Source organism: Crocuta crocuta, unplaced genomic scaffold (genome assembly GCF_008692635.1).
Source record: "Crocuta crocuta isolate KB4526 unplaced genomic scaffold, BGI_CrCroc_1.0 scaffold587, whole genome shotgun sequence".
Classification (NCBI taxonomy): domain Eukaryota; kingdom Metazoa; phylum Chordata; class Mammalia; order Carnivora; family Hyaenidae; genus Crocuta; species Crocuta crocuta.
The window spans coordinates 230,106-374,284 of NW_027532403.1; the positions used below are offsets into that span (position 1 = coordinate 230,106).

The 144,179-nt window shown below is 37.2% G+C and overlaps 1 protein-coding gene and 2 long non-coding RNA genes across 3 annotated transcripts; 1 reads left to right on the plus strand and 2 right to left on the minus strand.

The window, feature by feature from the left end:
• Positions 1-4,334: 4,334 nt before the first annotated feature.
• DKK2 (dickkopf Wnt signaling pathway inhibitor 2) lies at positions 4,335-106,559 on the minus strand. The gene is made up of 4 exons (XM_077778471.1): positions 105,764-106,559; positions 10,824-10,974; positions 9,420-9,575; positions 4,335-6,579 (listed from the first exon to the last, which is right to left on the minus strand). Exons 1-4 carry the CDS (start codon positions 105,983-105,985, stop codon positions 6,329-6,331), a joined length of 780 nt encoding a protein of 259 aa, XP_077634597.1. The 5' UTR covers positions 105,986-106,559; the 3' UTR covers positions 4,335-6,328.
• LOC144243410 (uncharacterized) lies at positions 28,170-32,654 on the minus strand. The gene is made up of 3 exons (XR_013338646.1): positions 32,561-32,654; positions 32,201-32,278; positions 28,170-28,266 (listed from the first exon to the last, which is right to left on the minus strand). It is a non-coding gene; the product is annotated as an uncharacterized LOC144243410 (long non-coding RNA).
• LOC144243427 (uncharacterized) lies at positions 32,816-45,035 on the plus strand. Its single transcript, XR_013338648.1, has 2 exons — positions 32,816-32,976; positions 44,353-45,035. It is a non-coding gene; the product is annotated as an uncharacterized LOC144243427 (long non-coding RNA).
• Positions 106,560-144,179: the final 37,620 nt, after the last annotated feature.

Consider the following 144,179-nt stretch of genomic DNA (forward strand, 5'->3'; position numbering starts at 1 on the left):
TGAACCTTTGAAAACATGTTAGCTCATGCTACTCCTCTGCTCAAAAGTTCTTGGAAGCTCCATCTTTCTTTGAAAATAAGAGTACTTATGAAGTCAGCAAGGTTCTACACAATCTGACCCATCTCCTTCTCTGACCTCATGGTCTAGCTGTCTCCCCTTACCCATCCCATCTGAGTCTCCCCCTCAACTTCTTCCCAGTGTCAGAAGTTTGCCCAAGCTCTTCTTCTGGTGCTGCTGTTTCTCCAGAAATACCCATTCCCAGCCCTTCACTTCAGCCAGGTTTCTACTCACATTTGCCTCCTCTAAGAGATCTCCCCAACCACAGAATCTAAAATAACACTGTCTCCCTCTGTTTCTTTACCCTGCCTCAATTTTCTTCAGGAGGCTTATCCTCTGTCTCCTATAGTATTTATATAATTTTTATTTAATTATTTTCTGCCTCCCAACTAAAGCCTTAAAAAATAACTGGAATGTAAAAACAAAAAAAGGAGGAACTTTATTGGTTTGGGTTTCTGCTTCTACCCATTGTGCCTAGTTAGCTGCCTGGCATATAGAAGGCACTCTCAGTGAGTATGTGTTGAGTGAAGGAATATAAGTTGGGAGTATCTTTTGTGTCCCGGGGCACCCTTGCTAAGGTAATTTTCAGGAGTATCAATAGCAATTTTATTTCAGGAATTTGTTGCTATGCTTCTGCAGCTTGAATAAATGGAGGGATGAGGAAATAAGTAATGCATGAAGCAGTGGAGGCAGCATTACAGCACACCCCAAAAACGGTCAACCTGCAAGATATTATGGAGGCCACATCACCAAATCATGCCTATTTTCAAGCACTGGCGATGCTTTGAATATGCTAGATGTGTAAAAAAGAAGCCTCAGTTGAGGCTAATGCCAAATGGTGAATTTCTAAACTTTACCAGTTTTACATTAAGGCAGTAATGCCTCAAATACCACTCACTCTCTAAAAGTGATGGAATATACAGGTGGATTCTTCTCCTACCCTACCATATGGTAAAATAGAGTGCTCTATCTAATGTCTTGGTAGGATGTTTTTCCCCAAGTAAGTTTAAATACATGGGTCATGGGTTTTAGATAACTGATTTGGGTTAGTTGACATTTTGCTTTGACATTTTTGACCAAGCAAAAACAAAAATATTTTTCTCCCCATCTATCTTCCTTCACTCAGATTCCAAGCATCTTTGCTATGGTTTTTGACAGCACCATGTTCTAGATTATTGCCTGGTCTATCTCTTATAAGAGCTAGAGATTGCCCATTTTCTAAATGTGATGACATCTTTGGCTTAATCTTATGTATCCAGAAATTCATTGAACATTATTAAAAACTAAGTCTCTTATTCCAGTGAGATACTTTCTAAGACATAGCTGCTGAAAGTATTTTGGAGTCCCACTCCAAAAAATAAATAATTTTTAAAAAAAGTCCCACTCTACCCAGGCATCAATACACCCAGTGGTTGAAACAAAGCAGAGCAGAATATGGAGCGAGGAAGGACAACTTTAGCCATTAACTTGAAGCATTTGAATTTCAGCTTATTTGGATTCCTTTTTCTAAAGAGGAAGGTAACAAATATAGATGTTAAATTCTTTGGACTTTAACTTATTTTGACTTTAACATGCAAGATGATTTAAATTTTGTACATTAATTTCTCCTAGGGATTTCTTTTCTTTTTTTTTAATGTTTTATTTATTTCTAGGAGAGAGAGAGAGAGAGAGAGAGACAGCGTGAGCAGGGGAGGGTCAGAGAGAGAGGGAGTCACAGACTGAAACAGGCTCCAGGCTCTAAGCTGGCAGTCAGCACAGAGCCCGACGCGGGGCCTGAACCCACGAACCGCGAGATCATGACCTAAGCGAAAGTCGGACGCTTAACGACTAAGCCACCCAGGCGCCCCTCTCCTAGGGATTTCTTAATGGAAGAAGACTTGTATTAAAAAGTCTTTGGGTAATTGGAATTTTACGATTGGAGTACTTTTTATACATTTTATTATCAGATTCCCAATGTGTCATTTAATCTCACTGAAGAATGACTGATAACATGACAGACATAATTTAAGCTGCTATAAAGAAAGGAGTTTTGGGGCACCTGGGTGGCTCGTCGGTTAAGCCTCCAACTTCAGCTCAGATTATGATCTCACAGTTCATGGGTTTGAGCCCTGTGTCGGGCTCTGTGCTGACTGCCAGCTCGGAGCCTGGACGCCTGTTTCAGATTCTGTATCTCCCTCTGTTTGTGACCTTCCCCAGCTCTCTCTCTCTCTCAGAAATAAATAAAGCATTTAAAAAAAAAGAGAGAGAAAGAAAGAAAGAGGAGTTTTTTCCAGCCCTGACTATAGTGTGGTCTTGGAGTCAATTGGATTAATGAATTATTTTCATCCATCTTGCCATCTTCTGGAGATAAAAATGAATTATTTTCATCCATCTTGCCAACTTTCCACCTCTAATCCTTAGAGTATCCATAAAGGAGTGACTGGCATTCCGGGGGGGATGACCTCATCAGGTACTGCTTTAGTAGACAGTTGATCTATGGTGGTATGTTCACCATAGACAAATGGCTATGTACAATAGGTTAAGAATATAAAGATCTGGGCAATGATGTGAGGGAGGGGTTTCTTCTTTCCTAGTTTAATTGTGGAGTGTATAATAATCCTTGTCCCACTCTACCCCCCACTCTTTTCACATGCTGTGAATTATCCAGTTTTGTAGAATTTCAAATGAGATTCTCGAGTTCTATTCCTTCCCGCCCTTCTTTGGCACAAATTGCCAGAAGAAAGGGTATCATTCCATTCTGTCCATCCATGCTGTAAGTTTCACAGTGGCAGCTCCCATAGATAGAAATGATATTGTCTGATGTTGTCTGAGAATAGGCAACTTTCTAGTATCTTGCTCTGGAATCTGTCTCTTTCTAGTATCCTCTTGCTCACAGTACACATCACACTCTGATAACTTCACCAGCCTTAGGGTAATCTGTCATCTGTCTTTCTTTCTCAACTTTTTTCTCCTCAAATGGTCTGAATTTGGGGGTGTAGAAAAATGTGACTGATTGTTTCCCTCCTCAAATCCTAGGGCTATGATAGGGCATTGTGTTTCTTGGAGAAAAGGGAAGTCAGGACAATTTGTCAGTTCTCAGAGCATCTCCCTGAGCTCAGTGGAAAAGAAAAATATTACCCATATGACTCTTATAGTCTAAAAATACACTGTAGCTGGAAATACAAATGTTCTCAATTTGAGGAAATGGATAACTATTTAAGAATAACTATTTAAGTGACTAATTAGAATAATGTGAGAGTTATTTCAGCAATGCTTGAGGTATCTTCAACTCTGACCTCTAGCTATGAGACTGTTTTAGTTTCATTATGCTGCCATAGCTACACTTAATCCATTCCACTGTCACAGAATGTTTATTTTCCACATTTCCAGCCCATTAACATCTCTAACACAACATGGGTTTTTACAACCACTCCCAGTCTCAAAATTGGTGAGTACTGTTTATCAAACACTTCTGACATGTCTGTGTTTAGGAAGCAGAGGAAAGACCTTCCCAGGAAGTGGATTTGTGCCAGGTAGCTCAGTCTGTATCCATAGAGGGATAAAGATATTTTGTAGCTTCTTTGGGCCATTTGGGGGGATAAACCCATATCCTAAGCATATTGGCATCTCTATTTTGGGAAATTTTATTATATATATATATATAATATGCATATATTATATATATTTACATTTATTTATTTTTGAGAGAGAAAGTGAGACCGAGCATGAGCTGGGGAAGGGCAGAGAGAGAAGCTCCAGGCTCTGAGCAAGCATTCAGCACAGAGCCCAACATGGGGCTTGAACCCACGAACCGTGAGATATGACCTGAGTCATATCAGACACTTAACCAACTGAGCCACCCAGGTGTCCCTATTTTGGAAAATTTCAATCTGGGGAGAAGATTGTAGGAAATGTGCTAGGTGGCTTCAAGCATTTTGAAGAAGTTTGTGGAGAGCCCTTGTTCCAAAATATTCTGGAACACAAAGTAAGAATAAATGGGTATAAAACCCAAGCCAGAATATTTTGGTTTAATGAAAAAATAACTTTCTAACAATTACATCTGTCTTGCCATGAATAAGCTGCCTTTAGTAATAGTAAACTGCCTTGGATCATCTCACGGTGATGTCATCTAAAGGATTCCTACCCCAATTGTAAAATCAGATCAAGTTCATTTGAACTCTGAGAGTCTATGATTCTATGAAAGTTTTTATCATAACCAAAACACAAGGAAATTAGAATTCTGTTTTTGAAGGAGAAAAATTTAATATATTTTATCTTATTATACATTTCCCCTAAATTACAAAGTCAATAGCTGCAAATATATTCTGCTACAAAGCTTTCTGTAAGAAATATCTCTATAAGAAAATACATCTCATTAACATTTCCTGTAAATAAATTACTTCAAATAATAATTTTGGGATGTACATGAGGGAAATAATGCAAAAACCAGATTGTATATGTAATTGCTATATAGGAAATGTTTGAAATGTTCCATTATCATGTTGCCAAGCTTATAGAAACCTGTTTGTACAGACTTTGGTTCTTGGATAGATCAGCTGATAATTTTTTGTTTTCCCACATGTCTATGTGGGGAAAATGTAAATCTTAATCATCCTAGTAAATGTGTATGGGAAGCTGAAATTCTTAATAGATATGCAGGCTCACATTCAATTTCTAATGAGGAAACTGAATTTGAGACTGCAGAAGAGGTTTAAGTAAAAGAAAATTAAGGAGTGATTTGCAGTCTACAAAAGAAAAGGTCAAAAATAACAAGATAACTTTTTTGCTTTATGCTCTAGACATAATATTTAGAACTGAGTAAAGTAAAAAAGTAATAAAATGGTTTCAAAGAATTTGGAAATTGTGATTTCTATAGGTTAGCAATATGTAGATTTTACACGTTATCTTATTTATATTTTTGATTTCAATGGCTGCAGAAAACAGAAATAAAGTCTTTGGCAAAAAACAGCTGTTGCAGAGAAACTGGTACAGAAATTTCAGGTGCCCTTGGCAAATTAGAAACTTATCAAGGACAATGGAGCCTTACTATTCCAATCTGCATTGGGAATCCATTTCATGAGACCTCTTATTATTTTAGCACCTCAAAAATATAAAATAAATATTCTGAGGTCAACTAGTGACCTACACAGAATTCATCTGCTTAGTAAATATTGTGATAGCAAATCCCGTGGAAAACTCTCATTTAGGTTGTGTGGCCTTGGGCTTCAAATATGAATAGTCAGTTTGTGCTTCAGATATATGATCGACGTGTTGCCAAAACCTCGGTATTTGACATTATTTTTTCCATTTCCTTTGTGTACTCCAGTCCAGGGCAAATATAGATCAAGTTTCTATTATCAGCTTTAGCCAACTATACTGCAGCATGTGTAAAGAATAAATGTATTTACCAATCTAATTCTATCAAACATAGGGAATGCCAAAGCTTCAAAAAATAACAATTTGCATTGATTCTGTATTTTGGGCACCTTAACATTTTTTGCAAACTACGAAATTCTGCTCTGTACTATTGACAATTAATCAGGATAGTTTGGAAAATGAAATATATTCAGGGTAGGAATCACATACAATCAAGAAAGATACAATGTCATTCTTCTAGAATGTGAATGGACTCTCTTTGTCTTCTACTGGTTCTTATTAATTATCAATGAAACTAAATATTTAAAAAATGTAAATAAGCAGTTTGAAGAAAAACAAGTTTGGTTTTTTTCTAAAGGCCTTCATAATGATTTGCAATTGTTTTGAAATTATTTGGAAAATACTGACTTTTTTTCTTGTCTACCAACACCTTTCATTGAGCAGTAGAAGCAGTGTTTAACAACTCTTTTTGTGTTAGAGCCTATCATATGCCAAAGTATACAGGGACTATTTTGTTAACCTATGACTTTGAATTAGAAATATGGCTTTTAGGTTATTTCTATAGGCAATCACCAATGAAGGAAACCAATCTTCCAGCACAACCTAAACTCTGGGAAAGTCACATGGTATCCGTAATTTTTACTGTGTGCTTTTTTCAGTAATAGCATCTTCACAAATGTGTACATTATTTACATAAACAAGTTGCATAATGGAAACACGTCGGTTGCACTACATCTGTCACCCTTTCTAATCTCTTTATCCTCTTTGCCTTTCTCTCTCTGTGATCACTATATCCTTATCACATCCCTTATTTTTGAGCCATTCTTCTGACATCCAAACCCTATTTTCCACCATGCTGTAATGCATTAAATACACAGATTCACAGTCTGCTAGCATTGATTTTCCTCAGAGGTGATCATATTTTCTGACACACGTGGAGTCTGGCTTTGGAGGAGTAGGTGGCATCTTTCCATACTTTACACGACAGGCCTTTTGCGCAGTCACACCGCTGGAAAATCTCCAGCCCGTGAGAGCCCTTCTTGCGCTGTTTGGTACAGACTTCCCCCTGATGGAGCACTGGTTTGCATATTTTGGTCCAGAAGTGACGAGCGCAGCAAAACCCTTCAACGCAATCTGACGATCGTAGGCAGGGGTCTCCTTCATGCCCTGCAGAGATGATGACCAAAAGATATTACCATGACACTTGAGAAAAAAAAAAAACTCTACTTTGCAATCAGAAGTACATATTTGTGCTTGTACTGTCTTGCATGAAGTTATTATTTACTATGGAAAGTCTTGGATTCATATCAATCCGGTGTCCCTCTAATCATGTCAATCCATTATTGTCCATTTTGATTATTTGGTGTCTGCATATCAAGTTCTATGAATAGCTGGAATGTGCTTCATCTTCTCTTTACTTTGGCATGATCTGCTTTCAGATATTTCCTTGACTATGTTTTTTTTTTTTTTTAAACTAAGTGAGTGAAACATAAGTAAATAAAGAGAAGTGCTTTCAAAGTAAATAATGTGATGCCTTCCTGGAAGTTGTAAACAAACTGATTCAAGGAGGAAGCGGAGATTCTCAGGAACTCCTAAAGCCGTGTATCAATGTCTACCCAGCAAACAGAAACTTAAAACATAAGATGTTTAATGCAGAGAACTAGACACACAGGTAGTGAATGGCAAGGCTAAGAAGCAACCAGAAGATGGTAAAGCAACAGAGCAGGAAGCCGCTTCCATGTTTAGGCTGGAGGGGCCAAAGGAGAAGGTCATGACAGAATGTGGAGCCTGGAACCACTAGCTAGGACTGGATCCCAACAGGCCCATCTGGCAGGAGCTGAAGACCCAGGGAAATACAGTTCTGCCAGAAACATTACCTGAGGAAGGGTTAACATGTCGGCCTTTTTTTCTTTCCTGCTTCTCTCCCACAGCCAAACCCACGTGGCCAGAAGCCACCTGACAGGGAGCCTAGAACATGCAGTCTATAAAAAGCTGTGATACAGAGTGGAGTAGAGAAAGGACAGACAGCCTCAAGGTCAACCAAGAACCCTTCATTAGAAACACATGGAAGAACACATCTGGATATTTAACTTAGAAAAAACGACTAAATCAGCAAAGAGCAAACATACATATCACAGTTGGATTGATGTGTAACCTGTTTCAAGGAGCCAATAAACTTCTCTGTGATTTTGCCAGATTGTAAATATTTTAGGCTTTTTCAGGCTATGTGATCCATCACTCCTCAATTCTGCTGCATGTCACAAAAGCAAATAAATATAAGTAATACCTATTGAATAGGCAAGTCTGTGTTCCAACAAAACATTATTTACAACAACAGGCAGCAGGACAGATTTGGCTCACGAGCCATAATGTGCCAATCCTGATCTAAAGGATTAGCTGTCGGCCCCGATATAATCAAACCCACTGTGTGCATGGACAAAACTCACTAGCCATTGTCATGAGTTCTTCCTAGTTGCCACCAGAAAATTACACATGGGGGGGTGCCTGCGTGGCTCAGTTGGTTAAGCGTCTGACTCGTGATTTTGGCTCAGGTCATGATCTCATGGTTTGTGGAGTTGAGTCCTGCATGGGGCTCTGCGCTGACAGTGTGGAGCGTGCTTGGGATTCTCTCTCTCTCTCTCTCTCTCCCTCTCTCTCTTTTTCTGCCCCTCCCCCATTTACAGGCACACAGGCACACAAACTTTCTCTCTCTCTCTCAAAATAAGCCTTAAAAAAAGAAAAGAAATGCACATAAAACTATATAAAATATTAGTAAATTTGAAACTGTGCTGTGACATAGATACCTATTGGAATAATGAAGGATACTCATGTAATAACACATGTATGTGAATTTGGTGGTGTAGCCATAAGAGACTGGGCAAAGGACGTAGGTCTTCAGAGAGTATAGATAGGACAATTGAAGAAGAATTGTTTATCTCCTTATCACTATCCATGTCAACAATACTATTCCAGGTCTAATAGATCTGGAATTTTATAGGATACTAGCTCCTCAGAGCATGCAAATGTGGGGAAATGCTTTTGTAGTCAAGGAAACAGACTTAGAGTGTTTAAAAATTTAATCAGTTTTACTCATTGCTGGACTTCTCAGAGCCTTCAATATGCAAATATTTATTATATAAAATTCCCAAAATGGGAAGATGCATTATTATAAAACTCTTCTTTCACAGGATGTCTTAACTGAGTAATGCCCCACAGAACACACTTGATAAATGTCTCCTTTAAAAATAATGCCTTCAAAATGTTACTATTAGTATTTAAGTTTAATAATTTCATGCTTTGAAATTTTACTGTTAGTGATTAGGCTTCCCTAATATTTTGATACAAGTGAGGGGATTTTATGACCATATATCATCCCATTAGAAACCAATTATTTTTGATAAGTTGGTTTATGAATAGTATAATATGTGATTGTTTATTGAAATAATATTTCTGTAAAGGTGAGGAAAAGATTCAAAAGGTTAAGGATTTAATCATATGACAGCAAACATTTAAAGGCAGGTCTGTTTAGAAAATGGCATGATTGATAAGGGTGTTGTAGTTCTTTTACTATGTATTTTCTTTCTTTTTTAAAAAAAATTTTATAGTTTATTTTTATTTTTGAGACAGAGAGAGACAGAGCATGAGCGGGAAAGGGGCAGAGAGAGAGGGAGACAGAATCTGAAGCAGGCTCCAGGCTCTGAGCTGTCAGCACATAACCCGATGCAGAGTTCGAACCCAGGAACCGCGAGATCATGACCTGAGCCAAAGTTGGACGCTTAACAGACTGAGCCACCCAGGCTCCCCTTACTATATATTTTCTAATAATTTAAGATCTCTTAGAAACCTCCAGAATCCTCAAAATTAAGAATTAATAAATTCAGTTAAAATCTTGGCAATAAAGTAGCTTCCTTGTATTTTTTATAAAATCAATGCAATTTATGACTTCTATGTTCATTATACCTCTTTTTAAGCAAGAAAAAGTAAATGTACAGCTACAGATAGCATACCTTTTATATGTGACATCTTAGTGTGTGGTCTTCCTAGATTCTGCCATCCCAAGTCGTGGTTTGAATAATGGCCATGGTTTCGATCTCTGTGTCGAGTGCCATCCAGAGCTGGGATGTGAGGGGTTAAGATGCTCTCAGTGACAGGGATGCAGATGCCTGGAGATGGTGTGTAAGCAGTTAGACTTATACAATTCTACAAAGTATGGCTCTTGTCCAAGTATTCTGCTGATATGCAGTATGAAGCTATCTTCTGTCTGTCTGTCTGTCTGTTTATCTATCTATCTATCTATCTATCTACCTATCTATCCATCTACCTATCAATCCTTTATCCTCTATTGAGCCGTTCATTTATTTACATAAAGATTAAATTGTACTATTTAATATTAAGTAATATTAAATAGTTTGGTCTGAGCTAGACTTCCTTCATTTGACTCTTGTCTCTCTCAGGACCAAGTGACTGTGGGCAAAAATAGGAATTAAAACATTTCATTAAGTTATTGTGAATACGTGTGAAGTGCTTAGAATAGTGACTTAGTAAATATTAAATTAATATTAGCTATTAGGACTTTAAAAATGTCTGACCAGACACCCATCTTCAGGATCCAGCTTCCTTTGTTCAGTCGACAATATAATTCTAGTTAACACTGTAAACATCTTTAATGGTATGAGGTATTTCTTCTCTTCACCTGCTCCAGGTACTTCCAATAGGACTCTGCCCAGAGGTCAGGAGCAAGTATAGGAAAAGGAGTACGATCATATTGTTTCATATGATTAAGTTATGTTTCTGATCACCTTCTGTAATTATTTAATGATGTTATCATGTATTGTCTGTGATTCTTCATTTCATCATTAATGCTGAATTGTCTGCCTATAAATTCATGGAGATTGGGTGAAGTCATGCTTATGGAAAGGCTGGGGAATAAACTCCTGTGTTTCCTTTTGGAGGAACCAATCACTCCCTCCCTATCAATGTTGTGCAGGGTGGGGCCTTTAAAAGAAGACACCTTGAATAGAAGAATCAAGGTATGAAACTAACATGAAACTGGAAGAGGCACTCACCAGTGCATTGCTAAATCATATCAGGTTCCTTGTTTGGTCTCTTGTACATATTCACTCATGTGCTTAGTGGAATAGAACCTCTAGCTACTTATATACAACACTTCAACATGGTAAATCCTAGATCATCATAAACGATCTAATATAGAAAGAGATCAGAATCCAGGAAAACTAGGATTGGGGAGGTAATCCAAGTAATTGTACACATATCTAAACCATGATCCAGTCCCTGCCAGTTTTGAAAGGCTCCTTATATTTCAGGGACTGGCTAAGGAGAATTTAGTCTAATTTGCTCGGCAGCTCCCACATAAAAAGAAAGAGGCTTATCAACACTGAACTAGCCCTTACCATTATTGCAGCGGGTACCAGGACAACACATGCCATCTCTATGGCAGCGCTTCTTTTTCCTTCGACACACCATGCAGGCCGATGATCCTTGGTGGGGACTGTGGCAGTATCTCCCAATTTCACATTCCTTATCACTGCTACAGGGGTAGACCTGTCACAAAGTGAAACAACCCCACCAAATGCAAAGTAGATTAGATCTTATAACACTTGTAAAAACTTACTGCAGCAAATCGTAATGGGAAATAAACCACAATATGTTCCTCATCAAAGGAAGCATGCCATTGTGATAATGTTCTGAGCATAAAGCCTACATAGTGACACTTTATTGAGGACCTTAGAAATACTGACTGTTGGTGGTAATGAAGATAATGTTGATGCTAGTCATATATTTTCGTTGGCACAGCTTTGGAGTTGGGATTTAGATTTTGTGTTGATCAGTAGAGCTTTTAAGGGTAACTTTGGGGGCTCAGAAATATTTGTAATTGTTAATCTTTTTAAATATTTATTTATTTATTACAGAGATAGAGCATGAGCAGGGAAGGGGCAGAGAAAGGGAGACACAGAATCCAAAGCAGGCTCCAGGGTCTGAGCTGTCAGCACAGAATTCGACGTGGGGCTCGAACTCTCGAAGGGTAAGATCACCACCTGAGCCAGAGTCAGATGCTCAACCAACTGAACCACCCAGGCGACCCAGTTGTAACTGCTATACTGCCACTGATTTAAGGTATAAATGAAACAGTCAGCCTAGCTACACTGTTTTTTATCCACAAAACTGGATGAGGGGGAGGTTAAATAAAATAACAAAAGGCTGTGATAGAGGTTAAAACACATCTACCCAGTTATGGAACAAATATATTAAGAGGGACTACCCACAGTTCCTGCCTGTGAGAACTATGGCAGAGAACCACTTCCAGAACTGTTTGAGATAATGAGCATTTTGGCACAAAGAAACGTGGTGATGAGCAGCAGCGGCAATCTACATGGTCAGAGAAATGCTCAACTCCATTGACAACATGTTCTCAGGAAACAAAAAGGCAGGCTCTTTACATACAAAAATAACCCTATGGGCTACTGCACCTTCAATTTATACAGAAAGGACTCTGTTCCTACATTTCTCATCATGTGAGGAACTTAAGCAGCGTCCTAAATTATCTCCCAAAGTAAAAATATAATCTCCAGTTATGTACTCCTGACTTCTTGGAAGTTTGGGGAACATTTACAATGTCTCTATTTGCAGAGACTGAATTGAGAAACTGCATTGTCACACCACGTATCAAACTTCCTCATATTTTGAAGTATGTTGACAGGGAGACTTATTTGTAAGTTGTTTTTCTTTTCTTTTTTGTAGTTCTTTTCTGTTTCCAGAGTAAGGCATGGTTATTTTTTTAAAGATTTTTTTTAATGTTTTTCATTTATTTCTGAGAGAGAGAGAGACAGCGTGAGCAGGGGAGGGTCAGAGAGAGAGGGAGACACAGAATCTGAAACAGGCTCCAGGCTCTGAGCTAGCTGTCAGCACAGAGCCCGACATGGGGCTCGAACCCACAAACCTGAGCTGAAGTCAGACCCTTAACTGAATGAGCCACCCGGGTGCTCCAAGGCATGGTTATTTTTTTAACTGAAAAATAGAAAAAGTAAAAAAGAAGCTACATAGTTGTTTTCAAGCACACATAAATGATACAAATGTAAAACTATGGGCTAAAATTTTTATGACCTTCAAATAAGTAGTGTGATTTGAGTGCTTTGCTTATGAAATGAGATTTGATGACCAAGGTCTGTGTTCATGGTCTATTTCTTTTCCCTTATCTTTCTTTCTCCCTCTCTTACACTCTCTTCCCCCCGCCCCCCGCCCTTTTCCTGCTATGTGTGGCTACATTTATTCCCCACGTGTTTTCTGTTTCCATCTGATCCTCTTCATTTTGGCAGAGGAAATAAATGTGAAGCTGACATGGGAGTCTGAAAACTACATGTTCTATGGGGAAAAAATTATAATTTCAGAATTATTACAATTTACTGTTTACCCTCAAAAGAAAATAGAAAAATCACAAATTTCAAATTGAAACTGGTTTTGAAGGATTGCATAGTGGCCATATTCAACCCCCACATTATCATTGAGCCAGATAAAGCTACAAAGTAAATTTGCATATTATTATTCCATTCTGGATCTCCCTCATCAGGCTTAAGAGAGAATCTGAAGGAGGTTAAATTCAGAGTATTAGGCCATTTTTCAAAAATCCAAGACTGATGAAAACAAAACAAATGTCACTTCCCGCCTTGCCACACTCTCTCCCCCAAGCACTTTACTCCCTTCATTTTTAAACCCATTAATTTTAATTGAAATACAATTCACATGTTTCTGATTCATTTACATTTATTTCATCAAATTGTTTTGCAAGAAACATTTGATGTCTTACAAGTTTTTTTTTCCTTCCTCAAAAATAGGACATGTTCTTTCAAAGGAAATAAACATGTGCCACCTAAAACATCATGTGAAATTTACAGCGCAAACAACAAATCTTCAAGGGACTCTGAATATAGAATAATACTTGATTTAATTACTAAAAAAAGCCTATATGGTAAGAAACAAGTTGTTTCCTAAAAGTAGCAGTTCATTTATGCAGAAAATTGTGGAAGACACATCATTAACTTCCTATTCTCAGATGGTAGGAAATGGAAAATACTTGAAATGGAAAATATTTGATGCAGATGATATTGCAAAAAGTAATATGCACAGTAGTCCTTTATTTGAATGGGATCACAGTCACATTCTCACAAGTTTTTCAGAGGAAGGCTCAGTTGACCTAAGAGGTAAAATATATTGGAGGACATGAATGTATGTTGCATAATAAATTGACTTTAAATAGAAATGACACAGAGAGAAAAATATGTAGAATTTTTTATAATGAAAGATTATCATTAATGTGATGTCACACTTGAGATGGAATCCCAGACCATAACTTTAAGAGCAATTCTTTGACAATTAAAATAAAATCTTAGTAATTGAAATGCAAGGTTATATTATACAGCTTCTAGTATGCTTATGAAACTCCTAGCTCCAATAAACAGCCTTCATATATGAATGACATAAAAAAATGCTAAGACACATTGATTGAAGCAGGCTTTAGGGAAGACAAAAAACATGTGGGCATGCCTTACCTTCTGCAATCAATGTCCCCCAGCCCAGATCCCCTCTGCCATATAGTTTCCTGTGGCATAACTATTAGCAATAAAAACAGAACATGAGAAAATATGGATCTGAACCATTAATAGCAATTCTTGTATTTTCAGCTTCAAACATGATTTTTCAGTAAAGAGTCTGAAACAAGACCGTTTTCATCTCAAGTATGAGGGCTCTGCAGCTCGCTATCGTTTTCTCCCACATTTCCCCCTTTAACATGTCTGGAAATGGTATCATAGGAGGCAAGAGCGGAAGGGAGGAGGAATGGGAGGGAGGGAGAAAAAAATGGAGGGAGAGAGAGGCAGGCACACGGATGAAGTAGCTATGGAGCATCCTGAAGAAGTGAGGACTGTGGCAATTAATAGACCACTGATGGGTATTACATACATTAATGAAAGTGCCATTCAGATACTTTCCCATAGAAAAAGTCTTTATTTTCCATTTTCTTTGAACTCAGAAGACTGTTCTTATTCCTGCTGGTTGATGGTTTTATGACAAACAAATAATGTATTTGAGTATCTTAGTCTAAATCTCCATTTCACAAAAACAATAATATGCCTCCCTGTTACTTATTTTTATAAATTAATAAGAAGACTGATTTTTTTTTACATCTATGGAAATGATTAATAGTGAATTTGTATGGCCCCTCATTTACTTGTCTAGGTGAACAGTCTGAGAAACAGTGAAATCTGGCTGCACGATCATCCAGGAATACTTGCCTCTATGAAAAGTCATTCAGGACTTAGCCTCAGTCACAATGAGGAGAGAGACTCATTTGAGATTCCTAATAATAGCGGATGATAGGCCATAAATTAAGAATGTTTGAGAGCTGGCCATGGTCAGGTCAAAAAACAAAGAAGTTTTGCCCAACCCCCTTTCCAGGCTAAAAATAGAGTGGGTTCTAGTTATCTTACAGCCAGGACATGAACTAAAACAGAGTGAACGCATCGGACCCAGCTTGAAAATCAAGTCCATCAAAAACACGCATGTCTTTTTAGTATAAAGGATTGTTTTAAACATCTATTTATTCTGTGCGAATTTGGAATCATTATTTAAAATTTTAGCAATGAAATAGAGAGAGTTTAAGTAACTTCTGCAAATAAGTCCTATGGACTCACTAGCAGAGAATCTGGGGATTCAGAGCCCTGCCCTGGCTCTCAGGCTTCCCTGAAAGGTATCATGACTAAGAGCATTTACCAGTGGCGGTTTAATGCATACACAGAGAAGGGGTTTTCAGTGCTGACCTGTGTGCCGAATTTAGAGATTAGAAAAATAAACTTGGCCGCTTCTCTCTCTAGAAGCCTCCAAATACCAACAGCATGTCCGGGTGCAGCTGTTGGAAAGACAGAATACTGGCGCACAACACGGACAATGCCGTAAACAACATTTTCTCATTTCATTTCTGGACAATGGTTTTATGTCCACTTAAACTCGATGTAATCAGAGTTATAAGTAAAAGCCCATCATGCAATTAATGATAATTAAATAATATTCTAATGAACAAAATAAAATGAAAGGTTACCACATCTTATTTAAACTAATTGAACCTGCTTTTTTTTTTTTTTCCTTTCAATTGTTCTCAGAACTGCAAGGAGAAAATACCTGTTAATTTGAGATTAAGATTTAGGGTTGAATTTATTCTCATTTTTCAACAGCTGTCCATCCCTTAAAACACAGAAATGCGACAATGACATAATTGGATCCCCACAAATAATGAAATGAGGAAGAGTATCTAGGTGTCTCAGCAGCACTGGCTATTGAACAGACCTTTGGTCAACAACTGAAACCTTGGTTTAACTCCCAAGTTTTCAAAATAATGACATTGTTCCTGTTTAATGATGGATAGGAAAAAAAAAAGGAAGAGAGAAACATCACATAGTGTTCATGTGGGATGGCCACCCATCCGGATTCTTGCAAGACCGTCCCAGTTTTGTTGTTGTTGTTTTAATCGGGACAATCCTTTGTCCCCGCAAGCAGTGTTTGTAACAATCGGAAGTTTTCTGGAGCCAGAAAAACATCGTCAGCTGGGCAGGCAGAGGAAAGCCTGCAGGGGGACGACCCAGCTGTGGGAATGAAAAACATTTGGGGCGAGTGGCTAGAAGGAGGTAGCGGCAAAGACCTGGGGACTGACTAGAAGGTCTGGGGTCTCAAGGAGAACAGAGCAGCAGGTTGGCAATCACGTTTGGGAAACCAGATCAGACTGGCTCCCCACCCCCCACCCAGTCCTTAAAGAAAAGATAATTTCCCTTGCCTAACATTCCTTATGATAGCTCTCTGTTCCAATGAATATATAAGGTATGCTACCCTTTAAGGTGGTCATTTCAAAATCAAACTTTAAAATTGCAGCTTCGGGAGATGCAGGGACACAGAATTCAAGCTGACCTATGTGCAGTTGCACAGTGCATGCCAAAGGCTGTGCAATCGGATCTTTTCCTTTGTCCACAGTTGTCTCTAGGGGATAAGGGTGTATCTTTGAGGATTCCTGAACATAAGGCCAGGGTGATTGAGCTATATTAAATTGGAGGGGAAAAGTTCAGATATCTCATGATGTTCTGGATGTGTGCCATAGGTTCATTAAGGCAGCTATTTGGGTATTCATTCAATATTCAGTAATTATTTATTTAGCATTTATTTATTGAACACCAGCTACAATCTAGACACAACTAGCTCTGTGATCTACAAATGTTCTGCCTGCACTATCCATAAAATAATTTTGAAAAATACATATCCTCTCTCATGCGCAACATGTAAAATTTTTCAGCATACATTTAGCTAGTGTTAGTAATAAGACATATAATGCTAAACATTTTATAAGATAAAATTCACAGTAATGATTAGTTTTAGAAAACATTCAGTTAAATTTTGAAAGATATAAGTCATCACAATTATTTTGGATGTTCTGTATCCAGAATCTTCCAGCCACGGCCAAGCTTCATTTTTAAAGAATTAATGACAAGATGAGGAAAGATGTGTTTAGGATGCCCTAATCAACCACTAAGAACAATCATTGTTAAAACAATACTCCAAATTCTACTTTCATCTGTCATCCATAAAAGGTTTTATGCTGCTGGTTAATGCAGTATATCAAGATTTGGAATGCATGACAATTTTGCCTTTCTTTCCACATAAAATGGCGAAAGACTTATGGTAAACACACGCACATTCCCAGACAATTTTAAGAAAGAAAAAAAAAAAAACTCCAGCAAGTTAAGGATATGGAAATCGATTCCCTTAACACAATTCATGCTGTGCGCACTGTGGAAAACCTTTGAGTACCTCTTGCAGATATTCATTTTAAGGCTGGGATTGTTAGATATTTGGTTTTGACATAGAAGTTCAGGGCTGAGACACTTCTGCTAATGCCGCCTTGATTATAAGTTAGGAATGATGGATCTCTGCCAGTAGTCCGTTAACTTCCCCAATGTGTTCCGAAAATCTCACTTAAATCCTAAGAAACAATCATTCTATGAAATCAAGGCAACGTCCTCTCTGAGTTGAGTTGCTCCGCTCTGTTCTCTGTATATCATTAAGCGAAAAGGAGATTGCAGGGAGTTCTCTGCTTCGGACACAGACCACATTCTCAACTGTTAACATGTACATTGCTGCTATTGATCAGGATGCAAATGGGGAAAGCTGACCCTTTCTATACGGTCTCAGCATTTAGAGAAATCTAAACATTGTAGTTTCCCTGGGTTTTTTTTTTTTTTGCCTGTTTTTGACGGATTTTCCTCCCATTTGCATCAGATAAGAAGAAAACACTTCCATACTCAAAAAGCAGACTCTTGGAAGTGCATTTGTAGCAATGGTTGGAGCCCTTGATACTCCATATATAATTAAAAAGCCCTTTGTAGTTCTGTGATTGGTAGAGGATAATTGTTCTAACCAAAACAGAGGAAGAAACCACACAATTTCAAGTGTTCTTCCAAATCCAGGGCTGAAGGACTACAATATAAAATTTTCAGTGTAGCCTGACACATTTTCCTGACTTCATGACCTTCAGAAAGGTAACAGGGTAGGAGGAATTTTGGAGTCCTACTGCAGTTTGAATAATGCGTCCACAATTAATACACTGTTATAAGTTACTTAATGGAGTCTCCATTCTCTCTTTGATAAAACGAATATCATTTCCACCTTCAGCAGCGTTTCCCTCCTTACCAAGTCTTTAAAATCTCACAGGATTTCTTTAAAAACTAGTTATTCACAGACTCGTCATAGAGATTCTAATTTTGTAGAACTGGCTATGGTCCAGAAGCCTGTATTAGTAATAAATACTATTGTGGTACTTATAGATATGGTAAGATAGGGGAACACTGCTCAATATAATTGTTACATTATATATATAATGAAGAAAATGTCTGGTCTCTATGAGATATGGACTCGATATTATTTCTGATAGGTAGGGGTCTAAGTGGGGAATTGGTTCCCTGACATCAACATGAATCTAAGTAAGAGATTCACCGACAACAACTACTTCCAGGCAGGTTCACCTTTACCTCTACTACTTAGCCACTGTGCTTAGGGGTAGGCTTGAGAATTTCTGGGACTATATGAAAAAATAAAGTATCACATAACAAACATACCAATGCACTTCGGGAGATACACAGTGTAGACTCAGAGCTATCAACACGCCCATTGTAGCTGGACGGTTTCCTATCCTCATGTGGTGTACACCTGGGTCTTGTTGGCAGGACACAGCGTTGCAGTTTTCTTTGGCTCTTGTATCCTGTGGGTCTTTAAAAACAACTACTTTTTCTCTCCGAATCAAGTATGATAAATAGATGTTCATTTCTTTTATTTCCTATTTCTGGTGTAGCATCAAATTTCTCTTTCCAGTGAAAAATCACATTCAAAATTCAAATGTTGATGTCCAGGTAGATTTAAAAACTTAACATACTTTATGATTATAGAATAAGTCAATGCTGGTAAATACGTCTGAGTCCAAGTGTAAACGCTTGTGAATTTTAAAGAGTATATGAATTGGAGGCCTTTTTCACTTGTAAAATCATGGTTTATGAATGAAGATAAAGAAATCCAGTGAAGACATATGTTCATATATGTATATATATATATATATATATATATATGTTTCTGTGTGTGCANATTGCATTATTTCAGGAAGTACACCCAAGAAAAGTATAGCAGAATTTACTCATAGAAGATAGGACTGAGTTATTGAGAACTGAGAAGAGAGGAAAATTTTAGTTTTCATGTAAAGTCTTTTAAACATTTTCTAATTTTGCACGAGGTGCATGTATTATCTATTAAATTAATTCAATTTTTAAAGGAACTAATCTGAAGAGCTTCAACATGAAGTTTTTTATTCCTTGCTAATTTATGTCTCATAGTTAATGTATTAGGAAGGCTTGGAAGAGCTTGGATTTCCTGCAGTTGGGACTTCTTGAAAGAGTATCAAGAATCCAAGCTGAAGTTTCTTAATTAAAAGTTCTCTGTTTTTATTGATGGAACCTTATTAGCAGAGTCAGATCATTGAATCATTTGTACTATATACACATACAAATCATCCATCATTCCAACAATTCCTTGAGGTGACGTTTATTGTATTGTTCATGTAGTATAGAACACGCAAACTTTATACTTTTCTAGTATCATTTAATTCTCTTCCCCATTCTATTCTGATTTTGAGGAAACAGTTGATGGAAGCCAATCAAACTGAAAAGTTTGTTCTCTTATGGCTGGGAAGATGGGAATAAAAGCACAGCAGAATACAATCCTCAATATTTGCTGGCAGTGAAAAGACTCAATTTCTATGTAAGAGCTACTTTAGGCTCTGTGTAAATATTAATTGAAAATACAAAACATTACCATTCAAATTTAGAGTCATGAGCAATAAGGCAGGCAGCGTCCTATCCCTCCAGGTGTGCTGGGCTGAGAAGAAGCAATGACCTGAGAAGAAGCGGGATCCCACGTGATTCCCCAGACGGTTGGAGCAAGAGATTTATTTAATCGTGACAGACACAAAGTTTGAATTGACTAAAAACCTTTGCATTAAAAAAGTAGGATGCAGAGGTGGTACACAATTCTAACAAGATTTCTGCCAAAATAACTCCTCTATTTCTACCTTTGCATTTGGAAGAAAATAAAAAGTAAGTGTATGAAGAGTCCTGGACTGGAATCATTATGACATGACACACTACTGACATATGGAGGGACTAAACTACAAATTACATATGCAGCAGGGTGAAGGACTTTAACTCCTGGGCTTTGGATAAGCCAACTTGTCTGTTACTGAAGTGAAAGGAATAGAAGTCATTTCATCCATTATTTCACCATTCTTATTCTTTCCCATTTCCCAGATTGACCCCTTCCCTAGCCATCCCAAGCCAATATTTATATAGCCTGTAAAACAGGTTAGAAATCTGTGTCCCATGCCCCAGCTTCATTTTTATTTTTATGGAATAATCAGTTAATGGGACAAGTCTCACATAGAAATTCATGCAAGGAGCACTCAAAATACTCTCATATTGTCATTTCTGGGTTCCAAAGAGCCAGACAAACTATGTCAAAGACAGTCTGAACTCAGTCTCAGAATCTCTGATGTAACAAAAGGGTTAAAGCACCCGGGTAGAATAGTTGCCTGACTTCCTGAAGGATGAAATTACAATAGTTAAGGCTACTCATTTATTTCAGGCATTTGCAAGATGATTGGGTTCAAAAGCCCCAGCTTGGAGGGTATTTTTATTTTTAGTGTCTGATAATAGCAATTATATGACCACATGTTGTTTATTAAAATAAAATACTTTCCCAAAAAACAATCGATATCCTGATACACACGTGGTCTTACTTACCAGCCTTTCTACCTTTCTGAACCAATTTAAATTCTTATTGTGTGGAAGAAAGAAGAGAAGGTCAGCAAGGACAAGGCAAACTTATGTCGAGCAAACAGCATGGCATAAAGACATCAGTCATTGACTTACAATCTACTTTTATCAAAAAATTCTACTTAAATGCTTTGTTAAAGGATTGGAAAGGGAGGAAATTATAAGCCAGATGACAGATTCTTTGGTTTGTGTGACCCTCCTGTTCAAATCTCAGCCTCAGAAATGTGGTACATCTTATGATGACATACTCAATGTGTTAGTAATCCCAAAGAAAACACATTGAAGACGTTGGTCCCCCACGCCACCCACATCCCATTCATCCGCTTTGGTGTGGCGACCAGCACATTCTCAAAAGTGCAAGGGAGGTCAGATGATTTGTTACTAGATGAAAAAAATGAAATCATGTCTCCGGGCTTAAGTCACTTCCCCTCCATCCCTCGGTCCTTCCAGCCTGTGCAAAGAGTATGCTCCTCTGTATTTCTGCTGCTTCCTTTGTTGGCCTTTGTTCATTACTAAGAATCCCCAGATGTACTGGCATTGGACTCTTTTTGACACCTCTGAGTCTGGCCTCACATTCCAGAAGCCTTTGTAGAAAATATGGGGCATTAACATGTGAGATGGAGGAGGGAGGGTGGGAAAGAGAAGTGGAATGCAAGTAGAAAAGCAAGGACTCTCCATCCCACCTGCCCTGGGGACTGGGGTAGAACTGTCCTTCCTCAGCACAACCCCACTGCTATGTTGGTTAAACAAAAGTCTAGGCAAACAAATCAAATGAAATTCATTAGCCAAACGGCTAATAGAGTTTTTATACAACTTTGCTAGGGTTGCTCTGTAATCCTATGCTTTTTTCAAAAATGTTTCCCTCCCGCCCAACACTACAGTGTTTCTAGAACAGTTTAGAATGCTATCTGAAATCTGTCCTGTTTGGTTTTGTTTGGTTTAGCTTAAGAAGGCAGCTGTGTCACAGGAAAGATGATCAGAACACATTTTTGTTCTCAGCATGACACATGATCCCCATCTACCTCCCCAGCATTTGCATTACACATGCCAGTGCTATGGGGCTACTTGCACATCCTTTAGCCACACTCCCTCATGACCAGGCATTTGCACATATTCTCCTGCCAAGAATACCTTTCCTCCATTTTCTTCCTTATCAGGATAAGTCCAGTTCACTATTCAGAGATTATATCAAGTGACTTTATTTGGAGGAAACTTCAGGGCTGGCTCCTTACTTCCAGCTGATTTGGATGTCCTATTTCACCTGCACCCTGTTGATACTTCATGCTTATCTGTCCCGTGATCTAGAGCATGCTCTCTAAAGCCTTCTTCTGCCTTCTTTATACTCTTTGATTACAGAAATCCTCTTTCATCCTGTATCCCCAGTGGTCACATCATGCCTGGAATAACAGTATTCCACATTTTGTCCAGTAATGAACTAATGAATGAGGTTTTGTTGTAACAGTGTCTGGAAATCTGTACAATGAATTGACAAAAAAATGCTCACGTAAGGACCTATGAGAAGATGGTAAAAAAGAAAAAAGAAAAAAAGGAACTTGGAAATTAAACAGTGATTTTTTATATATTTTGAAATAGATTTTTAAACCTCTGCTAAGTTCTACATAAGTCATTATAACCTACTACTGTATAGCTAAGAACGTCTTACATGTTTAAGAAGAAAGGAGATTGGTTGGTGAGTAATTTTCCAACCAGCAACTTGGCTTCAAATATTTCATTATGAGCCTCAGATTCACGTTTTCAAGTACTCTCATCAACTCCTTTGCATGACATTTCTATAGATGATGATATTTTTCACGTGTAAATTATGTAAAGTGAAAAGTAGGCTCTTTCATTTCTAAGTGGTATCAATGGTCTCTGCCAGAGCAATGCCATCCTGGTGGCCTTTCACATCAATGGCTCTGGATTTCACCTCTTCCCTATTTGTCTTCAGGGAATTGTTTAAGCCTATTGGTGGATTAGCCAATAGGATCATACCTGATAGTGTTCCTAGTTAACCACCACCACTATGAGGTATTATTGTAAAGATGCAAGAAGGTGAGCAAGAAGCTCATGACGGCTTCCTTTAAACATCTTGGAGGCATGTAGATGGAATACTAAGGGGATTCAGATTCTTGATACAGCTTAGTCACAGAAATATAGCAACCAGTACCTAACAACTAAAGTGATTTTTTTTCCAAATGTGTGCCTCATGGAATGCCACATCAATGCATTTATGGGATTTCTGACTTGTTTATGGACCTAATGAAACTGAGCCAAACAAGGTTCTCACCAGCCAAGTTAAATTAGTTAAATCTCATTAAATGCCAATTTTTACCAGAAAATGTGGACAGTGCTTCTAGATTTTGAGCCAAATTTATTTCAAATCATATCTATATTTCTGTACAAACCAATCCAACTCCCCTCATTATGCCCACACATTAGAATTTCAGAAACACCCATACACTTTTCAGACCCATCTCCCAAGTTTAAAAACTTAAAGGAATTTACAAAGGACTTTATTCAGCCCAAGATAGGTTCATATTTGGTATTTGTAGAATGATGAGATGGGCCTACTGCCTGGGCAAAGATGCAAAAAATAAGAATTCTACCTTCTAGGTCAAATTTCCCAAGTGAGATATTTGCTACATGTTTTGACTCCAGGTAGGGATGTCACCATGTGTTTGAAAAAGTTGAGTCTCTGTAAGACTCCTGTACAGTTTAGCTTCATAGTCAAGGGACTAGAGTGATTGGATCCCCTTGTTCTATGAGAAGAGGATGTAGCCACACCTGGGCACAGCAGGTATCAGACCGGATGGATTACGGTCTGACTCGAACATTTCCTGGGTTTAAATGAGATCACCAGAACTTCATTCACACAGGCAAGTCAAGTCGTTTCCACATTAACATTGGATGAAGTGATTTTTATTACAAACCCCAGCACTAGCCAGGCTCTTTTCTGAGGACAGATCAAAAGCATAAGGATCTGGTCATGTGCTGCTTTTCATCTCCCTTTCTTGAGCACAGCACTGCCTAATACACACTGATCAAATTCTGCCTGGGATTTTAAACAGGATGGTCTGGAAAAGCCAAGAATAAACTTGTGAAATAAGACTGCTCATCCCATAGTAACGAGAATTGGAGCTGTGCTTGTGCAAATGGTACACTGAAAACTGTTTACAACTTGAAAATGATGATTCCAAGAAACATTAGAATACCTTTCTTATAGAAGGACGTTAAATAACTAACAGCAAATTTGCTAAGAAGTCCAGTTCTGCTTTCTGGGAACGTTCCAAAAAGTAATGACGGAGCTTTACAACACAGTTTCACAGAATGAAGTCATTAAAAGAGTAATCAGCCAGTTATTGATTATATAACAATAATTAATATGTAACAATAACTGTAGTTAGAGCTATCTGTCTTCAAAGTAGTGAACTCTTTAAGTATTAACAAATTAACTCCCTCTGTCACAACTGCCAACATATGCTTACACAGCTCTAGGGAGACCTTTATTTAACATCCATGTGTTCTCATCTAGTAATATCTGCAGGGGGATCTTTCCACTGATAGATAAACATATTTGGATGCACAGAGATGGATAATAATACACACCCATGTCCTGCCGTCAGGCTGGTTTACTGCTGAGTCCTCAACCAATACCCAATCAAAAGCAAAAATGTGTTTCCAGTGATAGAGCAGTATGGTTTTCATTGAGGACAGACTTTGCCGAAAATAATACAAAAATTGTCTGGGAATTTGGGTGCATAACCTGGGTGTGGTGAGGATGAGCTTTTCACAGTTCTCACTAGAGTTCAGTAACTCTCCACATAACCTCAGCCCAGCCATGGATCCTTAAATTCACCATCTCACCAGCCAAAAGGACTCCTCCTGCTAACAGATGCCACAGTTGCTAGAGCTTCTCCACAAACTGCACATATTTTCATGAGACCTTGAAAATAACAGGCCACTGGAAACTACAGATATTTTGCAGATGTGCCTTTTACAAAAATGATTTCACAATTTGCCTACGTACTTTATCGATATGTCTCTTTACAAATGAATGAAGACCAACGACTGGGCTGGTCTTCATGACAAATCTCAAAATTTGATGGTAATCACTTCTGCCTGGTAATTTCTAAAATTGTAAGCCTTCAAGAATTCTACATACTGGATAGTTAATGATTTTTACAAAAGTGTTGTTAACCCTTAGTTTTAATAATAGTATTGCACTTGTCTTTAAAAAGTTCTTTTCTCTTAAAGAAAATGGAAATATTTGTGGATAAAATAATCTGGATGTATATAGGATTTACTTTAGAATGCCCTACAGAAAGTGGGGGTGAGGGGGGCAGTAAGCATGAGTTAAAAACAATCAAAGCTAGGGGCGCCTGGGTGGCTTAGTCGGTTAAGCGTCTGACTTTCGCTTAGGTCATGATCTCGCGGTTCATGGGTTTGAGCCCCGCATCGGGCTCTGTGCTGACTGCCAGCTCAGAGCCTGGAGCCTATTTCAGAGTCTGTATCTCCCTCTCTCTCTGACCCTCCCCTGCTCACGCTGTCTCTCTCTCTCTCTCTCTCTCTCTCCTAGAAATAAATAAAAATTAAAAAAAAAACTTAAAAAAAACGATCAAAGCTATAGGGTGGGCATGTGGGAGGTCACTATTACTATTCTCCCTGCTTTTGTCTACGCTTGAAATTTCCAGCAGGAAGAAACTAAAGGACTCCTGAAACATAGGCAGAACGCTAATATTCAAGGAGAGTCAACTCCAGACATCATATGAAATCACTTGGTTCCATACGCAGAGCACAGGCAGCATCCTGACAATGTGGAGTCCAAATCCTTTCCTTCTTCTGATTCCACCCTCACCTTGGAGAGGCTGAAAAAGCAACTTCTGATAAGGCTGCATCAGGCTGACAAGACCTCTGATAGTGTGAATAAACTGGAGCATCCCCAAACTGGATTATTCGCAGTTTACTAAGTGGAGGTAGTAGTGCATTCATTGTATTCATGAATCAGTGCTCCAGCGTCTGATGCTCTAATCTCTAGAGTGAAAGTTATCCCTGGAGCCCACAGAAAAACACCCACCCCAGGCCATTGTCATCCATTGACTATTACTGACGTGCTGCCCATGTAGTCATGTTAGGGGTAGTGGAGATGCACAAGATGTAGTCCCTGCCGTTAAGAGAATCACACAGGGCAGAAATGAGACATTGCGGGGCACCTGGGTGGCTTAGTCGGTTGACCTTCTGACTTTAGCTCAGGTCATGATCTCACGGTTCGTGGGTTCGAGCCCCGCATCGGGCTCTGTGCTGACAGCTAGCTCAGAGCCTGCAGTGTTTCAGATTCTGTGTCTTCCTTCTCTCTCTGACCCTCCCCTGCTCACGCCGTCTCTCTCTCTCAGAAATAAATAAAAAACATTAAAAAAAAATAGAAATGAGACATTGCTTGTATGGGTAGTCGGGTGTCTGCAGTTAACGATATACTTACTTTCAGCCCACTTTTTCAGAGGGTACGCACGTAGGAACCCCATTATCTTAGAAAAGGCAAACAAGAGGAAAGCATTGATATCAGACTGAGTGAAAATTTTCTAAGTACCTGGAGTTTCTTAGTTTTCTGTTTTGTTTTTGTTGTTGATTTTGAAATAACTGGTGGTATATGTGTGACCCTGAGGTGAAGGATTGTATCCCTTGATACCAGCTACATCAACTGCAACTGGTGTTTCCCTCCGCCAATCCTCAATTCATCCCAGGACAGCTGCTTGAGAGGGAAAGATAAAATGTTTTCTTTAAAATGCCACATTATTTGGCAACACTTGTGAAATGTCTGTCTAATTGAAATGACAGGGCTCTCTGTTTTTCAGGAAAAATAAAAGTAGCTAAGAATAGTTACTCTCTGAATAGCCTTCCCACAAACTCACATCTGCAGAGCACCTTCTCACTGGCAAAGAGCCTTCAAACACATTCTCTCAGCCAATTAGGGAGGTGAGGTGGGTAGGCAGTTAAAAAAATTATTGATGTGAAACTCACATATTATAAATTAACCATCTAAAAATGAATAATTCAGTACCATTTTACTACATTCACAGTGTTGAGCAAGCACTACCTCTTTTTAGTTCCAAAACATTTCCATCACTTGAGCCCTCCCACGCAATACCCAATAAGCAGTTTGGGTAGGCATCACTACCTTTCAGTTCTACAGTGGAGGAAGCTTGCTCCTCCATGACCACCAGATAGTAAGTGCCAGATCCAGAAACAAAACTGCTTAAAAATTGCCACATAGATTAAGCCACTCTTAATTCCTTGCTGAAAATCAGTCCTTTTTTCAACTGGCTAAGCTTATTATCTCTCCCAGCATGCCTGAGAAACTGAAAACTGTGTTAAGTTTGTGCTTCCAGAATGCCAGAGGGAGCAGTATCTCCTATCATGGGTCTGACACGTAATGCCAGGCAGACATAGTCAATCAATGTTGGATGAATTAGTTTACATATCAAAGGTAAGAGGGCTTCCTTTAGTAGTATTTGAGGCACTTCTAGATATAGGGCTGGGAAGCAAACCTACATTATTGACATTATGGACAGAGCTTTATGCATAGCTTAATTCTTACCCAAGTTAGATTCCATGCCAATGGCATAGCCTAACTGCACCTAACGGTCTTAAAAGCACTGATTAGGGCACCCCCTCCTCTCCTGGCTCCCTGCATGAGTTGATGCCAGTGTTTTAGCATCAGCCCCCAACTACTTTCTTTGCCCGCCCCTCCCCCATGTGTGTACATGTGTACAGATGACAACTTGTAATATAGCCAACATATATTCCAACATCTGCCTACCAGATCTGTGCACACTCTCCTGGTCACTTAGCTTGAGGTTGGGTGAGGAGGGGCATTGGAGGAGAGTAAACGGTAGAGCTGACAAGGTCTTGTTTCTAAAGTGCTGGGATCCTTTAATCTTCTTTCTTCCTTTGATGTCTGAGACTTCCCTCTTTATGCAATGACACTGGGACTAAATGAAACACCAGGAAACCATTTACCAGTAAAGGGTGTGTGTTACAAACACCTGCAGAGCCTATGGTACCAGGTGACTTGAATTACCCACACATTTCTAGATCTCTGCTCTGTGGGTGGGTGGCTAGTTTGGCTTTTTTACTCTGGGTAAAAAGATGACAGGTCTGGTCACACTGTTACGACTTCTATTTATTTTTGCCCAAACATCAAATAATAGCACAAACAATTGGGGAAGAGAGGGAGATAGCTCTGATGAGTAAAAACACAGTTTCTTAAAAACACACAGAAGCTTTGTACAGCTGGGTTTTTTTTTATTCAAATAAGAAATAACATTTTGTGGTCCAAGTTGCTAAGGGTCAGGAGACTAAATTCTGGGTTCAAGTCCTGACTGCCATCACTTAGCAGGTAGACTTTGTACATTGTGGGCTTCTGTTTTTTCATCTGTAGAATAAAGGAAATCACCTGAAAAAAGTTTGACTTTGTTTTTTCTTCTTAGCAGGCTATCTGTTGCAACTGGCAAAAATTTTCCCAATTTCCCAGGGGTGATTTGTCATTAATCTGCTTTTTTTTGCATTACAGAAATAATATGGCACCTCCTTTTGTTGTTCGTTTGTACCTCATGAAACAAACTAGATAACTACACAGAACATTTGATAAATATGAAATGGCATCATTATTAACACAGCCTGGCATTACAAAAAAATTATAATAATGGCTAATATTTACTGAGAGTTTACTATGTACCACTCTCTGTGTTAAGTGCCTAACAAGCAATAACTTGTGGGAAAGGCTCCTGCATAGTATAAAATGTGTCTTGAATTGCAAAACTTTAGCAATGCAATTCCAAATTGGAATGTAAAAAAAAAAAGTCTCAGCAGATACATACGTTTTGTGAAAACCCACCTAGGTAGGGATGATTCTCCAGATCTTCAAAAAATATTACAAATGCGACCCTATTTCTTTTGCATAGCAGTCTTCCCCATCTCAGTAAGTGGCAAGTTTACGATGGCGGCTGTCAGGCTGAAAACCTTGGAGCTCTCCTGGATTTCTCTCAGTCCTAACTTCAAATCCATCAGCGAATCCAGTCAGCTCTCTCTTCGAAGTGTTTTTAGAATCCGACCTCTTCTCGCCAAATGCACTGCTGAGCTGTGCTCCAAGCCTCCTACCCTTGCCCTCCATCCCAGAATTCTCTTACACCATTTTATTCTCAATATGGCAGCCCTAGTGGGCCTACTGAAATGGCAACTGGATCCTGTCAGTTACTGGCTACAATTGTCCATGGGCTTTGCATCACATTCGCTACAAAAGTCAGAGCCCCTTCTGTTTGACATGAGCTAGCCCTTCTTACTACTTTCTTACTACTCACCCCTTGACTCACCCTGATCCTGCTATACGGGTCTCCTTGTGATTATTTTTTGTACCAGGCATCCTCCAACTTGGGGCCCCGCACTGGCTCTTTTCTTTGCCTGGAAGGGTCTTCCCCATAAGCCACATGGCTGACACCTTCCTGTCCTTTGATCTTTATTCAAATGTCACCTTATTATTGAGGCCTCACTGACACCCCCAGTCACCAGCCCTTTGCCTCCTTTGCCTCTTTGTTTCCCCCTATTTATAGTATTTCTTACCATCTAACATGCTATATAGTTTTAATGTTTACTTGTTTACCTTCTCTCCCCTCACTGAAATATAAGCATGATGAAGGCAGGGATGTTTTTATTTTGTTTTGTTTATGACTGCATCTCCAGCATCTAGAACTATGTCTGGCATAGGGCAGATACTTAATAAACAAATGAATGGATATATTTTATAAACATAATATTGCACATCTAGCATTAAAAAAATCATTTCTCTCCCTCCCTTTCTTTATTTTAGGCTCCTAATACTCTCCCTCTTTCAGTTGCTTTTTTTTCTCTTTTAATACTTTGTCCCACTAGCGGAATAAATTGTTTTCCTGAGTTTGGTGATAGTTTTGTTAAAAAGGGATTATGTAGTCTCTGTTTCTTCCCACCCAATAGCAAATGTTCTTTCCTTTGAGAAAAATCTTATGAGAAACCAAATCTCTATCTGCTCTTTCTCTCTTTCATGGGTAAATTTCTTGAAAGAGTAGTTTGCACATATAGTCTCCTCTTTCTGGCCACTAATTCATTCTTTAATTCATCATTTAACATGAAACCTGATGCTCTCAATGTGCAGACATTCATCAGTCCTGGGTATACTTACACGCTAAGAGCTCAATTCAAGGTATCACTTTCTACTTTGTCCTGCAGGACAGGATTGTCCTTTATGGAGAATCATTTTCCCCTTGGCTTCTATAGCCATCATCCTGGATCTTCACCTTGTCTTAAATGAGTTCTCTGCATTCTCTCACCTACCATAGTAATTCTAAACAGCTCTGGCCTCAGATTTTAAATTTCCTTCTCCAGTCCTTCACTCTAGAACCCTATTCACATCTATGGCTTTGATTGTCTGGTGCAGATGGCATTCTAAATGATGATAACTAAAACTTGTCCCTTGCAACTCCAGATATTTCCCATTCACTGCCTAACATCTTCGAGATCGCTTTTGTCACCCTAAGTGTGTCTTTACACCTGAGCTCACTAAAATTCAATCAGTACTGTCTCTTCTTCATGACTTTCTTATTTCTCCTTAAACATCCTCCAAAAAGGTAAAAGGGGTGGCTCAAAAGAAAACAAATAAAACCTGTGACTAAAGGAGTGTGAGATGAGACGATCAAAAGGGGTGGCTTAAAAGAAAACCAATAAAACCTGTGACTAAAGGAGTGTGAGATGAGACGATAGAGGAAAGGAAGGAAAGAGTGTTCAGAGCATTTTTAATAATAAAGTTAAACATGTTAAACTCTAACATTTTATTTTTAAATCAAATACGGAAAAAAAATTAAAAGCTCTTAATTCTAGGTGTTGAAAATCAGGTACTTAATTATTCTTTAAAATTTTTAGTGTTTTAAAACTTTCTCCAAAAATATAGCTCCTAAAAAATGATGTGTCTACGCTTTGTGCAAGTATTTGCATTAAATGGAAAGTAATGTAGTCAATTATTTGCCTAATTTTTCTAAATGCCATTAAACAAAAATGCAAGTTTGGAAATTACTATGTTTGGTATGGCATCGAGTATACAAGAAAACTAAATCTTGGATTTGGGTGTGACCTTAGCAATTATTTAACTCAACATGAAGCTTGTATTCAGCAGCTTTGACAAGTGGCCATCCAGCCTTGGCTCCAGTGAGGAAATTATGACCTCAAGGGGCTGTCCATTCCATTTTGGAAACAAATTCCTAAACCGTTCTCCCCGTATCAAGGAAAACTGTAATTTCCTTTCTGTTTCTATTCAGTTTTTCTGGTTCTGCCTATTAAATCTACTCACCACAAGTTTTATACTCCTATTAGTACAGTGGTTTTAGTCACCTCTCTGTGACTGTATCCTAAAAGCCACAAGAAAGCTTCCATTTGGCTTTGGTCAATTTCCTTATAGGCAAGGACCTATTTTGATTTTTAGATATTCTGATATTACCTAATATAAGGGTAGTTACAGCAGAAACTGTTTTTAACTATAGAAATTGGGAATTTAATGAACTTTCCAACTCAAGAGATGAAGAAGAATCGCTGACTCTTAACAACTTTTTGTAAGTAATCAGATTCTGTGCCCTTAAAAATGAAGACTGATGTTGATGCCAAAACTTTTATTTGTCTTGTTATGATTTAAAATTAGCACTCCTTCAATGTCTGTTATGTATTCAGTGAATCCATCAAGTAAAAACAGTCTTCTCAAAAATAAAAATAGCTTCAAATCCTTCAAATATAACAACACCATGAATAGAAATTCTATTCCATGAATAGAAATAAATTAAAAGTTGTTGGTCAACCACTTCTAGGGGAAGGCTCGAGCATTTTCTAATCTTTGGGGACCTTACAATGAACTCTCAAGAGATTTAACTAAACTGGTAATTGTGGTTACCACTTACACTAGATTTGTAGAGACTCTGAAAAACAAGTTGGCTACTGTTAGTCCATACTCTCCAAAATCTTATCAGGATTTTTTATCTTCCCAAGATGTTGGCCAATTTGCTTATCAAAATAATACAAAATTTAAACTCACAATCTTAATTTTCTTTCACTTTGGGGGGGCAACATTATCTTTTATCCACTTTTTTAAATCTCTGGTATGTCTCTGTCTTTTGCAAGTTGCATCTAATTTCCTGCTTTAGCTTACTTATTTCTTGGTATTCCTCCTAGGTAACCACTTTTAGTTTGTGGTATTCCCATTTGTGTTTCAACTCCTTATTCAAATTTTTCTGTAGACAACCAGCTGTTAAGCTTAAGAACACCAGATGTTAATGTAAGATTTGAGATGCTGTTACCAGGACAACCAGCGGAGTGCTGGCCATTGCCATCACTGTATTCACTACTCCAAGCAGGGGATTGAGCCTCACCTTTCTCTATGGAAATAAAACAGACAAAAACATATTTGTAGCATAAATTTAAAGGGGTGGCTAGAACACCCTTCTGGGGTAAAATGTGTTTATACCTTCTGGGTGATTCTGCTGTACATGAAAAAACAAAGTAATGAGTGTTTAATAAAGAAAAATGGGAGACAAAGAAGGCTTTAACCACAACTACTTGGAGGATCAATTACACTGTGATGCTTTCAAGATTATGGATGAGTTGCCTCACTCAGTGGATGAAAAGGGAAAGTTTTGAGGTTTCCCACCCCATCTTACCTTCCCTTAGCTTAGATGCTCAGAGGCTGAGATGTTTTTTTTCTGTGTCAATGTGAGACAATGGACTCACATAAAAAGAGAAAACCCACATTTAAGTCACAATATAACACAGAGAAGAGATGAGTGAGAATTCAGTGTTCTCTGACATTCCAGAATCATAGAATCATAGGGCATAGAACTTATGATAATGTAACACAACCCTATCACTTTCAGGTAACGAAAGCAAATATTTTAGACTTTAAATTTGTACTAACTTTATGATGCTAGTCCGTTTATCCATAAGCTCTTGACATCTAGTTTTCTTATGGTATAAAAGTCCTGTTGTGCAGTGTGGTGAGGAAAATCCAAGTCACAGATAGAGTCTAAGAATATCTTTTGCAAATTATCAGCCAAGCTGCGGTTTCCACAAATACACAGTGAGTATAATAATAATAGTAACTATTATTCTGTTTACTACATCATTGAGTGGTCAAATGAGATAATTTGTTATTTAAAGTACACTGCAAATGCTGTACACGTGTTAGTAGTCTCAGAAAGTTACATAAAAACCCTAAAATGGAAAAAAAACCACCTCTAATGAAAAAGTTGTCTCCTCTCCCATAGGTAGCCAGAGTCACCACCGTGCCAGTTAAAATTTCACAGAGGAAAGATTGAGGAAGTAAGCTATTATCTAAAAGTGCTGGAATGTGCAGATGAATTTTGAGGTTTTGTGTTGTTGTTTTGTTGGCTGGTTCATTTTGTTTGACATAATATTATCATCACTTTCTTATAATTTCCATTCAGACTACCTACAAGTTTATTTTTATCATAGGAAAATAAGAATGGGATAAGACCTGAATTCCATAATTCCATTTACTCAAGACAGTACATTCTCTAATATACCACTCCATTATTTCACATGACAGCCTAAATCAAATTTGGGAAATGCCCATTTTTATGTAACAGAGTAAAGCAGGTCTTTGGCAGTTCATGCTATACAGAAACCACCATCAATGCTACATAAAAGGCCACGTCTGTAGAGACTGGAATGGAAACATTTCTGGACAATATGGAGGGGTTTCCCCATTGTGGAATATAACCTCATAACTTCATAATTAATAACATTGCTTTGCTTCAAGTGGAGAGTCTTGGGAAATTGCACAGTGAGGCAACTTCGCAAGTCTACTCAATGGAAAAATTTTTTATTCATAAATCAGGAATAGTGAACAAGACATAGATTTTAATGTTAACTATCTTTGAAAATAATAACTTACTGGAAATGTAATGGTTTTTATTTTTTCTTTTAATGTTATACTTATGCCCTCCCAAGGACTAAAGGCTGAGTGGCTTTTTCGCCCCTCTTCTGTGCCCATATCTTTCTCCTATCCTTCCAAAATCTGAAAGGTAAAGTGTTTGTACAGCTAAAACCCTCTGAAGGTAAATGTCAGGTGAATACATTTTAAAAACAGGCTCATCACCGGCTCCACTTATGAGGCTCGAGCATGACATTTGGGGAGGTTTTGTAGGGTAGACAAAGGAACCAACACACCAAAGTGTGTCTATTGGACAATTGTGTTCCCTTCTGCGGAATCACACCAAATACATAGAACACATCACCCATGAATTCACCACAAATTCTTTTCACACCTGACAATACCAAGGGCGGTGTAAACTATTCCTTTTTTTCAGTAAAGGACAACAATTTTCTGATATACCATGGAAAACTTGGTGAAAATGCAGCTAAATCTAAATATCCCAAATGATTCTATTTTTGTCATAATCAGAAATACAAAGAGAGAAAATGTAAACTATCTCTTGGTGGTAAACCACTGCTATTAACTACAGAATGCTGATAAAGAGAGAAACCCTACACTGAAGTTACCACATAGCCCAGTGAAAAGGTGGGTGGATAATAGCCCTCTGTGAAGTCCTCCTGTACCTCATCCCCAGAAACAGAGCTCTCTCCCTATTCCCTGCTGCACTCAGTTCCCTTTATTGCCATGTTTATCACACTCTCTTGTGGTTGTCTAGAAGTTTCCCTAAGGGCAAATAAGGCATTTGGCTCATCTCTATAAGCAAATTCGTGATACAGTTTCTGGTGCATAGAAGAGAATCAGTGAATAATTATTGAATACAGGAATTCTGAAGATAATTTAATTTAAAAAGTAAGAGAATATAGTCCAAATTTGTTAAGAGATACTCTGCTTGCATTTTTAAAAGGAGCAAGAACTCTTCAAAAAATGTGGCTGACCACTTCTAGCGAAGGAAAAGAACTGAGAATTCATTCACAATTGTCTGCATTGCAAAACGTTTTTGCACTTTCTATGATCTAGGATAGAAATGACTCTTAACATGACAATGTACATTAAAAGGTTTATTAAATATATAAATTATATATAGATTATATCACAGGGTCCTTGGCATGATTGGTTTATTTTTATCTTTTTTGGGAGCTTAATTAATAAAATATAATTATCCCAAGTTCAAGTATGTATAGTAATCACAATCCTTTTTTAAAGGATCAAAAAATAGATGCAAACTTAAGATCGATGAGAATATACCTGGATTACCTATTACCTATTACCTATAATTTATAAGATTTGGACCTGTATTGAAGAAATAAGTATGATATTATGACTCTTAGTCTCTCATTTATAACTCCCCCCAAACCACACATATAAACTAAAAAAGTAAAAGTCCTACTATATTGAGTATATGTATGCCCTATGAAGGAAGCCTGCATTCATGGATGCACGCCTAGCATCATGTTTTGAAAAATAACATTTTATTGTCAAGTTGATTTCCGTATAACACCCAGTGCTCACCCCAACAAGTGGCCTAGCATCCTTTTTAAAGGTTATAGTTTGGTAAAACTTTAATTAACCAAAGAGGGAAAAAATTATGCACTTGAGCACAGCTGCTTCTAATTTTTGCATCCAGTTCAACCAATTGCCCTCCTGCCTAATAGATTCATTTTTTTCTCATGTTCCCTCCGTTCTGAATATAAAACAAAATGAACAGAAAGGTTATTATTAAGAATTTAAGAAATGAAAAAAGTGGCATTAAATACAGACATATGTTTACATTTCCCTTCTTAAGAGTTGATCATATCAAACAGACATTATTTTGGAAAGCCAAAAATATATCCCAATTATTGTATTTGACTTTTTCCAATTGCAAAGCATCTTAAAAAAAGATTTTATTTGCCTTTGTGGGAAAATATTCCAAACATATAAAAGGGCTTTCCTGGTGGATTAAGAATGAAATATCCCAAGTCTCCACATCACAAAAATTCATTACATTAAGCTGCTTTTATGAGTGCCTGATTGCCTCACATAAGTTTATGTTCTTGATTGATCTCATTCTTCTTTCTTTGGGACTCTAGAAAATTGGTCTTCATGCTATTAAAAAATGACTGGTTTGCAGTACTCAGTGCAAGGAAATTACTCCTTTCCTTTTCATGTAAATCTCTTCATTTATCTGGGAAGTCTGCTTGATTCTTTATGCCTAATTTTTCAACTGTTTCTTAAGACGATGCAGAGATTAAGTGGGACCTAGACCACAATTTATAAAAAGTTCCCATAAGTAAATTCATTCCTAGAACAGAATGGCCACATTTTAATGGGATTTTTTTTAAATTTAATATGGAATGTGCTTAATAAAAAATAAGGTAAAAATTAAGAATATGAGCAAAGTCATGGCAGCAGCAGGTTGCAAAATTAAGTTATGTAAAAAGTTATAGTTGGCAGAAGTTCACTCTTCTTTCTCTTAAACTTACTCATTTATTCATTCAACTATTTCTTTTGCTCCTTGCGAAATCAGTTTGCCCTTCCTACGCTTGACTCTAGGGTAGGAAGGGCAAATTAAGCTCACATACAATGAAGCTCAAGTAATTTTTTAAGATGTGATTTCTCAGTTTGCTCAACATGTCATCAATTTAGGAAACAATTTGCTCACTGGCATGAAAACTGAACTGAGGGCACACAAGCTTAGACAAAAGGATAAAACTAGTTCTGTGCAGAAAGAAGAACTTAGATGTCTAGATATCCATTATAAATTTATTTTATAAATATTGATTCATGTCTCATTAAATAAATGGCCAATTAGCCTTAAATCACACTGCCTGAAATTTCAAAGTGTTTCATATCGACATTCATACGGTTATACAATGTGTAATCTTTCTTTCACATCAGTTATAATTTATAATTAGAAAAAATGCTTATAGCTATTTAAATTCTCTTTCCTATGACTCATAATAATAATGATTAATTAAATTATTAAAAAATGAAATGGCCAGGTTTATGTTTTTCCCATTTTCTTCCTCCCTACTGGTTTGTTCATTCTATTGTCATTGGTCTGCTGTATGTAAGGAAAATGATTTAATCTATAGTCATTGTGTTTATTTTTTATTATAATTATGCATATTTATGGAATCCAAGTATTTGATTATTTTTCTCTTTTTATATGATTTTTTCTCTTTAAAAAAAATTTAAGTTTATTTATTTTGAGAGAAAGAGAACAAGGGAGGGCCAGAGAGAGAGAGGGAGAGAGAGAGAATCAATCCCAAGCAGGCTCTGCACTGTCAATGCAGAGTCTGATGCAGGGATTGAACCCATAAAACACCAGATCATGACCTCAACTAAAATCAAGAGGTGGATGCTTAACTGACCGAGCCACCCAGGTGCCCCATAAATTTTTCTCTTTTGATCAGTTTTATATGAAGAGATTAATTCCATTTAAATAATTCATCTATTTGTTAGAAGCTCAACTAATATTTTGATGTAGAGAATGTTCATATTGAGTGTTAATTTTAGCTCCACACTGCGTAGAAGTCCTCATGCCATCTCACCTCCCCTTTCTCTGGAAAATTAAGTTGGCTAAATGTCTATGTGTTCTAAAACAGTAAACCCAAACTCATTAAATCATTTAGGGAAAAAAAAGTATTTTGAACTTGTTGAAAAGTTGGTACATGTTGTGGGTTGTCTCTTTTACTAAATTTTTAGAGTTCAAAAATATTTAATATTTAATATAGTAGCTATGTTTTAACAACATGTTAGTTTTCCTTAATTTTAATCTTATTAAAATTTGTAATATCTTAAAATTTTAATAAAAAAGTGGTTCTAGATTTCCAACAGGGTCAAACAACCATATGACAATAAATTTTAAAATGTTTTAAACTTGTAAGGAAATTTCAAACTCTTACATTTGCAACCACCAACAGCTTGTACTAAAAGAAGAGAAGAAAGTCTGGTAATAGTTAACAGTCACAGACTTTCTTTTTTTATTTTATTTTTATTTATTTATTTTTAATATAGTTTACAATCAAGTTGGTTTCCATATAACACCCAATACTCATCCCAACAAATGCCCTTCTCCATTCCCATCATCCATTTTCCCCTCTCCCCTACACCCCATCAACCTTCAGTTTGTTGTATTTAAGAGTCCCTTATGGTTTGCCTCCCTCCCTCTCCTTACCTATTTTTTTCTTCTTCCCCTCTCCTATGGCCTCTGTTAAGTTTCTCCTGTTCCACATAGGAGTGAAAACATGGTATCTGTCTTTCTCTGCCTGTCTTATTTCACTTAGCATAATGCCCTCGAGTTCCATCCACATTGCTACAAATGGCCAGATTTCATTCTTTCTCATTGCCATGTAGTATTCCATTGTATAGATAAATCACATTTTCTTGATCCATTCATCAGTTGATGGACAATTAGGCTCTTTCCATGATTTGGCTATTGTTGAGAGTGCTGCTGTGAACATTGGGGTACATGCGTCCCTATGCATCTGCACTCCTGTATCCCTTGGGTAAATTCCTAGCAGTGTTATTACTAGGTCATAGGGGAGTTCTATTGTTAATTTTTTGAGGAAACACCACACTCTTTTCCAGAGGGGCTGCACCCGTTTACATTCCCACCGAAAGAGTAAGAGGGTGCTCGTTTCTCCACATCCTTGCCAGCATCTATAGTTTCCTGATCTGTTCATTTTAGCCACTCTGACCGGTATCAGGTGGTATCTGAGTCTGGTTTTGATTTGTATTTCCCTGATGGTGAGGGATGCTGAGCATCATTTCATGTGTCTGTTGGCCATCTGGATGTCTTCTTTGGAGAAGTGTCTGTTTATGTCTTTCTGCCCATTTCTTCACTGGATTATTTGTTTTTCGGGTGTGGAGTTTTCTAAGTTCCTTATAGATTTTGGATACTAACCCTTTATCTGATATGTCATCTCCAACTATCTTTTCGTATTCTGTTGGTTGCCTATTAGTTTTGTTGATTGTTTCCTTTGCCGTGCAGAAACTTTTCATCTTGAGGTCCCAATAGTTCGTTTTTGTTCTTGACTCCCTTGCCACTGGAGATATGTCAAGTAAGAAATTGCTGTGGCTGAGGTCAAAGAGGTTGTTTCTTGCTTTCTCTTCTAGGATTTTGATGGTTTCCTATTTCACATTCAGGTCCTTCATCCATTTTGAGTTTATTTTTGTGTATGGCGTGAGAAAGTGGTCTAGTTTCATTCTTCTACATGTTGCTGTCCAGTTCTCCCAGCACCGTCTGTTAAAGAGGCTGTCTTTTCTCCATTGGATGCTCTTTCCTGCTTTGTCAAAGATTAGTTGGCCATCCATTTGTGAGTCCAATTCTGAGTTCTCTATTCTGTTCCATTGGTCTATGTTCACAGACTTTCTTTGTAAGCATTTTTTGTGCTTCTGACATAAACAATTTAGTTATTACAATTTATAAATTAGATAAGAGTAAGCCCCTTATGCAAATTTATGGATATTCAAAATACTTTAAAACTTTTTCTATTGAAAGAAGTTTCTCACATAATTCTGACATTCCATTATTTCCCATAAAATTCAGACAAATACAAAGAAACAAGCTATGAACTACCGTAGTCCCCCTTTATCCACTGGAGATCTATTCTAAGACACCCTGTGAGTGTCTGAAACCAAGACGATAGTACAGAACTAACTCTATATATACTATGTTTTTCCTATACATACATATATAACCATAAAGTTTAACCTATAAATTAAGCACAGTAAGAGGTTAACAATAATAACTAAGAATAAAATAGAACAGTTATAACCATACTGTAATCAAAGTTATGTGGATGTGCGCTCTCTCTCTCTCTCTCTCTCTCTCTCAAACTATCTAATTGTATTGTTCTCACACTTGTGATGATGGGATGAAGTGAGGTGAATGACATAGGCATTGTGACATACTGTTAGGCTACTATTGACCTTCTTATGTATAGACAGAAGGATCCTTTATTGCTGGACCGCAGTTGAATGCTGGCAACTGAAAACATAAAAACCAAAACAATGGATAAAGGAAAACTACAACATATAGCACAATAGTTAAAAGACTGTAATGGACCTGGCCCTATCACCTAAAAAGCTGTATGACTTTGAGCAGGTTACTTCATCTCTTTGTACATCTGTAAAATGTTACCTCATGAAATTTTTTCTAAGAATGATGTGATTTGAGATACACAAAGCATTTAGGACAATGTCTGGTACTTGAATAGTTTCCATGTTAGCTAGTACTATTATTATTCTTGCCATCCAGTGAAGTTTGAGAAATTAAATCTATAGATAAGCTCCAAGTCATAGTTGACCAAACCGTTATTTTTTTCCTCATCAAATAATTGGCTGGTTCTTAACCAGATGTCTCTGAATTGGTTGGGAAAATATGACATCTTTATTTTCACGAAGCTCTAACTACACACTGTTTAATTGTGAATGCATCCAATGGATCACAGTGGTATTAGTATCTGTGACTGTCAACAATAGAAATCACAGATATGTTCATATCACATTACAGTTATTTCTAGATCTCAGAATAATATTTCTACTGATCACCATTTTAAAATTATGTTAGCTATTAAACCTAGATCTAGATCTTGTTATCCAATATATAAATGAATCACAATGATATTTCTTTTAGCCCTACTATTTTATTTAAACATTATTCTGAAGGGCGCCTGGGTAACTCAGTTGGTTGAGTGACTGACTTCAGCTCAGGTCATGATCTCATGTCTGTGGGTTTGAGCCCTGCATCAGCCTCTGTGCTGACAGCTTAGAGCCTAGAGCTGCTTTGAATTCTGTGTCTCTTTCTCTCTCTGCCCCGCCCCTGCTCGTTCTCTGTCTCTCAAAAAATTAAATAAATAAATAAATAAATAAATAAATATAAATATTTTAAAAACCATTAAACATTATTCTGAAAAGGAGTCCCTAAGTNAATATGTATATATATGTTTATGCTTAATATAGACTTATATGTTTATATCTATATTTATATGAATAGATATAGAGATAGATACAGAAATATGGATACATGTCTATACATCTGTATCTATATTTATCTATATCCATAAACATTTTATATATCTCTCCTATTCTGCCTCATTGGAAAAATACTAATTGATGTATGTTTATTACTATTCAACCAACTTGGTTTAAAATAGAATAAAGGCAAAAGGAGAAAGTTTTTTCTCTTCCATATTTTTCTTATATTCCTTTGTCTTTTTTACTTTATGTTGTATAATTTTATTTCTTGACATTTAAATACCACCTAAAAAGCAGTTTTAGAGGCACAAAATAGAAATATACCTTTATCATGTTCCGTTATGATCCAGATAATTAATATGTCCTGGGTGGGTTTTTTTGGAATATCAACCATTGTGTTAAAACTATGGTAAAATATCTTTTTATGACCCTAATGAGTTGTTTTTAAATTTGGCAGGAATAAGTTTCCTAAGAATGTCAAAGCCAAAATTTACTTATGCAAGTCTTCCTAATTAAAAAGCAATAAAAACTATTTGAAACACCCCACCAAAAATAAGATTTAATACATGTAACCTATTTTGCTTGCTTTTGATCTTTTCTATAATTCTTTCAATTTTCTTCCAAAGAATATTAATACCACTGATAAGTTCTTGATTGTATTTGAAGTCCAGTGGAAAAAACCAATGATACATAAGTAATTAAAGATTTAAAAATAATTTGGGAAATCTAAAGGTTTTTAAGTGCATAGTTTCAAATGAAGTTAGGTTTAGATATTTGTAATAAGATATGGATAACTAACTTAAAGTTATATAAGGTGATTGAAATTATGAAATAATGACCAAGTAATAATTTAACACAATAATTTGCCAAAAAGAAGTAGCTAATATATTGACTGTAATAAATGTTGCCTTTTATAACATAATATTCCTTCGCTAAAAAAAACCAGCAAATGTTTCCAACCTTTGGACTCAGACTCTGAGTTTAAAGAAATGCATGCAGTTCATTCATTTTCTTCACACACAGTGGAATTTATGTGGGAATATGCATTGCAGGCCCAAATGTACATAGCCTGACTCTCAACTCCAGTCACAAGAGCAACAACTGAATAGCAGCCTTGTCAATTTCCTGGGGGTTTTCTCATTAGTAGCTAACTCTCCATCCCTTCTGAATTTTCAGCCATTCTAATTTTCCCAAGAATGTACGTGTGTTTTTTATTTAAATCTCATCTGGTAGGAAGTAAACTAAATGTCTTGACCATTGTTCACAAATAGTCATGTTTGAAAGCACATATTGTAAGCCTCTGGGTTCTTTCTTTCTTTAGACAATATGCATGTTAATGAACAGCCTGCAAGTCATAAGTCTCTGGAGGCTGTCTCAGAACTACCAGGCTTTTCAGTCATAGGTTTCTGGTTAATAATAGACTACAAGTGGAAGAAAAGGTCACAATAAGGAACTGTCTTCAAAGAATTATCTTTATTATTAGAGTCCATTTGTGTAGTACAGAAGTACATGATTTTTTTTTTAATTTTAAAAGAGGGTTTCTTTTTTTTTTTTTTTTTAGCATTACAACCACTAACAGGGACAAAAATTGATGACAGTGAGGTGTGTTAGTGGGCCCGCTCATTCATTCATTCACTCACTCACTTATCCATCTAGTAAAATTGAGCACTTAAGCTAAACAGGCACCTTGGGAGGCACCGGCTTCACAAGGGTGGAAGAAGACAATGTTTTCTTATCATGCATGCTGTTTGGTGGAGTAGAGATCAATATATATGATAAACTGATTTCAGTGCTCTAAGTCAATGGGGCACAGTGCTGTAAAAGCACACAGCAAGAGAACCTCGTCCAGATGAAGGGTCAGAGAAAGTTTTTCCAAAGCAGTGATATCTGAGCTGAGATCTGAAGGATGCCTAGCAGTTAACTAGCTGAAGGGCAGGCCCAAAGGAAAAGTTCCAGAAAGTGGAAATGGTTTGTGTACAGTCCCTGCAGCAGGAGGACAGCATGGCAGAAAGAACGGAGTGTCCCAAGGGATCAGAGCAAGGTAGTGACCCAGTGAGAGGAGGCTTACTCAGACTTCATTGGTTTATTGTAGAAGAAACAGGAATTCACACACAGAAGGATTTTGAAGAGGATGATGATGCAATGCCTGGCACTTAATAGAGTTGATAAATGCTTGTTAAAAGAAAGAAGGGAAGGAGGGTGGGAGTGGGAGGGAAACATCAGAAAGCAAGACAGAATAAGCAGTACAGGATTTGGATTTATCTAGGTCAAACAGAGCCCCCATCTTCTGTGTGGCTCCTCAACATTTTCCAAAGCTTGTCTCATTTTGGTTTCTATCGTCCTTTTTATAGATAGAGATAATAAGACCAAGATAGTTAAAGATCTTGCTTAAGGTGATATAATCAGTTCTTATATCAGCCCTCTCTCCAGCATATTAGTATATGTGTCCATGTGTGTGATAATATGTATCATTTTCTATCTTGCCACCCAGAAGGGTCTTGATTGTGATTAAGATTTAAAGAGTTTAAATACTGGGGCCATGCTTCATCTTCTTAAGATTATTGCAAATATATTTACTTTTAATTCAAGTCGGTGTGAAACACAGTGTGCCCAACCGATAGCAGAAATGCATAATGCATAAAATGGGCTGCATAATGAGGTAATTGATTTTTCATTTTCCATATGGCTTTCTGGGCAGTTTGGCTTTGAATATGTTGGCAAGCTTCCTAAGCTGTTGTCACACATGGGATTTACAGAAAATTGAAGAGCTGGCTCCGGTTGTAGTTCCTTCAGGTTAAGAAGAAAGGAGTTAATATTATTGACTCCCCCATTGAAGAGAAGATAAAAAGACACTCCCTCAAGATATATGGTCGTATTTTTCCTCCCTTTCCCATGTTGCCAATTTGGATTTCACAGGAGTGTAACTGGTCAACTTAGAGAAACTCCTGGAGTAGAACAGAACTGCTCAAGAAGAAATTCAAGCCTTTGACCTAAAACAAATCCCAGTTCCTTTCTGGAATTAAGTTGAGTGCTAGGTTCCTGAAGAATAATGTTGTGCCTTTTTTTTTTTTTTTTTAGGAGTCAATTACCGCCAAAGAAGCAGTTTCATTATCTTTGCTTAGAGTTGAGTGCTGGCTTCCCTCACCCTGCCTCTGCTTAAATATTTAGCCTCTAGTTTGGGACCCCTGTCCTCTCTCTTGTCCCACAAAGCCCAGATTCATCCCAGGTACTTCCACTTCTCCTTCAGGACTATTTTCCTGGGCCCCTCACTCTTAGGACCTATTCTGTCAGTAGTGCTGATGCCCCCTTTTCCTTACCTCTCCCTTCCCATGCTTTCCACCGCTCCCTCCAGGAAATTCAGCCCCATGCTGACTCCAGAATTTACGAAGTTTTACTCTGAAAAATCAATTACATAACTTGTAACAAGTATAGTAAGTGGGCAGGGTGGGGGGCAGATAGCTGAGGGGAATAAAAGAAGGAATATGTTTCCCCTGTGATATATTTTCACCATCTCTGTTGCTTTCTGGTCCTTAGCCATACCGCCTTTGAAAGCTTTGGACTTTAAATGCCTGCTTCACGTGAGAGAAATATTCTACCACTTTCCAAAGTAAAGAATGCCGGGAGGAAAAAAACAACTTTGAATGACTCATAGAGGCAATGGGAAGGAGCTGAGAAAAGAAAGACACAGAATCCTTGAGGGCACAGAAACAACCCCAGGAGTTCAGCTTGGTTAGAAATATCGCCCTCCCTCCTAATTCCAGCCTTCCTCTCAGCTCCACAATGTGGGACTCGACCCCGGAGACAGAAGACCTGGAAAACGTCCTGTGTGTCCTCTAGAGCTGGCTGCTGAACAAAGGAGGGAGACGCTTACCACAGAGTTTCAGGGATATTCTGAGTTGGGAGAGAATGTTATGAAAATCCAGCCACTGTGATTCTTTTCCTCAGAATGTGTATTTTTGAGTTTGGGTCAAACTTTAGTGTGCTCTAGCCAGGTGGCTTGGTTTTGAATCCCGGTTCTACCACCTTCCAGATGCATGACTTGTAACGGTTAATTTAGTTTCACTTCTCACATTTATAAAATGGGGGCATTATTGCTATCTACTTCACATGGCTATTGTGAGGATTGAATGAATCAATGGACGTAAAGAAATAGAACATTTTCTGACACTTTATGGGATTGTTCAATCACAAATGTAAATAAACAAAAATTTTTGGAAGCCCTCTGACTATGTGTATAAGTGCAAGTATCCAACTGTAGTCCATTTAGGAAAGGGTAATGGTTATCTGTCTTTGCCATTATCACTCTGAAAGTTCAGTGAGATGATGTATATGAAAATTTCAGCCAAGTGCTTGGCAAAGAGCAGGTACTCAACAGTCGCTATTATCATTACTATTACCACCATCATCAATATGATTATCATGTATTTATTACATTATTACTAGTTTGTCAATTGCTATATCAGCACAGGGCCTATTGGACCCATAGAATGTTTGGATTGTGGCAAAACTAGTATTGATTATCATTGGAAAAATCTTTAATCAAGACAGCGCAGTACCAAAATTACAAGTCAACGTATGGCTAGTTTGTACCTAAAGAGGAGGAAACATGGCCACAATTTACATCTGAGTGTTTCTTAGGAAATCTTGGCTATTAAATGCAACTGCCTACTTCTTTGAGAAGGACTGAAAAAGTAAAGGTTTTCAAGTGTTAATGCAACTATTTAGAAACAGGAAGGAAAAGGAATCAAACAGTTGTTATGTTTCAACCTTTTAAAATACCAAATTAGGTTTTGTTTTGCTTTACAGAAGTAAACATTTGTTTGGGTGGCCATATTAGAACCTATTCTAGCCTTGACTTTTGTCACAGTGTGCAAACATTTTCTTGCTTTGTGTTTTCTCTGGGTAAACATACTGAGAATGTGATTTTCCATATGCACCCTGTCATTTGCATGGCATTGAGGGATTGGATTTGTCTGAGATATGCAAGATCCCTGAGTCAGGATAAACCCAGACACTAACTTTCCAAGCAATATTGAGCTATGCCCTCCAGATAGCTTTTCATTGTCTCACAGATTTCTTTCTCCTAAAAGAAAACGGTGTTATGTTACTCCTCATGCTTTCTATATTATAAAGCCATAGTAACTGCAAGGTTCAATTTAATATATTTCAAAAATGATTATTTAAAAACTTACATCTATACTCTTTAATGCTAAAGGAGGAAAAGACCCAAAAGATTAATGGCATATTGATGAGACAAAACAGAGAAACTCTTGCTCACAAGATCATCAAACCCAAAGACATGTTCACGACTACCTATACTATAGGCCAAACCACATAAATGTTAAGTGATGCTTTAAAGTGTTCTGAAAAATGCCTTAACTAAATATAGTCACCCTAAATCCAGAGTATGAATGATGCTGTTAATACTTATTTCTACCGCCTTCCATCTATTTTATAGTGTTCTTTGATCCATTCTTTGCATTGTTCTTGTCTGAAAGTAATATTCTTGATATGTTTAATAAGGAGGCCCCTCCTTTGTTCCTAGATGCCGTGCTGCTGATCAACAAAAGCCATTGAAAGACTTAATCCTTTAAGCTTGGCACCACATCAGTCTGGAAGTAGTTTACATGCAGAGTCCCTTGGAGTAAATACTCATTAGAGGTTCTGTTGGCTCATTTGGTCACCCACATTTTGCAGTGGGTGGCCCGGTTGGTATCCTCATTATTTTATTTTCCACCCTTGAAAAAAAACCCAGATGTAGCAACCTGAGACTACTTCCTTTAGTACTCTAAACCTATTGTGATGGAGTGTCCATTTGTTTGTGATGCTGGTTAATAAGTACAAAGAAGTAAGTGTCTCAGGCTGGTAATGTTATAGTAAATTTTTTGCTAACATATTCTTTTCAGTGCAACCTCCTGAAATGCAATCTGATCACTTCAAGGATAATTTGCTAGTAATTTCTCACACGGGATAATTTAAAGAATTGTGTCATCTCCCTGTTCCCTCCCTCCCTCTCCTTTTTACCCCCATCTTTACATCAAGGAACAAACCAGCTCACAGAAGTAACATTTATCAAAGTTATTTACAAGTTACAGAGCAAAACTCCTGCTTTTTCACTTACTACCTTGATACATCTTTACTACCTAGACCTTCTTGATGTGTGCTTGGATCAGAGAAACAGTTTCTATAATGCCATCCTTCTAGATTTAGCAATGAAGATTTTCAAGAAAAAACAATCAGGGCACCTCTGTGGCTCAGTTGGTTAAGCATCTGACTTCGGCTCAGGTCATGATCTCACAGTTCGTGGTTCAAGCCCTGCGTCCAGCTCTGTGCTGATAGCTCAGAGCCTGGAGCCTGCTTCAGATTCTGTATCTCCCTCTCTCTCTGCCCCTAACCAGATCATCCTCTATGTCTTTCTCTCAAAAATAAACATTTAAAATTTTAAAAAAAGAAAAAATAATCAACTCATGTTTCTTGACTGCCTAGTAAGTGAAAAGCAAAGTACCTTAAAATATAAATAGGGCAAACATGTCTCCTCCTGATGGAGCTTGCATTCTTGTTATAAAGCCAACATAAATAAGTTGGCACTTTTTCCTCATGATTACTTTGAGCATCTGCAAAACACGTATAATAATATTTACTGGGTGAGGTATTTATTAATGAATGTATTCAAATCTTAACATATATAAAGTTCCTAGAACATTGCTGGCCTGTTTTATAGGTACTGATATAAGAGAAGATACTTCATTCTTTTTGTATAATTAGCGTCAATTTTCTATAAGATAACATATAAAGGTTTTCATTTTAGAATCTATAACACTCTAAGATTCTTTTGTTACTTTCCCTGTGGATGCTAGGAAGTGGACAAGGGTTATGGTGTTGGACAATGAGGGAGTATGCCCACCTAAGAGACATTGGGCATGATGGTATATTTGCATCCATTATCTCACTTAATAGTTAAAGTGACCATGCAAGGTAAATACTGTTTTCTCTGTTGTACAAACAAAACAAAACACACCAAACAAAACAAAACAAAACAAACCTAAAATGTGGGCCAAAAGAATTAAATAAAGAACCAGGATGTGAAGGTAAGTTCCTCTGGCTCAAAAAGTCACATTTTTCTCGTTCCCTGAATTCGGATCAGACTACTTAATATCATTGTCTTCAAAGACAGGAAGACTGTAGGAAGCGCGCTGTCATCTTGTGCAAAGCTGCACAGTATCTTGGATTGTAACTGCTGCTAAGATTTAATGACTGTGGAGAAAACAACCAGCAAGGTATCCTCCTGTGCACCATAAAGAGCCCACTCCATGGTAAATTACACACTTGTGACTTCTCCTAGCAGAAGCGCCATGTCGCGGTTGGACAGTGTTGCTGACCGAAACCATAAGGACTCGCACGTGTTCAGGATCTGCTCTGCTAAGTGTGTCACACACTCAGCTAACGCTGTGCTGTTCCCAGCCTTACTACCAACTTACACTCACCGCACTTGTGCACAGATGCGCTTCTGTTTTTTCTCATCCACCACGGTATCCAGATTGCAGATGTTTGTTTGTTTGTTAAACCTTGACATTTAACCACATAAGACTTTGATGAATGGTCGAATAGATTCATAAGGGGACAATTCATAAAACTAGTCACTTTAATTTATTATCATAAATCTTGAATTATTCGTCCCCAGACCTACACATAAAATTTCATTCTGCTGTATGTGTTTTGGTTTCTGCTACACCAGCCTATATTAAAGAAAGCTTCTCCCCTTCTAGAATGCTATATGAACTCTGAAATAGTTTTAATTTTCACAAGATAATTGCTGTATAGCTATACACGTTCATTTTGTTTCCATGTGATTTGAAACTCAGCACACACTGAGGCACTACTACTGTTCATTTCAACTTAGACTATATGGTTGTGTATCTATAATGCCTAAACATCTATACATTGACATATAAAGATATATAGCTAAAGATATATTTGTGTGCACATATATAAACATTATGCCTGTCTATATGTTATCAAAAATGAAGTTTAAATGTTTAGGCTTGAACCTTTTCAGCTTAAACTTTTAAACTTTTCTGCATGTTATGTACTATTAAATCATGTATGATATCTGCTTAAACACAAAGTGAAGCCAATGGAAGATATGTAATTTGACTTTTATTCAGCATTACACTATATATCATATCAGAAATAGAACAAGTAATAATTTTGGACACAAATAAGATAATTACATGCTAAATTCTTTGTAAGTAAGTTCATAGGACATTTACTTATCCATCGACGAACTTATTAAACAGATTCTATGTGTGAAGGCAAACAAATGTGCTGTGGAACTGTTGCTATTTTCAATACCACTACCAAAATAACAAGGTGCTATGTGGCAAGTAGTGCAGAAGGCAGTTGGAAAATCCAAAGATATAGGAGAGGTAGTCCAAACCATCATGAACTTTCTTACCTAATACTATTAGCAGTCTACCATTTTTCTTTAAAAAAAAAAAACCACATACATGGTTTCATCTTATCCTTATGGCAACAATATGAAGAAAATGCATTATCTCCCCACTCAAAGATGACAAGGGACATGAACAGAATTCAATACAGGTCAGGACTCCAACTCCTGAACACATTGCTCAAATGAAATAACAATTGTGTGAAAAATACCTGCTCATAGTTTTGCCAGTGCAGCATATAATTATTTAAAATTTACTTAAAGTGTTGATTGTCTCTGCTATTATCAGAGGGTCAGCCTATATGCAAAAAAGAGACAGAATCAGAGTAAAGCAAAATTGCCCCCAGTGGATTCATGAAGGAGTGGCCTGAATTTTTTTAATGTTTATTTATTTTTGGTGGGGGGAGAGAGAGAGGCAGAATGTGAGTGGGGGAAGGGCAGGGAGAGAGGGAGGCACAGAATCCGAAGCAGGCTCCAAGCTATCAGCACAGAGCCTGGACTAGGGGCTAAGACTCACCAATCTGGAGATCATGACCTGAGCTGAAGTCAGATGCTTAACCCACTGAGCCACTGAGGGGCCCCTGGCCTGAGTTTTTTATAAAGTGAACTGAATTAACAATTCACAATTAACAATTAACAATAACATTATTGTGATTTCATGTTGACAATTTATGCAAACAAATATTTTTAGCTTTTATTGGGAAAACAAGGATTTTTCTTATAAACCGCTACATCTTATTCATTATTCAGTCTAGAATCTTAAAAAGCAATTACACAAATGAAAACATTCTTCCATCCTATTTAAAGCCTAAATCTTTGAGTGTTTGTGGAAGGTGTTGTGAGTATAGGATCAAGGTACAAATTGGCATCTTTCCACTGCATTCAAAACGTGTTACCATGCATTTATTCCCTTTGTATTTGAATCTCCTACTTTTTGAACTGTAATGTCAAAACTGGTCTACCATCCCCCAAACAGAGGAGCCCTGTTTTCTGGACACCAGACCTTTGTTAGGGTATTCATCTTCACGTCCTTTGCATTCTTCATGGTCTTTAACTATTTGAAACCCTGTCTCCACTTTGAAGTTTACTGCAAAGCCCATCTTCATTGCTCAGTGATGCTTTCCCATACGCATTCCCAACAGCAAGGACTTTTCCCTTCACTGAACTGTTTCTGTTTTTAACCTTTATTTATCATTCATTCTCTTTATGTGGCAGGTATTTAACATATTTAGGTTCTATGTATATCTCATCTCTTCCGGTAAATTATCAATTCTTGGAGACCAAAACTTACACGTTTTTTTCTTTAGGGTTATAGCAGCAACTAGGGCAATTTTGGAATGTTCAATAAATATTGGGCAAATCAATAAATTCTTGTCAACAAATTCAACACAAATATCACTCTAATGATACATTTTGTAATTCTCATATTACAATCTACACAATGAATATTCAAAGCCTTGGAGTATTTCCATGTACAACTCATAAAAACTTACGATAACAGGATTTATTCTGATCTGTAATTATTTCCTTTATTTACTTGATTTCTTCCTCTTTCACTAGGATAAGGCCTCCATGAAAGTGAAGATCTGTCTACTTTGTTCAGGGAGGGAGGGTGAGAAGGACAGTGGAAGGTACAGAATCTGTTTGCGTACATTACTATTCTCATCACCACTTCTGTTGACTGGAAAGTCTCCTGTGCCCCATTCTGGGCTTCCTAATATGGCAGAACAGGAATAAACCCAGATTAATTGGTGCTGCTGACACTGGATACATGGTATATCAAAGGGAAGACTAAAATGTTCTACTTGTTTCCTTCTCTCTTTTGCACATTAATTAACATGACAACTATGAAAGTACATAACAGGACCAGTAAAATGCCGGTGTGGGTATTTTGTAAATATGGAAGAAAATGTAAATTTGTGCCTTCCACATACATGTTGAGCATCAAATTTCAGCATTAGGGTGCCAAAACCTTAGTCTTCACAAAGAAAAGCTAGCCACAGTGAGATTCTGAAGAGTATGTTAAGCAAAATAGCAAAAAAAGAAAGAGAAAAAGGAAAGGAGGGAGGGAGGAAAGAGAATCATTTTAGGGTAATCAAAAAAATTCAATGGAGAAAGTATAGTGTTTTCAGTAAGTGGTACAACAGCAATTGGATATCCACAGTAGCCTTGACCAAAATCTCATACCGTACACAAAATTAAAAAAAAATTATTGTTTATTTACTTTTTAGAGAGAGAGAAAGAGAGAGAGATAGGTTATAAGCAGGAGGGGGAAAAGAGAGAGGGAGACACAGAATACCAAGCAGGCTACAGGCTCTGAGCTGTGGGCACAGAGCCTGATGCAGGGCTCAAACCCACAAGCCATGAGATCATGACCTGAGCTGAAGTCAGACACTTAACAGATTGAGCCACCCAGGTTCTCCTCCACCTTATACAAAATTTAATTCAAAATGAATCAGAATTTAAATGTAATTATAAAACTATAAAACTTCTAAGAAAAACAAAAGCAGGAGAAATCTTTGAGATCTAGGACTAGGCAAAAAGCTCTTAGACTTGACCAAAACATAGTCCACAGAAAGAAAAAAAAATTGATAAATGGACATCATCAAAATTTTTAAAATTGTTCAACGAAATTAAAAGACATGTGACAGAGTAGGAGAAAATATGCAAATAACATGTAACAAAGGTCTAGTGCACAGAGTATAAAAAGAACTCTCAAAGGGTGCCTGAGTGGCTCAGTTGGGTAAGCAGTTAAGCATCAGACTGCGGCTCAGCTCATGATCTCATGGTTCATGGTTCGAGCGGTGCTCGGTGATGTCAGCACGAAGCCTGGAGGCCCTCCAAGTTCTGTGTTTTCCTCTCTCTCTGCCCCTCTCCTGCTTTCTCTCCCACTCTCTCTAAAATGAATAAACATTAAAAAAAAGTGTTTTAAAAGCCTCAAAACTCAACAGTAAGCAGGCAAATAATTAGATTAGAGTAGGCAAACACATGAAGAGGCACTTCACCTAGGAAAACATACAGATGGCAAAATCCATCTGAAAAGATGTTCAATGCCATTAGTTCTCAGGGAAATGCAAATTAAAACCTCAATGAGGTATCAGCACACACTTATCAGAATGGCTAAAATTTTAAAAGAAATCAGGACGCCTGGGTGGCTTAGTCGGTTGAGTGTCAGCTCACCGTTCGTGGGTTCGAGCCCCATGTCGGGCTCCGTGCTGGCAGCTCAGAGCCTAGAGCCTGCTTCAGATTCTGTCTCCCTCTCTCTCTGACCCTCCCCCGCTCATGCTGTCTTTCTCTCTCAAAAATAAATAAAACATTAAAAAATAAAAACTAGTGACAACACCAATATTTGGTGAGGATGCAAAGAAAATAAGTCACTCACACATTGGAGATGGGAAATTAACTTTCACTAAACTCGGGAGAATAGTTTAGCAATCTCTTTAAAAAATAAAAATACAACTGTCATATGACCCAGCAATGACACACCTGGGCTTTTATTTTAGAGAAATGAAGACTTCCGTTTATACAAAAACCTGTGTACACATGCTTACACAGCAATTGTGATAAAACCTTACCATTTGAACCATGTTTAAGTGTGACATTTAGTACATTCACAATACTATGCAACCATTGCCGCTCTCCATTACCAGAATTTTTTCATCATCCCAGATAGAAACTCCATACCAATTAAATAATATCTCCCCATTCCTCTCCCCTTCAATCCCTGACAACCTCTACTCACCCTTTTCTCTCTAGGAATTTGCCTATTTTATGTCTTCCTCTAAGTGGAATCATATACTATGTGTCCTGCTGTATCTGGCTCATTTCATGTGGCATAATGTTTTCAAATTTCATCCATGGTGTAGCATGTATCAGAATTTCAGTCTTTTTTTAAGGCTGTATGATATTTTCTTTTTTTTAATATTTTTATTTATTTCTAGGAGAGAGAGAGAGACAGCGTGAGCAGGGGAGAGTCAGAGAGAGAGGGAGTCACAGACTGAAACAGGCTCCAGGCTCCGAGCTGGCAGTCAGCACAGAGCCCGACGCGGGGCCCGAACCCACGAACCGCGAGATCATGACCTAAGCGAAAGTCCGACGCTTAACCGACTAAGCCACCCAGGCGCCCCAAGGCTGTATGATATTTTATGCTATGCATGTACCACATTTTGTTTACACTATGTTGGTGTACATTTTGGGCTGTTTGCACCTCTTGGCTATTGGAAATAATGCTGCCATAAACATTGGTATGCAAGTATCTGCAGCAGCTTTACTCTTAATTGACAAAAATGAGAAACAAATCCAGATGTCTTTCAACAGGTAAGTTGTTAAACAAACTGGGATTCCATACCATGAACTATTACTCAGCAATGAAAAAGGAATAAACTATTGATACACACAACAGCCTCTTATGAAGTTCCAGAGAATTACGTTGAGTCAGAAAAGCCAGACCCCAAATATTATATAGTGTATGAATCCGTTTACAGAACATTAGTTTTTGTTTAAATGCTTTATTTATTTTTGAGAGAGAGAGAGAGAGAGAGAGAGAGAGAGTGCAAGCAAATGAGCATGAGTGGGGGAGGGGCAGAGAGAGAGAGACACAGAATTCGAAGCAGGTTCCAGGTCCTGAGCTGTCAGAACAGAGCCCGATGCAGGGCCGAACTCCTGAACCCCAAGATCATGACCTGAGCTGAAGTTGGACACTTAGCCAACCGAGCCACCCAGGCAACCCTATTCATGGAACATGAGAAAATTAGGGTGGCAGAGAAGTATGTGGGACTGTAAAAGACAACATGATAGATAATTGCAGAATAGAAATGTTTTGTATTTGTATTTGACTCACAAAAATGTCAAAACCTGGTCACACTGCACTATACTTTTGCAAGATGTTACCACTGGGGGAGACTTGGCAAAAGGTCCACCAGATCCCTCTGTGTCACTTATTCCAATTGCATGTGAATCTACAATATCACAAGACAAAATGTTTAACCACAAGAAAGAAAGGAAGAGAGAGAGAAAGAGTGAGGAAAGGAGGGTGGAAAGGAGGATGGAAGGAAGGAAGGAAAGAACTCCCACTCAGATATACAAATATACAAATTCAACCTGAGTCTCTTAGCCAAGTTCCTCCACCTCGCCCCCTAATGGTGGCCCAGAAGCACTGTGTGAATTTTAAGATCTTTCCAGAATGGAAAGGGTGGTGACTCAGATTCAGTTTAATACCCACGGTGTGTTTCACACAGTACAGTTATAAAATGGCACTATTTTAAATTTCTTTCAACTCATATTTATTTACATAATTCTCTGAAAAGTTTTTGCAGGAGCTATACCGCGACACTAAATACCTACCATCAGCATAGCAGAGTGTTTCTTGACGGGGATGTGTTATGGAAGCAGAGGGCATACTCCGTTCCTCTTCATATTGTATACATATTTTGCCTGTTACTGAAGATTTATGATGAGGGAAATAACTTTGAGTCTTATGTTAATTGTCTGAGGGCTTGCTTTGACAGCGCTAATTGTTCAGTTTCAGTGGAAGACATTGTTGTGAAGTGAAAGCAGAAGTTTAAATTAAAAAAAATCAGAGTTCGTTCCTTTTAAGTTCCCGGTGTTGTCATGCAGTCCCAAACAATTTCAGGCCAAATGTTACTAGATTAATGTTCTTTAAAAAGTTACAAATTTTAATGCACTTTGCCAATCTTAGTATGGCATAGCAGTGTACCACAGGATATATTCCTTCATAAACTATTTTAGGAAAGTAAGTATTCTAAATTTTCTGTTTGCACATAACTAGTGAGACTTATTCACACACACACACACACACACACACACACCAACAATGAACCCATGTCAGAAGAGTCTACTAATTTGAAGCAGCTGGTGTATTCTAAATATGGAGAGTTCAAGCTTCTAGAATCATCAGTACCATCATTAAGAATCAGAATCATTGGTTCAAATGTTCTTTATTATTCTCTCCATTGGGGAATTTATATCACATAGCTGTTAGCTCTTCCCCTATCGTTCCCAGACTGTCATGCATAAATGTCAACAAGAGTGTACTTCATTCATACTCTAAAATTAAATCCTTTATCCCACAATTAGCCATAATCATGACCCACATACGACTATTATTTACCATAACTAAAATAGATGGCGTGGGATTTATTGTTGGTTTGTGTTTGAAATAGCAAAGGCAGATTTTTGAATTAAATAATTGCATGCTAACTGTTTGGGACATAATTACTACTTATTTTGTTTTCCGTATATCTCCATCTTGTCAGATAGCAAATTGTTACAATGTCCTATTAGTAAAATCTAAGGGACTGCTGTGTGTGTGTGTGTGTGTGTGTGTGTGTAAAATATGCTCTTTGAAAACATGATCATTCTCAGTAGAGAAGAATATAATGGATTATGAACTCTTCCCTAACAACAGTTTTTAAATCATTTTTATTGACAACTTGTATGTACTATCACTGTGTGTACCTATGTCAATGATCTCATTCGAATGGAATAATGATTCTATAAGTCAACAGTGTAAAGCACTTCATTTCTCTTGCTTTTTCAATACCGCATTCCTTTCCATGGTAACAGCGCCCTGCTCTTTTATATAAGAACTTCAGTCTCTTACTGCAGTTTGTTAGTCAGGACATCCTACATTCTCCTGCCCCCACTTGGCCAAAGAAAGGAATGCAGGACCCCAACCAGGCCCTCTGACTCTTCCTGAGAATTTGCATCTTGAGTAGAAAAACCAAAGGATGAAATCTGGTTAGAGTTCTCCCAGTCTGGTCAAAGTGCCCTGATCATGCCCACCAAGTCTTGTTTTCTAGAACCCTGGTGCTCCATCAATTCATATTCTCCTGAGGCCAAATTCATTCTTTCCTTGCATTCTTTCAGGGACCTCGTATTTTAACAATAAATTCCCTTTTAAGAAACATTTTGTATAAGTTACTTAAGAGTTGGTTTCTGTTGCTTGCACCTGAAGAAACCTAACTGATATGACACGACCCTCTTTTGCAGATAAGGAAATTGGGGTGTCAAGAGGAGCTAGCCCACAATCCTGCAGCATTTAACTTACATGGCTAAACTCACATCTGCCTGATTTCAAGCTTGGCTTTTAATTCTAGGTAACATCACCTCTGTTTTTATCTTTAGAAGTGCTTAGATGAGATGATATCTAGGTGGTCACACAGTCATACTACATCAGGCTAAAAAGTAAAATGGAAAGAAGAGGAAGCATCCTTTCTTTGTTACATTTAATCAGATGATGGGTATTTATTATGCACCTAAAGGATTTCTTGCACTAAATAAGAATTCCAAAACCATAACCAATTTTGCAATGATCCTGTAGGTTCCTGTCATTTCCTTTTTAGTGCTTAATGCCACACAGCTGTGCACAATTCCAGAATTCACATGAGTTCAAGTACAGTCCCTACTTCCATTTAAAAAACCATATTTTTATTTCACACCTATATAACAAGGGAGGATATGTGAAGTCCAGTGCAACAAGTGCTAACGTGTGTAAACATCACTTTAAAACTCCCAATAAGAATTACATTGTAGGTTGGGGTCAATGCAGGAGGATCAAATTATGCATAGATTGGAAATAAGAACAAGAGGCAGCACTGTGACATCTTCAACCCCAACTGGAAGACCTTTGTCTCTTTTGTGACTTGGGTACAGTTTCCATCTCTGAGCCTCCATTTCACCCTTTTCCAGTGTCACTAGAGGGAAGCAAGGCTGTCTAAGGGCCCACATAGGACTCTGATTAAGGATCAAGAGCAGGAAGGGGTGAGATAGTGGCTGGGGATGAGACTGGACTTGGCAGAATGCAGCCTGCCCAGACCGACCTGATTTATTCCACCAAACCTCTGGCTCTTCCTTCCTGCTAATGACCTGACAAGCCATCCCTAGAAGCAACTTTTCATGGAAGTATTGCGAGCTATGGTCTTCTCTAGGACTGTTCGAAAATGACTCCCCATGGGGCACCTGGGTGACTCAGTCGGTTAAGCGTCCAACTTCAGCTCAGGTCATGATCTCACGGTTCATGGGTTCGAGTCCCGTGTGGGGCTCTGTGCTGGCAGCTAGCTCAGAGCCTGGAGCCTCCTTCAGATTCTGTGTCTCCCTCTCTCTTTGACCCTCCCCTGCTTACTCTGTCTCTCTCTCAGAAATAAATAAAACATTAAAAAAAAATTTTTTTAAATACATTAAAAAAAGAAAGAAAGAAAATGACTCCCCTTGGGGCCAAAGAAGTGCAATGTGGTCTGAGAGATTGAGTAAGCCATAAAAGGAGGCTAAAGACCATCTACATTGCAAGGGAAGTTTAAAGATCAATATCTAGTATAATCAACAACTTTACCCTCTAAATTTTGTTTAAGATGCTGTAGAGTAAGGAATATTTCTTATTTGGTGTGCTAGAGTGGTCCTGGGCTATAAAGCTCATGCAAATCTGGTCACCAACTGTGTGACCTTGGGCAAGTAACTTCTCCATGCCTCAGTTTCCTGATCTGTAAAATGAGGGTATCTCAAAACAGTCCTATCTCTCAGGATTATTGAGAGAATTGAATTAAACAATCTATCCAAAAAAAAAATTGTCTAGTGTATGCTAGCTACTTAACAATATTAATATTTCCTTACATTCGGGAAACATTTTTGAGGATTACTCCAGTAGATCACACTGTAAAAATTGTTTAGGAAACATCGTTAGAAGCTAAGTGTCACCTACCTAATAGTGTCCACTAAATATATCCCTCCAAAAGAAACTTGTTTCTTTTCTCTTTGAAAAACAGAGTGGGGGCGCCGCCTGGGTGGCTCAGTCGGTTAAGCGTCCAACTTCCGCTCACGTCATGATCTCACGGTTCATGGGTTTGAGCCCTGCGTGGGGCCCTGTGCTGACAGCCAGCTCAGAGCCTGGAGCCTGTTTCAGATTCTGTGTCTCCCTCTCTCTCTCTCTGACCCTCCCCTGCTCACGCTGTCTCTCTCTCTCTGTCTCTCTCTCAGAAATCAATAAAACATTAAATAAACAAACAAACAAACAAACAAACAGAGTGGTGGGGTACTGGGGTGGCTCAGTCAATTGAGCAGCTCTTGATTTTGGCTCAGGTGATGATCTCAGGGTTTGTGTGATCAAGCCCTGCGTTCGGCTCCACACTAAGTACAGAGCCTGTTTGAGATTCTCTCTCTCTCTCCCTTTGCCCCCCACCCCTGCTTGTGCTCACTCTCTCTCAAATAAAACATAGTAATTTAGCTCATAAATAATAAAATGAATTAATCACAGATTTTTACATTTATTTTTTTATTTTTTTGGTGGCAGTGAGTGGTGGTATCTCACCAGTCAAAAACTGATGGTATATTTAAGCTATGTATTTGAAAAGAGTATAAAGGGGCCATATATCGTAGTGTGGGCAAGGTTTAGACCAGGAATGTCCAATAGTGGGAGCCACTGTTTGGAATTTTTTAGTAAGCCCATTAAAAAAGTGAACAGAAACAGGTAAGAATATTTTAATAATATATTTAGTTTAACCCAACATAGCCAAAATATTATTTTAATATGCAATAAATATAAAGAAGTTAGTAAATGTGTTTCATTTTTCTATGTGAAGTCTTTGAAATCTGGTGTGTGTTTTATATTTACAGCCTATCTCAGTTCAAATAATGTCTCAAGTAAAATCAAGTCCTACCAGAACAACAAAGTTGTATTTAATGGAAATATGTTTTATACTATTTCTGTTTCTAAAATTTTAATATTAGTTAATTTTAACCAAATAAAATTTTTAAAAAATCAATTCATCAGTTATCCTATTATGTTAGTCACACCACCAGATGGTCAATAGCCACATGTAGCTAGTGGCTACCATATTGGATAGTGCAGGTTTAGAGAAACAAAAGATGGTACAGTGGTCTGAGGTGAGCAGGGCATGAAACCGTTATTTCTTTTTTTTTTTAATGTTTTTACTTATTTCTGAGAGAGAGAGACAGCATGAACAAGGGAGGGTCCGAGAGAGGGAGACACAGAATCCGGAACAGGCTCCAAGCTCTGAGCTGGCTGTCAGCACAGAGCCCGACGCGGGGCTCGAACCCATGAACTGTGAGATCATGACCTGAGCCAAAGTCAGGCACTTAATCAACTGAGCCACCCAGGCGCCCCTGGAAACCATTATTTCTTTTAAGCCTGAAGAGGAAGCAGTGGTTGCAGAAACTGGAATAGTGTTGCTATATGGAGAGTGTCCCTGCCATACACCTTTGGTTGAGGTACATAGTCACCTTAGATGGCTAGGAAACAGAAAGAATGAAAAGTATGAATACCTGGACCCACACTCTTCTAGCAGTATGCTGGTAACCTGATTTTCCAAAACTGAAAACCCTGATTTATAACATTTGCTCATTTCCATGGTATAAATTCTCCTAGCATCACTGATTGCAAGCTAACAACATGATGTCACTGAAAGCAGAGTTGGCAAAAAGCAGAGTTGATCCTCCTTCTACCATTCAGTCTCCTGCTACTCCTTTCTGATGCTCAAACTCAACGGGTAACCACAGGCAAGGGTACCCCTGATGCACTTCTTGCAGGTCACCCTCTCAGGGCACTGAGCAGGTTGTTGAAGGGTCAGAAAGAAGTGGAAAATATACCTAATGCTTAAATAAAAAAAGATCTGTCTACTTTCCCCCCTTTTCCCCCTTCTGCACATATAGGAAGAAAATGATGACCCCAAGGAAGCTGAAACCTGTAGCACAGATTTTGAAAGTAGGATGCTAAATAGGAAAGGTATCAGATTCTTTTTTAGATTAAAAATTTTGTCCTATGTGAGTATAGAATTTATACAGAGGAAAAATGCCCTTCCAGTATAAACCCTTGGTGGATAAACACTTGGGTTAAACAGGTAATGTAGCCTCACAAATTATCAGGGAGCACATTTCCTTTTTTGCAATGGCTTAGGAAACTTCCATTGTGAAAAGAATTTCTATGGACAATTATTGAAATGTTCCTTTTTTGGCATGAAACAATGAGCTTATATATATATGAATAGTATAATTCTTCCGTATGTTGATGAAATTGATGTGCCGCATACAGTGAAGTTCAGAGTCAATTATTTCAGCCTCCATTTAAAGAATCACCCAGATTTGTACACCTGAGATCTCTCATGGCTGTCTTCACCCTTATCCTCAGAAATCTTCCAAACTCTTTCTTTTAGCCCCATTCCTCTGCAGTACGAACCCAGGTCTTCATCATGCTGCTCTGGTGCTTGGACCGGCTGCACGGCCCTCTGCCTTCTCTCTTTCCTTTCATCTAGAACCCCACCTAGAGCCACTAGGTGATTTACTTCTAAGACACTGTTTTTTACGTCATCCCACTGCTCAAGGATCTAAAGGGCTCTCTCTTGGTCTTCAAAGAACCTCATAACTTGATTTTAACCCACTCGTCTGAGGTTTCATGCGAGAACTTGCATGCAGCAGAGCAAGTGATTGCAGTCTCTAGAACACAGGCTCAGTTTGCCACAGTGCTTTTCTTTCTTCCATACTGACTCCTTTTGCCTGGCCTCACACACACACACACACACACACACACACGTATACATATCAGAATACTACTTTTCCTCATCTGTACTTTTCCAAATCCTACCCATCACTGGGGCTTTAACTTTTCCAAGCCCTTGTAACCATTTGACCAACAGCCTCAGCTCCAAACCCTGAATTCCAGTGACAGTTAATTCCCTAACTCACTTTGCCACTTGGAGCCTCTCTTCAGTTGTTTCCATGAACCTTGCATCACTCCTTTCTGTTTCCATCCTAACACTAAGTTCTAAGATGATACCATGGAGCCAGAAAGGTGACCAGATTTTGAATTTAAGTCATTTGCTGAACCTTTCCTCAGAGTTCCAAGATAAGCAGCAGGTTATGAAACACCAATAATTTTTACCAGGAAATGTAATCAGATTATCTCAGCTTGAACAAATTGATCCTATTATCTGCAGTTACATGTATGGTGCTGGTCTGCCCTAAATCCTAAAATCACTATATTATTAGATGAAAGAATTGTATTAAGTAGTAGTAGTAATACTAAAGCTTTGTTAGTTAAGTGCCAAACTTTTCCTAATTCTTTTCAGCATTGACAAGCAACTTTTTGATTGACATGTCGAATGCAACTTTGCTCACCTGACCCCAGTGTCTCTACTGTGGACTTTAGAATTGCTGGAGTAACATCTCTCTACACCTGCTACCTCCTCCTACCTTCTGGCCATTAAACATTTGCCCAGTGGTTTGCTTCTGAACTCAGGCTATTACTGAAGATCTAAAACAGCAATCCTCAATCTGTACTCTATGAGATGTTGATAGGTGTTAGTGGAGTTGGGAGTGTATATTAAAATAAATTTTGAGGGGTGCCTGGGTGGCTCAATCACTTAAGCGTCTGAATCTTGGTTTCAGCTCAGGTCAGGATCCTGGGGTAGTGGGATTGAGCCCCACATGGAGCCCCACATTGGGCTCTGAGCTGAGCATGGAGCCTACTTCAGATTCGCTCTCTCCTCTCTGCTCCTCTCCTCAACTCGTGGGCTCTCTATCTCTCTCTCTAAAAATAACATAAACATAAATAAATTTGAGCTATGCTGGCTAAAACGAAGATAGGTTTCCTTACTGAAGAACTCAGAGACTTTACTGAGCTGATGTGAAACATGAATCATTAAAAAGAGAATATAGTAGGTAGCACTTCATGCATGTATTTGACTAGAAGAATCTCCTACTACTACATCCTGCCTCCAGAACATGAGAGCTTACCTCACAGGGCTGTTGTGAAGACTGAATGAGTTATTACATAGAGAGCACTTAGAACAGTGCCTGTCAGAGGACAAAAACCCTCTGGGCTTATTGCTATCATTGTGGTCACAAAGATGTCTAAAGGAGACCTCACCAAGTGTTCCTGTCCCTCTGAGAAAGAAACGGAGTTGTACATAAATTGAAGGGGTAACTTTTCAGGAGCTATGAAGATCCCATTCAAATACTGCACAGAACCAGTATGTACCTCTCCTTGGGATCTTTTGAATCTGAACCCTGTTCAAGTGCAAAGAAGTTTATTCTCTTCTGTTCTTCCCAAAGGCTGGCTAACCGAGGTTCAATTAAATAACGTGGAGCAATGGTTCAGAGCACGGCCTTTGGCGTCTTGTTTAAATCTTGGCTCTTTTATTGGTTACAATATACTCATGGGCAAATAGTTTAAAGGAGAAGTGCCTATAAATCTGTAAAATTTGAAAAATAATATTCATCTCTCTGGTTTGTAGTCAATAACTCAAGAGATGATGTATTTGAAGTACTTGGCCTGAGCCTGATACCTGGTAAAATGCTCAATAAATGGAAGTCCCTGGGTATCACAGTAATACATTCATTTCTGTAGTTTTATTTAAACCACGAAATACTAGGTAACTTTACCCATATAGTCACTGCCACAGTATCCACAAGAATCAATTTGCTTCACACCCCATAGAAATTTAGTAAATACATTGGCCACTTGGATTGTGGACAGATTGGATTGTTGGATTAGGCATATGGGGCCTACAGGGTAACTCCATGCTTTTAGGAACTTAAGGGGGAAGCCATACAAGCTCTCAGTGACCACAGCTCTGGGCAACTAGAGCAGGCAAATGATTTCACAAGATCCAAAAGTAATCTCAGGAGCCACTCTGGTATTCTCTTATTTTTAAAAACCTATCAACAATTCCTAATATCAGGCATAAAGATTAAGTTCCTTGTTAGAATAAAAAATATTCCCAAATTCATTGCTTTGATTAGGAAAGTTGTGAATAATACCGAAGTTATTCACAATCCAGCGGTCGGAAGCTGTGGGAAAAATCATTTTAATTTTAGATGTTTCACGCAACACTGCTAATGTTATCTATCCTGTTTGGGCAGGGAGAAAACTGGCAAGCATCGTGAGATGGGGAATTTATGTGAGTTAATGGAAATGTTGTGGCTGACCAACAAAGGAACTTCCCCAGCCAAAATCAAAACAAAGATATTAACTTGGAAGGGGGAGAAAAGCCTGCGGCATAATAATATCATGCATTGAAACCTTATCTAGTGGTTGAGGTAATTTGGTTTGAAGAACTTAAAGAGCATTTTGTGGTTTATGGAAACTGCCAGCAGACACTGTATTTAGCAGCCTCTCCACTATTAAGTTCACATGCCTTCCTCTCTTCTCACCAAGTGGGGCCATTTAGCTTTCTTTATCTCTGAGTTGTTACCAACCCATCTAAGATCTCTTAAGGACAAAAGCCAAGCTTTCAGAGCTTGTGGTGTGATGCCCATGCATTACTGGCTACTTTCAAAGACCAGGGTGGCCACAACGCATCTGAAATTTTGCTTACGTTCACTTAAGATAATTTTTCAAAGTCCACTTAGAGGATTGCAGTCCAACATTTAGACACATACATCCCTCTTTCTTTCAGAAAGAAGTCTTTGAAAACAATTACACACGCGCGCGCACACACACATACGCAAACGATCCTAATGGTAAGGCCACAATTAAAGTTTATAGTGATTCTGAATTAAATAATTCAAAGAGTGGGTTATTCTGAGTGAGCCAGTGACTGCAGATAAAAACTAATTTGAGGGTTGGAGACCAATCCTTTTTTCCTCTCTTTTATAATTCAGTGCCATGACTTTCTTTGTGTAAATGCGAGAATAACCAGGGAAAAATAAGAAGACCTTGCTAGGGGACCTATCAAAGTAACTCTTGTGTGGCTACTGCTGGCCCCATCTGGCCCCCAGCTGCTGTCCTTTGAAGTCCTGGAGCCCCTCTGAGGACTGTCCTGCACATCTGAACCTATAGTGAGTACTAGAAGGGCTCCTGTTTGACCAACACATGGGTGCATGCACTCAACTCTGCCTAAGCGGTTTTAGGGCTTTAGGGAGAGAATAGCTCTTAGTTCCCCATTAATTTTTGTAATGAAATATGCTGTTATTCTACTACAGAAAATTTCTCAAAACTGGCATATTATTTTATTAAAAGCAGGTTCATTTCTTACAGGTAATATTAATACCATTATTAGTATCAATTATATATAAAATACCAGAACTATTATCTAAATATTCATTTCCTGTAATCCAATTTATTTCTTTTTTTATGTTTCCAGAATTTAACATTAAATGTTACAGTAAGATTAATTATAGTTCTAATTTTATTTTCTAAGATGATATCCTTCAGAATTATTGATTCAGGAATTAAAATATACAGTTTTTGTTAATCCTTTTATTTAATTTTTGTCTCACCATAGAAATTATTGTAAATATATTGATTAGAGTCCTGATAATCTTTCTCCTACTTAAGCCAGTTTATATAAGAATGTAGAAGTTAAAATTAAACTTTATCTCAGAAATTTCACCAATGTCCTATTTGTTGTCTTGTTTTTTTCATTTTCAGATTAGATACAAATCTCAATGGATGTTTGTTCTACTGTTTTTCATGAAATAAAATACAGAGAAAGAATTTATTTGGCCCTTACTCACTTTTTGCTGGACAAGTCTTTAAAAAGTAAATTCACTGGGGCGCCTGGGTGGCTTAGTCGGTTAAGCGTCTGACTTTCGCTTAGGTCATGATCTCATGGTTCGTGGGTTCGAGCCCCATGTCGGGCTCTGTGCTGACTGCCAGCTCAGAGCCTGGAGCCTATTTCAGAGTCTGTATCTCCCTCTCTCTCTGGCCCTCCCCTGCTCACACGCTCTCTCTCTCTCTCTCTCTCTCCTACAAATAAAAATATTTTTTTAAAAAAGTAAATTCACCAATATGAACTTTCATAATCCTACATAATACTGGAGAGAATACATATCATCCTCACATGTAGAAGGAGGTCACCAGTAAACAGGACTCTCTGTACCTTTAAGTACCCTTTTGCCATAAGAGATTAAAAAAATAATTACTTCTACACTTTTACTTAGCCATGTGAGTATCTGTCCCAAACTCTTAAGTCCATGATATTGAGAGATCTTAAAAGGGGTGTGATGAGTAGTCCTGGAGAATTAAAAACCCAAAATGTCTACTTTGGAAATCTTTCACTTGAAAGTTAAATAGAATGTACAGAGACAAAGTATATTTGTCATTTTGGGTCTTCAAAGTCACATGATCTCTTAAGTGATAAGTGTTCATATACAAAGCTGGCCCCATCTACAATAATTTGTAGATCAGATTTAAAAATAGCCTATGATTTGAGTTATGGAAGACAAGATATGCAAATGTATGGGGGGGAAGTAGAAATTTAGAGATTTCTTGTTTCAAGGGTCCTGATAAGGATTCCATTCTATTTCTAGGAAAAGTAACTGAATGGCTCTCATAGACAGCAGACTGTAAGTTCAGTATGTTGTAATGAAAGGTTTTTGAATATAGCTCTTTTGAGGCCAGAGTTCTAAGGTAAACTATGATATCATGTGGGTGTTGAAGTTGACAGATCTTGGAGGCCACAACTACCTTCCTCCTTCAGGAGATCAAAGAAAGGGCAACGTCTGGTGATTAACCTCACACACAAAATTACTAGGTCATGGGCTGGAGACAGGTTTTCATAGTTCCCTTGGTGACTTGTTTTCCTAGTCTAAAAACTAGCAGAAGGAGGGAAAACAGCTGCACCACATGGGCTCTCTCCTTTCTCAGGCAGGTGTGATAGTGATACAATGGGTAGGTTTGTTTCCTGCTTCTCTGAAGAATGTCTGTCTGACACCTACTTTAGCTTTCTCTTTAGGCCAAGGTTAACTCTGAAAAGCTCATTTTAATTTGACTAATAGTAAATTAGTCGTGATTTTAAAAACAAATCATGAGTTGAGAGGAAGCATAGAACCTGTCAGCTAATAATAAATTATTCGTGATTTTAAAAACAAATCATGAGTTGAGAGGAAGCATAGAACTTGTCAGCAACTATCATACATTAAATATTTCCTACAAATTAGCACACATTTACCTTTAGAGTATGCATAAGGAATTCTATAACACAAAATAGCTCATTATTTTTATAAAATCTCTGATTTTTAGAACTATTCAGCCTATGCAAAATGCGAGCTTGAATCTGTAATGCCTCCCCATTATTGCCAGTTATTTCTTCCAGTTACAAAGAATATCAATCACCATCGCACCAGCTATATTACACAAGGGCTTTCTGTGTCTTAGCCTCCAGCACAGGCCTGACACACAGTTGGCTCTTAAGAAATGTTTGTTAAATAAGTAGTTGAATGAATGGTTGAATGAATGAAGGGAGGAAGGAATAAACAATCACCCCACGGCAACACTAAAAATATTGCCAGACATTCTTTCCAGGTTAAAAATTTTCAATTATTTGTTCATCCCGTAAAATGGTTTTCAGATTTTTTTTTATCAGCTGAGTGCTGCATATTTTGGTGGTGATTTATCAATCATACTTATGTATATCATGTCAATATGCAAATCAATTCAACTCCTCCTGAAATATAGCAAATTACCGAGAATACCAACAAGGTTATCTGGGACCAATCAGCTGTCTAGATCTCCATGAGTTATATTTCTTAATTTCCTTAGTGTCCAATCTTTCCTTTACCACGCCAATGGAAAAGCTTCTTTATAATTTCTTTTAAAAAAAGTTATTGGAGGATGGGAATGTATTAAGCCCACAAACCAAAACACCCTTGATAAAAGTCCTGGTAGCTTAAATACTGATTTTTCTTCTCAAAAATCTCCCAGACTCAGGTGTACTGAATGAAATATCCAGGCCTACAATTATGCATGAATGAGTAATTGGCTACTCACTTTTTAATAGGCATGATACTTGCCTTTCTAATTTTAAATAGTTTCTTCTTCTTCTCTTTTATGGTCTACCAAATTAAGTCTGACTAAATGTACCTATTTAGTGAAAATGGATTCCATTAGAGTGTAATCTTACCCAGCTATTGTTTTCTTCTGGAGGAAATAATGGAGAACATGTGCAGATGCTTAATACCAGGCTCCTGTTTCTAGAATTACAGTCTTAAAGCTGTCAGGACTGTTCAAGAACAAGAATGATACAGAGCTCCTTCGGCATATGAAACACCCTTTCCGTGAACACTTAAGTAGGTGAGGCAGGAGAATGCTTAAACAACTGGCATAGAGAGAGCTTGAAACACGCAAGCAAAGGGACGCTTTCTTTTCTTCTCAGTTGTCAAGACATCCTGTTTTTCCACCAAATAAAATGAATCACATTTTCTAATCTATTTTGGATGCACTGGGTTTTTCTAGTCCATTTTGTTTCAATCTCCCAATGTGGTGGCCCTCCATCTGGCCACCAAACAAGTTATTTTGCTTAAATTTCTTCTGGAAGAAGAGTACATAAAGTGCATCCATATTTTTTCTGTCAAATTGTTGTAATTGCTTTGGTCATGCAAGGGGCATAAAGGTATATCTTCATCCCTTCTTTTACTGCAGTAAGCACGACTGATGTTCGTTCCAAAAGCAATCTCTGGAATGGATGCAAGCAAGCAGTTTACAATAAATCTCATTTAATTCAGTAGCTCTGGTCAAAAAAGAATAGTGATTTTAAAAAATAACAGTAATAATTTTAACTGAAAATCGTCAATGAACTCTCCCACGAAAGGAACAGTTCAATAAAATATCAATAATACTTCCTAAAAATACACATTCGATAAATCTGTTGTCAACTTTTCTGAAGATAAGCCATATCAAATAGCTTATAGCTGATCAGAAAAATTCTCCCAAGTCCTGTGTAGAAAGGGAAATCTGTTTTAGTTGCACAACTTACAGAAAGCATTAAATAGTAGTTTGTGTTTAGGGCCATCTTATAAAGCTTACTTAAACATCCCAAGTAATTTGTTGTCACATACATTGATCCTATTATAAGCATGTGACTTTGCAACTGATAAAAATAGCTTCCTGAATACTTTGTGAAAAACTTTCAGAGGAACAACTGAAGCATTAAAAATGGGGATCGCGGACTTAACCAGTATGCAAGTAAAGTGACTCCTCAGAATGATCCACTTCAAGTTTCTTTAGGGGGAAAAAAAAGACAAGATAGGGCACAGGGAAACACAAACTCTAGAATCAGAAAGACTTGGATTAATATCCTGACCTCAAGTGCTTAGCTTTTGTGTTCTTAGGCAAATTACATTCTTTTTTTTTTAATGTTTAATTTATTTTTGAGATAGAGACAGCATGAGCAGGGGAGGGTCAGAGAGAGAGGAAGACACAGAATCTGAAACAGGCTCCAGGCTCCGAGCTGGCAGTCAGCACAGAGCCCGACGCAGGCCCAAACCCACGAACCGTGAGATCATGACCTAAGCCAAAGTCGGACGCTTAACCGACTGAACCACCCAGGTGCCCCAGGCAAATTACATTCTTGATGATAACCCTGTGCCTACCTTCTAGATTTGCTAGAAGAATAACCACTGGCACCTGGGTGGATCAGTCAGTAAAGCACCTGACTTCGGCTCAGGTCATGATCTCCAAGTCTAAGTTTGAGCCCCACGTTGGGCTCTGTGCTGACAGCTCAGAGCCTGGAACCTGCTTCAGATTCTGTGTCTCCTTCTCTCTCTGCCCCTCCCCCACTCATGCTCTGCCTCTCTCTCTCAAATATAAATTTTAAAAAATTACAAAAAAAAAAAGGAATAACCACGGAAGTGTGTGAATCTCCTGGCCCAAGGCCTGGGGCCCTGCAGATTGTAGGATTTTAAGAATGCATTAGATGTGGGCACCTGGGTGGCTCAGTCAGTTGATTCTTGATTTCGGCTCAGGTCATGATCTCACAATTTTGTGGGCTCGAGCTGTTTGTTGGGTTCTGTGTTGACAGCTCAGAGGAGCCTACTTGAGATTCTCTCCCTCTCCTGCCCCTCCCCCTGCTCGCACTCTCTGTCTCTCTCAAAGTAAATAAATAAACTTTAAAAAGAAAAAGAAAAACAAATGCATTAGATGTGCCTCTACTTTGGAAAGAACATGTTTAAGTGTGTGTGGGGGGGTATGGGTGTCTGTGTATGAACATACGTATAGATGCATGTATCTTTTTTTAATGTTTTTATTTATTATTGAGAGACAAAGAGAGACAGAGCATGAGCATGGGAGGGGCAGAGAGAGATGTAAACACAGAATCTGAAGCAGTCTTTAGCTCTGAGATGTCAACACAAAGCCCAGGGCAGGGCTCAAACTCACAAACCATGAGATCATTACCTGAGCTGCAGTCGGACGACTAACTGACGGAGCCACCCAGGCGCCCCAACATGTATCTTTTTTTAAGGAAACTTCTTTTTTGAATTCAACTTCACTTCCTTAGTGAGGGCAGATATGGCTACACGAAAGACAAATAGGTAATTAAAAAGTATGAGCTAAAATTGTATTTTTCATCTTTTTAACTTTAATATTCTATAGACATGTGTATCATGTAAATTTAAGTACAAACTGGAGTATTTTAAACTGGGTAAGATTTCAACTCTTCAGATAATGATGGTTAGAAAGAATGGTGCCTGTGAATAGAAGGGGAATGTTTAGAAAACTTATCGCCATGAAAATGAACAAGCGTGATAATGAAATATGTAATGTAAAAAGAAATACATAAAGAATTGATAAGGGCATATGTAACCGAAGAAAGGGAAAGTGTGTAAAGGGGTGATAAAATAGAAATCTAAAGATCAACAGACTAAAATATTTAAACAATGCACAAGTTTATGAATAATCGAAGATCTGTTGTTATATATCTAATACATTCTCTTAAGAAGAATAGCTTTCTATTTGAATGGGAAATAGCTTTCATTATGGATTTTTCTTGGCGTTATAAACTGCAAAACCACAGTTCAATAGTTTTGAAATGACGTTAATGACTAGAGATTAAATTACAGTGTTTCTGTTTAACTCATCAACAACATAGCACTTTTTTCATTTAGAAGAAAGAATTCTGTTTACCAGATTGGACAAAATGATTATGGGTTTTTCCATCTAAGCAAAGTCTACACCATCAGGTTTTTAGCTCTGGACACTTCACTACTTTAAGCACCTGAAACATTATTTCTAATTGAGACTTCTTACTCAAGGAGAAAAGGACAATTTAAAGCCACATACCTCAATTTGTTATTTGGTAACTATTCAGTATCTTCTATTTTGTTATATGCTAATCATGGCTTATTTTAATACTTTTCTTTTTATACATGCTAATAGAGGGGCCCTGTATCAGACTTCCTAAACTGTGACCCCTTTGAGATATAGTGTACCCACACAAGCCAAAGGACATAGAGAACAAACTTTTATGGTTCGTTACGTGCCAGACATGATACCAGACTCTTTAAATGTAATGTATTGTTTCATAAAAGCCTTATGCCTGCGTATTATCTTCATTTTACAGATGAAGAAATTGAAGTTGAATCAAGTCACTTGTCCATGGCCATACGACTAGGAAGTTTAGATCTCACCACCTGTGATTTAAATAGTTATTCTTAGTCCCACAACTATCTGAACTATATAATAACTACATCTGGTTCTAAGATCATAGATTTGAAGCTTCCTGGGAGGAACACCCAGGTATAACTGGTCTGCAGATTGACCTCTCTTTACTTCTCTTATATCATATTTTCACGGCTCTTTTCTTTGCTAAAAACAAGACAAACAGAAAAGTAAAAATAAAAACTTACTCTCAGTTTAAAAACATAAAGCCCACTGTGACCAGTCCTTATAACTCCAGCATTCCAAACCTGAACAACATGCAGAGGAACACAGAAAACCAAGAAATGGCATGGATTGCCAACAACTGTCAGAAAACCAAAAAGAGGCAAGAAGAAATGCTTCGTCAGAGCCTTCACAGAGAGCATGGTTCTGCCAACATCTTGATTTCAGACTTCACCCCTCCAGACCTATGAGTGAGCATGCTTCTGTTACGAGCCACCCAGTTTGTGGTACTTTGTTACAGCAGGCCTAGAAAAGTAATAGATGGATCTTGGTAAGCCCAAAGGTGTTTGTCTTTAAGAACCTTCTAAATAAACAGTTTAACTCTTATATGATGATATATATACCTACAGGCCTAAATTAAGGAAATTGCCTTTTGAGATAACTGAACTGGGGTTTAAACCAATTAGTAGTACTGATTGTTGTGAAGATTAGATGATATATTTAAAGCTCTTAGCCCAAGACGTGGGAGGTGTCTTGTGCTCGGTGAAGAATAATGCATTCTCTTTCTTTTTCATTCCTCTTACCCCAGATTATTTAAACACCAGGTTTTAAGGTTCTACAGGGCAGAGGTCATGGCTTGCCACCTCTCACACCATCTGGTGCCTTGTCTTGCTTATGTGTACAAATGAATGAACTATTTTTTTAACTTAAAGGAATGAAAAGCTTCTTGTCTTCCCTAAGGTAAGGCATAGAACAATGCAAAAAGACAATTTCTAGAATAATTAGAAAAAATAAACATTTTGGGCTGCCTGGTTGGCTCAGTTGGCTAAGCTTCTGACTCTTGGTTTCAGCTCAGGTCATGATCTCACAGTTTGTGAGACCCAGCTGCGTCGGGCTCCTCACTGTCAGCACGGAGGCTGCTTGGGATTCTCTCTCACTCTCTCTCTGTCTCTCCCTCTCCTTGCCTCTCTATCCATCTCAAAATAAATAAATAAACTTAAAAGAAGAAAGAAAGAAACATTTTGAATTCACAACAGACAGAAGTCATTGTCCATTAGACTGTAAAAGCCTTATCATCACATTACCATCCCTGGAGTACCACTGATCTCAGCTCTGAAAAGCCTACTGATCCTTGCCTACAACAAATATACCCATCCAATCAGAGATAAGCAGGAAGTGAAATGTTATGTGCCATGAAAATCTTACTCTGAGTTTAATTTTTTGCACTTGGTCCATAATGACTTTTCCATCTTCCTTCAAAGAAAAGAAATCTTCGATTTCAAAACCATGTGTTAGAGGAAAAAAAAAATCTGTCCTGAATTATATCATTCTGAACTGGCTACAAGACACTGTTTCTTTGCAATGCCTGATTTCACAGTGAACAGATACGCAAACAAATTGTTCAAGTCTTTTAAGTCTACATTTTTGCATTCGGGAACTCGAAATATCACCGTGTGGCTATATAGTTAGGAGATCTACTGGTTCTCCCTGCCTTTTACTTGCTTTTTCCATAAGCAGAAGCTGGATCTAATTTCCAAATGAAAGACCTCTTCACCAAAACTTTATTTTTAAGAAGGAATGGCTTTACAGTGTTTGCCATTTGGGTTCTTTTATTTGGCTTTTTTATTCTCTTCGAAATGTGAATGGAAAATGTTTATCTGCTGGAGGGCTTCACATGCTTCTGCTTTGCTAGCTCAATGGTTTCTACTGCCAAAAAGAAAAAGAAGAAAAGAAGAAAAGAAAGAAAAAGGAAGAGAAAACCACCAGTCATTGAACAAATGTTGAGCCAACACCAAAGTTGGTATGCCCTGAAAATGGTATAAAACATTAAAAATCAGTACCATATTCTAATATTCAAATGTCTGGAGTTGGGGTTCTGGGTCTACTCCCTGTTGAAATGTTTACTATAGCACAGTGATTAAAATTCCAGATCCTAGAAAAGCATAGATGGATTTGACTTCAGCTGTGCCACATACAAATTATGTGATCTTGAACAAATCATGGACTTTTCTCACCTTTTGCTTCCTTTTCTCTAAAGTGGTGATAATAACCATCTCTTGGCACCATTGTAGGGATTAAATCAGATAACATATACTAAATGCTTAGTGTATATCAGAGAAGTTATCACATTCCATCAATGGGTAATAGTCTATAATTCAGCACCTACCATAGGAGTATGGAAGATCGAAGGTAAATAAGATCCTTAATAGCTCAAGTCCACTAAAACTTTGTTACTTAAAAGGTGGTGACAGAACTGGCTCCTCTTGCCGGTGCTGATGGAGAATTTGCTCATTGCTTCTCCCATAGCTTCTGATGGTTGTTGGCAATCTTTACGAGTCTTTGACTTGTAGATTTCTGCCTTCTTTTCCACACGGCATTCTCCATGGTGTCTGCTATGCTGAGGGAACCAGCTACGAGACAACTCAGTTGTTCTCCCCTTTACCCAGGTCAGATGGGGGATCTGTATAGGACTTGCTACAGTCCGTCACCAGATTCCCCTCTGGTTTCACTCTGCTCAGGCATAGTTTATCATCACTCCCAGTCCTAACAAAAGGGCTCATGCTTCAGCCCCTCCCCCTGCCCTTTCCCAGCCCACTCCAGTTGTGCTCTGGGCCAGCTGGAGAGGCCTTGGGATCCCATCTCAGCAAGCAATCCCACTAGCCTTCACTATCATTGAGCCAAGGGTTATATAAGGCTTTGGTGGCAATGCCCTAAAGTTTTGTCTTAGTGGGGCTCTGATTTAGACGCATTCAGTCATAATCCCACAGATGGCAGCTTTGCCCCTTGGGTTCCTCAGCCAACCACAAACACTAAACTGGGTCCATCATCATCACATCACCTGGGACATTGCTTAAATGATAAATATTAGGCTCTACCCCAGATATGCTAAATCAGAATCTGTATTCTAATAAGGTTGCTAGGTAATTCGTATGCACATTATAATTTGAGAAGCACAGCTTTAGAAGTTGTATAAGTCTTGTATTCCAAACTGAACTATCAGGTGGGGTGGAGGGGGCGGGGAGGAAACTCACAGAGATGGAATTCATATTCCCCGTTTGTTTAACTTGTTTCTCTTTTATTTATTTATTTATTTTNCCCTAACTTGTTTCTTTTCTTATAAGTGATGGCCAAAATTAAAATTGATGAAGCAACATGGTTCAATATAACTTGTATTTGTAATACTATGTGGATTGGGAGAGAGATAGAGCAAGAACCTATAAAATAGAATGCAATAGAGAACAATTTAAAGTCAGCCCACAATTCCAGACTATATAATCAGAATGAGTGAAGGACTGGGTGTGTGAAACTGGTCTTGAATTACTCACCCAGCTCCAAAGTGGCTCTTATATAGTGATATTGTGGTGTGTCATTTCACTGTGATTCAAATATTTAGATATATACAGTTTTTATCTACTAACTACTGTATCTGGTACTTAGATCACAATGCTAGTGATCTATTCCAGTAGTGAAGAAAAAACAGATTATATTGGTTGTTATTGATAGACTTATGTTTAGGATTCACAATAATGTCTTCCTAAGAAATTTTCAAGGGTGATTTACACCAAAGCCCAATTAAGAATTTATTAATATCTTTTAAAAATTTTTTAAAAATGTTTTTATTTACTTCGGAGAGAGAGAGAGTGTGTGAGTGGGGAAGGTCAGAGAGAGAGGGAGATACAGAATCTGAAACAGGCTCCAGGCTCTGAGCTAGCTGTCAGCACAGAGCCTGATGCGGGGCTCAAACCCACGAACCGTGAGATCATGACCTGAGCCGAAGTCAGATCCTTAACCAACTGAGCCACCCAGGCGCCCCAAGAATCTATTACTATCTCTTCTACTGTTAGCCACAAGTCATCCTCAGTTGACAAAATATACTTCTAAAGGCATTTTTTAAATTTACCTCACTATGCAATTTCTGTAATTCAATAAAATTGGCATACAAATTACTGCCTAAAGGTCACACATGCTGTAGTAGGCAGAATTAAGATCCCTTAACTATTTCTATTTCCTAATCCCTGGAATTTGTGAATATTATTAATTTACATGACCAAAAGACTTTGCAGATATTAAAGAGCTTGGGATGGGAAGATTAATCTAGAATATCTGGGCAGCCTCAATCCAACCATATAGGTCTTTAAAACTAGAAAAGGTTCCCAGGTTATAGTTAGAAGGACTATAAAACTTAGAGATGTTACTAAGGAAGAAGGACCAGAAGGATGCATTGTGAAAGGAGGACTTTCTGTTACTGGCTTTGAAATTAGAGGAAAAGAGTCCCATGAGCCAAGGAATGTGGGAAGTCTATAGAAACTGGAAAAGTCCAGGAAATGAATTCTCCTCCAGAGCCCCAGAAAGGAACTCAGCCCTCTGACACCTTAATTTTGTGTTAACAATTCCACATCTGTGAGATAATTAACATGTTGATTTAGACCACTAGGTTTGTAGTAATTTGTTATGGCAGTAAGAGAAAACAAAAAAACAGTAAATAGAAAATTTTTAAATGTGAAACAGCAGAAAGACCTAAAAGATATTTCTTCCATCTCAACACTTTTAACACATTTCTCCAAAAATATATGGAAATATTTTGATGATGCTCTATCATTTCATAGAGAAGCTCCTCAGGGAAGACCATGGTCTGTTTTAAAACAGCACAACTGGGGCACCTGGATGGCTCAGTCAGTTAAGCATCCGACTTCGGCTCAGGTCATGATCCTGTGGTTTGTGAGTTCGAGCCCCATGTCAGGCTCTGTGCTGACAGCTCAGAGCCAGGAGCCTCCTTCAGATTCTGTGTCTCCCCCTCGCTCTGCCCCTCCCATGCTCATGTTCTGTCTTTCTCCATCTCTCGGTAATAAATATAAATATTTAAAATAAAAAAAATAAAACAGCACAACTATACAACTATTATGATTCTAGTTGATAGAAACTATATTTAAACTCACCTGTGGGAGTTTAAAATAAATAGCACCCTCTGCATAAAATATAGTTGTGGCTTCCAACAGCAATTCCAACTTTTAAGGAAATGTCAGAAATAAAAACTAAAGAGCTAAGAAGGTAATCGAAGAGCTAGAATACAGCTAACGATCTAGAAGGTAAATGTCAGAAATAAAAATTAAAGGGCTAGAAGGTAATGGCTTGAGGGTTCATATTAAAACGATTTTAAAAAACAGGCAGTTTTTTATTATTAATGATAAGCATGTTTGAACACACAATTTTGGTGTTGTGAGTAAGGTGTCACAGCATGATTCAGAAGGTGAAATTTCAATAATTTGAAGTAATTTTAAATTATTTCAATTTGAAATAAAATTTAAATAATAAGAATAATTTCAATGAAAAATTTTTCAATAATTTTCAAGCAGTTGATTTTTCTGTGTACCTAACTAAACACCAGGCAGGTGGTCCTTGCTGGTCTCAGAGCCTCTTTCTGTGCTTAGCAGCACCTGGTTGTGAGGAAAGGAATACCTTCAGCCTTCTCTTTGTAACCAAGGTTTGTTTGTCTGGGTTGAATTTTGAGGATCTGGTTGAAATCTTTAGTGACTCCAAGATCACGTTAAGTATACAGTATTTGTGAAGTATTAAATTCTGTATGATTCGCTTGATGAATGAATTGAGTTCAAGATGTATCTGCTTTTCTTTTTACTCTCTGCTCATCCTCTCCCCTACACCCATACAATGTACCTGCCAATTTGACCTCGGTGAAAACGGTGAAAGGGCAGGTGACAATCTCTGCCTTGTGTCTTGCTTTCATACAAAGCAAAGTCAAGTGAAAATTAAGGAGACATATAGCTGTTAAATAAGAACCTTTGGCAAAAATATTGTTCTAAAATTTGGTTAAGAAGTTCAACATTTAGAAAGAGGATCCCTTTTGCACTGCTGGTGGGAATGCAAACTGCTGCAGTCACTCTGGAAAACAGTATGGATGTTCCTCAAAAAATTAAAAATAGAACTACCCTATGACTCAGCAATTGCACTACTAGGTATTTATCCAAGGGATATAGAGTTGTGGTGTTTCAAAGGAGCACATGCACCCCAATGTTTGTAGCAGCACTGTTGACAATAGCCAAAGTATGGAAAGAGCCCAAATGTTCATTGATGAATGAATGGATAAAGAAGATGTGATACACACACACACACACACACACACACACACACACACACACACACAGGAATATTACGCTAAGCAGAATTAGTCAGAGAAAGACAAATATCATATGACTTCACTCCAATGAGGACTTTAAGATACAAAACAGATGAACATAAGGGAAGGGAAGCAAAAATAATATAAAAACAGGGAGGGGGACAAAACATAAGAGACTCTTAAATATGGAGAAAAAAACAGGGTTACTGGAGGGGTTGTGGAAAGGGGGATGGGCAAAGTGGGTGAGGGGCATTAAGGAATCTACTCCTGAAATCATTGTTGCACTATATGCTAACTAACTTGGATATAAATTTAAAAAAATAAATTAAATTTTTTCAAAAAGGGAAAAGAAGTACAGCATTTTGAGAGTGAACTGAAATGAAATTTTTACCTTCTTCTTTGTAACTATTTTGAAGGATAAAGTGGAGGGAAATAAGAAGTGTTAATATGATAAATACATTAAACATTGGTAGACTATGAACACTTTTCAAAAGGACAGTGTTTTAAATGTTGCAAAGAGAAACAATTCTTGAAAATAAAACCACTTCAAATTTTCAGGGCTAATGGGTAAAATAAACAGGTGTATTTATAAAATAAACTTATTTATAAAAATAACTATCATAGTAGCTTTGCTTTTTTTAGGTTAATGATTTTTTTAAGTTTAATGATTTTTCCCCAGTAGAATAATCCTAAATTCATTTTAAAAAATAGGAGATTTGTTTTGATATTTAAGTTTGTGCTTAAATTGAAGCTCCTACATGCAACTTCTAAATCTCTTTTGTGTCAGTGGACTCAAAAGTAACAGAGGTTCTGTTTCTTCTTTATATAGTCACGAAAACTTTAAATTCTTTTTCAGCATGGGCTTAAGGAAGATGGCAGTAAGGAAGCAGATTAGTTTTTTGTATGTATTGCTTTACCTTGTTGTTTTTGTATGTATTGCTTTACTTCGGCACTCCTGAAAGTAATTAGATTGCCTTCATTTGACGCTCCATTACTATTTTAAAATAAACATAATTTTAAATTACACCATTACAAATAAGAAATGTTTTGAGAAGAAATCAAATACTTTCCTGTGGTGGTACTATAGCTCGCTGCTGAGGTGGTTTTCTAATCCAATGATGCCCTGCCTTGAGCACACTCATGGAGTTTAATGTGATTCCAAATCAACACTTAAGTTGTCATCTTCCAGTACAGTGGATCTCAAATTGGCTACACATTGAAATTGAAGAGGTTTAAAAGCTTGGGGCACCTGGATGGCTCAGTCAGTTGAGCAACCGTCTTTGGCTCAGGTCATGATCTGGCGGTTGGTGTGTTCGGGCCCAACCTCGGGCTCTGGGCTGACAGCTCAGAGCCTGGAGCCTGCTTCCGATTCTGTGTCTCCTTCTCTCTCTGCTCCTCCCCCATTCATGCCTTGTCTCTCTCTGTCTCTCAATAAGAAATAAATGTAGGGGCACCCGGGTGGCTCAGTCGGTTGAGCGTCCGACTTCAGCTCAGGTCATGATCTCACCATTCATGGGTTCGAGCCCCGTGTCGGGCTCTGTGCCGACAGCTCCGAGCCTGGAGCCTGCTTCATATTCTGTGTCTCCCTCTCTCTCTGACCCTCCCCTTCTCACGCTGCCTCTCTCTCTCAAAAATAAATAAATTAAAAAAAAAAAGAAATAAATGTAAAAAAAGTTTTTTTAAAAAACTAATAATGTCTGGATTTTATACCAAGAGATTTGATTTAATTGATCTGAAGAGGATCCTGGGTTTATGCTGATTCTTGTGTGTAGTTAAGTTTCAGAGCTGGTGGCTCAGTGGATAGAGTCACACCATATGGCAAGTGCAGATAGGTAATGGCAAACTTGGTATTGTTAAAACTTGAGGTAAACAGCAGGAGGCAATTGCATGTCATTATACAGGTTTGTTAATTCCTTGGGAAACAACAACTCTCAGAATAAGAGACTTCCCAAACTAGTCCCCCATATCATCTTCTGCTCCTTACTCCTTTTCTAGATACACCATTTTGATTCAATTCCAAAGCGCTCTACTAGTTATGCCCCTACTTATGTTTCAGCCTCTGATTAAGCAGGGTCAAAAGAAAGTAAGTGTTCTCTAATCACCACCATTTAAAGCTCAATGAACTCCATAAAAAGCAATATAGAATCAGACTGCCTAAGGTTGAGGACTTCAAAGGATTTATAATTCAACGTCCATTCATTCATTCAAGTAAAATTTACTACACATCCACCTTGTGGTCTGTTATTGTGCTAGACAGTGGATATACAATGGTGAAAAAGATAGGATCTTTCAGTTTGGGTAAGAATGGGCAGTGAAGGATAATAATGACCCAAAATATTCAGAATAACAACAGTTATAATGAGAATAAATACAGGGTGTTATTGGAACCTAGTAATGTTGTTTTGTCTTGAGAAGTTCAGTAAAGCCTGCAAGGTAAGTTATCCGAGTAAAACATGTAAAGGGGAAAATAAAAAGCACCATGTACTAGGTAAAGATAAGCAGTCTTGTAAATCATAGACTTGTGGGTCCTGTTAGAACTCTGTCTTAAAGGGGAGAGGCACAATCGAATTTGCAATTTGGAAAGCTCACTCCAAGCCACAAAGTGGAAGAGGAAAAGGAGAAAGTCAAAGCCCCTTGAATCTTCGTACACACAATAACTTAAACATACCCACACACACAAAATACCCCCCACCCCCCACACACAGAGTTTGAACCTTCTCTAGACTTTGAATGATTTATCTGATATCTAATTAGGCTTATACTTATTACTGAATGTTTAAGGTTTAACAGTCTAATAAAATTATAAGTCAAATAAAATAATAGTACAGTTGGCCCTTGAACATCATAAGGCTTGGGGTTCACATAGTCAGAAATCCACATACAACTTTTGACTCCTCCAGAATTTAACTACTAATAGCCTACTGTTGACCGGAAGCCTTACTGAGAATATAAACAGTCAATTAACACATATTTTATATGCTATATGAATCATGTACTGCACTCTTATAATAAAAATAACATTATTAAGAAAATCATAAGGAAGAGAAAATACATTTACAGCACTGTACTGTACTTATTTTAAAAATCAGCAAAACTAATGGAGCCATGTAGTTCAGTTCTGTGTTGTTCAACTATAGTAATAATATCGAAGGATATTTTAGACTTGATATATTATTTAGCAGAAATGTTCAAGTATAACAGAAATATCAATCCATTATTGTATGATCAAGAGCATTTGATTATTTGTAATGCCTTTTCACAAACCACCAGATAATAGTTTGTTTGCAAATCTGACAAGTAAGTGAAAACAAACATAAACATCAAGCATTCTCAAAATAGAACCAAGAGTGTCTTCTCAACAACTGAAATGCTTTCATATACTTACATTTTTAATATGAAGAAATTATAGATTGCCTACTGATTAGCTCAAAAGGTAGTTCAAAAGGATGTCCATTGTCTTCAAGTACAGACAAAAAAATTCCCCTTAATTTCAACACTAGGATATTATAACATGCCCGTTCTTGGCTAATGCTCATTTGGTAATGTTTTGAGGATTGAAAATTGCAAAAGTAAAATAAAAAATAGCGGAATTCAAAAGTAATGTTTTAAGTGAGGAAGAGCCTCAGCTATTCTCCACTGGCAAGAATCAGAACCACTGAGAGGACAACATGTGGGCTTGGAAAGAGGTACTGGAGAATCTGAACTTGTTCTGTATTTATGAAATATTACTACAAATAAAAAGTTGAAAAAGGGCTAGAAATGTGCAGCTGGGAGCATAGAGAGGAGAAGATGAGTTCTTATTTTAAACATATGTATTAATTATTTCACAAAGCCAGGTAGGGGGGTTTGCAGCTGGAAGGGATAGAGCAAAGGAAAAATAAAATTTTGTTTCAGAATAAATTTATGAAATCATGCTTCATCAAGGGAACTTGCAGCTGGGGGAGGGCAAAGGGACAGCAATATTTTTCAAGTAAGTCACTTTAATGAAATATTCAAGCCCTCACTTTGACATAGTATTGGAAGGGACATTCTTGAATCAGTATCAAAGTGGAATAAGGCATTTTCTTACGCAAAAAAAGCAATTTTAGGCTCCTTGGCTAACAGATATTTTTCTTTAAATGAGTACTTGCTAACCAGTTTCTAAATCTCTGTAATTCTGTGGGAATTCTTCTCAAATTACAGGGAATAAGAATTTGGCCCCAGGTGACGGTTCCTCAATTCCTCAAATTTGTACTTCAAAAGGATTTATTTTCCCCTAAGGATCCCAAAGCATTTTGCCATCTGTGAAGCTTACCATCATTTTATAGACTTAAATGAACTGATTTTTACACTGAAACAAAACAAAACAAACCTGTAGGTTTTTTCCTTCCATTTCAATGATTTACCTACAAGTAGGCCTTCTTCCTACAAGGATAGGAAACAGGGTAACTAGAAGATGTCTATACGCACAGTGTAGGTGCTCTGAGTTAGATTCTTTGTTAAAGACCCATCAACCTGAAACTATAAAATGTCTAATGAATCCCTTTAAAATTATAGGTTAATTCTTTATTAACACAGCAAAATATAAGAGTGGGTAGGCAATAAAAAAGATAATACTTTTATTCTTAGTTTCTAAATTTAAATAATCTACTAAACACACATCAATGTTTTCACAGTCTTTCACTCTTATCAGTTTAAGCTAAATCAAATATTTAATTTAATCTTTCACTTTTATCAACTCAAGCCAAATCCAATATTGAATTTAAACATCCTTTCTAAGGGAGAACAGGGGTTTTTGTCTTTTTCTATATTTCCGGTTCTAGGACGATATTCCATAGAAGATTCTCAGTACATTTTGGGTAAGACAATAAATGTGGGGTTCAACTTTAGTAAGAGGCATTAAGTCTCAGAAACTAAAACATTAAACTAAAGACAATGAATCAAGTCACCTTCCTGGTTCTCCTACTAAGTTCTGATACCCCTGAAAGTTTTCTGTTTCCTTTGCTGCTTAACCACTGGTAGAGAAAGATTGATAATTTGCATAAGAAAGTTGTTGAAGTTTTGAGTTTAAGAACCTTAATGGAGTCATAAAAAGTACTGAGGGCTTCAAAAAGCTTTTTGTTTACATTTGTTGTATCTATCCATAATGACCATATTAGAACTTTAAAAATTTTTAATATTTATTAATTCCCTTACAGATAATAATAACTTTATATAGTTTATGAAAAAGAACTATATTTTTAAAAACAGAAGAAAAATGTAGTGAGAAGCATGGCAATATTTTACATTTTTGAGAATCTAATGTCTGGGTGAAGACAGCTGGATTCTCTTATCTGCTTCTGCATTTAATTTCTTGTGATATGTTGTTTTGGTTGAAATAGATTTTTTAAAATCTGGTTTCTCATAGATACATAGTTTGAAAGAAGAGGAGTACTTTAATAGCTTTTTCATATAAGTGTGACGATTCTCCTTTGATTACTATACCAGAACTTGGCAGATGATAGTTTCTTAAAGGTCACTTGCAGTATGGAATCTGAAACCATGTCAATGAACCTTTCATACACTATCACATTAAAGCCCTTTGGTCTACATTGCGTTATGATTTTTGCAACATTAGGCAATAATCATTTAGAAAATGTTGGTTTGTACATCCATGCAGACCTTGAAAGCTCTAATGTTATCATGGCAACAAATATCATGAATTGCTTTTCTTGAAGGAACAGGTTTTCTTTGCTCATTTCTGAGAAGATATTTGCCAAATACTTCCTGAATCTGAATAACCAAGCTTATTTTCCAGTCATTCATTCAGGTAAAAAAAAAAAAAAGATGTTCCTTAGGACAAAAAAAAAAAAGCAGCTAGTTCAACTTGCAACTCAAATATTGCAGTCATATCATGTGTGCAGCAAAAGTGCTTTATGCATACTTCTATTTCTTCACACAGAATGTTTAGAAGATGACTTCTCAAGGGTCTAGATGTAATCAAATTTATTAACTTTTACTATTTCATCAAGGGCTTTCTTAAGGGAAACTGACATACGTATGTATGTATGCATGTATGTATAATTTTATTATGAGTGTTTTGATGAAGAATACTATGGCTACCAGTACAGTTTGGTGTTACTGTCATGATTCATGCTAAAGTACCGAAATTTTATTCACCATTGTTTTTGCACCATCAATAACAAATGCCGACATAGTGAAAAAAGTCAAATACCATCTTACTGTTATAACAAAAAAGGGTTTGATCTTTTAGACTTCTTGAAAGTGTCCTGGATATAGCCTAGAGTCCATGGACCCATCTTGGAGAACCACAGGCATAAGGCAATTTTTTATGTCAATAATTAGAAAAATTAATTTTCTATTTTGCTCTTATGAGAAGAGTTACAGCACCCCCTCATCATCTTTAGCACAGGGAGTTGCTAACTATATATAACTCACCATTTAAATAGCAAAAATCATTTAAACCACTCTCTCCAAGATGCAAAATGCATGGAAAGCTAAACTGCTGGAAGATCTCATATCCCATGCATGCGATATTGCTGAAAGGAAAGTTTACACACAGATTTTAAAGAATGATAACCTACTTCACAAACAAAGTACCCAAGGAGCGAGTAAGTTTAATAACATTCCCAGTAGAACTATTCAGCAACATTTTTTAGTACATGTGATTAAAATAAACATCAGCCAGTATTTATGTTAGTTTCAATGCTGAGATCTTAACATTAATTATTCTCTTCATTCATTATAAGTAATTTCATTTCTATTCACTATCACAGTAAATGACAGCATTAAGAGAGAGATACGCTTTGCCAAAGAGGTGTTTATTGAAGCCATAAATGCTTTTCTTTGAAAAAAAAAAAAAAGTCTCTACTTTCTCGGGTAGGTATAAAATATCCAAAAATGATGATGTTTTCAAAGATGAGTAAGCAGAGACATATACAAGTTTATATAACAAGGGAATATTCCAGATGGTAGGGGTGTGCAAGAGGAGGAACATGGTTCATCATTGGTTGAGAAAAAAGTTCATAGAAGTTTTAACTACATTCTCTAAGGTCTGAGTCCTACTCTTACACAACTTTCCCTAGTTTTGTTTATCATAGTGTTGCCAACATAATGACCTCTAAAAATTTCTTTTAAAGTGGTAATACATTTCAGAGGACATGCTCCCAAATGTTTACCTCCCTCTTGAATGTTATCTGCAGATATCTCACCTGAATGGAAAATCGTTAAGTTATACTAAGATTCTCATTCTTCTTTTGTATTACCTTTTAATTGTTTTATTTTTAAATATCTCAAAATACATTTGACACATGCAAATTAAGTATTTATAAATTATCAAACACAACTGTGAACCCATTACCCAATCCAAGAACTCCAACAATATCAATAACTTGCCTCTCTATACCTTACCTATAACTTACCTTCCATATACCAATTCTCTTACTCCCTCCAAAATGAACTCTATTCTTAATATTATTTATATTTTTTCTGTCACTATTATATATCAAAGCTTCATTCATGTTTATTTCTAGCTACTTCATTTATATATTGTCACTGCTACATAACAATTCGTAATATTAGTCTCATATTAATGTCATTTATACGTCCATTGTCTTGTTGACAAAATAGGTTGTTTCCTATTTTTTGATATAAACAGTACTGCCATCTCCCTTTTTATACATATCTTCTGGTGCACATGAAAGAAACATTTCTCTGGGTTATAGTCTTAAGAGTGAAATTGCTGAGTCATAGTATATACGAATGTTCAGAACCACAGGATATTGCCAAGTAGTTGTAGTAATTACACTCCCATGAACAATATATTCAAGTTTTTCTACACATTTGACATTATCAAGGTCTTTTGATTATCCGATGTGTATAAAATGGAAGATCAAAATCTTAATTTGCTTTTTTTTTTACTACTAATAAGATTGAGGACCTATTGAAATACTTCTAGGCCACTTTATTACTCTTCTGTCAATTGCTTATTCATGTGTTTTTCCAATTTTTATTGGATTGTTTACTTGCTTTTATTTTATGTTTTAATTTAATTTAATTTTATTTTATTCCAAGATAGTTTATCCCCCTTTTAATTCTTTGTTGACTTATAGAATTTGTTGAAGATTCTAGACACCAATCCTTAGTCATACATGACTTGTGCTGGCTGTATATACTCATAGATCTTTCAGCTAGTGTTCTGTTTCCTACTTTCTTTATGGTGTCACTGGGTAGGGTAGTGTTCCAATTTAATATAGTCAAATTTATTTTTTTTTCCCCTTTTTGTTAGTTCCTTGCTAAAAAAACAAAAACAAAACAAAAACACCCTCTCTTCTTACCAAGGTTTGAAAGATATTTACTGTATTGTATTCTGAAATTTCTATATTTTTTCTTTATTGTTATAAACACTAAGCCATAGGAATTAATTTTTATATGTAGTAAGGTAGTATCACAATATTAGTTTTTTCCATATTAATACTCAACTTTTCCAACATTAGTTTTTAAATTGTTCCTTCTTTGGGGAGCCTGGGTGGCTCAGTCGGTTAAGCGGCCGACTTCGGCTCAGGTCATGATCTTGCGGTCTGCGGGTTCGAGCCCCTCGTCAGGCTCTGTGCTGACAGCTCAGAGCCTGGAGCCTGTTTCAGATTCTGTGTCTCCCTCTCTCTCTGACCCTCCCCTGCTCATACTCTGTCTCTCTATGTCTCAAAAATAAATAAACGTTAAAAAAAATTTTTTTTTAAATAAATTGTTCCTTCTTCTCTTAATGATTGATGTTCCAATCTATATCTAGGCTCTAGTATCTGTTTCATTGCTTATTTGTCAATACCACAATGTTAATTTTGTATTTTTCGTCTTTCTTGAGACACAGATACTAAGTCCTATAAAAGGGAATACAAGATAACTAAAATTTAGGCAAGAGGAGATACTTTTAGTTGCTGAAATGAAATATAATTTTCCTCAAATGTCTATCTACCAGTATGACAGATTAATCACATTGGTAATATGGCTGAACATTAAAGGAAAGAAATGTAATATTATGATAAAAATTGGGACTATGATAAATGTGTGATAACAATATCATAACACGTCCTGTGTGCTATCATTTCCCTTTCCCTAAATATAAAGAAGCCTTCTCCTCTCAAAGAGTCCAATTAAAACACAGTGATTCAAAAGCCTGAATTTGGAAAGCTAAGTCACATCTCCATATAAGACTATTAGAGAACATCATGGCCAATCTAAGAAATCATTCTCCTTGTCTGTTTAGCACCCACTGCTAGTTGTATGTATCCTAACATATAGAAAAACTAAACAAACAAGCAAAAATATTGGTAAGGAATTAAGAAAACATAGCTGATATATGGGTTTGATGCTGTCTAGTCACTAAAAAAGTGATTGAAGAATCCAGTCTTAATAACAAAGAACAGGACTTACAAAGTGTTTTGTTTTTATAGAATATGGCTAATGAATGCCACTTGAGTAATTTTTCCTGCCCTGGCAATGCCTCTGAGCAGAATTGATGATTGAATTGGTTTCCAACTTTTTTTGTTTTTTAAGTTCTGAATTTATACAGGTAAAACACCACCAAGAGTATAAACTAAGTATGTTTCTCACATATGTATGATGTTATTTTCTTAGGAAAGTCTGCTCTGCCCCATGTGTATCTTATTCAGCCAAATTTAAATTCCTAAGTCATTTTTCTGTGAGCCACTATTAATTCATACCGTTATAGAGATGCCTGTTTTGATCTATAGAACTAAAATGCTTTCCTAATGGGCTGAATGTGAGTGTGAGGGAAAGAAAAAAGTTACGGATGAATAGTAGTCCTTTGAGCGATTAGAAAAATGGATTCAATATCGAATGAGGTGAGGAATCCAACAGGTTAGGAAAAGGAAAAAGATGGGATTTTGACATGGTCAGTTTGGAATACCTGTTAGTGGAATTGTTAGCTTGGCATTTGGGTATCTCACTCTGAAGCTTAAGAGAGGTTTTGCCTAGAGAATACATATATGGAAGTCCTTGTCATGTGGTGGTATTTAAAGCCCTAAAATCATTAAATCACAAAGGGAATGACTATAGATGGCAAATATTATACTGAGACCAGACCAATTCCTTGTCCCAGAAATAATAAAATTAGTTTGTCATGATTTATTCTAAGTAACATGTTATTTCTTGGGTATATCTATTTCCCTAAGTATGGAATTTCATAATCTGCTGTGTAATGCAGTCCAGAATCAGTATCAAAATAATCATTCTCTGGAATAAACCTTTACTTCTTGGTAATCAGAATATCATTTCCATATTATATTGTCCCTTTTAGATAAATGGGAATGGTTGAATTATCTTAACATAGTGGTATAAAATCCACTCTGGGTAATACACTTTTAGTTCCCTCTTGAGCTGAGTAATTATGTCTGCTTATCCAGAGTCAGGGCCAAACCATTTTGCAGGGCATATTTGAGTGAAGATGAGTAGCTTTTCATAAATGAGACATAATTGTCAAAATTATGTTTTGTGAAAGAGAGAAAATCAGAGGCAAAACTGTGATACCATCTACTTCCCTCATTACCTCTATGTATCTTTTTCCTACCTAGCTATTTTCATTATAATCAGTTGTTAGAGGCAGCTGTTATTAATATGGAAAGAAATGGGAAATTTCTTAAATACTGCTTTTTTAAAAACAAACAAACAAACAAACTTCAAAACATCTGAGCTCTGCACTGACAAATATTTTTGGTGAGACCAAATGATTATGTAAGGGATTATGCGGAAGGAACATCAACTAAATTTCTTCTTTGTTGCCTACAAAGGCGTTTTGAAATAGCCTTTTACTTTCACAGTAGTTTTTGTCAAATGCTATGAAAAGTTTAATGAATTTGTCTAGTTTTTCTCATTTTTAAACCCTGAAGATTGCTTAATATTGGAATGTGGTTGCCTGATATTTGCCCATGAATAGAAATGCCACCATTTGATGTAGAATGTTTAACTTTGTTTATTACGACAACATTTTCCCTTCCAAGGGACTTTCCCACCCTTCTGAGAATTACCCAAAATTCGAGAGGTGAAGGGAGGAGACATGAAAGACGAAATGCAAAAGAGGAAATCAAAACCAAAAAGTTGGCCCAAACTCTTAGAACAAACCCTACGCCCTGGGTCCCAGCTAAATATGAGTTAGAGGGTTATGTTATCACCTTAGTCAGAGCCATTATTGTTAGGCCAGTATATCTGTTGTCACTGGAAAACAGCATAGCCAAGTCATCCTTCCCCATGGAGGAAAGTGTGGTGTCAGAATTTCAGGAAGGTCCAAATCAGGACACCTGTGTGCCAGATAGGCCCAGCTGCACATGTGGGCTGGCCAGTGCTGTAGGACGCCATCTGCTCAGCACATGGAATGCCAGTTCCTTTGCCGAAGATGGGTTTGAAGGATGGGATTCTTTAAAGGGAAAGCTCACAGCTAGGCTGTGACATCCTTAGCCTTTCTCACATTTTAAAATAAACAATTTTAGGAAGAGAGGATTAAAGGCTTATGTCTGAGAGATGACAAGTAGGGTATATTGCTAGCTCCAGAAGAATTGCCTCAGAAGTTCTCCTTCAGATCGGCACTTGGCTTTTCATTCTGGTGACTGATGAAGTATGACTATAACTCTCAGAAAATTCCAGGTGTTAAGCATGTGCACATTCCAAAAATGCTCTGTGTTCTTGTCCCTGGGTTTGCAACAATCAGACCAACTAGGGAATATCTCTCTTTCCTAGTCTTTCTGAAACATAAGGAGACATTTGGCCCACACTTTGACTTCCTGATCATTAATGAAAATCTGGACAGAGAAAACATGGTGGACAATTCAGAATCTATTGAACAACTAGTAATAATTGCCTCCACCCCATAAAACTGCCATTTAAGAGTATAAGTTAACACTCACTTCTTTGTAATTTTGGGGATTGAATTTCCCACAAACTGTCTTTATTAAGTCCTTGTTTAGCAATCTATTACTTTTCACCATTAGTAATGATCAGATATTTTAAATGTTTATTTTTTCCTTTAATAGATATTTATAGTCTACTCTTTTGAAAGATTATGGAAATTTCGGTTTATTCTTCATAGAAAAGAAGATAAGGACTTTGACTGTTTCTAGAATTTACAGGCTCACTTCTTTAAAGCTGTTAAACTCCTAAAACAAAACAAAACAAGATCTCAATATGGGGAAAACAAATTCATTCACTGTTTAAAAAATTGGTAGAAATGGTAAGAAAACAGATTTTACAATATAATTATAAATATATAATATAGTTACAAATATAGTTGCAGTATCATCCTGAAAATGCAGTAACTATAACAAATATCTCATAAAACCCATTCAGTAGATTCCAATTTGACCAAAATCAGAATATTCACCTTAATTTTCAGGCACAGGAACCAAGAACTCATAATCTTAATTAAGCCAATAATGTAGACTGACTTGAGAAATTATTTGCAATTCAGATTTGATGCCACTGTCATTTTTTGTTCTCAGTTCATGTTTTGGTAAAACATGCTAATCTGTTTCTGTATAATTAAACGATATCTTGTACAAGAAATGAAGCACATAAAAGAATAATCAGACACACTTGCTAAATTAATTGCATATGGAGTTGTGCCAGTTTCCAGCCTCAGTGATTAGATTATGTCTCCACTTTCTTTTGTCATTCTCCTACCCCACCCCACACCCAATAACCATCAATCTGTTCTCTATATCTACAAGCTTGGTTTTTGATTGTATGTTTGCTGGTTTCTTTCTTTTTTAGATTCCATATATAAGAGATATCATACAGTGTTTGCCTTTCTCCATCTGACTAACTTTACTCAGCATAATGCCATCAAGGTCTATCCACGTTGTCACAAATGGCAAGTTTTCATTCTTTTTGTGGCTGAATAATATTCCATTATGCATATAAATGTCACAATTTCTTTATCCATTCATCCGTTAACGGACACTTAGGTTGTTTCCATATCTTACAAATAATACAGAGTGCATATATCTTTTCAATTTAGTGTTTTTGTTTTCTTTGGATAAATACCCAGAAGTTGAATTGCTGGATCATATGATGGTTCAATTTTTAATTTTTTGAGGAATCTCCACATTGTTTTCCACAGTGGCTGCACCAATTTATGTTCCCGCTAACAGTACACAAGTGTTCCCTTTTGTCCACATCCTCATGTACACTTGTTATTTCTTGCCTTTTTTATAATAAACATTCTAAAATGAAGTATAAGATGGTATCTCATTGTGGTTTTGATTTGAATTTCCCTGATGATTAATGACATTGAGCATCTTTCATGTACCTTTTGGCCATGTATACAATGGCTTTATAACCTGATAGCCATCTAAATCTCACTCACTTTTTAAAAACTAAGTGGTTTCCCTACTAACTCGGCAAAGCAAAACTATTCTACATTAAAACTACAATCAAATAACTCTGAATTTGAAGGCAGGCCATCACAGGACCACAGATACCATATGTTGAGCTTGCTCATAATGTAAATGCTCACTTTTCTAGCATCTTCTCCTTTGCCTGACAGCCTCTCACACACATTTTCTGAGTGCTCTGCACATGACAGAAGTTCATAGGGCATTGGAAAGATTAAGTAAGATAATATAAAGTTCTTGGCATGAAGTAGGTTCTCAACAAATATTAGTTGCCCTATCTTCTAGAAGCAAGGTGTTGTGGACTACTCAATTGTGTAGTGCATATCCATGGATAAGCAATGACTATGATTGGAGATTCAGCCTATTTTTCCTGCTTGATTTTGTGACTGAGTCATAAGTAACCCTCAGTCATGCATTCTAGCTACAGATCATCACTCTTTCAAATCCTTCATTTAAATCTCATTATGATGGTTGCAATGGGTTTGTCATTGGGCACGTGATTCTTAAATCTGATAGCATGCATTCAAAATAAATAATTTGTACATTGCTCTTGTCACCCTGCCTTGATTCCCATCAGATATATATTTTTTAATATTTTTAAATTTTTATTTGAGAGAGCCTGAGAAGGTAGGCACAGAGAGAGAACGACAGAGGATTGGAAGCAGGCTCTGCACTGATAGCAGCCTGATGCAGGGCTCACACTCACCAACTGTGAGATCATGACTTGAGCTAAAGTCAGATGCTCAACAGACTGAGCCACTTGGGTGCCCTAATTCCCTAAGATATTTTAAATAGTCCTTGAAAATTCAGAACATCTTTGTCTCAACTATCAGAACATTCTCTTCAGTCTCTGACTCTCCCCAGAAGTGGAATTAAAAATCAAAATAAAAATGAATATTAAAAAAAACAATTACTGGTGAGGTTGGGCTGCATTCTTCTTTATTGACGTTTACTAAGAACCAGAATTATATTTTTGGGTCTAACTTAATTTTTTAAGTGCCAGACCATCAAATATAGCTGCTCTTTTGTGTTGAAAGCTTGTGTTTTTCTAACAGGAAAATTCATAGCACACACTCCAATCCAATTTGTAATCAATCAGTGGGATGTCAGTGGCATAAGACCTGAGTGCTGGTCACTTGTCCTTTTAACAATAAGAACAACAGAGTCTAAAATTCAGTTACAATGTGCTGCAGCTGGTGTGGCCAGGACCCCACTGGAAATGTAATTTCAAGAGGATTTTTCTTGTTAAAAAGAAAATTTTCCCTCTGAAAAGTGTTGGGAAGATAGCAATGGGGCAAATAGGCAAGCAAGGAAATTTACAAGGATTTCCAAAGACTATTTTGGAAGTATTGTAATAATTTGAGCAATTGCAAAAACATTTTTACTGAGTTAAAGCAGTTTAGCTTTCGCTCTAAAATTTTAATAGAATATGCTTGCATTAAAAAATAACTTTTTACAGACCTGTTTGGTTTTCTGGCTTCAGTCTATACATTTAAACCAAGTGGCACATAAAGTTATGTGTGTCACCAGACGGACTCTAGGGAATTGCACTGGGTTTGATTTGTTCCTGCCTCTTCTTTCAGGAAAAGAGTGGGTTTTGGGTGGGGAAATTACTGCTGGCTTGTACTCATTAAATGCTTCCTGAACACCATGATCCTCTGAGAAATAGTAACCATATTATATAAATTCTGACCAGGTTCTTCTAATGGAGAAGACCTAATTACAAGATATTACATGTAATATGTATACACACACACACACACACACACACATACACACCCAGACATACATACATATAATTTAATTATTTTTTTTAATTTTAGGACTATAAACCCAATTGATGGTTTTCCACCTTAAAGCAATCAACATTTAAGGGTTTACAATTGAAGCCACAATACTGATTCCATGACTCAGAATATCTTTTGAAACTTTTTGGAATTGTTTTCAGAAATGACACCACATTTCTTTGACATCCTTACTTTCTGTTGGTTATTTGGTTAATGGAAACAACATAAAACCACTCAGTGCCAAGCATTTTAAAATAACATTTTTTAAAAAAATTTTTAATGTTTATTTATTTTTGAGAGACAGAGAGACAGAGTGTGAGTGGGGAAAGAGCAGAGAGAGAGGGAGATCCAGAATCCAAAGCAAGATCCAGGCTCTGAGCTGTCAGCACAGAGCCTGATGTGGAACTCGAGCCCACAAACCATGAGATCATGACCTGAGTCCAAGTCAGACTTTTAGTGGACTGAGCCACCCAGGTGCCCCCCCGCCAATTTTTTTAATGTTTATTTTTGAGTCTGAGAGAGGGAGAGGGAGAGAGAGAGAGAAAGAGAGAGAGAGAAAGAGAGAGAGAGTAAAGAGGGGAGCGGCAGAGAGAGGGAGACCCAGAATCCAAAACAGCCTCCAGACTCTGAGCTGTCAGCACAGAGCTGATGCGGGGCTCGAGATCATGAACCGTGAGATCATGACGTGAGTCAAAGTTGGATGCTTAACCGACTGAGCCACTCAGGTGCCCCAGGGGCAAGCTTTTTAAATGTGGTATATAAATCAATATGTATAACATTGTTTGTGGTCATGAAGTTATAGACTAAAATAAACATGTAAACTGTTTATGAAATTAGTCCCAAAATGAAACCTAAGTGACAATATCAAAAGAATGAGTTTTCTGCAGTGACTAATTTGGAAAAATAATGAGTGTGGTTTATTAAAAAAAATCTATGACATTATTTTAAACTTGTATCTTTATCAAATTTCATTCTTTGATGTATTTTAGCACGCAGTCCATCCCTCTTCCCCACCTGAGGTAAAACCTTGTCTACTTTACTGAACATACCCCCTCCACCATTCCATTTTTCGGTCACCAGACTCCTACCTTCCTACTAGTACAACTTTGTGATTCCTTATCATTCTAATTCCTCATAAGCCTGTCTCTTACCGCTAATGTTTCTTTAGTCCTTTATAAATGATAAAATTAGGATCAGACCTCCATAGGGAATAGTGAGGCATTTACAAAGGAAAAATAAATCAAAATTTAATTCCTTCTAAAATATTTAAAAAAGAAAAGGCAGACACCACTTCTTTACATCGTTACCATAATGTCCAACATGAACAGACCTTCTTCCTGACTGTTTATAGAGATGGTCTTATCCTCCCAGGTCAGCCTGATGGTTCATCAAGGGAATAAAATCTGTGAAGAATGACTAAAATAATTTGATTATTTTTTCTGTTAATGAGGAAGGGAGTTTACATAGAGATTGGTATCTGGGTTTGTCTTATTCATGCTTCACTTAAACAGAAAGCAGAATGTCCTTGCTTTTAACATAATTAAAGTTAAAATAATGAGATAACTAAGCAATGCAGTACAAGTGTTCATTCTTGGAACTCCTTAGAAAAAGAAAACACATCAGGTTGTCCAGCTTTAATATCATATTAGAAATAGAGGCATGAACTGTACCATTTCTGGCTATCTCTTTCAGCTTTAAAATGCCAACTGGATTCCACAACATTTGCTTTTATGGCTACCTATTCCAAATACCCAGCATGGCATATGTGTCAAACAAATGCTTGTTTACGATGATTATAGCATCTAATACACCTAAGAAGTAAGTAATTAGCAAGTTGACTGACCTGAAGAATGGAATCACACCTGCATTCTCAAGTGTACCAGTAAAAGTTCTCTGTCTGATTTCTCTGACCTCCAGTTCATACGAGGAGGCAGGACAGCACACTGAGCAGGCTGACTCCATTTAAGACTGCTTAGTTATAAATCCCACATCTTCCATTCAACAATTGTGTGGCCCCAGGGACAAAGTAGAGAGAAAGAAAAGAATTGAGGACATGGTGTGCCATCTCAAGAAGCTCAAACATCATGCTCTGGAAAAAGACATGAGATGGAGAATAGCCTGATAAGATTTTACTTTCAAAGAGCTCATTTTAGAAGTAGTACAGAGGATGGTTTAGAGAAGTACAAAACTATTACAATACTATAATAGTCCATCAGGGAATGATTATGGTCTGAGCCAAAGCAATGACAATTGTATTGACAATAAAGCAGCAGAAGACATCAATATTAAGGAAGACGTAGAATACTATAAATTAGAGAATAAATGCTTGGCAGCAGGGATAGAAAGCAGGAAGCCTAAACTATTTTTAGCGTGGATGAATGGTTAGGTGAGATTCCAACACTTGTAACATGAATGATCAGACTTATTACATTGTTCACTAGGAAATGCCTCCTTAGCAGTACAATATGCTTTCAACAGCTCTGAAAATACCCACTTTCCTGTTTGAAGAATTCTAACAAAATATATTTCCTCTGTCACTGTACATGTGATTCCGTATCCACTTGACTACAATTGGCTTTTTCCCTAAACTTATCCATTCTGAACCACATAGCCTATAATGTGTCCAAAATACGACCCTCACAGTTAGTTTCAAAGCTTTAAAAATACACTTACTTCTATTATCAAGACGCTTATCATTCCTTTCCAAGATATATTGAAAATACATTAATAGTAGCACCTCTCCAACATGGTAGAAAAAAAAGACATAGAGCTCTCCTTGAATATCATAGACAGGATATTCTAAGCAGGCAAGAGAGCAATTTGTAGCCTGCAGCAATAAAACAAAAACAAAAACTACATTTTAATGAGGAAGGTGAAAGTATAACCACTAGCACTGAAATTTTTGAATAAATCCAAGAAATCAAAATGAATCAGAAGAAAAAAAGCCCCACAAAACTGAAAAACACTTTCAACTTTCAATCTTCCTACTTATATAAAAAAGGCAGTCTATCAAAACAGAAACTGAACTTATGATTCCAGAATCATAAAACCCAACTAGATTAACTCATTCTTGGGTTGACTCTAACTAATTCACTTTCATCCTTCATAAATTCAGGGCAGAAAGGTCTTAATTTTGTTTTTCATAAAATAACTTCTAATGAGGTTAAGTAAGCAATATTTATATTTTCCAAACAGATAAGAAAATACAATATTATTGTAACTAACATTTTACTAATGAGAGAACTAAGGTGCAAAGGTGTCAGATGATTTCCTCAAGGGCAACCATATAAAAGGGTAAGCTACCCAGGTCTTCTGAATCTATGTCCCATGCTCTCTGAGGCTCACCTGCTGTCCCATGTAGAAACCGTAACCATTTTCAGCTGCATTTTCTTAGAAATAAAACATGACGGTACACACAGCATACACCCAGGGAGAACAATACTAAGGTAGGATAACAGATTCCGAGGAAACATGTCTGAAACATCCAAGTACCATGTGCAGCATAGTTATTGGTCACCTACTCCTGGAAGTGGAGTAGAGAGGCAAAGATCAAGCACATCTTAGGTGCAAGGATCCACCACATTAGGCCACAGGCCAACACACCGTTGCAGAAGGGAAGGTGGGAGAGATCTGAGACAATGCATGCTTCTGTCCATGAAGACCTTCCTGCCTCTGTTTTCTATTTCCCCCACTGGGGCTGACCCTAAAGGACGGTTGATCTCCCAGTATAGTAACCCTGAGCTCTGTGCAAGGGGAGGGCAGCAGCAAGTGGGATAGAGGATTCCAAACCTCAGGTTTTGATCAATGAATTCAATGAGTCATTACCAGCATTTTTTTAATTTTTATTTTTTAAGTTTATTTAATTTTGAGAGAGAGAGAGAGCACAAACAGGGAAGAAACAGAGAGAGAAGGAGAGACAGGATCCCTAGTAGGCTCTGTACTGTCTGCACAGAGCCTAATGTAGGACTTGAATTGTGAGATCATGACCTGAGCCCAAATCAAGAGCTGGACTCTTAACTGACTTGAGCCACCCAGGTGCCCCGTCATGACCAGCATTTTGAAGAGAGAGAGAAAGAAGGAGACGGAGAGGGAGAGAAAAGGGGGGGGGGAGAGAGAGAGAGAGAGAGAATAGGACAGAAGGAAAGGACAAATATTTTTAAAATGTCTCACTGCATTGCCCATTGTAAGAGTATTTATTTTTGAAACTCTGCTTTGCTTTCATGGGTGTGCAAGTGTGTACTGGATCGCAACATAAAATACATTTCTTTCCGTGCATCGCTGTCAGAAAAGCTTTAAAACCATTGGCCTATATCCTAGATGATGCTAGGACAAAGGTCAAGCAATCGGTGATCCCGGCAGCCCACCATTATTTCCTTCCCTTCTTTTGTGTGTTCCTGCCATTCCTGTGCAGATTCTCTCCAGCCAGACTTCTTGCTAATCATGTCATTAAGTATCATGACTGCATACGTGAGCAAGGACAATACAGTAAAGCCACTCCCCTTCATTAATTTTGTGTAAAGCCTACTGACATAGTTGTCATCATGGCATTGTTTTCTTTAATAATGCATTTTGATAGACAAGACTCAGAGCTGAAAGAGAGCTCTCCGTGTAATTTATCTCCCACCAGCTTTTAAATCAACTGAATTTAATTCTTCTCTAGAGCTTTGTTACTATGGGTTTAACAGAAAGCGTTGCTTTTGATTATTTGGAAGACTTGAGTTAGAAGTCAGATAATCCAAGTTCTGGCAGAAATTCTTTTGTCACAGGCACTGACTGTAGTACTTTGGGGGCAGATCAGGAAATATCTCCTAGTGCGGTTCCCTCATACATAAAATGTGTGAGTTAAACTAGATGATTTCTAGTGTAACTGACAGCGCCAACTATGCCCACTTTTGTACAAAGTCTTGAAACCTGTAGGTGATAAAAGGTTCTCTTGGTTCTTTCTGCAAACCTCTCCATCTTGAAAAATATTGAATAAGCACATTTGAAGAATCCTCTTGCACAGTTACGAAAGCACATTTAAGAGTCTGTCGGGCTGTGAGGAAATGTTAAGGAAGGTTTTCACACTAAAAATTAACGATTATTTCCAAAATAGCAAAAAAATACTCTGTGGTAAGTTGTTCAAGCTATAAAAATAAACATTACATATTGTTTAAAATGTGTATGCACATATCATAATATGTAATGTTTTGTAAGCATACATTATACACTTATTTGCACATTCTAATCAGACATGAGTTGTTTTAACAACAGGTCTACCATAGAGAGGAAAAAAAATTGGAGGCCATTAAATCCCAAGCATTTAAATATGTAGCTTTCGTGGAAATCTACACAGCTTTCTTTCATCACCAGTGAGTGATGAGCAGAGCTGAGCATGAGAAGAATTTGGGCAATCAGACTTGATTCTTGTGGCCTGCAATAGACTAACCTAGGACACTTTTCACCTGTTTTTTTTTTTTTAAAAGCTATGAGAAATCATAAAGACTTGGTTGCCTAACTCCTGACAGTTCAAAGTTAGACATAAATTTTGTGTAATTTTTGATATGGGGATTTGTTTGTCTCTGGAAAGATGTCCCAAACAGTTGGGCAGGTAAGGGGGCTCAGGAGTTTAATCAAAATAAGAGTAGATTTCTGCCTGTGTGGTAAATGATTGCAAAGAAGGAAATCCTCTTAGCAAAGGGGAGGGAGTGGGACAGAAAAAGAAGTATAAGGAAGGAACTTGAGGAAATGCCCACGTTTATGGGCAGGAGGTTGTAGAGGGACCAATGAAAGAAAGAGGAAAGAATGATCCAGAAAAGAACATGGAAACATGTAACACCAGAAGCAAGGGGATAAACTAAGTAAAAAGGATAAGCTATGGAGCAGAGAGGATGATTGTTGGAAGGAAGACCTTAGATTTCGAGACAAATTAACCCAATGCTTCTTGAGACAAGTTTCAAAGGGTTAAGATGAAGTGAAGCTAGAGTGAGCAAGTGAAGACCATTATTTGAATGTCAACTGTCATTTCGGTTGGTTTTAAATGACAATCCCCACCCCCATCCTCCCATTTGAACACAGTCTTTTAGCTCATTACCAGATAGAAACACTTATTGGCAAACAGCTTGTTTCCAATATGTTAAAAGACTTTCACTCTTAATTTAACATTGTTAAAATATTTCCAAATTACCTGAATCATGAAATAGTCCAAATAAAACAAGGAAAGTGAAGGGAATAGAATGGGAATTATGAGTCCCAAATTTCTAAGTCCTCCTCACAGGACAGATGACACTCAAAAAGGGTTGTAAACCTTCCAAATTCTCAGGAAGCTCTCTGGGCCGCAGGCTGTACAGAAAGTGTCAAGAAACTTGCCTTTGTAGAGGCTAGCTTACTTTGGAGAATATCAAATTAATGCTGTTGGCAGCAGGCTCTAACATGTTTTTCAATTATTTTGGTTCCTGTGGATAAATAACTAATATTGCCATGGCTGTTAGGACCCTCACTTACCGTGATTGGATTTTAATGTCTGGTGTACCCTTGCTTCTGTGTAATTTCACCAATTACTCAATCATATGCTATTTTGCTTACTTTATACAACACAGCACTGACTCATCATCCCTCTTAATATTAATATTCGATACAAGAAATGTGATAGCATGTTTGCGTGTGTTTTTATTTTGTCTTGTTTTGTTTTGCAATCTTGGCATAACTGAGTTCATTTGTTTCTTTCATGTACGCTGTACATCACATGCATTTATTTAGCTGCCCTGCCCATTGGTGGGCAAGATTAAGCAGCCACTTTCTATTTTGTGCATGAGCACTTGACTTGGTCTCACTTATTTCTGTAAGGCTAGCAGTATTAATAACAATTAGCACAGTAAATAAGTGCACTTTCTTTTCCCTCTGGCTCCGTAACATAAGGATTATTACTCTTGGTTACTATTGTTAGTTATCTTATTTTACATATAAAAAAAAAAAAAAGAACCAGAGATTAAGTGTCTTTTCCAAAGTCATGAAGCTGGTCAGTGGCAAGTCAGAAGTTAGAACCTCTTTAGTGCTGTAGTGCTGTTGCAGATCATCCGATTCTCTGAAAGGAAGCTAGAGAAATCCAAAGGAAAGGAAAAAGCAAAAGCCATCATAGGCTCTAACCCTAGTTGATTTTTCCCTTATCTGATCCAAGCGTGAGTGATGCCAGTCAAACCAACTCACAATCCTCGCAGGGAGGTTGCCGAAAAGGCCTCTGCCTCGCAGGTGTCAGTGAGCACCTTATGGCATTCAGACGCAGGAAGATAGACACGGGGCAGTGTGTTTTTGCCTTTCTCCACTTAATGCTGTGTGACTTGTACAAACTGCATACCTCTCTGTGTCTCAGGAAAATTATTGTTTTATCATTTATATAATATTTCATTTATTATAAAAATAAGGATGACCTTAGGAGTTGCCCTTTGAAGGGCTGCTGAGACATTCAAAAGGGTTCATTGTAATGAAGGATGTGGAGCAATGGGTGACACTGAGTAAATAATAAATGGAACTTTGTACTATAATTTAATGTGTGCTATAAGTACTTATAAGCCAATTAAGGAAATAATATGTCTGAAGATCACTCACTTCTTCCAGTCCCCAGAAAAAAAGAACACTCGTATTTGGAATGATAAAGTATAGTACGGAGAACTAACATCTTTTAGGAAATGTTTGCATAGGTCCACTATTTTAAGAAATCGATACTCCTAATTGTGATGTTCTGATGTTTTGTCACTTAATGTACTTATTTCCTCATTCATTTTATTTGTTTGTTTTAGACAGGGTGCAGCAATTAAAATATGTACAATTATGAAATATGTAACTTTCCTATCTACCAATTAAGTAGAATCAACCAATTAAATTAGGCACTGTAATATATTTAAAAGGATAACTGATGTACATTTGTCCCTTTCATCTGTGAAGGAGAGAGAAGAAATGGGGTTTTCAAAAATGTACTACTTTTGTGCTTTTTTTCTGATTTTATTTCTACATTTCTTATTTGGAGCACATAGCTAAGTCTAAACTAGTATTAAGATTCCACAAATATAGTCTGTTATACAGGTTCAGTGGTTGTGGAATCAGTGTTGAAATAATAATTCTGTTTTTTAGTGCTATCTAAACTAATTACTTGAGTTAAAATACAGCATTTTAGGTCTGACATTGGAATCCCTCTGCCTGAAAGTTTCATCGGATTCAATTTGCCATTACAAGGACAGGGATTTACGGGATGAGCTCTCCCTAAGGACATCTGATTCGATGTTGGTGTCATTCATAGCCTTCCTTCATTGGTTTGAACCCAGAAATATGGGCAGTAACCCAAAGTTACTAGCATGAGAGCCTTGTTCGGAAACCACTACTTAACATATTTGGGTGGTGACTTTTCTTCCTGTGGACAGATGTTCCTATCAAAAAAATCTCCCATATTTTGTATCAGTTGACCTCTTCATTTGGGAGAATGGTTTATATTTGTCCTTAAAAAAAAAAAGAAAAAACAATTAGAGAAAAAATATGTTGCTGTCCTCTAGTTCCTGGCAAGAGAGGACAGAGGAGAAAAAGGAAATTAACCTTTGCTTACCTTCCATGATAATACTAAATTTTCATTATGCATTGCATATTTAATCTTTCTATTATCTTAAACCAATCCTACACAATGCAAAAATCGATCCTTAACTGGTATTAATTTTGCCTCCTTTTGGGTGCTGTTTCAAAATTATTTTTAAAAAAACGACTCAGTAAGAGTCACAGGCAGACACAGATAGTGCATAAATCTTTTCAATTATTAGATAAATGACTAGGGGCAGCTTTATATTCTTTTTATAGATGAGTGCAAGTAACAAGGGGTCTAACGAAGGAAAATGAGTTTAAAGGGCAATGAAGAAATCACAGACAGAAAAAAGATTGTATTTCATTTTGATGTTGTATCAATATCAAAGAATGAACAGCTAGAAAATAGTGGCTCACAAATGGTAAACATGTTGAGTATTATAAAAGACTTCTACAGTTTAACAATTATCTTAATATCCATTTAAAGTGATTGGGCAGGAAAAAGAAGAGGAAGTGGCAACATTCCTCCTGAATAGAATACACCAGTTACCCTTCTATTACATTGCTTTCTCTGCTTTAAAAACTATAAGATTTGAAACATCCTGGGAGGAGTTTGCATTGGAGGGATTTACTAAAGGAGACTCTGGTAGGGTCAAAGTCACAGCTGGAGTGAGTTTAAGTACCCTCGTCCCTTGCTCTCTCCTCTAGCACAAAAATAAAATGATGGATGCTCCTACATAGATTATCATTAGAATACTTTTGTTGCTATTCACGAGGTCACCTTTCACTGGTAAGGACTTATCAATTCTCTATTATTCACAGTGAAAGAAAAGGAACCTTATTGTAGATTGCTTCAAAATCTTTTATTTTGGAAAGTTTAAATTTTAAAAATGATTTGCTTTCCTGATTGTACTTAGCATCAGGTGATGTCTAGAAAATAACTGCAGATATTTATTCTCTAGCAGGAGAAAGTTGGGCTGGGATTTAAAAAAAAAAAAAAGTCATGGGTAATTTCAAAAAGTGAAGTGATCACCCACAGCAAGTAGACCATCCAACTTATGTATAGTTTATTTAGATGAGCACTTTCATGAATATTTATACAGATAAATACATGTGGCACTTTTATTAAAGAAAATGCAATACACAAATATTAGCGCTCTCTAACCAACTCCCTCAAGCTTCTGTTTCAATGTGTTTCAAGCATTCTTTTTTCACAGCATGACTTCATCTAAACTTATCCAAATGTCCAAGTTATACGAGAAAATTATGGGATCAGAATTTATGTTAAACCAGTTTTCAGCTCCTTTTTAGAGACACGTGCCAGGAAGCTTATTTACATTTAAAATGTAATTATGTTTCATGTTCTACTCATAACTTTTAAAAATATTTCAAAATCCAATAGCACTGCATTCAAATTAATCCGTCTCCAAAAGACAAAGTAGGGGGTAAAGAAGACTAAAAAAAGCAATTACAAGCACAAATCCAAAGGTTTTCCACTTGAAAAAAAAATGAATTGCAAAGGTAAATTGATATTTTAAGTTGCTTTTTTTATTTGTTCTTAACATGGCCTATAAAAATTGATTACTTCAAACTCCAGAGGTGATGTCGAGCAGCAGTGTACTTATTCAGAATATATGTATCCACATGATATAAAAGATTTTGTTTAAAATTATTTTTAATTTAAAACATTTGCAATCACCTCTTTAGAAAGTGAAATATCTTGACATATATATACGTTAGTAACAGTTCACAAGTTTATTTATCCCATAAACATATACACTATCTTTTAAAACTCATAAGCAATAGAAAACGAAAACTGAAGTTAAAACATAAATGCGAATAATTCAACAAAATCATTTTTGTTACTTCTGTGTCAATCACTTGAATACTGCCATATTCAATTTTCTAGGTCATTTCCCATCATAACTCATAACTGTCTTTGAAAGCAAATCTAAAAATGAGAATCGTAACGCCTCTGGAGAACAGTATATTCTCTTTCTGACCTCTCTAAATCTTTCCGGAAATTCAACGGCATCTTTTCCAGTAATGATCTGCAAATAATCCTTCGTGCCTATAGAATAAATAGAATTCCTATAAATAAGATTTTTTTTCTTCATATGAAAACAGACTACGTCTAACCAAGAAAACCTTGGGGCCCTTTTGTGTCTCATTTTCACTTTTGTAGGTTAAGGAATTATAAAATTCCTTCATTAATTTATTCTGCAATGGCAAGAAAATTTTTATTTTAATCCTCTATTCTGAAAGTAAATAAAAAATTATTCACATTTTACCTAAAGAAAAGAAGACCAAAAACTAAGTTCTAATAAACCTGCCTGAATTTGCATCCTACAGTTTCCTCTTCCTGTATCTCTGAAACACATACATTTCAACATCATTAATCAAGATTGGAGGAGGGAGAGAAGACCAAATTATTGGGCCTCAGGATGACACTACATCATTAGCGAGTTTGATCAGCTGGCACTTAACTCCCAATCTTCTCAATCAATCCTATTTTTCTATTTTGCTGGGTAAAAATTTAGCTCAGCTACGCTTCAATTCTACATTATTTTTCTCTATGGCATCTTTCTGTTTGAACAAGTCTTCTTCTTGCATTCTATTATTGAAAGTGAGAGTATGAAGAATTTTAGAAACCACATAACTAGTAGATTAAAGAAGGTAAAGAGACCCATAAGTATTCAAAGAATTCCTCCTTCTACTTCAAAGAAGTTAGATTTTTCTCTTTGTTTCTTCGTAATAGCATACGTTTTTAGATCGCCCACTAAACAAATGAGAAGCCAGAAAATAACAAGAAATAATCTTCTCATTTTCCACCTACTTTAATTCAAGTGTGTTGTATCTTATGTTACCACTATCTCTTATAAATTACAATTTTCTAACAAACCTAACATCAAAGTATGAGGGTATGGTATTATAGTTAAGTAAATATAATGAAATTTATTCCCCAGAACCACTAAGTTATGGAGAGTATTTAAGAAATTCAAGAAAGAAAGGAAGAATGGAAGGAAGGAAGAGAAGAAAGAAAGAAAATTAAACTTATTTATAGAAACAAATTAATTTTCCATTTAAAGACATCCACATGGAGTTGCAACCTCTTTAAAAGAGCAGATATTTGGACAGAGCAAAATAAGCATAGCAAAACATCAGGCATAAGCTAGATTGTGGGCTGCACCCCTCATTTTAGTCCATGGCTAATGACAGTTCTGACATAACTGATAATTTGATTCAGGAACATCAAGTGTTGGGGCCCAGTGGCGACGGAAACAGAAAGTCTCTTACAGAAACTCACAGAATGTACATGGATTAGAATCAAAAGGAACCTTAAAAGATCATTGGGTCCATCCCTCTGTCCTTGGCTGAACTAGACATCTAGCTGTCTTCAGCAACTGATAACATGGAATTTGAGGTCAGTAGCATTAGAGAAAAGTCTTATGATTTGGATTGATAGCATCTTCTCCTTCTAAATTTTGCTTCATATCATGATGGATATCTAAGGAAATGTTAAGTCCATTACTATCGAAAGTGTCAGAGTGTTTCAGAGGGAAAAGTAAAAGGAAACGGTCACATAAGTGTGGAGGTATGTGCAACACATGCGACAATGTGCAAAGAATATGTATGCATGTAATGTGTATGCATGTAGTATGCATGCATATGTAGAGTTTATTTCCCGTGAGATTTAAAAAAAAATCCTGTGATTGTAGACTTTGTATTGCTTTGAGAAGCTAGCTGAAAATGTTTGTCATTTCAAAGCCTAGGAAGCATTCTGGAACTGCAAACCTACAAAAACCGTCCCCGTGAGAGGGCAGTAGGGGACCAAACGTGGGCCAACTTTTTCCTTGCTGTCCATCCAGGACTGGCCCTTTCTCTCAACTTCAGCCTGTCGCCTGCCTAGCGGCAGGGGCAGGGACAGTGGAGGCCACCAAGAGCGTGCACAGCTGGTGCCGCCAGGTCCTCCAATGGAACAAGGAAACCCAGGATCTGTGGGGCAATGAGCCGTTTTCACGGGTTGACAGTTGTGCTGAGAGGTGCGTGTGCTGTTTGGCATACTGGCTTTCGGTTTTGGCTTCCTACAAAAGGAGCAGAAAGGGGGAGCTGTCGTGGTTCCCAGTGCCCACAAGGCCCCCTCTCCTGGCCGTTGCGCGCTGGCCACAGCGGGCGTCGCGTGTGCACGCTAGTTTTGTTTGTGAATATTTGCGTAACTCTTTGCAAGCGACTGTCAATGTGTCTGTGTGACACCGAGACAGACGCCCGCGAAAAGGTCCCGCTTGCAAAAATGCCGCCGGCGTCCACTTTGCTATGTCGCTGGCACCTTGGTTGCGCCCGCGTTACGCGATACTGTCAATGTCGCTTCATCATTTTGCTGCCTCCTGGATGATTTATTTACAACGCTAGAGAATTGAGAAATGGGTTGTCTATTGAGGCTTTCTGTCTGTGACCTCACTTCTTTGAAGGAAGAAAGTGGTTGGGAGGGAAGCAAAACCTGAAAGGGGGTGAATTCCCCCTCCAGATTGTAAAATGTAATGGTTAAGGGACCAGGACCTGGACCCAGACTATTTGGATTGGAATCCCACTCTGCCACTCAACACTAGCTTGTGTGCCTTGGGCAAATTGCCTAATCACCCCTTAACTCAATTTCTTCGTTTGCATAATGGGGGAAGTAACAGCGCCTAGCTCACAGGGTCGTGAAGACTAAATACAGGTAAACGCTTAGAACAGTGCCTGACACATATTAGTTGCTGTGTATTAGCTGCTATTAACATGATCATCAGCATTGCTATGTTAAATTTGGAGGACCATCCCCCACCCTTACGCACTGGATCTTGACCATGCTCACGTCCCAAAGCAAAAATGAGAGAACCTTAACCCACCCGGTCCGCAGCGTCCCGCACCAGCCGCCACCAGCCACCCCCGCCCGCGATGATCTGCTTCCGGGAACCCCTCCCGAGCAGCGGTGCGCGCACACCTGCGGACGCACTTGAAAGGTTGAGGCGTGCAAAGGCCAACGACGCGCTCAAGAGCGCTGGTCCCCATCGCTCTTGGCTGTAGAGTGTATTTGGAGTGTTTTCCTACCTGCCCCAGGTTTTTGCCCTTCTTACTGCCGCCGAAAGCCAGTCCTGGGTATGTGCCCGCTGATCGATTGGCGGCCTGGGCAGGCGTCTCCCCGCCCAGAGAGGACTTGATGGAGTTGAGTTTGGCCCGCGAGCTGCCGAGCTGTGAGCTCTCCACCATCAGCACCGCGGCCAGTAGGAGCAGACATCGGGACGAGTCCTTGCCCCGCATCAGCGCGGCCATTTCCTGGCGAGGGGTCCCCGGGGAGGCGCAAAGCCCGGAGGGGCGCGGATGCGAGGGGAGGGAGGACCCCAACACCTGGCCCCTCGCTCAGGGTGAGGGGGGTGGCAGGCTCTGTTCCCCCAACCCCACTTGGCTCCGGGGGCCCAGCACCGTGTGAATTCAGTCTCACGCTTCAGACCAGGAGCGAGAGCGACCAAAGCCAGACCCGCTTCTCCGGCAGGGCAGGAAGTACTGCGGTAACTGGAAGCAGTCAAAGGCGAGGAGTCCTCTCGCCAAGGAGGCGTGACCCGAGGTGCAAGAAGCCCCAGCCCCACAGACCGCACCGCTCCAGAGGCTCCGTGCCCCGCACCTCCGTGGCCCCGCCGGGTCTCCGCGGTCCGATCGTCCTGTTAACTCCTCCGCAGGTCCACACCACACCTCTTCTCCTGCGGCCTCAGTTGCTTTTTTCTCCTCGTTGCCTTCCTTACTACCCTTTAAGTCTCCACCTTTGCAGGACACAGTGTTAGCGGGCGCTCTAATGGGGGGTCAAGCAAGCTCCGGACGTGACCGCGGGGGTCTCCGGCGAGCGGAGGGCTCCCNCTCGCCCCCTCGCCCCCCTCCCACACCCCTCTCCATGTTGCAACAGTCGAGAAAATGGGATTCATTCCCAGAGGAACGTGAGGTCTCCTCATTCCTGACCACAGCTCCAGAGGGTGGAAAGGCCGTTGGAGACAGACGGGGGGCAGCGGTGGACGCGGAGAGGGGCAGGTTTCCACCGCCCTTGGGGACCGCCAGCACCCTTCTTTAAGTTTCCCAACTCGTCTCCAGCGCTTGCCTCCTACAGGGCACCAGAAATGCCCCACAGAAGACGTAGAGAAGTGAGCACCTGGGCGTTAATGCTGTGCTCTGTGGACGCTCAAACGCTCAAGTTGGGTTTTAGTTTTTGCCTCCTAGGAGGTGTGTGAGGCTGAGCTATGCTGTGCCGGGCGTACCCAACTGACATGGATGGGGGCTTTGGAACTGGGGAGAAGAGGAGCAGAGAAAGGGGAAAGATGTTCCTATTCTTTCACCCGAGAGACATTTGGGACTTCCCAGCGTCTGCCTTTTGCACCCCCGGAACCCCAGGACCCCACCACACACGCAGCGTACGTTTACGTCTCTGCGGGACTGGGAGGAATGGGGTGCCCTGAATCCGCTCCAAGGGTTTCAATCTCACAGCTCTACCCGGCATCTTTACCGTGCTAGGCAGCTGCCCCCTTTGCAAAAAGGAAATCCCAAACTGAAATGAACGGAGGTCCTGCCTTCCTCGGTTTCCAGCTTCCCAGCTTCTGGGAATTCCATGGGAAGCCTTTCCGTCCAGTCCCCAAGGCTCCCTAGGTCCGGTTTGCTTCTGAGAAGGTCTAAGGAAGCTTTGAGAGGGGCAGGGGCGCGCAGCACGCGGCGCTTGGGGGCGCCAGCGGTAGCTGCCTGCGAGGCGCGGAAGTTTGCAGGAGACAAGCCGTCCCCGCAAGCTCGGGGCTCTGGTTTGGAGCGGTTTGGCGGTTAAACGCCCATGTTTCTATTGCGATGAGAAGGCTTGTTTGGGGAGTTGTTGTATTTGTCCATCTCAGGCTCTAACGCCTGCGCGCGGAGAAATTGAGGCTGCGAGCACAGCTTGGCAGCTAAAAGCTAGGAAAGGAGGCTGATCTCCGAACTGCACTCTAGGTCTGATCTGCGTTCCCGATCCTAACAGGATTCCTGATCCTAACGCACACCAGCGCCTGCAGGAGTTTGCATTCGACACGTCGCTACGTGAGAACCTTAGTGACTCTTTTCCCCGAGTTCCGGTCCTCGAGGACCGAGTTCCAAAGTGTGAATTTATGGCTGGGGTCTCCCAGACAGCACCAGCCTTACTGTTTCTCTGCTCTGATCTGTGAGTCTGTCTGGCGTGGAATTCTTGGTTTTCAGATTTTTTTTTTAAACACAAGCAAAGAGTCATTTAAACTTGAGGAACCCTCTGGAATCTTTTCTTATCTTTGAACTGGCTTTGCGTTTCCTTAGAGATTTTCGCATTCATTTTTTTCCCACTTTTTAAAAATATGCCTAGGAATTTATTTGTAAGGACAAAGGATGCATTACAGGCATTGGTGGAGGCCGAAGAAACGGATTCATACGGTATTAATGCGTAATTGGAATTCGGTGTTTACACCTTAACAAAGGTGTATCTTTTGCCTGCTTTGTGATATGCCAATCAGGAAACATAAGAGAAGTGGAGAAATTTAAGTTAGGAGTCTGTTGGTTGGGAATTTTTCAAGAGTCTGTTAGAGCAAAGGAAAAGACAAAAGAGAGCTAAATAATGTGAGCAAGAAATCACTCTACATCATCCATTTGAAGGTTGCAAATATCCATCATCTGCTAAAGAGGGAACACATGTATCAAGAAAAAATTTGGAGATACTTAGCCTGTTTCTGTCAGTTCCCTCTTTCCTTACCTCCAACCAAAGTAAGATCCCACATGGTCATCCTAACTCTTGTCAATGGACCTGCCAAAAAGAAAATAATGTGAAGCTCAACTTATTTACTCTCAAGAAACCCCTCAACTCTGGGTATCATGATAGAGATTATCTCAGGGATTTACATGATTATCTACAAGCTCCAAAAGGAAATTTTTACAAATCAAAGTTAAAAATCAAGTTCACATTTGGTGCACAAACATTTCCCCCTATACACCAAACTAAATCACACAATGGATCAAATGCTACAACAGACACAATTACACCTTAGGCTAAACAGGGGGTAAAAAGTAATTGTATTCATGATCCAAGTGCTCTCTTTAAATTGTATAACGGACAGAAGAGACAGACACACATAACCCACATGTAGACAAGTACATATACATACACAAAATCAACTAACTGCAAATAAACATAATCCTTTGGATTACTGTCATAATCACACATGTGTTTTCTTGTGTGTGTTTTCATAAGTATGAAGATACAAGTTTCATATTCTACTTGGAAAAACGGATTTTTTAATGCATTTTGCAATAACATCATTAGGGAGTAAATATATAAAAGCAGCACTGTACAGAAGTAAGGATAGAGTTTTCTTATGTGGAAGAAAGTGCCTCTCTGAGCACTTTCTCCTTTGGCTATATTTTCCCTCCTCTCTCTGTTCCTCCAGTCATTTTGGTTCCATTGAAAAAGAACTGTCTCAGTAGTTGTTTCTGGATCCTGGTTTCCTTCTGACTACTAAGCCCCAAGGTGAGCTAAGTGCATATACATCATTGCCTTATTCATGTTTTCTATCCCACTATCTCTCTCCCTGCATTGGGAATCACTTCCTACAGAAGTCTGTTTAGTGGTTGTTTGTGCATTCACTGCATATATTAAGCTTAAGTTCTTGAGAATACAAAGGTGCATAAGTCAGGGCCTTGGCTATGGAAAGGCCAAGTCCACAGTCCACTGTCAAGGCCTTGCCTCACTGAAATCTGCCTCTCGCCCCTCTCAAGAAGAACAGCCTTCCTCTGTTCCCATCTGCTACTGAATTCTGCCAATCTCAGCCCCTCATAGGGCATATGGAACTTCTGAACTGGAGTGAATTAATGTGCCTGTGGAAAGAAAAAAAAAAAGAGATGTCCTCCAGAGTCTTTTCTTTCTTCACAAGTTACGTGTACACTTTTATAGAGTACATAGAGAAAATAGTCCTACAGTGACACCAGTCATGGTCAATTTAGGTGGCTAAGAACCAAAATTTGGTATTATGGTAAATTTGGGAAAGGAGATTACATTTTAGTAAGCCCCACAGGACCTAGATCATCTTGTCTACACATATGGACATGACAGACATTTTCCTTATTGGATGTTAAAACATTTGGAAAATTGTGATTATGCGGGTTTCCTCTCTCCATTGTAAACAAAGCTACTTGGTTCTCTATTCTACTAGTACTCACACTTTGGATCTTATCACGTGAGAATTTCATGTTTCTTACTATGCCTAAGAAATAATAGTATCATGTGTTGCTGTCAATTGCATTTTAAATAATCTTCAGTAAACGTAAGTTAGCACTGGTATTGTGAACACTTTTTTGTGTGTTTATTGATAGGGCTAAATTGCAACCAGATATGAAAAATTTGTATCTCCTATTTGATCCCTGCCATAATTTTCAGTTATTAACTTTTCTACCTTGATCTGATGGACAACAGGACCTCCTAATGAGAAAAGGCCTCATCACTCCCATTTGAGTCACTTAGCTATACTTGACACCAACATGCACAAATGAAATGATTTAAGGGATTTCACCCTTAATGTGGATCAATCAAAAACACAATTGCTTAGCAAATGGCTTGTTTTTTGATCCTTGACCTACTAATCATCTTCTCAATACTTTATCTGCCACTTAAATGAAAGAGAATTATTGAACAGATACCTCCCCTAGCACCTGAACCCAACTAATAAAATGTGTGCAAACATTATAGTCAGAAACTCAAGTTGGCAAAACTCTACTGATTGTTGTTCATGTAAGTGACCTTAGGTGAAACTGAAATTAGAAACATTCTCCAAGTATTTAACACCATGCCTTTCTCTTTGTGATGCACAATTTCTGCTGGTTCCGTACACTGCAGATCCTTCCTGGTGGTCCACTTCCTCCCACTGCTGAATTCTGGCAGGCTGTTTTCAAGATTCTTCTTTGGAAACTACTACGCTTGGCTGTGAAAGGGAAACGTTTAACTCTTAAGAGAGGTTCGCTACAAGGAATCTCATCTTGATGAGCAAGAAAACAAACAGCTTCTCAGTAATCTGGACAAGTGGCTTCCAAACTCTGTTCCTTAGGTCTTCAGGGTTCTAGAGAAGTCCCACAAGGAAGTTAAAGCTGCTGTATTTTTGATAGGGAAGGGATCCAGGAACATGACTTTTTAAATGCCAACTTTTGTTATTGTTTTTATTTAGGAGAGAGATGTGTTAGTTGATTGGTTGGTTTTAATCAACTGTTAAGTGCTAAGATTTGGAAGCCACAGTGAATTAGGTAATATATTCTATGAGCCCTCAACCTGCCAAGAACAAGATGGATTGATTTCTACCCTGTTATTATTACAGATTATTTCCAAAATAAACATTACTCAAACGGGGGAACTATTGAAAGTCTGCCAATTTATCCAGTCAGAAATGATTTGGTCACTTGAAGTAGAGAGTATTAAAAACTGGAAGGGTATGGTAGCTAATCCAGTCATGGGTCAATATGTTTGTTCCTGGTAGTTATCCGAACCTATGACTAATGACCATGGGAAACATTAACTATAAAATAAATTGTGGCACACATTGACAAATAATGTGAAAACTGTTTGCGAAAAATAAGGAAATAGGTTCCCAAGTGGCAATTTAAAATCTGTGTTTCAAGAATAACTAGCCTCAATAATAGGGAATGTAAATTGTGTTTGGTTTATTTTTGAATGATCATTTTGTCATGGATCCTACCTTTTGATACGGTAGGAATAGACTGCAATGATGAAAGACAATTTGAGGTATGAGAAGTCAAGTTATTAAACTACAGTCAGCTGAAGGAATGTGATAGGTAAATGGCTTGAAATATACAGTAGTAATAAAAATAATAATAAGCAAAATATATTAAATTCTTACTATGTGCCAGCTTGTTAAGTACTTTACATGATTATATCATTTACATGATCCCTTAGTTCATGCCTTTAAAACAATGTCCAATATTAAAATAATCACTGAGCAAACAGTAACTTGCAGCACAGGAGGCTCTCATTTTAGACTATAAAGCCCAGTTATGGCAACAATGTAGAGAACATCTAAAAGAAGAGAAACTTTCCTCATTGTGATAGAACTTAGCGCTGATTCCTCTGAAGGAGATGAGCTTTGTAAATGGCTACAAATAACATCAATTAACATAAATAGATGAATACATATATTGCAGCTTCATCTAATGTAGTAGAGCCTGTTGGAAACTGAGTGATCATTTAGCAGAGAACCAGAAAAGGTTCTCTGCTCTCAATTTAGATGGTATCTTATTTTGCTCTTAGTCTGCAGCTATAACAAAACAGCACAGACCGAGTGGCTTCAACAACAAATTTTATTTTCTCAAAGTTCTGGAGGCAAGAAGTCCGAGATCAAGCCATGGGTAGGCTTGGTTTCTCCTGAGGCCACTCTCCTTGGCTTGTAGGTAGCTACCTCCTCTGTGTCCTCACTTGCTGTCCCTTTCTGTCTTTGTCCAAATTTCCTCTTCTTATAAAGACATAAGTCAGACTGGATTAAGACCTACCCTAAAGACCTCATTTTAATTTAATGCCCTGTTTAAAGGCCTTATCTCCAAATGCAGTTACATTCTGAGGTACTGGGGGTTAGGGTTACAACATGTGAATTTGTGAGGGAAACATAATTCAGCCCTAACAGATGGATTTATAGACATAGTGTATATTAAGACATTTGAGGAAGGAGTAACATTTCTGGAACTCCACCAGAGTTCCTAAGCTTAATGTGGAAGATGTGTCATATATCCACTTAAAAATGATACCTAAATTTTTCCTATTACATTTTACCTCTGGCCTGTGTTAATGATATTAACTTCCTCACCTTCCTTCTGTGTGTGAATTATGGCTGAATATGAACCTATCTGACTGAGTTTGAATATGACTGTTGAGATTCCACTGGGGCCCTGAGAAAGAATACAAGCCATTTGCCAAGAAGATAAGGTCATTTTTACATTTAAAAACAGCACCTTGTTAATGAAAGATGGAAATAATAAAATACAGGAGTATATGATACAAAAATGAAATCATTGTAGATCAAAGAAAAAGGAAGTGGGAATCAAAAATGGATCAATCTAGCAATCAGCAAGTTGTTCTGTTACTAACTTAATTTGTCCATTTATTTAATTTGATTTGTTCCATTTATTCAGTAAATTAATAATCAGTTGGAATCACAGTGCCTTTAATTAATTCAAGGCAGTGCTAAATAGGTGGAAGCAGAGGGAATATCTAATTTCATTGAAACTGCTCATGAAATCATTTTTTAAATATATGTGCACTTTGACCATTTAGTTTTTAAGTTATCAAGAAATCTGACTCAGATTTAGTTCAGTTTTTGTTGTTGTTCTTTCTAAAATCCATAAGATGCTATTTTTGTTGTTAGTGTCAAGAATATATGTGCAGATTTTTATATACCTAAGATCGAATAAGATCTAGAACATAACAACTGTTTCCATGTTCTAAAATTGGGTTGGCCTTGTTCCCCAATGCCAATATTATAGTTTCACGAATAAGAAAATTAAATGTTCAAGTCTTTTATCAATTGGGCTTTTAGGTATCAAAATGTATTATATAAATATGATCTTAGCATGTAATAGAATTTTTCAAATTTTGAAAACTTTGTTCTACAATACTGAATATACTTCTTTCCTCCACTTACCACTGGAGCTAGCACTGGGGCCAGAGATATGCAAACTGAAACCCTTCCTAATGTGAAAAGACAAGATACAATTATAACTTCCTAAGTATTACTTTCAAGTTCATGGAATTATCTGATTTTCCTTCTATATGTTTGCATAATTCTAAGAGGTGATTCATTTAAAAAGCCCACAGTTGTAAGCTCTGATCAGAAGTTGTGCTTATTAAAATCTACCAATTTTCATTCTCTTTAGCCAAGCGTAGGCAGTCTAAGACTGTTAATTATAAGTTAATTTGTACACTATCTGCCACTCATTTGTAAAGCACTTTATGAATATAGCAGACATGATCATCTGCTTTTCTTTTTTCAGTGTCCATTTGATATTAAAATGCCTGTAAGGAAACCATTCTAAGTAAATCCATACAAATGGGGGATGAAAATTGCAATCCATCATGACATTATTCTCTGACAAAAGAAGAAATCCTGCCAACTGTTAGAAATGGGCTTTAAAACAAATTCATGATCTTACACAATTATTATTAGTCTGCAAGACTAAGAGAGGTCCAAGTTCATGCAGCAGAGGGCGGTAATACACATTTATCAATAGTAAGAAAGATGAAGAACTATTAAAAAAAATGAAGATTATTACAAAATAACTTTTCTGGAAAAAAATGTTTAAAGACGTTTCCTATACCAGTGTTTTTGAATTGAAGAGGCCTGACAATAGAGTTCATCTACTCTCCCCATGAAGATGTTGTAATACTTCTGAATCTTAGATTGTAAGGACTTAAAAAAAAAAAAAAAGTAAGATTTCCCTTATCCACTACACACAAGGAGCCATCTTTCTTTGTTAAGGTCAGTGCAGAGTTTGCCCATGTGGCAACAAAATCTACTTCCCAACCACTTAGAGACAAAGGCAGATAAACAATGTTGCAAATGTTCTAACGAATATGCAGAATGCATTGGAAATGAACCATACCATTTAAGGTTACTACCACTTTACTTTCAAACTATCTCTGGTGACTTGAAAAAAGTAAAACCAATAGGGCCACTGGGTGGCTCAGTCGGTTAACTGTCAGACTCTTGGTTTCAGACTCTTGGTTTTGGCTCAGGTCATGATCTCACAGTTTGTGAGTTTGAGTCCTGCGTAGGGCTCTGTGCTTACAGCACGAAGCCTGCTTGAGATTCTCTCTGCTCTCTCTCTGCCCCTCTCCTACTCTCTCTCTCAAAATAAAAAAATAAACTTTTTTTAATGCAACAAAATCTAAAGACCTCAGTTCTTACCCTTCCTTTAGCTTCCGTGACTGCCCACTACCATAACAATGTTTGCATCTTTTTTTTCCCCTGGCTCTTTAAAAGCTGCTTCAACAAGCTGCTTCCCTCTTCATTCACTCTGTCCTGACTTTGTCCCATGTTTCACTGCTTTCAATAAACATCAAATACAGCAGCGCCAACACAAGAGGTTAGTGTTACTCAAAAAGCCTATCATCAAAAATTTGAAGATAGAGTCTGGGAATACATGATGGCATAATTTTTAAATGCCTGCTATGCAAAACCAGGAAAAAGACACTGGGATAACAAAAACACAAACAAGCAAACAAACAAACACAACCACCACCATGACCACAACAACAACAAACCCCACAGATAACGTCTAGTGTAAAACAAGGCAATACGATGAGCGACCAAAATCACCAGTAGTTATAAGGCCCATATAATATTAGTGTCTGTGAAAAATGATGTTTAGGGAAAAATAGGAGGCTCTAAAAAAGAGAATCTTCAAGTCTTTCTCAAGTCCTCATTAGAAAGAACACAGCCAATCTGAAAGCAGTAGACATAACTGGATGGAATGGGTTCTGTAGGCTCCAGGTCAAAAAATCAAGTTCCTCAGTGAAGAAAATACTAGGGAAATAGAATCCAAATAGAGTAGGTCAGGAACAATGGGGACAAAAAGATAAAATGTAGATAAAAATGAGCAAAAGGAGGAAGTAGATATCTACAATATAAGGGCATTAAAAAAAAATCAGTTTATAAACACAATACAATGGGAGTGCTAGAGTAACATAGCTAGAAAATTTTTTCTGGTCCAACTCTCCCTCCAACAGCAAGAAAAACTTATGTAACTTAAAAATGGGCAATAAAAAAAGATTGTGGTCTAATCCTGTGTAAATTTAATACATGAAGAAAAGAGAATAAGGACTAGAATAACATCACTATAAGCATGCCAAAAAACAATTTCCAATAAACACATAAAATGGTAACCTCATCTTCTAAAATATGTTAAAGGAAATTTTAAAAATTTGATCCTATGAAAGAACATCATAAATCAGAATTAGAAAAACTCTAATATATGTTTCATGAAAAGGAAGATCTAGAAAAAAAGATGCAACGAGAAAAATATTTCAGAACTGAAGATTGAATTGGAAAGAACAAAAGAGCAACATATAATGCTTTAGGAGAAATATCAGATGACAAAGAGGGACATTTGATAAAAGAAATAGGGAAAGAGATAAAAAGAGTTCAAGAGAATGGTAAATATAGAAGATAGGAAAAGGAGATGCAAGAGGCTTATAACAGTTTTCCCCAAATAAGAAACCCACACAATGGAACAAAAACAACAACAAACCCACTAAACAAAATTATTTGAGAAAATGTTATAAGATAAAATGAACAAAATGAAAAAGACCTGAAATACACATCATAAAGTTACACAAGAGAAAGTCAACCCAGAATGGACAACACAATAACATGATTTAAACTATTGAACTTGTAAAAACATCCTTTGGCAGTAGGAAAAAGATTATGTCAATTTCAACAACTATGTTTTATGTGAGGATACAATTAGGTAAAATATTTAAGATAGTCAAAGAAAGAAAATGTGAACCAAGTGTGTTGAATCCAGCTAAACTAACTTTTGTATATCCAGGTTCCAGACAAAACAGTTTGTGAATCCAAGTAGTCAGAGAATATTATTACATAAAACTATCCTTAGGAATTTACCAAAAAATAAGATTTAGACAACCTCAATGATTGGGGAGACATTAAAAAAGGTCTAGTACTAAATATACAATTGCATATAAAATTACAACTACATGATTGTCTTCAGAGAGAGACAGTATTATACAATGGCTATATGCAGTAGCAAGTTATAAAAGGGAAAGGTGGAGGGAAAGAAAAAGAAAGATAACAGACCAATGTCCTTGTGAAAACTGATGTGAAAAAGTCTTAAAGTAATAATAAGCAAAACTCAATTGTCCTTTTAAACAATACACTTTGACTAAATGGGGTTTATTCAGAAATGAAAAGTTAGGAAATCCATTAATATGCTCTATCAGTATAATATAGTTAAAAAGAAAAATGATATGATCATTTCCATGGATTAGAAAAAACATTTGGCAACACCCAACTGACACAATTCATGTTAAAACTTCTTTTGCATTATACAATATAATTTATATTATATAATATATATCCATATATATCACAAAAGTTAGCATCTTTACTTAATAGAGAATCACTTGTTGCTCCAATAAGAAAGATAGAAATAAGACAGGAATGACCAGTCTTCACTGTTATTGAGCACTGTTATTGGTAATAGCCATTCCATTGAGCAAGAGAAATCAATTACAGCCCTAAAAACTTAAAAAGTTAAACCATTTCTATTTGCAGATAATGCAAGTATATATCTGGAAAATCCTCAAAACAAATTTACTAAAGAAGCAGTTTTTAATTTTAATATCCAACAATAAATATAATAATAATCATAATAGTCCTTACATATAACAAAAAAATCAGTTTGAAGTTATTACGGAAGAGAAGACCTCTTGTCAACTGCCAAAAACAAATAATACAATTCTTAGATATGAACGTAACCTGAAATGTACAAAATCGAAATGAAAACAACTAAAACTACTCCCAAAAATTAAAAAAAAAAAAACAGACTGAAGCAAATGAAAAGCTATGCAATATTTTTAGAACAGAAGACACAACACGATAAGATGCCAGTTATACTTGAATTAATTAATAAATTTAATATAATCTCAAAAAATATATCATGTTTCTTTTCCCCAGAAATTGGGCAAGTGATTTAATGATTAAGTAATTTTAATGATTTAAAAATGCATTAGATTGAGGGGTGCTTGGGATGGCTCAATCATTTAAGTATCTGACTTGATCTCAGCTCAGGTCTTGATCTCAGGATGGTGAGTTAGAGCCCTACATTGGGCTCCACCCTTGATGTGGAGTCTACTTAAAACACACACACACACACACACACACACACACACAACTGAATCAAAAAATCTTGCAAGAGTAAACAAGAGTGGTCAGGAAAACTCCAAAAAAGAAGAGTACTAATTAGAGACATGGAGATAAACCTACCAGAAACTAAAGCCTCTAAGAAAACATTAATTTGTTATTGGTTCATGAACAGACCTACAGACCAATATGACACAACAGAAAACTCAGCAGTATACTCAATTGCATATGGACATTTAGTATATGAGAAAAGCAGCATCCCAAATCTGTGGTTTAAAAGTTGGACTTTTTAATCATTGGTATAACCAGAATCATCATCTGAAAAAAGCTAAAACTGGATCTATTCTTCACACACTGATAGATACATTCCAAATGCAGCAAAAATTTAATTATAAAAATAAATAAATGGATAAAACAATGCAGGAGGTTAAAAAATGGATAGATGAACTCCTCCATAAACTGATTTCTCCATAACTAGGGAAATATGCTTCTGATTTAAAATCAAGGAGTAATAAAGGGAAAGCTTGGAAAATTTGATTTCATAAAGATGATTTTTTTTCATGGCAAAAATCACTCTTAACAAAGCCAGAAGATTAATGACAAACAGGGAAAAACCTTTACATTTCATATCAGAAGCAAATGGCAAATATCCTTGATGTATAAAGAAGTTCTAAAAGTGGAAAAGAAAAAGTCCAATAACTCTATTTATAGTTTTTTTTTAAATGTTTTATTTATTTCTAGGGGAGAGAGAGAGAGAGAGAGCGTGAGCAGGGGAGGGTCAGAGAGAGAGGGAGTCACAGACTGAAACAGGCTCCAGGCTCTGAGCTGGCAGTCAGCACAGAGCCCAACGCGGGGCTCGAACCCACGAACCGCGAGATCATGACCTAAGCGAAAGTCGGACGCTTAACCGACTAAGCCACCCAGGCGCCCCAAAAGTCCAATAACTCTATAAAGAAATAGCCTGGAGATAAGAAGAGAGAGTTTAGAGGAAAAAATGAAATGGCTCTTAAAAATGTAAGAGAAATGCATATACATAATAAGAGAAATCCAAATTAAAACTATGGCAAAATATTATTTCTGGTCTCTAAAATAGCAAAAATCAAAATGTTTGACAGTATCTCCACAGCAAGCCTGTCAGAAAACAAGCACCATCATACGTTGTTGACAGGAATACGAAGTGGCATTTTCCCACATGGAGGGGAGTTTGGCAATCTAGCAAAATTACACATGCATGTTACCTTTGATTCAGTGAGTAGTCTCATTTTGGGGAATCTTTTCCACAGAGATGCTAAGCAAAGACATAGACACAGAGTATTTATTATGGCACTATTTGTAATATCAAGGGTCTAAAATGAAGCTAAATGTCCATACACAGGTTGAACAAACTCAGGACATATCCACAATGGAATTCTATATAGCTATAAAAAGAAAATAAAATATATTTCTTGGAGTGGCCTCCAAGATATATCACTAAGTGGAATAAAAGCAAGACAGAAAGCTGTATGATCGTTTAGCTAAGAAAGTGCAGGGTACAAATATATATCTGTAAACCATATCTCTATGTCTTTGCTTAATGTTTTTTTAATAATAAAGACAAACTACCACAAAAACAAAATGGAGAATAGGAATAGGCTGGAAGGGGTCATGGATATAAATTAGTCCTACTTCATAGAGTTGGCTCTGTAATCTTATAAATATTTTACATGACTGTGAAATAATTACTCATTATTGAAATATTTTCAATAATCATATTCTTAGTGGTAGGGTTGGTAACATTATCCTGAGACTGTGCTGTGGCTTCTATAGGACTGCAATTACTTTTGCATGGTAGAGGACCAGGCTTTTTGGCGTTGGAAACAGGAAAAACAGATGTAAGATCCATGAGGTTAAGTATAAGTAAACTCTACATGCTGGAATTTAAATTTGCAGTATCACTATTAACTTCCCACTAAAAGGATCCAAGGCTCTTTGCAGAAAAGACTAACTGCAATTCTGAAGTAAGATATATATAAAATCGGCTTTATCAACTCGAAAAATCAGATAGCAAGGACATTATAAAAAAAATGGGATGTCCAAATGATGTTGGAGCCCAAAAGAGTCTCCACTGGACAAATATGCATCAATAAAGAAATTAACTGCAATATGTTGAAACTCATAAAATAGATTTAGGTCCATTCTTTCATAATAATATTTTAAAAAATCATTGGTTACCTCTGGATGATGCAAAGCAACCAGGTTATTATTTCGGAAAGTGATAAAAGAGGAAAAAAAAGCATTTATTCTGCCTTTCCTATTCTAACTATACCTCAGGACAATCAAATAAATTGTCAAGATGTTATCTTCATATAGGTGGTAATAAATGAAAGATAAATGACAGAATTAGAATATCGCCACTGTGTAATCCCTAAGGAGTAATGGAATCTAGGCAGTCACCATCAATGTTTGATAACATCATGGAAATCAACACAACAAAACACATGTGTTGTTTGATGGACATACACGTTATCACTTCTTAAGTTGTCTTGCCAAAAAACTGAATCTGATTCTAATCAAGCCTCTAGATCAAAGTTCAAATTTTCAGATATACAGAAAATGGAGAAACATGTTAAAAAGCACCAAGTTTTTATAAACAGCAGCAAACACAACATCAAAATGTAAGGAAAGAAAAGTGACGGAGGAAGAAATCCATAAGTTAAAAGACAATTAAGAGACACACTAAACAATTATAATTCATGGATCATATTATGAATTTTATTCAAGTGAGCAAATTGAAAACTTACATGGCAAATATTTGATAAATTTTGAAGCTACTGGTCATTTTTAAGGTGTGATCATGGTTCCTATGAATGAGTTTTCCTAGAGAATTCTTATCTTTTATGGATACTTAATGGAATACTTACAAGATGAAATGGCTTTATGTCTGGGATTTGCTACAAAATAATCTGAGGGAGGGGTGAGTGTGTTGAAGAATAAATTAAATCTTATTGGTCACAAGTTGGTAATTGTTGAAGGTGGGTGATGTGTATATTTAGATTTATTATACTCTTCTCAATTATTATAGCTTTGAAAATGTCCATAAATAAAAGTGACAACAGCAATAACAATAACAACAATTATAAGGCAAAACTTCCAAGTATACAAACAGGTGACCTTTGAAGCCAAGTGTCTTCATGAATACTGAGTATAGCATTTATGTTCCTCTAAAGTCTTCATGAAAGTTGAAAACATTGAAACTTTGGGTCTGTAAGTGTCCTAAAGTCCTTTTGAGGAATTAACTTCTTCTAAACTCTTCTGCAATGACAAGCTGGCTTCAGTGTCACTACCCATATATATTTCTTACTAGGAGATATACTTAGAATAAACGTGCTTTGACTGTTTTTTAAGTGGCATTTGATTTCAAAATTCTATTCTTTTATTTCAATAATAGCATCTCAGACAATGTATCTTGAATTAATTTGGGGAAGAAATAGTCAGTGTACTTTTATTGGCTCAGATCCCAAGGCAGTGCATTTTTAGTGTGATACAGATAATGGTAATGCAGGTCCAAAAGCTGGAAAAAATAAGAGGATATCCCAGAAATAGTTGTGTAGGAAGATAATTCCTATACAAATGTCCAAAGTAATGCTATTGGTATTAGAGTTGGTTTTACAATTGAATTGAATCTTTTAAGAAAGTTTACCTATAAGTGGAAACTTAATTGGATGACCAGACCCCTACCTCTCTCTTCGAAACCCCTTTTCTCTGAGAAGTGTCTCTCATTTACAGCTCTCATAGCTGTAGGGCGAGGTGTCTGATGGTCATGTTGCTAAAACACCATCTGTCACTCAGACTACAGTAGATGGATTTGGTGTCATATCTGACCCAATAGCCATTGAGCCTCTTCCTTCCCTGTGAAACTTGGAATTAGCGCTAACAGTCTATCTGTGTTCTTGATAGAAGATGCACACTGAGACTCTGTTGGTAGTACTTTCTGTCTTGTGGACATAAAAAAAGAAAGTCAGTCTTTAGTGAGAGAGACTGATGCATATGAGCAGAAAGAGGTGGAGATGAATGATGGACAGAGGAGGCTTACTAGATGATGTTAGAAATGATATATTGGATGGATGGATGGATGGATGGATGGATGGATGGATGGATGGATGGATGGGGAGATGAATAAATAGGTGGGTAAATAGATATAAAGAGAAGTATAGGTGGAGCAGTAGAAATAAATGAATAGTGATAACATGCAAATATCTCCAAGTTACACAATTAGGTGATAAAAGCACAGTGCAGAAAAATGTACTTTAACTGTGGCATATGTGTGCATAAGCTGAATATCTAAATAAAACTCAAACTCCTAATGCTGGTTTACCTTGGGCAGGGAAATAGGAGTGAAGGTAATGGGTTGGTGAAGGATAGATTTTATATACATATAAATATTTCAGTAATATTTAATTTTTGTGTAGTTCATTTGTATTTTTATTTCATTTATCCAAATGTAAAGATATACTTATATTCAAGTATTACATGAGCAAGTAGAAGAATTAAGTTTAAAAATATTAATATCCAGGAAACACTGAGCAAGAACTCAAGGGCTAAAGGGGAAAAAATCTGACTTTAAAGCAATTAGTAAAAAATTTAAAATTCAATCAATTAAAAAATTTTATCAACGTTTAACTTTACCACTAACAAAGACAAGTAATAGCATAAGACCCATGTTTGGAATGTAATATTTTATTTCCTTTCATAGACTGCTTCCTTGTGTTTACTTAGGCTGACACTAAATGAATTGCTATTCTCTAAGCATTCACATTCCCTGGAAGAAAGAAGCCATAAATTGTTTCACTTAGTGTCAGAGGCAGGGCTGGGAATAAATACACAGGACAGAAAAGCTAAAATAAATTACAGTTATCAAGAGTAGGGACTCTCTGATTTTCTGTTATTGTAATTTTCCCCCCAAAATATCTTAGCTCCATTTGTAGGGTTTGATATTGACAAATGTTTATGAAATAAATGATTATACATATGATTACAAATGCCATTTAACAAACACAGTTAGTAAAAACTGATCTTTAATAAGTGTTATCAGCTACCAAGTTACTTCACAATGATCCAATTAACTCTTTTCCTTTATTGAAAATTCTGATCAATAACTGGTTTGCAGTGCCCGGAACAACCGTAGAAAGGCCCAAACTGAACTCCCAGTCTTCTGATTTCACTTGAGCATTGTTTCCAACAAATTCCATCCAGTAAGTTCTGTACATTTTCCTTCTTGGACGCTAGAGGGAGATTGTTTGCAGTTATCTACATTCAGGCATATTTTTTAGCATGGCTCTGTACTTTTTATCAGCATCCACTATGTGGCTTCATACAGTCACGCATGGCAGCTTCACATCTTTAGGGCCCATCAAGAAAACACATTTTTAAAAACACTCTTCCAACACACGTGGTAGACATCAATTTAGAAAATAGTTCACATTTATTTATAAAATGAGATTCTAAAGTGAAAAATGTAAAAGAGGTAAAAATAACATCTAACCAAAGCGGACCATAGCTCTGACCATATTAATTTAATCATACTAACAAAGCAAAATGCATTTTTAAAAAATGTAATAGTTAAACTTTTAGAACCTCAGAAGATACAACCAATCTGTACTAAGGCATTTTGGTCAAAAATACATAATGCTATCCTCTGTGTTCTCTCTGTTCACCAATTAATTCAAGTCAATAAAACATTATTGCTTTATAGTTAAATTAAATAATATTTTTTAATGATTGTAGTATTTGTTATTGAAGTGTACTTTTCTTACTGAAAAGTTATAAAAATAATGACATACAAACTGTCTTTGACATATCTTACCTTCCATGTGGTTTGCAATTTGAAATACCTTTATTTTTTTCAACATCTATGAATACGAAATCCTTTTGCCATTTCCTTCTCTTCTCTTTTATCCACTATAATTTATCTGTGTTTTGCCATTGGAGTTGCAGAAGTTTAAAAGATGGCTTAAAGTAGGAATATCCATAAGCAAAATTGTGAAGTTAGATCAAGTAAGCCTTTGAAGCTGTGCCAATGAAAATCATCTATTATTCTATCTCCCTTTGACAACATTGCCCCTTGAATAACTGTTTTATCACTAGCCATCAACTAATCCATGCTAGAGTATCAACTCTGAATAGCTTAAGATACTACTGCTCTAAAAGGATATTTGTGTTTCAATAAAACTGGAAAATTCAAAGACAACTGGGATCCAAAAATACACACACACACACACACACACACACACCACATATTCCTGTGTTGGGTGGTGAGAGGGAATATTTGGAATAAAGATGAAATCTCCAGGCATTCTGATCATGTCATATAAAAAGGTCTCAGATCTTAAGACTATCGCTCAATAAATGGTTTTTGAACTGGTGGCTCCCATTTGAAAGATACTATCATGCCTAAGAACTTAGGGGTCAACAGGCCTTAACTGACAATAATGAAATTATCAAAACTGAAGTGGGCAGGTGAAGTCAGAATAAAGACAGGAATGGATGAAGTTTTCGGTACATTTAGGGCATATCTTTACTTATTAAGTCTCTCTGCACCATCTGTCCTTCTTATAGTAAAAGTACTTGGTTTTCCTTTGTCAAACCAGCCACCCCCATTGTCTCATTCTTGCTTAATGTGACTTCATTAGTGGACATGGGACCCAGACTTAATAACTCAGAGAATTCTATCCCTGGTCATAGAAGTTGCTTCTTAGAAGCATGGTCAGACACTTATTTGCTAGAAACATTAAGAATGAAAGGAATGTCTAGGTGAGTCAGTTGGTTAAGCGTCTGACTTAGGCTCATGTCATGATCTCACAGTTTGTGGGTTCCAGCTCAGAGCCTGAAGTTTGCTTCAGATTCTGTGTCTCACCCCCACCTCTCTCTCTGCCCCTTCACTGGTTGTGTTCTCTCTCTCTCTCTAAAATAAATACATAAATATTTTTAAAAAAAGAAAAGAATGAGAAGTTCTCCTTTTGCCAAGATTTCTTAACTGGCAGGATGAAAGATAGGGTAGCACTCACATGAGAAAGAAAACTCTATAGGAGTAAGCAATGTCAAGAAACAAAGAGAAACATTTTTAGTTATTGTTTGAGCCAAACATGAAGCCTAGGTTAGAAAATCCTATTTTAAGAGCTGATAAATTTCCCTTTTCATTTAAGCCATTTCAAGGTTGGGTATTTTTCACTTAAAATCAGAAGATTCTTAATACATACCTATATATTATATACATATGTATATATAACACATATATACATATATAATACATACATATACACATATATATGTATTGTATATATATGTATTAAGAATTTAGAATAAATAAGAACACACTTTGGAAAAATCCCAGGCTAGAAACAAATAGAGGAAATTTATTACTTGAGCAAATAAGCATACTTTCCATGAATTTCAAGTACAACACATGCCAGCGTTCAGGTTTGATTAGGGACAAAAAGGTGTTTGAGGATTTACTAGAGAATGTCTGACATGATTGTCTTGTGTGATAGATATCATATAGATTAAAAAGTAACTACGATTTTCTAATACAGAAATACACCTGAAGACTGTAAGGTTCTTTTTTAGATAGAAATACATATATTTTATAATTCACATACTTTGGATCTGATAATTTTATATGAAATGGAACTGTAAAAGAATCTCTTTCACTCTTTTGACCTATATTACCTCTTAGGTACTATTAAATTTATAAATATGTTTGTTTATTTTTGTGAGAAAGAGAGAGAAAGGGAGAGTGTGAGCAGGGGAGGGGCAGAGAGAGGGAACAGAGGATCCAAAGTAGGCTCCAGGCTCCATGTTGTCAGCACAAAGCCTGATGCAGGGCTCAAACTCACCAACTGTGAGATCATGACCTGAGCCAAAGTCGGACACTTAACTGGCTAAGCCACCAGGCACCCCAAGGTACATTTTGATTTTTAAATAGCTCTCAGGATTATTAGGTTGCAATTAATAAAAATTTACTGAAGCTTGCATAGACAATTTGAAGCAGGTAGTGTAAGAAATTTGATAGTAAGAAAACAACAGGCAGTCTCTCAAGCATCTGAGGGTAAGAAAAAAAGTCATGGTTAGTTTGCTCACACCATCCAGACTGCAGAGCTGAGAACAAACCTGACCACTCCCTCTGCCTTCCATGGGGCTGTATCCCTCAACCTCTGAAAACCACCTCTCTTTGCTGACTTCTAGCTGTCTTCTCTCCATAACTGCATTTCGTTTTTCTGTAAAGCTGACTTCCATTTACATCTCACTATGATCTTGGGACTCAGTTTTCCTCAGCTGGATGATTCACTCAGTTTGATCATTCTAGATTCCAAATTCCTGGCCAAAAGAATCCATTTGGATCCCTTCTAAGAGCAGGATTACCTGATACAAAGAAGCTGCCTAGGCTCACCATCCTCCATAGTGGTGGGAACAGGTTCTTTTCGGGAAGGATGTGAGCAGAGAGGTAATAATTAGCTTTTCTCCTGCAAAAAGTAACACAAAATGACCACAGGAAAACTTACATATTCTTTCTCACTGGGGAAGCAGGATAGAATCATGAGAGATAGCATTAAGAACGAAATTATAATTATTTGAATCATAAATTCATACTTCGAGAGTATGATTGAATGATTTGCATTCCATACAGAGCACTGTGGTTTGTATTAAGAGTAAACTAAAATATCTTAGAAGACATGATTACACATGTTTGAAATTATTCAGTCCATTATGTCTTACAAAGTAAAATCAACAGTATTACCTCTTTAGTATTCATAGATATGTGGTATAAATATATTTCGGAACTAAATAAAGATTTTAGAAACAAGCCAGAGATAACATTCACTTTGATAATTGTTTAGAGATGTTGTTTTCGCTGGAAATCTTGGGTCTGGGGCCAGGGGGGGAAGGGAAATGGAAAAACGTCAGCAACTAACCTATAAGATAAATTGAAAACTTCAGAATTGTTTCTGATGTTACAAAGGACATAATTTCTCAAGACATCATAATATAATTTAAAACATATTCATATTACTATAGATAATATTTATCTAAAGCAAAGAAATTATAACCATACAAAATTGAATATGTCTGATTTAGTTTTAGGAAATCTTTATGACCTAATATACAAAGCAATTTTGGAGGAAACTAAAGCAAAAAATTCAAGCTCTCCAAGACCTGATATTTTTTTCCTAAAGTGTGACATATTGAAATAATCTCTACTAAAATGAGTATTGGTGAGGCAATTGAGTAAATGATATAAGTTCAGAAGATGAAAGAGGCGAATGACGTAGTGAAGAATCAATAATATAAACCATGTAAAATGGACTGCACAATACTTGTTATAACCGTTTAAGATTCCTACATTGCTTGATGTTTCAAATTTATAAAGGTGCTTATGACAATACTAACAAAGAAAACTGGCAGTTCAATTCAAACATAAAAGTATTCTTCTTATGTTTAAAGATAGATACAGTTTTGAGAAATGGATTGCTTAAGGTAGTTGTAAATTTCTTATTCTTTGAAGCATATATGGCATGTAGTCTTTGTTTGGTTTGCTTAATCTCTTTCCTGACACAAAGATCCATGTTTTCAGAGGCCATGCTAAGAGTTAGGAATTGATTCACCACTAAGGACACATTAGAAAATTAAGAAACCTTGGGGCGCCTGGGTGGCTTTGTCGGTCTTTCCGAGTCATGTCCGACTTTCGCTTAGGACATGATCTCGTGGTTCGTGGGTTCAAGCCCGGCGTCGGGCTCTGTGCTGACTGCTAGCTCAGAGCCTGGAGCCTGTTTCAGAGTCTGTGACTCCCTCTCTCTCTGACCCTCCCCTGCTCACTCTGTCTCTCTCTCTCTCTCTCTCCTAGAAATAAATAAAACATTTAAAAAAAAAAAAGAAAATTAAGAAACCTCTGAAGTAAACTCTTACCAACCTGTCTGCCCATACTAAGGTGAATGTGCAAATAATCTGTGTGGGAAACAACCCAGGATCTGTTTAAATGATAACAATTCGATTTCTAACCAAGAGGATGTATTCTTCCTAAAGAATGCCCCATATCTTTTATAGGATTAAAAAGTTATTCTTATTTAATTAATAAAATGCAAACCTGCAATAAAGCAAAGTAGATCTATCAAAATGTTATAACAGTGGTCACTTCAACAAGATACAACATTTCAAATGACTGAGTACTAGTTTTTGGAATGTTATGCCCAGATCGCGATCTCCCCCAAATCCCAAGACCACCAAGGAGTCCGAGTCACGTATGCAAAAGCAAGGGGCGTTTATTCAGGCTTAAGCTCGGGCTCCCAGACCTCACCAATGCAGTGGATCCGTGCTGAGAGCCCCGAGCAAAGGCAGAGTAGGGTTTTTATGGGGTTTGTGATGGGGGAGTTACAGAAGTTGTGGCATGGAAACAGTGATCCAATCATAATTATTCAACATTATTGACAGCGGGTTTAACCATACACATTGTCTAGAGTATTCGTTACTTTTGGCGGGATCCAATTACAACATTTAGAGTACCTTTAAATTCAACCAATTACAGCCTAGGGTCTTGTTTGGCAACTAACGGGTTAACTTTAACATTAGGTAACAGGGTCCTATCTATAGTTTCTATCTATAGGCCTCTCCCTTAGTAATGTGGAGGGTGGTCGCTGGCCTTTCCTGATTGGGTGTTGCAAGGGTGGTTTCTCCTGCCTTGGGCAATGTGTAACCGCCTGATAGTTTCTGGGAAGCTGAAACTCAGGCCTTCTAGTTTAGAGGGGAAACTTAAAGCCTGTCACTGAGTCAGTTTGGTTTAGACATTTAGACTTGTGTCCTCACAGGAGAGCCAAGAAATGCTTCCAAGCAGAGATGACATTTGAACTGGGGTTTAAGGAATGAATGGCAATAGTGAACTAGAGGAAGGTGACAGAGGCCACAGAAACAAAAAAAGACATTGAGCTGCAGAAGATGCATGGCAGGAGCTTAACAAATAGCAATCATTCCTGAGCAAGTGGAGGAGAGAACCTACTGGAGATGGATGAGAGGTGGCTGTAAAAGCACCAATGCCTGGGAAACAGTTTCTCGGGACTGGGCAAGAAAGCCCCACTGACCTCCTTCCCACGCTGAGCTATGTCCAGTTATGTTCCTCTGACAGTTTTATTTCCTTATGGACCACTGTAAGACTGTCATCTGTCCTTGCTCAAATGCATTCTTCATCAGATATTAAAAGGACTTCTTCATGTCCAGAGTATGTGCTCACCTGGCTGGCTCTTCTACTAAAACTATGCCTTCTCAGGGCGTGAGTGTGCCTCAGTCCCATAGGTATCCTTAGCTCCTTCCAGAACAGAGAAAGTGCTAAAAAAGTGTTTAATGAATAAAGTAGGGAACAAACACTAAGTAGTGCCTGTTTGCATATCTATAGTAGGATATTAAAAATGCATTAAAATGTGGCACCAAAACACAGTCCACTATATAATTTCCATGGTTAATATGGAGAGAACTGAAACACATTGATCATTCATGGTTTAATGTGTCTTTCTGATGCATTTGCCTTAAAAATAACAGGATCTTGGTCTACATATCAGGAGCACTTACTTGGCTACTAACTACATATGTGACCCTGGACAAGTGACTTAACTTCATCCTTAAAAGGACAATTAACATCAATATCCCTTTAAACTCTATAACATAACAGGGTGCAGAGATCATTTTTACTTAAAAACAATTCTAAGCACTTAAAAAATATTTGCTTTTTCACTTGTTTGCTATTATTCAGGACATAATTTAGTTCTGGATAAGGAAATTGATTTCTGTCCTTTTGCCCAAACTGCACATAGAAAATTATCTTACTGTTACTTTTAGTAGGTAGTCATATCGATAATTTTGATATTATATATAAATGTACATATTTGACATACCTCTTGCTTTTTCTATCTCTTATGAGTACAGGAAAACCTTAGTGTTAATATTCTAATGCAGTGACGTTTGGAAGTTTATAAAATAAAAAATTAAAATTAAAGAGTTGAAAATGAGGAAAGAGATCAACAGAATCTAGTTATGAACTTATATATTCTCACCTTCATCTTTTTCAAAAGATATGAAGGTGGTCAAACAAAACATGGTACATAATATTCCAAAGAACAGCCTTTCTGTATTTGCTAAGTTTATTTATCAGAGGAACAACCAAGAGAAAATAAATCTTACAAATACCAGGCTAGTTCCTGAGGGGCAATTAAATCTGGGATATTTATATATGGAGAGATACCATATAGTTGGATAGAATATGTCATTCCAGGAAAAGTAGATATCTGAGACATATGCAACAGGAAAACATTCATCAGAAAAGGCAGAACAGGCAGGAAGCTTTTCACCAAGAGCTTAACACCGTAGGTAAAGCAGAAGTAATTCATTGCCAAGAGCTTAACGATTAAAAACATAAAAGCACTAACTTCTAAAAGTAGAAAATATGAACACATTACAAAGAAAACTTCTTTAAAATCATGGCTTAACCATGTAGTTATCCTTGATCACTTAACTGTGCACATGGACAGGTAAACGTGGTTTCAAAAGGTGTTGACTAAAAGTAATAGTAATGATTCAAGAACTCGATGATTCAGTTCAATCAATAATTGCCACACATATAGCCAAACAGCAGCTCAGCATATAAAGGTGTTTACAGCACAATCTTTACCCACAAGTAGCTCACAGTCTCAGAAGAGAGGCAGGTGTGCAAAGACATGAGTTACAGTTTGGTCTGGTAATGTGAAAGATTAACAACATGCACAGGGTGCAGAGATAGCACAGAAAATCCATATTTAAGAGCAATTGCTTCTATAGGGATTTGGGGGAGAGGGAAGGTATAGAAGAAGTTTCCCAAGGGAGGGAAGTTCTGAGCTGAGTAGTTCAAGAAGTTCACTTTCCCCTACTTGACTCTCTATATTCCTGAAAAAGATCATGCTTGTTTGGAAAAATGAAAAAGGATCATCACAGCGGGGTTTGATTTTATTCCTTGGCAAGAAATAAAGGAGGAGTACAAGGGGCCAGAAATCATGGTAATTAGAGGAGGAAGGCCAGAACTTAAACAGTCATAATAACCGAAGAGGAAGACTTTTAAATCAATTTTAAATTGAATTTACAATCATTATGAAGCATTATTTTCCTCCTTATCTTCCAAAAGGATCTAAAGCTGCCAAATACAATCAAACAAATTTATCCTGCACATTTGTTTCTAGTAGAGTGAAAATTGTTTATATAAGCTGTCCCACTTTCGATAGATGGTCAGGAGCATGGCGGGTATGCTCTTAAATACTCAAAATTCATTTTCAGAATCAAAGACCTGTCACATACTCTCCTACTGTGTGCCTAAGATAGCCCCTGAAGATGAAATAAAAGAAGTTGGCTAATTATTTCTCAACCTCATTAAACTTATAACCACACTAGAAAAACATTGTATGATTATAGGACAAACTCAAAGTAAAATCTTTTTACAGGTTATCATAGGAAGAAAAGTATATATAGTACTCATAGAAAGGAAAAACCATTTTAGGGTAATAGTGTTATGACAATAATCCAAAGAAGATAGATGCAGGTCTTAATATCTTTACTTTAAGGCTCTCATTTATAGAGTGTCTATTACGTGCCAGGCATTTGGCTATACATTCGTATACATTTCTTCATTCAGTCTTTAACACATCCCTGTAAGTAACTGAGTCTATATCCAATTTACAGATGAGGGTGAATTTTGAATCTCAGATTTAACTGTCTTCAGGAGCTTCACAAAAGCATAGGATTAAATTCATGAAGATGGGGGAAAGAAAATATTGGCAGGGGAGGGGGGGATGGGACTTTTCAGGTAGATTAGATACTCTAAACCAAGGTGACCAAGGAATCTGTAGTAAAATCTGCCTTTTTTAGAGCTAGGAAGACAACGAGCACTCACACACAACTACAGTCTGGTCACTCTGTGCCCTGCTCTCCTTCCCACTGTGTTTGTCCTAATTTTCAGAATCATGGAGACTAAAATCAGACACCAGTCCTTTGAGTAAAGAAGCTCAGGGATCCTAGATGTAGAGCATGTAAGGCTGTGGGTGTGGATCATTTCTAAAGAGCTCAGTATCTAGCATGGTGTGTATAAGTACAAATATTTGGCCCTTTCAACCTGAAGGAATAATGCATTCCATGAATAATGGAAATATTTATCTTCCTGCTATTTTTAAGGATTTCAAGGAAATCCATAAAACAGCTTGCTTTCTCCTAAGAAGAGAGGAAAAATACATTTATTTGACAGGCTAGCTCTTCTCCAAATAGTTGCCATAAATTTGTCATTGGTTCCCTAATACAACCCCAGACTTCCCAAACTAAAGAAGACAGTTTTATTTCTCTCCCTCATGGACATTCATTGTCCAAATCAAGCCCCCCAAAAGTGGTGGTGTTAAAGCACGCTTTCTGTGACCACAATGTATTTCAATGAACTTCTTTAAATTATTGCTCAAACTTCATAGTTTCATGGAATAGAGCTGAAATTTGTTGGTTTGGAGTTATTACATTCTTAATTTTAATGAAAGGTATATATTTTTGCACAAAAGAAACAATCTCATAATAGACAATAGATTCATTACTAAAACATCCAGTATTTGTAATTTTATATGTTTGCATTCTCTTTTAACAAGAATTCTTTAATTAAACATTTTATGAAGTGACAAATTATTAAGTAAAATAATTAAGTAAATAATTAAGTAAAATAACCAAATCCTGTGGTTTTTGTAACAGTTACATTTCCTGTGACTTTGCTGTGTAGCAACAGCACTGGGAACTCCGTCATAGAACTTATTTAGGAGTAAGAAACCTGACAAGTATTATTTGCACCACCTCCCACTCTCCTCCTCCGTGTACACTCAGACTTCTCCAATATTCTTTAAGCTTGTATGTTTTCAGTCTAACATTGTCATTAATACAACGGAGGCAGCTTCAGAATGGCTCCCAAGAAAGTTAGTAGTTGGAAAGACAATTATCCTCAAAATGATCTTGATAGTTTGATTGAATTGGGCTACCAATCGTAGAAACTTCATATTATAGTCAGTTTGGGCTGTTGGATGGCTTAACCAACAAACGTTTACTGTCATGTTTTGGGAGGCTGGAAGTTGAAGATCAGGATGCCAGTGAGTTCTTGGTGAAAGTCTCCTTCTTGGTTGTATCCATATGTGGCCTTTCCTTAGTGTGTATACATAAACAGAGAAAGAGTCCATGTCTCTTCCTCTTTTTATATCAGCACTAATCCACATGAAGTCCTCATTGTCATAAACGATAGCATGGAACTTAAAACCTTTTGAGAAGGGCTCTACCACAACTAGGAAGCACTAAAGAGTTTTGTATTTAATCCAATATGGAAAGAATTCATATTGCTTTTTATCAAGACCTCTTTATCACTTTTAATTTACGTAGTTAGTTATTACCCTTAAAAATGCAAAGTAATAAATTAAAAAGTAAATTTATCACGGGCACCTGGGTGGCTCAGTCAGCTGAGCATCAGACTTCAGCTCAGCTCATGATGTCGCAGTTTGTGGGTTTGAGCCCAGAGTTGGGCTCTGTGCTGATGGCTCAAAGCCTGGAGCCTTCTTTGGATTGTGAGTCTCCCTCTCTCTCTCTGCCCCTCCTCTGCGCATCCTCTTTCTCTCTCTCTCTCTCTCTGAAAAATAAATAAACATTATTTTTTTTAAGTAAATTTATCAATGAACATGGATATATAAGATTTTAAAATATCCTAATTTGAGGGCACCTGGGTGGCTCAGTAGGTTGAGTATCTGACTTTGGCTAAGGTCATGATCTCATGGTTCATGAGTCTGGGCCCCACATTGGGCTCGCTACTGTCAGCCTGTCAGCAAGGAGCCTGCTTTGAATCCTCTGTCCTCCCTCTCTGCCCTTTCCCCACTTGTGTTCTTTCAAAAATAAATAATTAAAAATCCTAATTTTGCTAAATTAACCTGTTAATTTTGAAGCGTTTTCCATTTTTCCTATATTTCTAAGAAGTGGAAGATCTGTAGTATTATAATTGCTCTATTATTAATTTGTTCCTTCAACACATACATACTTTATACCTACTATATACCAAACTGCTCTTGATCTCTTCTTATCTAACAGTTCTCTCTTCGGCTATTTACAATGGGTATCCTGGCAAGAAGTATCCTGATTTACAGTCTTATATATACATATACATATACATATGCATATATATAAACTTGATAATGTGAGATATATATATACTTATATATACTTATCAAGTATATATATTGATAAGTATATACATATTTGAAATATATATATACTTGAAATATATATGTATATATATATACAGATACAGCTGTTATATCTGGTTTTAATATTAATAACAAGAATAATAAAGAACCTTCATCATTTATTGAACACCTACTATCTTCCAAGAATGCCTTTAAAGGTATTAGAGGATCAAACATATTCTCACATTTGAAGATGAAAGAATACTCCCTCTCTCTCTCTCTGCCCCTCTCCTGCTTGCTCTCTGTTTCTCTGTCTATCTCTCTCTCAAAAATAAATAAACATTAAAAAATTTTTAAAGATAAGAGAATTAAGTCAAAGAAAGATTTACTAACCTGTCCAAGACTCATCTATTGAGCACAAAATTCTAAGATGACCACAAAAAATGCACCCAAAGTCATTCATTATACATCTCAATTATAAAATTACATAATCCCATTCTTTTATCACAAGAGAATTCTGAAGGGGCAAGGAAATTGATTCATCATATTTGGATTTGAAATAGCTAAAATTGCTAGTGAGTTTCTCTACAGTTACAGAGAGTTTAAATAAAGCTGAGGCTAATGTCAAAACTCACACAGTTAATTGTGAAATTTGATAGCCTGAGGAGAAGGGTGGAGGTATTTTTCTAACATCAAAATTCCTAGTGATGGCAGCAGCACTATATTCAAAAATAACTGACCAGTCACTGTGCTAGAAATACAACAGTTAGCAAGAAGACACAGTTTTAGATTCTGTTGAAGTTCTGGTTGAGTTAGTAAAGAATTGAACAAGCAAATATTAAATCTGCAATTTAGATAACTATCATGGGAAACTTCAGGATTCTTTCGGGATGGAAAATAAAATTTAGGATACTTTAAGAGGAAGTGATAATCACAAAGTTTGGAATGTCATAAAAGTTCTCCTTAATAAAGGAATATTGAAGTTGGAATAAGATGAATTGCATCCAATCAGGTAAAAAAAATGCAAAAAAACAAAAACAAAAAAAAACCCCTACAATGCTGGAGTGGTAGAAGCACATTCCAAGCAAAAGGGCCACATGAACAGAATGGGAAGGACTTCCTCTGTTAGCGTGACAGAGGGAAGAGCAGGGTAGCTGGAGGAACAAGGTAAAAGAGGTGAAGGGTGGGAAGAGTGTGGAAGAAGATGTCTGCAGAGGCCAGATCACGCAGGCCATCTTATGGAATTAGCACTTTATTCTAAGAACAAAGGGATACCTTTGAAAGGATTTGCCTGAGGAGCAACTGGAGCAAAAATAACTTGCAAAGTCCAGTCTGGCCACATTGTACAGAATGGTTTGAAAGAGGATGAGGAAACTAGTATGGAAATTTGAATAGTCCAAGAGAACCATAAAAGACTGAAGTAGGATAAATGGAATCAAATGTCCAAAAATGGACAAAAGATTGGTTGAGTTTAAGGATCGAGATGAACTGGGCCAAGAGAGGTGGGATGCCACACCTCTAACCTTAGCAGACGGAAGTAACAAATTTTATTTTATAGATAGGTCATTAATAAGAGGTAGAGGTAGAGGGAGCTGACATCCACAGAATTCAATAGTTTTGGTAAATTAAATAGGACAGATGAGGGATAAGACAAGACAAGTTTCATAAGAGAACTTGGAAGAAGATAATACTTGAAACAGTTACAATGTAAACAAAAGTAACAACACCTGATGATAACTGGGCACTAGAGATTGTTTCAAGTGCATATTTCTTTTTTTAAGTCAGAATGGCTCTATAAGTCAGAGAATTTTAGCAAGTGTGCTTTGGGGATCAGGGAATTTAGAGACCGGAAAATGTATGAACTTCCCTAAAGTTCCATAGTTCATACTTGGTAGCATCGAGATAAAAATCCAGGCAGCCTGGTGCCAGAGTCTGCAGGCTGAGCTACTCTATGTGGGCAGCACAACTGATCATCCATGGCGACACCACCAAGAATCCACATCTTAAGTGTGGGGCAGGGCATATCGGATGCCATGAAGGCGCCAACATAGTCTGGGGTGACTCTTGCCCTCCGTTTCTGGAAGTTCTCTTTTCCCACTGTATTGAAGTATTGAAATGGGTGACATTTTCTGAGGATGTATTCTTCTTTCATCCTTTGTTCCTCTCTACTTTTCTATCCAGGATCTCTCTTACTTTTTTCTTATGAAAAATTCTCTAAAGTAATACAGTGTATTTTATCTTGTTTACCACTTAAATTTGTGATTTTCTTTTTATTTTATTTTATTTCAAATGTTCATTGATTTACTGTGAGAGAGAGGGAAAGCGTACATACAATGCACGTACATGCACATGCCAGTGGGGGAGGGGCAGAGAAAGTGGGACAGGGAATCTCAAGAAGGCTCCACGCTCAGTGCAGGTCTTGCAGCTTGATCCCACAACTGCAAGGTCTTGACTTGAGTTGATATCAAGAATTGAACACTCAACTGACTGAGACAGCGTGGTTTAAATTTATGATTTAAAATTGCATCTACATATATGAAATTCTCTGTCTCTGTCTCTATTGTGCTCTCTCTCTTTCTCTCTCCCTGTCTCTCTCTGTGACTCCTTGTCTCTCAAAATCTCCATGCTTTGGCCAAGCCCATGAACAGCTGAGGACATAGTTAATGACACCATGATCACTTGGGTTGTTGAAAGAGGCCTTTGAACAATGCCAGAGTTTCAAAACTCTTCTCTTTAAAAAAAAAAAATCACAAAATGCTAACTCAGGGAAGATTTTACACAGGACTTGTTTGTACTTCCCACCAAGTTCTTTGCCATGTGTATGTAACAGTTACATGGTTTATAATCACAAATTCATACACGCAGAAACTGAGTTTTTTTACATTGACCTCTGTGAATTTAAGTCCTGTGTACTGCTATGTTCAGTGAAGGTGGGAAACTCAAGTCTTGTTCATGTCAAATAAACTCAATCACTGCTAGATATTTCTCATATAAAGAAGGGTGTCATTTTAATATAGACAACATAGGGAACTCACAAACTGTGTAAACATTGAAAAATTAACTCACTGATTATTCAATGTTTCTCCTTCATCAGTCTTTCCATTTTATTCTCCTCTAAATGACCTGAAATCTCCCCAGCCAACACAAGAATCCCAGGAAATGACTCACAACAAATGTATCAAAATATATTAATGAATGAATGTTCTAGCTCTTGTGCCTAAACAGTACCAAGAGGATAAAGGTAGTTCAACATATATTTTTCAGATTAGTAAGTGAATGAATAAACAAAATAATTTTAAAGACAAAAGTTGCTTAGACTCATAGACAAAATATTCATTCCCTGTCAAAAAGGTAGTCTTGAGAGTAGATTTGTGTGGCCGACTGTTGTTTAAATCATAAGAAAATACCACCCACTTCACTATAAATGATAATTGGGTACAAGTGAAAACAGAAATGTAAAACAACAATAAAAACATGCAGGGCTGGGGGCACCTGGGTGGCTCAGTCGGTTAAGCGTCATACTTCAGCTCAGGTCATGATCTCATGGTTCGTGGTTTCAAGCCCCACATCGGGCTCTGTGCTGACAGCCAGCTCAGAGTCTGGAGCCTGTCTTCAGATTCTGTGTCTCCCTCTCTCTCTGACCCTCCCCTGCCCATGCTGTCTCTATCTCTCTCTCAAAACTAAAATAAATAAATAAATAAATAAATAAATAAATAAATAAATAAATAAATAAAAAACATGCAAGCCTGGTTCAGTTGGTAGAACATGCAACTCTTGATCTCAGAGCTGTGGGTTTGAGCCCCACATTGGTATAGAGACTACTTAAAAATAAAATTAAAAAACAAAAACAAAAGAACCCCCACATGTCTGGGATTCAGCTGTCATTAACAAAACTGTTTCTGATAGCTACCCTAGTTTTTTGAAACATACACCTGAAGGAGTATGCAATACCATCCTCTCCTGTCTAACAGGCTCAAAAAAAATTTTTTTTAGAGAGAAAGAGAGAGCACAAGTAGGGAAGAGGAGCAGTTGGGCGGGGGGAAGAGAGAGAGAGAGAGAGAGAGAGAGAGAATCTGAAGCAGGCTCCATGCTCAGTGGGGAGCCTGATAGAGGGCTCAGTCTGACAACCCTAGGATCATGACCTGGGCCAAAATCAACAGTCAGATGCTCAACCTACTGAGCCACCCAGGAGCTCTTGAATTTTTTTTTAATAAAATTTGTTCAATATCATTAGTTTTGCATAGTTTTAAATCAAAGCAGTCATTTGGGAAGAGGTGTGCTTTACTATTTAAAATGTACATAGTTATAGAGTATGTAAATTAAATATTACATTCCTGCTTGTTGTCACTATTATGTAGTTGTATCAAGATCCTTTGGCTAAATAAAATTGAAAACTCATATAATATTTTAAATATCCCATCTCTCATTTGGAATTATCTATACTGATAGGCTAGTACATTATCTACAATGTGCTCTGGTCCTTCATACACCATGGCTTGCATCAAGATGCAAAGCCACCACGATCCTTTGGAAGACCCATTACTAAACCATACTTTTTAGTTCCCTACAGTTATAACATATAGGTACAGCTGTAGCTTGCAGACCTTCTTTGTAATTTTTCTACTGAAAGAAACAAGGTCCTTTCTCAGTCCATAGTTTTCTTTTTTTATTATCTTTTTAATTTTTACTAAAAAAAATCCCTTTGTTCTTTTATTATTTTCCCTTTGGAAACAATTCCAAAAAGGTTGCCAAGGATTGCTTTTAGTGTTGTATCCAAAAGAATTTTATGCTTATCTGTAATATAGAGACATCAAAATTTTCAACTAATTTTTATTCTATTTATACCAAACAAAGATGTGTAATGTCCAGACTGTTGTGAACATGAAAGCATATGTCACTGATATAAAACTTCACATTCCATCTTTCCCCCTCTTGCAGCTAATTGTAGAAGGCCAGCAATCAACCATCTAGTTTAACATTTTGGAAGTAGCCAAATAAAACTGGTAATGAAGGAAAAAGAGAAAATGTAAATGTAGGATGTGGTTTACATGAGTTACCTGGAGCATAGTATTTGTCAGATAGCACAAGCATTAGTCAAATGCACCAATGAAGCATGATATTCATTACCTCTTTCTTTAGATCCCACTGTGCTCAAATCTTTGATTATGTGCAATGGAGGGGGAGAATGTTGATAGGCTAGGAGTTAGATGATTAAATTGCATAACCAGTTGAGTGGATTCACCCAAACATCTTCTCTGAATGAATCCTGAATGAGATTTTTAAAATACATTGTTCTAGAGGAGGCAATGAGAGAAGTAATTGAATATTCTTTTCTCCAAGCTCCAAAAGCTATTTAGTAAAGATCCTGTCTCCTTGATGGACCTCAAACTTCCCTGACAGTTGAATATACCCTGCAACAAAGTATCTATAAAGCAAAAATGTACATAACATGCTTTCTTCAAGCCCACATGTAACAAATAAAGGTATCAAATGAATTGACATTTCTGCATTACAGTTTAAAATAACATCCTGTGTGACTTCTATATGCTAGGTTGTTAGCTCAACTTCAGAATTTCTAAACACTGGCTTTGCTTTCAAAGAATAATGTTCCAGTTCCTGTACTGAGTGTGTGGAGACTGGTTCGAAAGCTAGCGGGAAAGTTAAGAATGTGTGGGCTTTGGCTTCAGAATTAGCTATGCTTTAGCGATCTCCTGCATTAAACTGTTTCTTATTAATAGATCATGCAGCTACCCACCATTCACCCTTCCTACTTCCCCACACACATATCTGACACATTCTCATAATCAATAGCAAAAGTTCATTCTGAAAGTTTTACTTTTTTTTTCTTAAGCCCACCCTGACTTTCATTGTGATACAATGAAACCATCAACTATCAAAATTTAGTGTTTGGAGTAAGTCATATACAATAAGCGAGTGTATCTTGAAAGTGCATCTGATACTTTTGAAAAAAATGTTACATTTATTGGGTTTATTCTTCTCTCCAAAGACAATGAAGATTTATCCTGAATAAATAGAAAAGAAACATATACCAAAAAATTTACTGTTTTAACATGGAAGGAGGTTTCAGCACTAAGTCATGCATTTTTAGCAATAATATAAACGGGGTCACAGATATGACAATAAAATTCTCATCTTATTATATTGCCTTTGACACTGTAAACTTTTCTCGGATACTAATTTAGTTTCACTTCAAACATATTCTAGATAGCAAAAAGGTAGAAGAGAAAAGGGCCACCCGAGGTCAGATCTGTCGACATTCATTCATTCATTCATGCACGCATTCATTTTGAAAGACAAAAAAAATCCTTCCCAGAATCCTCAGCAACTGAGTTCACTTAATTCTCACTAGCCAGAGCTGCATCATATAGCTGCTTTTAACGTCAAGGGAAGCTGAGGACCAGGTTCTTAGTAGTACAATTTCAACAGCAGTTGTGTTCTCAAACCTTATTGAGCATCAGAATCACCTGCAGTGCTTATTAAAACAGACTACTGGACCCCACCCCCAGAGTTCTGAAGGCGTCTGGGAAGGGGTCTGGGAATTTGCGATTCTACCATGTCTTCAGAAAAAGTCCCTGCAGCTGCTGCTGCTGCTGGTCCCAGAACCATACTTTGATCATTCCTGCTCTACACTAAAGGAAGGCAATGCAAAGGGTTTTGGAAACGGTTTGTGAGCTAACTTACAGTGCCTGCCCCCAACGCTTGCCCTTTGCTGTTGAATCAGAAAGTCCATGTACATGAAGACCTGAGGGACCTTAAGGGGAAAAGTCAGAATGGTATAATGTACAAAGGCCTCACGGCAAGTGAAAGCTTAGAATAGAGAACGGGATGCCAGGCACAAACCGTGAGGAGGCGAGAGGTGAGGGATGAGACTGAGATCCGGAAGCAGGAACCTCTGGGATTATATGAACCCCTTGGGGCCGAAGCTGGTAAGTAACAGCTCCAGGATTTGGATACAGGTGCCTGACACTATGCTCTATTGTGTCTGTCCTGAAGAGCAAATAAGAAACCTTAGACAAAAACTTTGCAGAAATGTTTGCTGTCCAGGAAAAGATTTATCAGCTTATTTATTAGTATCCAAACAGCAAAACAAAGCAAACTGGAGGGATAATATATGTCAAAATAAAATAAATGGTTGATATCCCTTACTCAAAGCCATATTTCTATAAATTAATAAGAAAAATACAAATACTCAAAGAAAATATGGATAAGTGATCAATATTGGAAGGGAAAAGAGTCAGAAAATATGATACTTTGTTCTAATCAAAGAGATAAATAGGTCTTCAGAACCTATTACAAAAATGGGGGAAGGTCAAGCCTTCATAGTTCTGACTTCACAGCTTAGGATCTGGGTTGTCTTTTTGCAACTTGGGAGGGGAATGTGTTCATCACCGGGGTTTTTTCCAGGGACAGACTATTGCGTCTAGCCCTGAGACCACTAGGGAAGCCTTATGGATACTCCGGTGGAGACAGACCATTTACAAAAAGATAATCCATTCTTGATCCCAGGACGCAGATATTCAACACAGTTTTGTTTATAGAAAAAATAAGTGAGACTGCTTAAAGTTCAAATGTAGGAGATTGGTGGGAAATTTAACTGTAAGTTATTGAATAGAATGTGATCTAGAGAAGGTCAGGCATGTAGAGTCTCCTCAGGTGGCTTGGTGTGGTTTGCTCTGTGGTCCCTCTGCACATACTGCAATTGAGTGAGATCCTTCCAACACCCCAGAAGCTTATAGCCTGTCAGAGTGGTACAGGGAGCTGACCGACTAGTATGCATTTATTGAAAATGGTGTTTATGAAGATCTGTAAAGTTTGTAAAGCTGCTCACCTTATAAAGGTAAGGGTACCAAATCTGGAGTCAAATGATTGTGTATTAATAACTTTAATGTAAATTTTTAAATTCATAAAAAAACAACTACTTAACTACTAAAGACAAATACCAAAATTCAAATTTATATTTAGTGGTGAATTTTAGGACTTTTTCTTATAATTGTTTGTATTTTCCAACATCTGTGTAATATGCAGATGTTGTTCTTATAGTATTAAAGCTGTTCATATTTATGAAAATAAATATCTATCAAAGTGCTGGCAAATTTACCTAATTTCAGCAAAACAATTGTAGTTCTATCTAAAATGAAAGTTTCTATCTGTATATTTCCTTACGACATAAATAATGTTATAAGAATACTTATTACCATGCTATTTTTAAATCTATGCCAGTTAATAAGAAACTGGTTAATGTAAGATAAGAATGCTAAATAACTCGTATAAATAATGAGAGAAGAAAATCAAAATTATCATCTGCAATTAACAGGATTTGTATTTGACAATCCCAGAGTGAAAAAACATTTTTGAAACAATAGTAGAATTCATAAATATGGTAATTTATGTTAGTATATGAACTATTATTTAGAAAATACGATAAAAATACTTCAATAATACTAGCAGAAAAAATATTAAGATGACTAGAAAATTAGGAAAATGTTTATGATAGTTGAATCTGGGTGGTGATTATATGGGGCCAATATCCTATAATCATTAATTTTTCATTTTTTAAAAAATTCCATAAGAAAACATATTATGCAATGCTACATTCAAGTATTAAAAATTATGCAAAAAACATACAAATAAAAACCTTAAAATATACTGAAGGGCATAGATGACTTCACTATTTAAAAATGCAGAACTCTTTTTGGAATTGGGGAAGACAAATATGAAGATAATAATTATGTCAAAATGTATTTTAAAATTCAATTTTATCCCAAAGTATCAGCTTAACTTTTTATTGGAAATATAGAAAACAATAGAGGTTTTGAAATAAACATACAAGAAGACTTAGAAAACTAGGAACGAAAGCAGAGTAATGAGGTTAATATAGTAAAGATGTAGCTTATCATCCAACAAGGACACTTAATGGGAAAGACCTATCAAAAGTAACCTATTTTGACCTATCAAAAGTGACCTGTTAACAGATATTAATTGACCTATAAAAGGTATACACTGGGGCTGTTCTGTTTAACTTGGTAGTGTGATCACCCTAGTTATAGACCTACTAGAGAATAAGATAAAGTTTAATATTAACAACAGCAGACAAGTTAAAGGAGAACAGAAAGAGCCAAATGCATCGGAGAATTTATTATATAATCAAGGTAACTACAATTCAACACAATGAATAATAGATTATTCAATAATGTGTTGAGACACATGGTTGCTGCTCTCTGTTTCCCTTTTGCTCTGTTATAGTATCTTCTCCACAGAGCTGCTAGAAGGATTCTTTATAAATGAACATGAGTTATATCCACCTTCTGTGCTTTACCCTCCAATGGCTTCCCGTCTTACTCAGGTGAATGTATTAACACTGAACTCATAATTTCCTGCCAATTTCTACATAATCTAGACACTCTCTTCAATTATGTCATTGACCACAACTGCTGCCACACCTCTCCTGTCTCCCTTTCAGCCAACAGTGGCCTGTTTTCACATCCACCAGCATACTGAGCAACAACCATCTCTGGGCCTTTGTTCAAGCTGTTCCATCTAACTGGAATGTTCTTCCTTCAGATATCCACATGGCTTACTCCCTCTAGTCATTCAAATCTTAACTTAAATATCATCTATCAAAGAATCTTTCTCTAAAAATCTTATATAAAACAGAAGCCTCCCCACTCAAAACTATATTTCCATTGTACCAAATTTCCCATACCCTGCTTTCTGTTTTCTATATTTACTTATCACCACATGATACATCAAATGTGTTTATGCTATATTAATTCTCTTGCTCCTCATCACTCATTAGAATATAAACGTCATCAGTGCAGAATCACCTTGCTGCTGTATCCCCAGCACTTAGAACAGGGCCTGGAACATAGCTAGTAGGCAATCAATATTTGTCGAAAGATTAAATGAATGAGTAGTTGAATGAATATAAAAATAATGCTAAGAAATTAATTAATAAGGAATAATATAAAAGGGAAAATGACTGAGGCTAATAAATAGGCAAATAAAAATAAGTACAAATGGATGATAATATATATAAATGAACTAACTCATATTCAAAGAATTATAAATAAAAATAATATAAAGTACCATTTATTACTCTCAAAGAGACAAATATTTAAACGTTGACTGAGGAGTGCCTGGTGGCTCAGTGGGTTAAGCAATTCACTTCAGCTCAGGTCATGATCTCATGGTTTGTTGAGTTTGAGCCCCACATCATGCTCTCTGCTGTCAGCACAGAGCTCATTTTGAATCCTCTGTTCCCCTCTCTGTCCTTCCCCCACTTGTGCTCTCTCTCAAAAATTAAAAAAAAACATTAAATGAAACTCA

Coding starts and splice junctions, on each gene's coding strand:
- DKK2 (XM_077778471.1), bottom strand. CDS start 105,985: ATGGCCGCGCTGATGCGGGGCAAGGACTCGTCCCGATGTCTGCTCCTA. Junction 10,975..105,763: donor AGGGCAAAAACCTGGGGCAG/GTAGGAAAACAC, acceptor ACTTTGTGACAG/GTCTACCCCTGTAGCAGTGA. Junction 9,576..10,823: donor TGGTACCCGCTGCAATAATG/GTAAGGGCTAGT, acceptor CACCATCTCCAG/GCATCTGCATCCCTGTCACT.